Source organism: Mangifera indica, chromosome 14, assembly GCF_011075055.1.
Source record: "Mangifera indica cultivar Alphonso chromosome 14, CATAS_Mindica_2.1, whole genome shotgun sequence".
Taxonomy (NCBI): Eukaryota; Viridiplantae; Streptophyta; class Magnoliopsida; order Sapindales; family Anacardiaceae; genus Mangifera; species Mangifera indica.
Window position 1 is genome coordinate 5,170,722 of NC_058150.1, and position 121,027 is coordinate 5,291,748.

General features: G+C 33.1%; 15 protein-coding genes across 24 annotated transcripts; 7 read left to right on the forward strand and 8 right to left on the reverse strand.

The window, feature by feature from the left end:
• Positions 1–3,238: 3,238 nt before the first annotated feature.
• On the reverse strand, positions 3,239–4,032 carry LOC123195482 (glutaredoxin-C9-like). The gene has a single exon (XM_044609201.1). It carries the CDS (start codon positions 3,909–3,911, stop codon positions 3,453–3,455), a length of 459 nt encoding a protein of 152 aa, XP_044465136.1. The 5' UTR covers positions 3,912–4,032; the 3' UTR covers positions 3,239–3,452.
• Positions 4,033–9,647: 5,615 nt separating this feature from the next.
• Positions 9,648–13,759, reverse strand: LOC123196277 (prohibitin-1, mitochondrial-like). Of its 2 annotated transcripts, none has more exons than XM_044610246.1 (6): positions 13,604–13,759; positions 12,334–12,514; positions 11,893–12,009; positions 10,876–11,046; positions 10,564–10,776; positions 9,648–10,076 (listed from the first exon to the last, which is right to left on the reverse strand). In XM_044610246.1, the coding sequence occupies exons 2-6, from the start codon at positions 12,508–12,510 to the stop codon at positions 9,885–9,887; spliced, it is 870 nt and encodes a 289-aa protein (XP_044466181.1). In that variant the 5' UTR covers positions 12,511–12,514; positions 13,604–13,759; the 3' UTR covers positions 9,648–9,884. The 2 variants fall into 2 exon arrangements, with proteins under 2 accessions (XP_044466181.1, XP_044466182.1); XM_044610247.1 differs by lacking the exon at positions 13,604–13,759 and adding an exon at positions 13,479–13,603.
• An 826-nt stretch (positions 13,760–14,585) lies between these two features.
• On the reverse strand, positions 14,586–17,963 carry LOC123196276. 2 transcript variants are annotated; one of them, XM_044610245.1, is made up of 5 exons: positions 17,726–17,963; positions 17,012–17,446; positions 16,575–16,687; positions 16,001–16,105; positions 14,586–15,505 (listed from the first exon to the last, which is right to left on the reverse strand). In XM_044610245.1, the coding sequence occupies exons 2-5, from the start codon at positions 17,394–17,396 to the stop codon at positions 14,765–14,767; spliced, it is 1,344 nt and encodes a 447-aa protein (XP_044466180.1). In that variant the 5' UTR covers positions 17,397–17,446; positions 17,726–17,963; the 3' UTR covers positions 14,586–14,764. The 2 variants fall into 2 exon arrangements, with proteins under 2 accessions (XP_044466180.1, XP_044466179.1); XM_044610244.1 differs by having other exon boundaries at positions 17,733–17,960.
• Positions 17,964–25,871: 7,908 nt separating this feature from the next.
• Positions 25,872–28,889, forward strand: LOC123195782 (zinc finger protein MAGPIE). Its single transcript, XM_044609622.1, has 3 exons — positions 25,872–26,336; positions 26,500–26,896; positions 27,538–28,889. The coding sequence occupies exons 1-3, from the start codon at positions 26,231–26,233 to the stop codon at positions 28,415–28,417; spliced, it is 1,383 nt and encodes a 460-aa protein (XP_044465557.1). The 5' UTR covers positions 25,872–26,230; the 3' UTR covers positions 28,418–28,889.
• A 1,468-nt stretch (positions 28,890–30,357) lies between these two features.
• LOC123196823 (protein-lysine methyltransferase METTL21E) lies at positions 30,358–31,412 on the forward strand. Its single transcript, XM_044610955.1, has one exon. The coding sequence runs from the start codon at positions 30,469–30,471 to the stop codon at positions 31,165–31,167; it is 699 nt and encodes a 232-aa protein (XP_044466890.1). The 5' UTR covers positions 30,358–30,468; the 3' UTR covers positions 31,168–31,412.
• Positions 31,413–33,677: 2,265 nt separating this feature from the next.
• On the reverse strand, positions 33,678–34,406 carry LOC123196824 (homeobox-leucine zipper protein ATHB-52-like). The gene has a single exon (XM_044610956.1). The coding sequence runs from the start codon at positions 34,337–34,339 to the stop codon at positions 33,755–33,757; it is 585 nt and encodes a 194-aa protein (XP_044466891.1). The 5' UTR covers positions 34,340–34,406; the 3' UTR covers positions 33,678–33,754.
• Positions 34,407–37,038: 2,632 nt separating this feature from the next.
• On the reverse strand, positions 37,039–39,547 carry LOC123196034 (NAC domain-containing protein 73-like). 3 transcript variants are annotated; one of them, XM_044609917.1, is made up of 4 exons: positions 39,363–39,547; positions 38,870–39,233; positions 38,573–38,762; positions 37,039–37,989 (listed from the first exon to the last, which is right to left on the reverse strand). In XM_044609917.1, the coding sequence occupies exons 2-4, from the start codon at positions 38,990–38,992 to the stop codon at positions 37,457–37,459; spliced, it is 846 nt and encodes a 281-aa protein (XP_044465852.1). In that variant the 5' UTR covers positions 38,993–39,233; positions 39,363–39,547; the 3' UTR covers positions 37,039–37,456. The 3 variants fall into 3 exon arrangements, with proteins under 3 accessions (XP_044465852.1, XP_044465851.1, XP_044465850.1); XM_044609916.1 differs by having other exon boundaries at positions 38,859–39,233; positions 39,380–39,537; XM_044609915.1 differs by having other exon boundaries at positions 38,859–39,233; positions 39,363–39,537.
• A 3,556-nt stretch (positions 39,548–43,103) lies between these two features.
• LOC123196743 (receptor-like protein kinase HSL1) lies at positions 43,104–47,191 on the reverse strand. The gene is made up of 2 exons (XM_044610844.1): positions 44,089–47,191; positions 43,104–43,795 (listed from the first exon to the last, which is right to left on the reverse strand). The coding sequence occupies exons 1-2, from the start codon at positions 46,658–46,660 to the stop codon at positions 43,410–43,412; spliced, it is 2,958 nt and encodes a 985-aa protein (XP_044466779.1). The 5' UTR covers positions 46,661–47,191; the 3' UTR covers positions 43,104–43,409.
• A 4,115-nt stretch (positions 47,192–51,306) lies between these two features.
• LOC123195428 (protein DMP7-like) lies at positions 51,307–52,277 on the forward strand. Its single transcript, XM_044609110.1, has one exon. The coding sequence runs from the start codon at positions 51,444–51,446 to the stop codon at positions 52,086–52,088; it is 645 nt and encodes a 214-aa protein (XP_044465045.1). The 5' UTR covers positions 51,307–51,443; the 3' UTR covers positions 52,089–52,277.
• Positions 52,278–55,270: 2,993 nt separating this feature from the next.
• Positions 55,271–67,471, forward strand: LOC123195610 (homeobox-DDT domain protein RLT2). Of its 4 annotated transcripts, XM_044609420.1 has the most exons (19): positions 55,277–55,926; positions 56,052–56,169; positions 56,242–56,658; positions 57,548–57,633; positions 58,057–58,509; positions 58,585–58,674; positions 58,750–58,914; positions 58,999–59,221; positions 59,639–59,739; positions 59,917–60,003; positions 60,116–60,268; positions 60,379–60,534; positions 60,817–61,026; positions 62,316–62,960; positions 63,052–63,606; positions 63,961–64,590; positions 64,727–64,825; positions 65,049–65,315; positions 66,493–67,471. In XM_044609420.1, exons 2-19 carry the CDS (start codon positions 56,058–56,060, stop codon positions 67,270–67,272), a joined length of 5,229 nt encoding a protein of 1,742 aa, XP_044465355.1. In that variant the 5' UTR covers positions 55,277–55,926; positions 56,052–56,057; the 3' UTR covers positions 67,273–67,471. The 4 variants fall into 4 exon arrangements, with proteins under 4 accessions (XP_044465356.1, XP_044465355.1, XP_044465354.1 ...); XM_044609421.1 differs by having other exon boundaries at positions 55,271–56,169; positions 66,496–67,471; XM_044609419.1 differs by having other exon boundaries at positions 55,277–56,169.
• Positions 67,472–72,440: 4,969 nt separating this feature from the next.
• LOC123195838 (signaling peptide TAXIMIN 2) lies at positions 72,441–73,047 on the reverse strand. The gene is made up of 2 exons (XM_044609694.1): positions 72,875–73,047; positions 72,441–72,744 (listed from the first exon to the last, which is right to left on the reverse strand). Exons 1-2 carry the CDS (start codon positions 72,970–72,972, stop codon positions 72,621–72,623), a joined length of 222 nt encoding a protein of 73 aa, XP_044465629.1. The 5' UTR covers positions 72,973–73,047; the 3' UTR covers positions 72,441–72,620.
• Positions 73,048–89,479: 16,432 nt separating this feature from the next.
• Positions 89,480–92,554, forward strand: LOC123195871 (transcription activator GLK1-like). Its single transcript, XM_044609736.1, has 6 exons — positions 89,480–90,252; positions 90,560–90,700; positions 90,981–91,331; positions 91,445–91,501; positions 91,728–91,850; positions 92,178–92,554. Exons 1-6 carry the CDS (start codon positions 89,785–89,787, stop codon positions 92,325–92,327), a joined length of 1,290 nt encoding a protein of 429 aa, XP_044465671.1. The 5' UTR covers positions 89,480–89,784; the 3' UTR covers positions 92,328–92,554.
• A 4,921-nt stretch (positions 92,555–97,475) lies between these two features.
• On the forward strand, positions 97,476–98,466 carry LOC123195958 (protein E6-like). Its single transcript, XM_044609835.1, has one exon. It carries the CDS (start codon positions 97,525–97,527, stop codon positions 98,290–98,292), a length of 768 nt encoding a protein of 255 aa, XP_044465770.1. The 5' UTR covers positions 97,476–97,524; the 3' UTR covers positions 98,293–98,466.
• A 1,341-nt stretch (positions 98,467–99,807) lies between these two features.
• LOC123196363 (26S proteasome non-ATPase regulatory subunit 2 homolog A) lies at positions 99,808–109,781 on the forward strand. Of its 3 annotated transcripts, none has more exons than XM_044610363.1 (26): positions 99,808–99,940; positions 100,023–100,165; positions 100,593–100,693; positions 101,044–101,164; positions 101,251–101,310; positions 101,580–101,647; positions 102,953–102,995; positions 103,369–103,434; positions 103,611–103,649; positions 103,743–103,825; positions 104,314–104,428; positions 104,605–104,679; positions 105,108–105,266; positions 106,020–106,127; positions 106,230–106,331; positions 106,411–106,551; positions 106,659–106,763; positions 107,025–107,246; positions 107,431–107,544; positions 107,623–107,838; positions 108,206–108,265; positions 108,457–108,570; positions 108,656–108,741; positions 108,867–108,975; positions 109,089–109,267; positions 109,350–109,781. In XM_044610363.1, the coding sequence occupies exons 2-26, from the start codon at positions 100,055–100,057 to the stop codon at positions 109,423–109,425; spliced, it is 2,673 nt and encodes an 890-aa protein (XP_044466298.1). In that variant the 5' UTR covers positions 99,808–99,940; positions 100,023–100,054; the 3' UTR covers positions 109,426–109,781. The 3 variants fall into 3 exon arrangements, with proteins under 3 accessions (XP_044466298.1, XP_044466297.1, XP_044466296.1); XM_044610362.1 differs by having other exon boundaries at positions 99,816–99,940; positions 100,020–100,165; XM_044610361.1 differs by having other exon boundaries at positions 99,838–100,165.
• A 484-nt stretch (positions 109,782–110,265) lies between these two features.
• LOC123195949 (cytochrome P450 CYP72A219-like) lies at positions 110,266–112,472 on the reverse strand. Its single transcript, XM_044609826.1, has 5 exons — positions 112,098–112,472; positions 111,790–112,010; positions 111,464–111,711; positions 110,979–111,366; positions 110,266–110,898 (listed from the first exon to the last, which is right to left on the reverse strand). The coding sequence occupies exons 1-5, from the start codon at positions 112,360–112,362 to the stop codon at positions 110,476–110,478; spliced, it is 1,545 nt and encodes a 514-aa protein (XP_044465761.1). The 5' UTR covers positions 112,363–112,472; the 3' UTR covers positions 110,266–110,475.
• Between the last annotated feature and the right edge of the window lie 8,555 nt (positions 112,473–121,027).

A 121,027-nucleotide genomic window follows, 5' to 3' on the forward strand; every position in this document is an offset into this window, starting at 1 on the left:
TTACATACAGCCGTTACTGCAGCCGTTTCAGCCTTCTTAATCTTCGCATACAAACGAGTTTTTGAGCAAATTCTCTTCTTGCTGTAATGGGCATGAAAGCAGCAGGGATGACGTGCTGACTTCTCCATGCTATAGCTGTAACGTCTTCTAATTTGTCTGGTGTATTTGAATGAAATTTCTGGCTACTTAATTTTAATGTTAGTTTCGTCATCCATGATAAATTATTGGCGCATAACCCGGCAACGGACTATTGATTCACATTCGCGATCACAGCTTTGATGGTGGCAAAATCTGACTTGTTGGAAAAATCCATGCATGATTGAATAAGGATAAGTTGATACTTTGCCCTCTCTGCGGGGACTGGTAAAAGATTGGCTCCAGGATTTTAATGTACAGCCGACTTTAATGGTTTGATTCATGTAGGTTGATAGAATTTTCAATATCAATCATCTGGCGTCTCAAGGGTAAAATATATGAGAAAATTAGAAAAAAGGGTCCTAATAATGTTGACAAGGCCGAAGGACTTGTTCATTTATGAGGTATAGTATACTGAAAATCTAAAATATCATGTTTATATTTTAAAAAATTTAAATACTTATTTATGATGTTTAAAGTGGAAAGTGGACGCTACCAATGTTAGAGATGAAGACAAAAGTGAAAAAACCTTAGATTTTGAAGAAATATAATTTTTTAAAATTGAAAATTTTTTGAAAGAGATGAATTTATTAATTTTTAAAATATAAAGGGAGAAATTAAAAAATTATATATTTTTTTAATAATATTATTAAAATAAAAATTTTATTTAAAATTTTAATTAAAATTTTATAAATATTTAAATTTTAAAAAATTAGAGGTGACGTCTGGTTTTCGCCATCACTTAGGATGAGAACAAGTCCCCTATTGAAAGTAACAAAAATTTGAGCAGCATGTGATGAGCTAATTTATCAAAATAGGTTAGGTAGGACGTCATACAGATCAGAGACCTGACTGAGACCTCCATGTGAACTCCATTTTCTTTATTGAGAGAATAACATTTCCCACCCCAGGGTTGGCTAAAACCTTTTTCCACCTTTTAATAGCATAAATGGTACTTTCCCATCTAAAATCTATCACCGTTAACAAAAATTAATTGATACGAAGGCAAAAATGCCAATAACTGATAGATATTTCTTAGTTCGAGTGAATCATAGGTTCACCTCAAATTTGAACCCAATTTGATTTGTTTTTAAGTCAAAGCTTAAAAAAATAACATAACCCAAACCTGAAAACACCCACCTTATCAATTTTTCCCATTAATGCCAACACAGCTTAAGCTTAGATATACTAAAATAAAAGGGATATTGAAAAAAATATTTTTTTTGGGTTACGTATATAATTTTATCATATTTTTTATACACGTAACAAATGTACCATAAAAACTTTACAATTTATAAAATATCCTTATTATAACCAAAATTTGAATCCGTATAAAAATACTGTTTATCGTTTACTATATTATTTACAATAAATAATGTCAACCATTTATTGTTTATTATACTGTATCACATAGGGTCTTGGTATAAAATATTATTGTTCATCTCATAGTGTTCATCGCTATTGTTACTGTTTACAATAGGCATTTTTGCTGTTTATTATATATTATACTGTTTACAATAATATTTGTATAAAATATTATTGTTTATCTCATATTATTACTATTTATAATTAAAAAATTTTATCGTTTATGGTCTATTATACTATTTACAATAAAATAAAACCAATAATAGTTTAGATATTTAATTAACATTTAACAAAAGTATAGTAGAATTATATAAACATGACAAAAAAGGGTTTTAAATCTACTTAAACCCTAACTATTAAAGCGAAAATTTAAAGCCTTAAAATCCCAAATAAAAAACCTAAATTCAAAATAAGAATTTCCCAAAGGGATTTTAACTCAAACCTTAACAATTAAAATCCAAGAGTAAGGAAATATATAGACCTAACGAAATCCACCCAATACCAAACTTGTAGATCTCAAGACTGTTAGTTCACGACTACTAGAGATTTTGGTTGTAGCAAAAATTATTGCATCAATGGCTTGCGACAGCAATTTGTTTGCCATCCCCACATGTTGTCACAACTCCCAGCCCGACTTTAGTTTTGCGATCAACTTCTTTCTGGGATTTTTTTTTAATTTTTGATATTTTTTATCGTATTCAAATGGATAGATATGAGATCAATGGCCACCGCTAACATCAACAACCATCCTCAACCCAAAATCATTTCCGCCACCTGAAACCATAGCCACCACCCAAAATAAAATTCAATAGATCCCGCCTTGTTAATTCAAGGAACTGTAAAAACTTACAGAATTTAATTATGATCTTGTGACCCACCTGGTTTTTTTGGATTTTTTTTATTCATATTGATTTTGGATGTTCTTTGCACTGTATTTTGATTTGCCTGTTCTTTGATATGAAATTCCCAGAAAATCCTTGACTAGCTCCTCGAATACAATAGGATTTCAAGCTTGGCGAATCTCCCACTCTACTATTTGTATCGGAAAGGATACGAGATTTCTTTTTTAATTGAATCAGAGAAGTCTCATGACAGCTTTATTATTCTACCAAAAAAACTCACAGAAGGTATGGTTGTGTCCGACGATTCAGGAAATGGGCTATTTTTATTTTGATCGACGGTGACTGCAAATGGTCTTAGATGCGAGCAAGGCTGGAATTTTTTAGGACCTTAAAATGTTTAAGTCGCCGAGATAAATGGTGCTGATGCAAGTCAAAATCGGAGTCAAGCTCGGCGAATGTTGCTGGGGCAAAAACATAGAAGAAGGAGAGAGAAAATGAAAATAGAGGCTGACGATGATAAAAGGCAAAAAAATTAAGTAGGAGATAAGGATGGTGATATGAAAATAGTTGGGGACAATTTGAAAATTTCAATTGTCATGGTTCTTTCGTTAATAGGGTTAGATTTTTTGTGCGAAGGTGTTCTTGTTTGGCCAAACATTGGGTAGGCAAATGCCACTCACTCTTCTTTATTTTCTTTGTTTACACGAGTGATCGAAAAATTATCGGAATTTAGCTGGAAACAGCCATACAGCTTCCCGTATTTCAAGAGTCAAGATAGACAAAAAGTCCCAAGAATTAGAAAAAAAAAAAAAAGCTTCATCTTTTATCTTTCAGTACCCCCACAAATCCTCATTTAACTCCCAAAATCCTCCAGTCCACAGATGCAATAGACAATATAATTTGTAAAATTGTAAGATTTACTCTTCTGTTAATACAAATTGATCAGAATTAGTTCTGATCAACAAAAAAGGAAAAGAGAAAATTGCATCCCCATTTCTGAAATCAAAAGAATAATAAACCTGTTTATGTAACATCTACGGAAGTGGATTAGCAGAACCTACAAAATGAAATTTAAGGTGAAGAGAAGAAAAAAAGAAGCCTCTAATAGAGTCAGAGCCACAACGCCTTAGCTTCTTTGAGCACAGGAATTAACTCTCCACTGATATGAGTAGCCATGATCCTATCCAATCCACCAAACAATTTGCCTCCAATAAACACAGCTGGAAACTGAACCTTTTGGTCACTTCCACTACCTTGATTGATCAAACCCAGTTGAGCCAAAACACCAACTTCATCTTCTGCATCAACTTCATAAAGAGCAGGATTAACCCCCAGACCCAAAAGCAAACGCTTCACCACATGGCTCATGCAGCAGTCGCGTCTAGCGAACACAATCACAGCATTCTCGGAAACCATCTTCCCCATTTGATCATTTTCCGATGCTCTGATGAGTTCTCTTGTCAATAAGGGGTCATTTTGGTGGGTGAAAAGAGGAGATGACATGTTGAGGGTTGTGTTGGTAGTATTGTAAAGCGGTTGCCATGACTTGAAAGGAATTGCTTGATGCATAGTGACAATTTGCAAAGAGAAACCACTGAGAAAGAGGTATATTTGATCTGTGAATGTAATGGTGATTGAGTGGGGAAATATAAGGAGAGGTGAGGAGGGAAGGAAGGTGACTTGAAATTTGAAAGGGTCAGGCGTCAACGGCAGTTAGGTGTTTAGTTTACGCGTTTGTATTGGTTAGGAGTGACGTTTAATGGGTGTCATTAGTCTTGTTTTGCTTCAATCATTTTATTATAATATTGGAAGATAGCCAGATTGATTGATTGATTGGTTGCCACGTGCCAGAATGTTGCGTAAGCTTCGAAGAGCTAACCTAGATGGTAAAGAAGAGCTCTAATTTAATGGCAGAGAGTTTAGGTTTTATCGGGGTATATTTTTTTATTGATCTCATCGTTGTCTTTAATGGAAATAATTTTATTTTTGGAATTATTTAATTTTGTTAATTATAACTATTTATAAATTAAAATTAAATCTTTTAATATTTAACTGATATTAATTTAGAAATTCAATAAATCTTTAGAATTATTTAATATAATTACAAATTAAAATTTAATTTATCAGTTATAAAAATTACGAAATTAATCGTTTAACTCTAGATTTTATTTATTCGCCTTGGTATTATAGATGCGGTTAAAAAAAACATTTAATTAGATAAAATTTTTTGTTAAAAAAATATCTTCTGTTACTATTCCACCCATTACTTCACTTGACAAGACAAGACAAAACAGCCGCTGTGGGACGGTCGGTACTCAACCTAAGACCCACTGTTAAAAAGGGTTGGTTGTTAACGTCAACCTCCGGCCCCGCCACGTGGCGCCAATAATTCCATTAAGTAGAGAACCATCGTTATCAACCACGTCAGCATGTTGCAATGGTATGGCGTCAACATGTTGCCCAACCCTAACCCACCTCTTTTTCTCCTCCAATCATCCACGTCCACCGTTTCAGTGAATACAACATAAATAAGTTTATGGATTTAATTTAAGGTCCAACTCTGAGCAAACCCTATGTTTTTTTGGATTAAATATGAATTTTAGGTAAAATAATTTTTTTGATTTAGGTTAATATTAATTATATTTTAATTTAAAAAATTAAATTATTAAATAAATTAATGATAGTTTATTGATAGATTTAAGTGATAAATATGTATATAAATATGAATACTTAAAAATAAAATTATATATACAATTTTTACATATAAATAATAATAATATATTATTATATAATTTGATATTAATTTATTTTTAGTTTTTAATTATCTAATTATATAGTGATACGATATTATTTATATATAAAATTGTTATATAAAAATTATATATATAATACTATTCTAAGCTTAAAATATTGATTTGGGTAATTAATATTAGTGTAAGGTTAAAATGATGAGAGTATGAAAAATCAATTATTCTGATATAGATAATTTTAATAATTTGTCGATTTAGATTAGGTGATATTCTTATAACTCTACCCATCTCAATTTAATAATTTATAATTCATATATAAATCTTATAATTATGATTAATTAATTGATTGTTTTTCTTGAATTTATTCAAAATAAGTCATCCCTTGTGTGCTAATCAAGTACTTAATAATATTTTATTAGATAATACAGTCAGTGTTCTAGAAAAATGGTTAAATGATTCGGTGGATATGAAATGAAGGTCAAGAAAATAAAAAAAAAAAGTGGGCAACATGTCAATGCACATGATGTATGAAAGAGATAAATGAATACTTTGATTGCGTAAGGAAAAAGATGAACAAGTCTAAGCTGATGACCTCAATTGCTTAGATAATAAGGCCAAAAAAACTTTTTTCAACCCCCATGTTTGACCAAATTTCAAATTCTTATATGTTAATTTTCAATAATTTAAAATTTTATTATTAAAAATAAAAATAAAAATATTATTTAACAAAAAATATTTAAAAGCTAAAAATTTATGGCATCCCCTCTTTAATTTAAAATTTTAATAATTTTTTTTTATATAAAATTTGAAAAATAACAATTTATTCTTTCAAATTTTAAAACCATCATTATTTTTTAATAAACTTTGTTATATTTAATTGTCTTTATCCTTAGTCTTTCTTCTTTCATTTCCGATAAACTTACCAATCTTTTTCCCTCCCCTTATAGTCATCTTCACCATTCATATTATTTTTAACTATAAATTAATAATAAAACTATGTGTATTCACTTTAGATACATAAATATATACATATTTATATGTATCATCATGTGATTAGATGATTTTAAATTAAAAATAAAATAATAACCAATCATATGATGACACATATGAGTGTGTATATATTTATGTATCCAAAGTAGATACACATAATATTGCTCATAAATTAATATCAAATGGGGGAATAGGAAACTTAACCTAGGTTCTAAGTGCAGAGACCCATGAACACCACTAAACTAAAATGTTCATTATTCAACATTATTCAATAAATATATCAAATAAGCCCATTTTAGAATCCTATTTATATCACTAGTTTAACACACATCTCTAAACTACTATTACCCTTTATGGAGAATTACTGCCTGAGGAGAAACTGATCCTTAAAATTAATTTATACACATGTTCAAGCAGAATATTTATAGAACATAACAGCACAATAGATCCTTACTCATCTTCAAGCTACTACTCATCTTCTACTTGCAAAATGTAGAGTAGGAAACAAACGAGTAATAAATGCTCACTAAATAGACAGCCACTTGGTATTTCATCTCATTCTCTTTATAATTGTCTCTCATTTTCCTTTTGCTTGTATATCATTGACATAGGTCTCATCATCTAGAATAGTTGCTATACTCCTAAACTCATATGACATGTATGACATGCACGTCGAGAAACATTTATACATTTGTGAATGCCCTCATAAAAACTTTTTATAGTTTATAATTACTATATCGATCAGATTAGGTTAAGATAAAAATTTAACACTTTAATTATGTGAGCAAAATAAAAACTAATGCATTCCCCTTTTTCATTAATCATAACTCTCACCCTATTATAAGTGTCATTATATTGCTGGTATACAAGTGTGTGTGTCCTACTTTAGGCTTGCCCTATTGTGAGTGCGTGTATGAAAGAGCTCACAAGTGCAACCTTGCAACAACTTTCATGAAATCATAAATATCTTACTCCTGAGAAATCATGTTTCTATAGACCGTTAGTAAAACATGAATAATTCATGGGATTGAGTCATACACATATAACTACAAAATACGTCCTTCATTATACATAAAACTCAAACACTTACACTAGAATAGGAAACATGCATATGCACACAGCAAATTCATATCACGCCTAAAATTGAATATGATTCCACGTATCTTGTAATCATGCTCAGCCTTAATGACAATCACATGTGGCTTGCTTTATACTTCCACATCATATATACATACTAATTAAGTCACATATCACAACTTATGATTTAAAAATTCATATCTCATGTTATAAATTAGGGAAATTATAAAAAATGATCAAAATACCCCCCCATTAAACAAAAATGCCCAAATTCACTATTTTCAAGCAAAAATGCCTAAATTCACTATTCTTAAGCAAAAATGCACATAACTTTTTCTAAAATACCAAAATTACCCCTCCCCTTATCTCATTCATATAAACTCTCTCACTCTCATTACATATATTTCTTATATAACTTAAATACTTACTTTCACTCTCATTTTTATTTAATATCAATTACTACGGGTTCGTTCGGAAAGAAGAAATTCATATTTCTGAATTCGAATCTAAAAAATCAATTCATGAAAACTATATTGAAAATAACATGTTATGAATAAATAGATATATTGAAATACCCTAGAATGTCAATAATAAAAAAATTACTCGAAAATCTAAAAAAACATATCTGAATTTTGAAAACTACACGTTTAAATAGCTTATGACGAGAAAATCGAAAAATCGATCAAAAATTTTATAATTACAGCGTAAAACGTGTCTAAAAAGCACATTATAATTACAAATATCAAATTTGAAAATTACATATAAAAAAAAGTCTAGCCCCGTCACAAACAAACTCAAAATCATAAAAACCGAAAATCCTCAATTTGATAAAATAAAAAAATTGCATAATACACATTGAAATAGTTTTATTTTGGCCTCCAGATTCGGTGCAACTGGCAAAGCTAGTTGTCATTATAGAGCTCGAAACGAGCTTCACGTTGATATATTACAGGCCCCGTAACTCCTCTCGGATCAAAAGTTATGGTCATTCAAAGTCTGTCTCATACAACAAATATGACATACATACTCATATTGCATGTCTTACATCATGTACTATCCCTGCATGCATCATAACTTAAAATATGCCCATAATGTTCCATAAACTCGTGAAAAAACTTAGTGGAATGGGAGTTTATATCCCTAAAATGACCAATTATTTCTATTTTTTAACTTTCACTATGAATGACATAACATGCAATGTATTTTATTAATATTTAAAACTTGTAAAGTATGTATAAAACATTTTTTTTTTTAATTTTTCTTGTTATGACTACCGGATCAAATTGAGACAAAAATTTAACACCTTAATCACATGAATAACATAAGTCCTTACAACTTTTTTTATACACACAAAACATGAGTAAACTATTATAACACCCTATTATGAGTATGCCCTCCTACAGGTGTGCATGAAAGATCCCATCGGTTTTCTCTTTTAACAAACCATATAAGAACATATCTTACGAGTTTCACACACATATGACTATAGAAATAAGCATCTCAGAAAGCTTAAATATCTTAAATACTTTAAGAAAAACATGTTAAATGCACACAGTTAACTCATCTCATACAAGTTACCAACAAATACTCTCATGCTTAAAAGAGCCATGATAACCAAAGAAAGGAGCAAATATTATATAATATCTTGGAAAAATAGTAAATAAATATGTGAAACACAAGGAACGCGCTAAAACTATATAGTCAAAGAAAGCTACAAGTAGTGTATGCATAAGGTAACACGATATTGAGACGTAGAATGAATTCAGCAGTGAGAAACTTCGAACAGGTTTCAACAATATGATATAATTTTTATTATTGATGCTGTAGGGAATCCTGTAGGCAAAGTATGTCGAATTCTCGAGTCAAGTTTTTGTTAATGCTTCTGTGGTGACTTGCAAGTTGCCTTTGACAAGTGCTAGTTTGGCTTTTGGGTGGAAACAGCTTGCGGTTGCCGAAAAAGTCTATGAATGTTCGAATTGGCAGGGTTAAGTTGCTATAAAATACGACTATTTCATTCAAACTCCAAGAATTTTGGTTCGTTTTCTGGAAAGCAATTGCCAGGTTAATAGTGTGAATGCTAGAATTTTAGACATTGAGACCGTTGATTGATTAGGGAATACTTGTTTCTAGAAACCAACTCAACCTTTTGTGAGAAGCTTTACTGGTAAATCAAATGCCGTTTTGTTTGAAAAACTGCGTTTTCACACCCATTTTCACACCTGCTGACAATACTCACCAACTACCCATGAAAAAACGAGTACAAACTGATATGACCATTGATTTTGAAATTAAAAATAAATAAATAATTATACCATTCAATTATAAATTATCATCACAATCTATATATATAAATTTAGACGACATATTTGTATAGAAATCAACCGTCTAAGAATGAATGCATTGTCATGTTTGTTTACACAATATTTCAGAGATGGGCCTTGTTTACTGTTCCCCCAAACTGATCAGCAACCAAGTTCCCGAAATAATATGAAAGCAAGAAAATTAAGTTTTGCTTCTCAATGTAACATTTCACAAACAAGTTCTCTCCATTTGCGGCTGTTTTTGAGCCAAAGAAACTCTAATGCAAAACAAACACTTAAACAAATAAGTTTTTTCTTTTTAATACCTTTTGCACTGCTCAGTTATTAAGGATGGTATATATTCCGACAATTGAACAATTGTGAGAAAGCAAAACTAAAGACTAAGGAGTAAGAACTGGTAACCCCTATTTCTTCCCACTCTCCAACCTCATGTCCTGAAGGTTCAGCAAAAGATCCTCTGAATTCAAAAACACCTTGTTGTTTGAATTTGATATGGTCTGAGCAATTTCTCTTGCAGCTTCAATCTTTCTTAGCGTGATAAATGCTGGATTACTTGCAATGGCTTGACCAATGAGTTGAGCACTAGTGGCTTCTCCCTGCCAACCAGTGAAATAGGGTTATCAACCATAGATAAACCAAAAAATTAATGAGTAATACTATGTGCATAACTTTTATATACAACTTTGTGTACAAACTATGATGTGCCACTATTTGATTAGATAGTTGAAAATTAAAGATAAACCAACACCTAATCACAAAGTGATATAATATCGTTTGTGCATAAAGTTGTGCACATATTTTATTGAAAATTAAATAAATTCTTAAAAAAAAATTATAAGTTAATGACAAAAAAAGTTTAAACAAATACTTGTGGGGAAAATTTTTTACAAATTGAAGCAAAAATAGCCAACAAACCTGTTGAATATTTTCTAGTTTAATATTAAAAACAAAAGATGCATGGAACACTATCATCTAGGTCCATCTAATCTTCTAAACGATGCTTAAGTAGCAAAAATACCACTAATAATTGCCCCAACATCTAAAATGGTGAACAAATTTGAGGGTTTAGATTTCTTTTCTCACCTGCGCTCTTATAATAGCACTCTTCTTGTCTTGCTCAGCCTTTTCCACAATAAATTTAGCCCTCTCAGCTTCCTGTGCAGCCACCTGTTTAGCCTCAATTGCAGCAGTAAATTCCTTCCCAAAAGTAAGGCTAGTAATGGAGACATCATCCAAAGCCATATTAAAATTTGCTGCTCTTTCTGTCAAAATCTTCCGAATCTCCCTACTCACAGTCTAAAAAAGACATTATATTCAATCATACACTGAAGATACTGCAAAACAGAATGTGTACTGCAAAAGGAAAAGTACAAAAGAAGAGGCTAGGCTGTTCACCTCACGCTGAGTGATGAGCTGGCTGGCATTGTACTGTGCAACCACAGCTTTCAAAGTTTCATGAATAATGGATGGAAGGACCCTCTCATTATAATTCTCACCAAGAGTTCGATAAACTGTAGGCAACTGGTCTGCAACAGGACGGGTGAGAACTCGAAGCCCAATCCTCACCTGCACAGAATTTTTTAGGTATTAATTTAAATTGATTCCCGAAGGATGCAAGTAACACAGGAATAGCAAAGCTAGGAACATAAGATCACCTAATAAAAAGTATTCCCACTTCTAATAACAGAAATAATTATCATCAACCAAACACAAATAAATATTGATCTTGACCAATCATTGCAGCCATGTCAAGCACAAATCTGTGTATAAGAAATCACTGGTCCAATTATAAATCCACCAATAGGTGCAGCACACCTCATATATATATTTGCAAGAGGGAGGGAAATAAAATTTTGGTACCATGTGGTTTTTAAAGATCTAATTAAATTAGAGCTAAATGCCAAGATTTAAGTAATAATAGGGAGGGGTACCATACATCAGGAAGAATTTTAGTACTTACAAGGAAAATAATACCGCCAGAACATGCTGCTAGCAGCAATTCCAAATGATGAATGGACACTGTAGAACTACGTATAAAATGCTTCAGGATAATACCTTTAATTGACTATTTTAAGTGGATGGAAGGGAAACAGAGTGATATGAGTACAGTAGAGCAATAACTACTACAATTAATCATTCTTAGAATAATGTTCCATGATCAATTTGTCATTGTCAATTTTGTTTAAAAAATATTTATGATAGAAAAGTTCATAGTATTTTGTAGCTTATAAGCACCTTCCACAAGGTTATCTTTAGAATATAATAACCAATTAAAAATAGTGGTTAAGATGAGTTTCATAATTATGTGCAAGACAGCTTCATGCACATCATCTACAAATATCTTTTCAACTGAGAATATCTTATCAACCAAAGAATAGACTGAAGCAATTTAGAAAAATCTAAAGCATTTACCATCTGGAGATCACGGCTGCCAGAAGTACTCTCCACTAGATGAGGTCGTGCACGGACATCATAGATGACAGGCCTCTCAAACCATGGAATCATAAAATGTGTCCCCTCAGGATAAACCTACATGCATAACAAGTACACTGTAATTGTCTATACTACAATGAAGAAATTACAGGGGAAAGAAATATCTCACAATTTTATGAAAGCCACATTAAAAATTCAGAAATGGCAATAGGAAAAATCTTCAGTCAAGTTCAGCAACCATATTATAGAGCTACTAGTACGTGTTAACCCAAGACAAGAAAGGGCATATTATAAACCCACCGAGACTTTGGATAAAATAATTTGTTCATTCTTAAAGGAACTGAGATGATCAACCAAAAGAAGACATGTATGTGCTATAAACAAAGAAAAAAGTAGAACAAATTACAAGGTACTGCTGACCTTGTCTTTCACACCAACCAAGCGATTGAACATAATGGCTCGATGGCCTCCCTCAACATTGTAGAGACTGTTTGCAGCAGCATATATACCAAGCCCACCAATAATTCCCACCTTAATTAAGGCAGACAGTGCACCACCACCTGGCACATTGGGAACTTTGACATTGTTGAAATTCATCTTCCTAAAGGTTAGAACAAAGACCGTTAAATTTCAAGACAGTAATATATATTGCAAAAGAACTCAAACTTCAAACTAAAAGTCCTCAACCATGTCTCCATTATCAAATATCAAACAAATAACATCCAAGCATATCATATAAATATAGAATCCAAGACAAATGCAGGAGTGGAGAGACACAATAAAAATAGGGAGCTGAAGAAAGTCAGCAAAGGAACATCATGGATCAGTACGCAAGTCTGTGAAATGAAGACAAGACATATGACAGGGACAATGCCATAGGGTAAAAAAACTCACCCTAAAGAAACTCCTAGCATAGAAAGACAGAAAAAAGCATACATAAAAAAATATGCCACAAGCAAACAGTCATTTATATATGAACTACAGAAATTCCAGAGGAAAATTATACAGGTACCCTAACCTATCCAAAATGAGCGAGTGTCAAACTACAACCACCCAAAAAGTATCCACAATTGACATCCATAATGAAGTGCATTAGAAATCGCCACTGCTATCTACCAACCAGAGCTCAAGAGAAATTAACTATGAATATTTAGGATCAAAATTAAGAAGTACTTAAAAAATTGATTTAAGAAGTCTGTCAAAATGTTTCAACTATTCATGCAAATGTGAAGACATCCTCAATTTACTTCTAAAAAACACTCCCAGGTTCAGACATTTTATATACAAATAAGAATTATTTGTAAAATAACTACAAAAATGCCAACACCTACTTAAACCTAAAATTTTACAGTGTATATCAATAATTTCTAAACAAACACCAAACATATAATGATCTCAACATAAACTTCATTTCCAATGGACAACAGCCAGAAAATAAAAATATAAGACTCCTTTAGCTGTTGAAAATACTTGGAGGAAAAGAAAGAGTTTATAGATCTTAATAACGTATCAAAACTTTAAAAAATCCATTTGAAAATAAATTCTCGTCAAAGCAAAAGTAATACCGAAATGGTCAGCTTATTCGCTCCTCGGCAACCAAACAGAAATGAAAATGATCGAGTAGATCAAACAATGAATGTAATACGTACATAACAAATTATTTGAAGAATAAAACGTTAGAGTCAGTTACCTTAGAGATCGTGAGGTTTAGGGTTTAGGATTTGAAAGAGAGAAACAGCAGAGTAGGCCAAGGCTTCTTAGGGTTTACGGAGGACGAAATTATAACGGGCTTTAAAGGCCCACTTGTCCGAGTCGCATGACGTGCCTACCCAGTTTTGGCAAACTCAGGAAATTAAAATAAAAACTAAAGTGTAGGTCCCATATTATATAAAGAACAACGCAAATATCTGCGTTAGAAATATTTTCACCCTTCAGTAAATTTCGTTGACATAGATTTTTTAAAATTCTCAAAATTTTTGCATAACTCCCTGGGGACAGTTTTACAGAGATTGATGGAATTTCTCGTGATATTTCAGTGGCCTTGATGAATTCAAGAGCGAAGCTTTTAGCTCTAAAATTAATTATGGAATGGGCGACCACGGAGGAGTGAAACATAGAGTTGACCCTGCGGGGGGGGGGGGGGGGGGGGGGGGGGGGGGGGGGGTGGGTGGTGTGTGGGTATTGAGTACAATTATGCTTCAGCTTCAACAGGAGCAAAGGTCTCGGCTATGTAAGTTTATTGAGACCGAACATTGGAGGATTTGATCTCTTTTACTGTTAAAGATGATGTGTTTGCACCTGTGGAAGGGACTGCTCGTCGGAAACCGCTTTCCTCTCCACAGGAGTTCTTGCGGAGTGATGATCTTTATTAGAATCTGTACAGAGTACTGGAATCTGACTCTTCAAAAGAAAACTTACACGTGAAGTGTGAAGCGATTCCTCTCCAATCTCCTTTCCCTATTTTCTGCAGACCTAACAAGAACAAGTTGTGCTCTTCCTCCGTCCACCACACCCCTAATAATTTTCAATTAAAAATCAGAGATCTGATTCCAACCTCACTACTGCTCGCCACTCGCTCTAGACTTTTGAGTTCAGGACGACATCTAGATCCACTATACTGAATGGGCCGTTCTGATCCCATCGCAAAAGAAGCAAGAGAAAGAGGGAAAGAATGTAAGAATCAAATTTCTATTGTATCTCAGTTAACCAACCTTTATAAGATTGGCGATCTGTCCCATGTTTCCGCATAATCTATTAAAATGAAAAAACACAAGCCCGTCAAAAGTTGTCATCTCATGAGTGGGGCAATTATGGTACATGAGTGAAGGATTTGAACAGAAAACAACACCGTTCAAATTGTATCTAACCATGAATCAAAATCATCCAACACTTTAGACTTTGTAACAGAGTGAGATGAAGACTGTGTGTCATGAGTAACATTTGATGATTCCTGTAATAAATCATCAAGTACATCATCAAAACTGGTCGTTACTGGATTCCCCGAAAGTTGCAATGGTTTAGACTTTGTAACAGAGTAAGAAGAAGATTGAGTATCGCGAGGAACAACCTTCACATCCTGGGGCTGGTTCATCAAATTTGATGATTCCTGTAATAAATCATCGAGTACATCATCAAAACTGGCAGTAACTGGATGTCCTGAAGATTGTGGTGGAACCGTGGAACTTGCTTGTTGGGACTTAGTGAAGTTGTGATTGGGTTTGTAGCCTGAGGAATCGATAAATTTGGCATCACTACATGAATCAAGGAGCATATCTAGTTCTGCTTCAGCAGCTGCTGCTTCAAATTTTACTGTGGACTCCATTACTCTGCTCTCCATAGATTTATCAAAATAACTGGAATCCAAACCATCTTTAACTTGATTGGCCAATTCAGGGCCCCCACTATGAAATGTTGCATCTTTGTGATAAGTGTGAGAACTAAATGAAGTAAATTCAGTATCTGTATCTTCAACCTTCTCAGATAAATCATTGAAACCTACATCTTCAGACATATCTGCAGCTGCTTCACTTTCAAGAGTTGTTTGAAACTGGCCACGATCATCATCGATTCTCATCAATGATCCCTGTGCTCCCTGTCACAGAAACCATGTCTACCTCAGCGTAGTCTTTAATGTTTATATAAAACAAGCTATTGGACTATGTGTGTTTGTAAGGGCAAAGTCAGAATTTTAACGAAGCATGTGACTGTACTTTTAATGAACCAAAGTAACTAAACATTAAACATTTAATACCAATTTTGCAAAGTTGAGGAAAAATCCAATAAATAAAAGTATAATTTGATTTTAAAACTTAATTTCAATTTTAAAAGGTTTTGAGAACCTCCGATTTGATAAACCAATAAGCTCATATAGTTCGAATAACCCATGCTATTAAAATCACTCTACACTGTTTGCATGGCGAATCAATCACAGAATGTGTCTTTTTATTTTAATACTGTGTGCAGCTCTGGAGCAAGGGTGATAGATGGAGCTCCAGAAGGGCTATGGCACCATGTGACCTTATAATAGAGTCACAGACTCTATATGCAACAAAATAAAAAAGTAAATTAGGTAAACCACTAATAATACCTGCTCTGATGGCAGCAAATCCGCTTCAATAAACAGCCTCTGTGACAGGTCTACTTTTGCTAGCTGTTCTGCAAGAGCATTCAAATTTAAGGAGAGAAACGATGCCTGGATAGATAACCATCCCAAGGGAACAAAACACAAAGTGAGGGGGTAGAAATGAGAAATAAGAAAACAAAACAGATAATAAAAGTTGCAAGTGGCTGCCACATTGAGAAAAACATCAATAGGAATGGACAAGCATATGCTGTAACAAAATTTCCGTGCTTGGCTCAACTTTGGAATTCTTAACTTTTATTTTTTTAAATAAAAAAAGCCCTAACTGTTATTCATATGTTTTTTTCTTTTTCAAGTTTCTTTTATTATTTTATAGAAATAAGAAATCAAATAAACAAATTTTATGCAAGGAATAAGCTACTGAATAACTTATCTATATCATATTGCATAGAGATGAACACAAATAAAACTAGGTTATTCAACATCTTATATCTATATAAAGTGAAACAAACTAGGAAAAAATCATCTACATAACCTAGTTTTATATTTTCCAACATTAAAACAATCAATACTTAATTACCTCTTGAACTGAAGTTTTTTTATCATCCACAATGAAGTTATCCTCCCCAATCCATGATAAAATGCCCTCCCCCCTAACCGAAAGCATAGAGCCAACTCCCTCGATGAAGCCTCCTGTGATATTTCCCAAATTATATCAGATCAAGCATTTAGATTTGAACCTCAATTAAGTTCTCAAAAAGCTTTCAAGTTTTTCCAGGAAATCATCTCATTGCTTAAAAAATAATCTTCCTATAATCTTATACCAGTTCTTTACACACAAGTCAGTTGCAATTCTCTTACAAAATTCAAAAATAAAACAGATGGAAAATTATATAGCCAGCTAACCATTTCCTTTAAGCAAATACAATAAATATGTAGCACTAACTTATCTGCTTTAAGTATAAAACAGATATTAAATAACTAAAAAGCACAGCTAGATCAGAAACTAGAGAATACCAGGGATAACATCTTCTAAAGAAGGAAAGCTATCTGAATAACAATATGATTGTGACTGAGCCTCTGCAATGAGGTAAGTGTAGTCTGCCCCTTTGCTTTTTGGCACAACAACATCAGAGGTAACACGAGTGCTATCACCTGAGAGATCTTCTCCATCCAAATCAAAATCCTCTTCATACCGATTCCAGTTCGAAGGAAGTCTAGATATACGCTGGACCTGTGGGTTTTTCTCCCCAACCTGCTTTCCTGTTGGCTTAGTTGTGCTTCCAGCATTATCAGAACTGACTGATGGGGCTTTAGATTTCTGATTCGGATGAGATTTATGTTTGTGGTGTTGAGAGTGAGCTCTCTTTGATTTTGCCAAGGCCTTAGCATCCATTATCATATATAATAAACATTTCAAAACGCAATCAACTAGAGTTTCTATTTACCACCCTGAGGAATCAAAAATAAAGAATCAGAAACAATACTGAATTGCGTGAGTAGCACTTAAAACCAAATTAATTTTCGAAAATGAAAGTCCTTTCTCAAAATAATATGAATTATAATTTCAATTTCTCAATCATAATAACAGATGCTAAAGAAAATTAAGATTAACTGAAACTTTGAATCTAATTTCAAGTTGAGTTGGTAGATCTTGTTGAAATTTCTAATGTAAGACATTAAAGCATATGAAAGAGGAAATGAATCACTTATGCAATGATAAAGTAATACACAGAACCTGACGCGATGATCTGAGGTGACTGCAGAAGATGTGGCGCTGGCGGTCGCTTGGAGGTGACTGGCTACGTCTTGTGGCGACGAAGAGACGGCAGTTTCGGTGGCTGAAGAGATGACTAGTGTGGCGAGGAGGATAGATGATTGGTGGGCTGTGATAGGAATTAGGGATTCGGGATTTAAGAAAATTAGGATTTTACTTTTATTTTTAATTGAAAGGAGAAAGAAAGTGAAAAACTAGGAATCGATTAATCGGCTAAATATGGAAATTACATTTCTCTTTAAGCTAGTATGGTCGAGGTATAAAAATATTATCGTGCTAATTTATTTTTTTATTATTTTTATATATTATAATAAATAATAAAAAATTTGGATAATTTTTTTATTAATAATAATAATAATATAATAAATAATATAAAATTTTATTAATTTTATTATAACTATATTTTTATTTATTAATTTTAACATATAAATTTCATGTTTTATAATTTATATGTTTAAAGATGAGTTTACAATTTTAGAGTTGAACTTTTCATTATCATATAAATTTCTGATTTTAGAAAAATAAAATACCGAAATGCATTGTTGTATCATCTGAGTGCTAGTTTTTCCATTGCCGAACAAAGTCTACATCACCAAATAGGCTGATTCTTGGGCTTTAGCTTGCACCCAAATTGGACACTAATTAGTGCATGATGCAGCCCACAATTTCAGGTTCAAAAAAGGTCTAAGGACTTAATCCCACCCACTGTTTTCTATTTTCTTAACTTTTCACCTATGATACGTAAACAACTTAAATGATTAAAATTAACTAAACTCACTAATTTTAAAGATAAAATTATTATTTAATCAGTTATATTAAAAAAAATAAAATTTTATTTCATTTTTCTTTTAAATCCTAAAAACTAACCATAGTCTAAAGTTTTAAAAAATTACATTTTTCTCTTAAAGTTTTAATTTTTCTGTGAGTTTTTCTGATGAATAGTCGCCTTCTATGATACTCTCCTAGCAAAGTCTCTTTCTCTCCAGTACCATCTCTCTTCCCGACCATCCCTTGACACACCACCCATTGTTGTTTCGTCGAATAATTCGTCTGGGCTTTTGCTTCATTTCCATGGATGAACAATGTCTATATCACCAAATAGGCTGTTTGCTGGGCTTTGGCTTGTACCAAAATTGGACACTAATTATTAGCACATAAAGCAGCCCACAATTTCAGGTATAAAAAAATGGGTTCACATGTGAGGTTTCATACGATCAATTGTTTTTTTTTTTTTGGGAAAAAAAAGTTTGCATTTATTTATTTAAATTATTAGGATCAATAATAAATGATCTGTTATAAAATTCATCGAACCCACTGACATAAAATAATATTATTTGTAAAAATCTTCCTCCCCACATCAAGCCAGTTATAGAATGCAGGTTATATGTATCTCTTTCTCTCCATCCATGACATGGGAATCCAATTAAATAATGTGATCAATATCAATTTGATAAATAAAAAACATTACTTTTCATGAATAAAATTATTTGCTTTTTCTTCTTTAATTGTTAGTGACAATTCGAAATGGAAGATGGGCCTTCTTTGAATGTTTGCACCCCAAAGGGGTTGAACAGGCATTTGTCTCTTCTGTCTTTCCTATCTAATTCGCCAATTATGAATCAATCATTGACAATGGACGATCTAGCATATTATGATATGGCTTAAATTTTTTTGGCCTGGTGGAGGTCCAGTGTTTGGTCAGTGCTCACAATTTGATAGTGACATTTTTCTTTAGTTTCTTAGCAAACAAACATAGCTTGTCTTAATTATCAAGATATGGTTAATTAGTTAGTTAATTAATTCTTGGGTTTGGGCATTATTTGCTCTCTCTCTTTTCCTCTACAGGGAAGATTGGTCCCGATCTATGCGTGGTTCACTTCTGATGCTGGTGGGTTGCTTTATTTTTAGCCTTATAACTTTACTCTCCATGTCCAAACGGGCAATATTGCTGTTTAATCTGCCGTAAGTAAGATTAAATCAAGAAAAGAGTAGTAATGGTTTCAGTTTCAATATAACAATCTACATTTTTTGTTGACACGCTGAAAACTGCAAAATGCTTACAGAGAAGAGACATTGCGAGAAAAAATTGTTTTTCCTTTTCATTCTCACAATCTCTTCTTCTAACAAAATTACATACCTAGAAACAACCTACCTAACATATACTCTCTTAACCATGCTCAGTGACCTCTACAAAACTAAGAACCACAAATGACCTAAATTCTCTGTTTAGAAAAAACCAATTATCATCCAATTAAGATTATTCATACCAAAATATCCCTGCAGCTTTGAGATGAGACTTCAGTGAAGTCTTGGTTGATAAGAATTTGTTGTCCTTACAGATTTTATTGTATCAAATCACAACTTGTACATGTGTATTGATTCATCTGTTGAGTCATTTTACTAATCTATGTGGACCTATCAACTACGAGACACATGTCAACAATTGCGTGAGAATATTATCATCTATTTCATTGATTCAACATTTTATTAGTGCTAAATTTGAGGAGAATTGAAGTGGGATTTATGATTTCCGTCCATGTTTAAAGCACTTTATATATACTTTCTCAAACACTAAAAAAAGCATTTGATTGATGACAACCCCCTTAATTACTTTCAACAAAGGAAAGTAATTACTTAATATTGCAAACTATTTTTTTATTTTATCCTGTCATTTCAATTTGACCAATAGGGTCTGTAAATGAGATAATGGCTCCATCCACAAAGTGACGGATACATACTTTAAACTCATCTTATATATCTCTGTCTCTTTATAATGTTTGCATGAGAAGGTTGATTTCATGAAATCATTTTGTCTTCTTCGATATCGTTAATATTTTTTATGCTTTGCATTGATATCGATGGAGGAGATCGATGAAGAAGTTGTGTCCATTAAGTTTCTTTTTATTCACAAGACAAGAAGTCTTCCTCCCACTATATAAATCTTCATGCATTTGGTCCTTTGTCTTTGTTTCCATTTCATTGGTCAAATTCTGCTGCCTTTCATTTATGGTCCAACTTTGACACATTTACATCTTTACTAGAGAAATAGCACCTGGGAATTAACCATCAGATAAATTAAAATTCATACTTCTCATTTTAAGCTACAAGTTGAACCTGAGAGACTAGAGAATAATTTAGATCTATGAGGGTGTGGGTGTGTGTATATATATATATATATATATTATTTCCAAAAGACAGGCCTGACGAATATAATAAAAATTCCAAGCAACAAAACCCAAATTCAGAAGAATATTCAAAGCACTACTGCCTTTTAATGGTTGAAGCAAAAGGTTGTATAAGTGCAAAGAGTCGTTCAAGGTTGTGCCATGTGTATCGCAAATAATAAAGAAGGAAAAAGAGGAAAAAATAAAGATAAGAGCTGGGTTTTTGAAAAGGCATATATTCGCCAACTTTTGAGAACTCAAAGCATGTGGTTTCTGTAAATGGATTCTTAGATCCAAATCTGCGCTGCTTTTAGGATATTTTCAACAATATAAACTAATCTCCCCACAAAACAAATTACTCTTTCCATTGACACAACTGCCCTTGAACTTCAATTTAACCATGGAGTTGTATCCTTTAAATAAAATAACATTTGGATTTTCATGCAAACTCATATTTTTTTGTGTAAAAAAAAACCTGACTTAAGTTGTATCACCTACTTAAGAGAATCAATCATATTGAGTAAGTTAAATATTTAATAACCAATCTCAAGTTAATCAAAAATTTGATTTTAAATTTATACTCTCTTATATATTGAATATTTTTTTTTATTACTCAAACTATCTATTAAGATAACTGATATTTTTTATAATTATTTTCTCGGGTAAACATAAATGGTAATATCTAAGATGAACTGTGAGTGTGTGACTAGGTTGCTGTTGGAGTTATCTGGAGATAAACATATTTTCGCCTTGAAACTTGGAATACTTGTGGGGTTTTAGGTTAAATTGCATATACAAATGGACTAATTTTTTTAACTGGACTTTTCTTTGGTTTTTCAAAGTAAACGACAAGTAAAGAAACAAACATACCCTAGGTGACAACGTTTTGCGTCTCCCCAAACCCCTTCTAAATCAATTGCCTAGAATGGAGTTCTCTGGTGAAATATTTCTAATTTCTTTTTTACCACAGAGAGAGAGAGAGAGAGAGAGAGAGAGAGAGAGAGAGAGAGGGGAATACTAAACTGGCGGGGCCTGTATTGGAATCTCTCAAGTCGACCTTGAAAGTTGAAGCCTTTGAGGAGTGTTGGAGAGGGAGAGAATATTCTGGTGCCGCCACAGTTCAACAGCTAAACTCCAAAATTATATACTAAACAAATTTAGAAAGCAAAACATGATTAGATTATGATTAGGGTTTGCAGGAAAAGTCAGCCCACAAGTAGACGACTGCTCACACTTCCAAAAATTCACTGCCTTTGTCAGCTCTCTGTCTTTTAACCTGTTCCCTCGCTAATCTCAGTATTACTAGTCCATAATACGAGATAAAAAATCAGAAAAGCATCCAAATTTTCAAATTGCTGAATTTATTGAACGATTGTCTTATTTCAAAACCATGTCGCATCTTGCATCAATATTCTCTTTCATTAAGAAAAAAAAAATTCACCAAAGGAAAATTGATATAAACTAAAAAACTATAACATAAGAAACCCCTATTTACAGTGGGAAATCCTTATTATATTAGGATTCTAATTATAATAAAACTCTAATAAAAAAGTCCTAATTCTAAATAGACAAGAAAAAAACAGTTAAAATTAAGAATTAATTTTAATTTAGGGAAACAAATAAAATTAAAAATTCTAAATAACAACGAAATTTTAAATCATCATAGATCTCTCTAGTTGGATTGTCCTCAAGTCTTTGCTCTTTCTTCGTTGGCATGATATGATGGCAAATTAATAACATAGAATGTAAAAGATACATTATAGTCTCTTAAAAAGTTCAACTTTTTATGTATTTTCATTAATACACTTAATTATCTCGAACGATTTATCAATTATGAAACTAAGTTTGTTATAGGAATTTAGAAGAAAACATTTTTTTCTTAGATGAATCCATACTAAATTTGCTTTCTAGAAAGTTGTAGGCTTGCAAATTTTGTTAACTTGCTTTTGTAGCACTCTTTTTTATTCAAAATCTTTTCTTCTTAGAAAACATCTTGGTTATAGTGATTTGACATATATTTATGCTATAATTCTTTACGCATCTTCCCCATGTTATAATCTTACTAAAATTTAAATCATTATAGATCTCTCTAGTTGGACTATCCTCAAATCTTTGCTCTTCTTCATTGGCATGATATGATGAAAAATTAATAACACATATAATGTAAAAAACACATTATAGTCTATTAAAAGTTCAATTTTATAAGTATTCTTACCAGTACCAACTACTTTGAACGATCCATCAATTATAGGACAAAGCTTGTTATAGAAATTTAGAGGAAAATTTTCTTTCCTTAGATGAATCCATACTAAATTTGCTTTTTAGAAAGCAATAGGCTTGCAAAATTTGTTAACTTGCCTTTTGTAGAACTCTTTTTGATTCAAAATCTTTTCTTCCTAGAAAACATCTTGGCAATAGTGATTTGACATATATTTTTGTTTTAATTCTTTACGCATCTTCACCCATGTTATAATCTTAATAGGTCTCTCATGTTTTCGTTGGCATTTTAAGTTCTCCCACCACATTAAAGCTTTCTCCTTGAGTTTGATGGCTACTTGCTTGACCTTGAGATGCTTAGGAATATCCTTGTAGTCACAAATATTCATTCTATAATATGTAAATGAATTCACAGGTTCCATTTTTCTTCAAAGTTAGTGATATTAACTTTCACACCTAGATCTTTATCTCTTCTTTTGGCTTGATATATGTGAAATCATGGTTGAACTTCTTGGTCAAATGAATTACTTTCGATATTGATGGAATGAGTTAACTCTTCTTATCCAACTTCATCATTTTTTTCTTCTTCCATTTCATGGTTATGATTTCCCTATTGTTCATTTTGTTTAAGACATTTGTTGAAGTTATTCAATCTCTCGTTGCAGATCTTTCATGGTGAGTTCTTGAACAAATCATTGTGATTGTGTCAGGGCAACATCTTCAATGTCTTTGCTTTAATACACCAAGATTTGGAACAAGTTATACCAATTTAACACCAAAATGTGGTTGGCCCTTTTCGATCAAATATTGACGAGATTAGGACCCCACTACGAATAAAGAATGTTGATAGAGAAATTTCAAAATTATCCTTAGGAACCCACCACAAGATAAAAGAGGTTAAACTAGGAAGAATTTTCTTTAAAGGAAAACTGATATCTTATTCAATAGAAAAAAAAACTTAAACAACATACCCAAAAAATTAAAAAAATAAAATAAAACAAAGGACCCCTATTTATAGTTGGGAAATTTCTTGATTATAATACATTATACTAATAATAATAAAATCCGATAATAAATCCTAATGCTTAATAGACGGGAAAAACAATCGGAATTAGGAATCTACTCTAATTTAGAAAAAATAACAACTAAAAATAGTAATATAACAACTAAATTCTAAATCCTTGTGAGAGATTCCCTACTTACATGTCATGTTCTTCCATTAATTCTTATAATAAACAAATTCAAATTCCTTTCCTGCAACAAAATTTCAAGATCAGGTTACCAAGACGAATTTTTCTTTAAAATTAAAAAAAAAAAATTTGACATGGGATGATTCATATGGATGCTATGTACATCTCAAACATATCAAGTAAAAATATGAGTTGTTATTAAAAGAAAAGCGGGCATAAGGGATCTCTAGAAAAAGCATAAAGGTGGATCGTGCATCTACCATTCAAAAAATGACAAACCCATCAAACTTTCCACTTTTAATTAATGAATAAATCTTATAAATGTTCAACATATTTCTTCAGCATAATCAACAAGAAGTAAGAAAAACACAGAAGTGGTACTAAATGACCAAGTGGGTAAGAAAATCTAGTCAATGTGAGTGGGAAAATCCATGGGTCATACTGCTCATAAGGACGATTATTCCCTTTTTATGTGTATATTTCGTCGTTTCCTTTGGAATTACCCTTCTTTGACACATGGGCACGTGCATGGCAGATTTTGTAGCACAAAGAAATTATAATCAAGAACTAAATAATCCTTTGATTTAAACCATTTTTACAAAAGATGAATCATTAAGTATGTATATTGATATCAATCTTCTTAGGAAACGCCTTCAACTTTCCTTTTTCCTGAAAGGATCAAAGAGAAAAGAATTTACTTTTGTGGAAAATGATGATAAAAGTCGGCATCTCTTGCGGGTCATACTCACTCAGCTGTCATGTTAATTATTCTTTTCGACCCAAAAAAAAAAAAAAACACTTATCAAAGTTACATTGGACGAGATAAATCAGTCCAGGCCATGCTTATGCTTTATGAAGACTTCTATCGATGCCACTAGAAAAGGTCAATCCAAACTGAAGTTAGGGTTTGTGCTGTGTTATGTTATGATTCAGTACAAAAACGCTTTTACATCAAATATATATGGTAGTTTTCCTATAAAGCTAAAGATAAAAAGCAATTTTCTCTCAGTTTCAGGTTGTGGGTTTTCTGATTGAGCCACTATAAAAGATTTAGACTCAGTATAAAGCCATATAAACAGTAGAACAACACTTTTAACCTAATAGTCCAATCTCCATTGGTCTTTGCAAGCCAGAATGTAGGATGCAATCTTTCAATAATTTCTAAAACTTGTACCATAACTTTAATTTCTTGGCCCTCCTCCTCCCTTTTGAATTACGGGTGAAAGCTTTTGAATCATATATATTTTGATCTGGATGGTTAAAAACAAAGACGATTTAGTTAGTAGTAGACAATTTAAACGATATAGAATATACATTGTAATCGGCTCTATCTCCTTTCATTTTTTTATTGAAATCCGAATTTAAATATTAAGAGCAAAAGTAATTAAATAAATATGGTTGATTGAAGGCAGCAGATTAAAAAATTAAGGAAACAAAAATCAAACAAATTATAGGATAATCATTCCAAATGGGAAAGGCATGGACACTAGCTTTCTTCTAAAGACCTCATCATATGTGTCATCATGCACATTTGGGGTTTTCTTTCTTTCTTTCTTTCTTCTCAACTCAACCTCCCTCTTCCTTCACTACTGCTTCTTCACAACTTTAACTTTTCACCGCCTCCCCCGAAAATATTAGTATTCTATTCCACCTAAAAGAAAGGTAATTAAATTGATTGCACCATTTTGGAGAGAGGGAGAAAGAAAGCAGTGAGGGATCCACTCTTTGCTTATAAGCTTGTGTTTGTTTAGGGTTCATACACCCAATAACAGATTACCTATTCTCTTTGGTTTTCTGCCTAATTACAATCATAATTCTCCCTTTCATTAGCTTATCTTTATTTCTGACCAAACCAACAACTACAGCAGCTTCAAAGATTTAAGATAAGATGGCTGAAGAAAAAAATCCAATTCCAAATGGTTTTGATCAGAGCTCAGTCGGTGGATCAAATCCTCCTGTTGCAAAGAAGAAGAGAAACCTTCCAGGAAACCCAGGCAAGCTTTCTTCAAAGATATATAGCTTCTTCTTTAAGCTTCTCTCTTTTTTTCCTTTTTATTAATAACTTCTTGGTATCATGAGTATATCCAAAGTCAACCTTGCTTATGAAATGATGATTCCATTCCATATGACGGATGGGTTTATATTGTGTTTTGACAGATCCTGAAGCTGAAGTCATAGCCTTGTCACCGAAGACTCTGATGGCCACCAACAGATTCTTGTGTGAAATATGCGGAAAGGGTTTTCAAAGAGATCAGAATCTGCAACTTCATCGACGAGGGCATAACCTTCCATGGAAGCTGAAGCAAAGAACTAGCAAGGAAGCAAGAAAACGCGTTTATGTTTGTCCCGAAAAAACCTGTGTCCATCACCATCCTTCTAGGGCTCTCGGTGACCTAACAGGCATTAAAAAGCACTTCTGTAGGAAGCATGGAGAGAAAAAGTGGAAGTGTGAGAAGTGCTCAAAGCGATACGCTGTGCAATCCGACTGGAAAGCCCACTCGAAAACCTGTGGCACTAAGGAATACAAATGTGATTGTGGAACTATATTTTCCCGGTATGTTTTACTAAATTTTTTCTTTTTGGTACATATCCTCTGATTAGTAATAGTTTGAAGAGGAAATTAAGGGGGCATGAAAACGATTTTTGTGGTTGTTTTAGCTTTGTCTGCGTTACAAAGGAACCGCCCCATAGAAGAAAATCAAGAAAGTAGAATGAAGAATAATGAAAGTGATATCTGCGGTTGATATATCTCTCTTCCTAATAGATAGAACAGCGCCCTCCCTTCTCTCTTTATGGCTTTTTATAAGAAAGGAAATAAAAAGTCATTGTAAGAGACAAAGGGCTCAATTTTTAGAAAGACGTCCATTAATTTCCATTTTCCGAAATATCTTCTCATTGCATTTGAGATTTTATATTTTTCTTAAATTAGAGCCTTGAACTTCGTTGTGCTGACAGTCTTAACACTGTTTTTTATCTTATTATTATTAGCTAAGTGCAAACACGTATATCGCATAGTCATTCACAGTGCTCATATAAAGGAATTTCTTGGGACAACCTATCAAGTGTTTCCAAATTTAAAACCAAGCTTTCTTTTTCAATTTTTCTTGATTTATGATTAGAATCTATTCATGTTGGCCCTCTAAACAATTCATCTTCTTTATACTGATTTAATATTTATGGATTTTGTTTGAATAGGCGGGATAGCTTTATCACCCACAGAGCATTCTGCGATGCCTTGGCAGAAGAAACTGCAAGAGTGACGGCAGCATCAAACATGAACAACTTGGCCAACAGTGGTCTCAATTATCAGCTTATGGGGACTCCACTAGGGCCAACCATGGCGCAACATTTCTCTGCTGTTTTTAAGCCAATCTTAAGCAATGACGATACAATGGATCAAACAAAGAGAGGACTCTCTTTGTGGATGGGTCAAGGATCTCAAGCTCATGAAACAGTAGGCAATAATCTCCAAGAAATTCATCAACTTGGTACTGTGAATTCAGGATCCCTCTTCGGGGATCCTCTTGTTTCTTGTTCAAATCCTCCACCATCCGATTACCAGTTAAATTGGGTGTTCGGAAATAAGCTCTCTCCAAATAATAATGGTGAAGCCCTATCAAGCACTTCACTCCCATTAAGCGATGTCAAGGGAACTGGAACTCAGCTTGTGAGTGTTCCTTCTCTGTATAGTTCCCAACACTCTCATCACGCGACGTCGGCTAATATGTCAGCGACAGCCTTGTTGCAAAAAGCTGCACAAATTGGAGCAACTTCAACAGACTCCTCGTTCTTAGGGAGTTTTGGGTTGAAGTGCAGCAATAATCAAGTTCAAGATGGTAACAAATACTGTGGATTGTATGGTTCAAATTCAAACCCAGTAGGCATCAATCTCGGAAGCGATGTGGAGAACTCTGGGAGTGACATTACAACTTTGAATCAGCTGCAAATGTACCCGGCAGCCAAACGCCGGCACTTGCAGAGTGATGACAGTAGAGGAGGACAAACCAGAGACTTCCTAGGTGTTGGCGTGCAAGCTATCAGTTGTCACCCATCATCCATCAATGGATGGATTTAATTAATATGCTCAAATTACAAGGGAATTGCATGAGTTGCATATTTCCTCAATGGAAAAGCAAGTTGATACAATTAAGTGGAGTTGAAGTGTGGGAGAAAGAAAGAGGAAATTTATTAATTAGAAACTTTACGGAGAGAAGAAAAGGTAGGCATTGAGTGCTTAATGGGAGTTTAATTAAAAGTTGTGTACTGAGAAAAACTATTCAAAGAGCCCAAGGAGAACATCCATGCATATTCTGTTGAACCCCTTTGAAGATGGCTGTTTTTATTTTTGATAAAAAAGGGGGGTGAAGTGGTGGGGGCAAAACAATACCCCCTTTTAAGCTCTATTATTGCAATCTTTCATCTGTGTTGTGGTTACTGTCTTGTCCAACTGGATTTAAAAGAATATTTCCAGTTACAAAAGGCTTTGATTCTAGCACAAATAGCCTTTAGGCCCTGTTGTTTAAAATAAACTATAGCTTTTCCCTTCACTACCCATTGTTGAACATTCATTTAAGTATGAAATTCTCTTAACCCAAAAGGATAAATCCCTTTAATTACATGTACATTTCCACTTGCCTTTAAAGTCCTTCACGTATGCCAGTTTTAAAATGTACAGTAGTGGCCTGCATGCAACTCTTCCCATCACAGTCTCTCAGTAGATTTCCCAGAAAGAGTATAGTACATAGTATATACATGAAAAAGGAAATAAAGATGAACAGAAGAAAGACCAATGCGTCAAAATCGAGGAAAAAAAGAAAAAAGAAGGGGCACTCTTTGTATTGGCGTCTTCATTTTAGGAGCTTGATAGATGAATGCGAGCCTTGCTTGGTGTGTGAAACAAGTTATATACATATAAAGGACCAATATATGACAGTTTCTCATCATCACAAATTTGTCAATATGGAGTATAAAGAAAAGAAAACAGACCCTCAATCTCAAATCTTTTTGAAGAGAAAAAGAAAAAGAACGTAGTCAAGTCTATCTTATCGTCGTCATTGTGTTTAATGTCCAGCTTTGAGGCCGGTGCTGCAAACAGATGGAAATGGGGCCTCGTGTCCGCGATAAGAAAAAGAGAAAACATGAACAGAGAAATAAAAGGGGGTTTTATTTGCTGGCTTCATTTGCACTACTGAGACCCTGTTGAATCATTATTAAAATATTGAAGGCCAAAAAAGCCCAAACTCACGTCCGATTATTTTAAAAAACTCCTCCTCATATTAAAATTTATTATTAAGATTAAAAATATAAATATTATTTAATTAAAAATATTTAAAAAATTAAAAATTTATCATATATTTTTTTAATTTAAAGATTTCATATTTTTTAATCCAAAATTTAAAAAATAACTATTTTCTTTTAAAGTTTTTTGGGATAATTGGAGATGTAAACTTCTCCATCTCTGACCATATTTTCTCTCTCTCAATCTCTTCCTTGGTCAATGATGAAAACGACAAGAGAAAAGATAATAGAAAGATTACAAGAGAGAGAAAACAGTATTAGAGATAGTTAAGTTAATTGAAAAGTGATGATGAAAAAAATCAAATCCTAAAGGTGATGCAACTTTTCAAAACAATTAGTTAGAAAAATTATTAAATTTTAAACAAACGAAAAAAAATGTGATAAAATTTTAGTTTTTTAATATGTTTAGCTAAAAAATATTTTTTGTTTTAAACCTAACAAAAATGTAAGTATTTAAATTTTTAAAACTTTACGAATAAGAGTTTAAAAATACACTAAACATTAGGTGGGAATAAGTCTTTTGGCCAATCTGTAATTTTCTTGCAATACCTAAATGAAAAACCGAAAAAACGTTGTCAAATGCCCTCACTACGTTGCCGAGTAAACCCATTTTACAAACAACATATGATCCTTTAGATCAATTTATATGGTTGAGAAAACGGAAGGATTTGAGAATAATATAAGCCCAATCCAAATCCAGAGCTGAAAGGCCGAGACGGCCAAAGCCCAAAGCCGAAGTCGATAAACAAATACCCAGGACCAAACCTTCCAGACGGAGACGCATTGCCGGTGCCAGAGCGATAGAGTTGCTGGTTGCAGACGGAAAGCATGAAATTCACTGACTCACCGGTAATTGAACTCCCAGTTCGCGATGCTTTACTTTCCATCCAGCAAGACAACGGGTCTATGCACGTCGGCACTTCCGTTTGGCCCTGTTCTTTAGTCCTCGCCAAGTTTGTCGAACGATGGGCACCACCCCAACCCACGATCCAACCCTCCGAAAAAAACCCCTACTCTGGTCTCCTCGACTTCCGCACGTCCCGACGCCGCGCCATCGAGCTTGGTACCGGATGTGGAGCCGCTGGCATGGCATTTTACCTCCTGGGACTAACCGACATCGTCCTCACAGACATTTCCCCGGTCATGCCAGCACTCAAACACAACCTCAAACGTAACAAGCCTGTTCTGAAGAAAGCCCTAAAAACCTCGGTCTTATACTGGAATAATCAAGATCAAATCAAAGCCCTGAATCCACCGTTTGACGTGGTGATTGCGGCGGATGTCGTTTACATAGAGGAGTCTGTGGGCCAGCTTGTGGGGGCCATGGAGTCCCTCATGGCTGACGACGGTGTGGTGTTGTTGGGGTATCAGTTAAGGTCGCCGGAGGCCCACAAGTTGTTCTGGGAATTGTCTGAGAAAGTTTTTGAGATTGAAAAGGTGCCTCATGAACATTTGCATCCTGATTATGGGTACGAGGAGACTGATGTTTATATCTTCAAGAAGAAGAAGAAGGAGGAAGTAGAGTAAATTTTTGGTAACTGTATTTCAATTTTCATTTTACCGAGTAATATATAACGCACTTATTTGGGCAATGTTAGATATGCTCTGTTGGATTAGATTGTAAACTTTGGGTTCATGATGGTTAAGCTTGTTACAGAATATGTGCGGCTCTTCCATTGTGTTGATTGAAGAGTTGAGATTTGTTATTATTATTACTACTTGTTATGGGTTGAGAGTTTTGGTTAAAATAAATAGAATAGTTTTAAGCTTCACTGTTTATAGATGATGCATAATTATGAATGAGAACATGTGAGCCTGCTTTAGCTGTATATTTCATGAATTATGATACTCGTTTGTAGCAGATAAACTATTAGAAACTTCAAAAATACAGAATATATGTATATTTTGTAGTAGCACATTGACAATTTAGGAGGAAAAAGAAATTGATTCTTCCAAAACAAGCTTCTTGAAGTATGGAGGGATAGGTTGTTGAATACTAAGGTAAATTTATTACTGGGAGGTAAACTCAATGCTGACTTATTCGGCAGTTCTTGGCTTCTCGCCATCAGAGAAGAATGTTGAGTAATTCAACTCTGTGCGAGCCTTCCCACCTGTTTGTTAGCATGTTTAACCTTCAAAGTTTGTTTCTACCATATTGCATCTACTGCTTTGGAATTAGTTCCTATTTCTTCAAATTTGCTTAGATATGAGTTTTAATTTTATTAGTTAAGTTGTTGGGATAGAGTCTGTCTCTTTGTAGTACTTATCTCCTATTTGCAAGATAGGAGTACAAGGCCCCTCTTTTGTAAGGTCCACTAATCTTTATAAAGACCCTTTGTTGACAGTTCAATAAATAGGGAAGGTATCTTTGATTCAATGAATTTGAGTATTTTATATTGTCTTCAGATTTTCTTTTCAAAAAAGAAGTCCATAACTCTGCAAGACGTGGTATAGGAGTTGTGCAAAAGAGATTATTTCCCTCAGTAATGTTAGCAGGTCTCTGCACAAATTCCCTTAATTTCTTCTATTTGTTCTTACTGATGATTCCCTACCTAGAATCAGTGCTTGGATTCTTATCAGAGCCTACCAGAGTAGTAAATGTAAGATGCCATAGCATTAGTCCAAGTAACAAAAGTTGCTCTTCCCAAAACTCAATTATTTCCTTGTTATATTTTCTCTGTTTAAGTTTATGGTTTTTACTTTCACAAATCCAGCTACAATCTAGCACAAAAAAAAAAAAAAAAAAAAAAAAAAAAAAGAAAAACTTCTGAATATCACTCATCCTCTTTACAAATTGTTCAATACAACAGTTTCTAGGGGCTTTGTAGTTCCATGCAGTGAGGTCGCTTGGTAAACTTGTTTTTGGCCAAGCTTATAAACACCAAAACTTAAAATCCAATAGTGATCTCCTGCTGGGTTTGCATCATTCTGAAGCTTGATCTTATGGTACATATCTTGCGTGTGCATACATGCATTTCTTAGTTCATGTGACATGCAGAAAGGTAATTGTTTGTGGTTTAAAAATGTTATCTTTATATATGTATTTCAGTAATTTTCCCTGCTTTGCCTTCGTTTTTTGAGAATTTGACGTTCTTTCTGCTTATCGTTTAACTTTAAATGGATTGTTTAGAACATTGTGTGTCTGCTACATTCCTGTCTAAATATATTGAAATTTTCAATATAGCATCTAAGGCCTGTTTTTTCCTTCATATGTACTTATAATATATCACCAAATGTATTGATCAGATAAAAAATTGTAGTCAAAAGTTTTGGTTTAGGAGAGAAATATTAAGTAAATTTTGTAAATATAAGGAGATAAATCAGATGTGCGTCATCATGATTCATGCTGCAGCTATGTCAGAAGTAAAATATGCCCAACTGGTGAGCTTTCTTAATTTTGCTTTAATTTGTAGGTTTTTATTTCTCAATTCAACTTGCATCTTAACTTAGCAAAGTTGAGTCAGGTGAGAGAAGTTTTTAATTGCTGATCAATTTGATCAAACTTGTCATTATGTCTGCAGTCTAGCCAAGTGCTTAAGCAAGACGAAAATAATCAAGTGGGTCTGTTTTGGCTGCAGACAACCAAACATGATGGACCTTTTGAACCGGCTAACTTTTTATGTGCTTTTAGACTTGGAAATGGGCCATCAAATTAGACAAGTTCATTCATTTTCTCACATCAAACGTGAGTTGATGGATTTTGGATCCAGTTCAAAATTGTCTATAGATGCTGTGATTTGAAAATACAGCTTGAATGCCTGTAGTCTCTATATTTATGTTGTAATAATTCCATCTTAGTCTCCAGTGTTAGTGTTTGAAGAATAATATTAAATCTCATCTCAATCAAGATATGGTTCAAAATTAAAAGACCAGCCTGAACGCCTTTAGTCTCTGGGCTTGTGTTGTGGGAATTTTATATAAACTCTATTGTTTGTGGTATAAATATTATCAATAACATATAAACCATTAACTCATTACGTAATTCTAGTAAACAAGAATTATCTTTGTGGTTATCATATGCAAATTTTAGGAGTATATGCTGAATGAAACTATCTGCATTTATGAACGACCTCAAGTAACTTCAATTGCATGTGATTATATATAATTTTATACATCAAAATCTTACAGAATGAACTGGAAGATCATTTCTGCCCTGTTTCTTGGGCTGGCCTTCTGAGCTAATCAGGCAAGAATATAGCTCCTCTAGTGGCAAAGCTTCTGAATTTTCCCAACTGTAAATCATGTAGGCAGGGGAGCTTGAGTAGGTCTGAGATGTTGACGAAGGCAGAAGAGTGATAGGGTTAGCTACAGATAGCATCTGTTGAACCTTGTTCAGCTCATGTTTCAGCATGGCAACTTCTTGTTCAAGCCTTCGATTTTCTGCCAACACACTGTCTAGTTCTAGTTGGATGGTCTTATGGTCGACCTCTATTGTATGGATCTTCTCCCGTGCTCGTCTATTTTGGTACCAAATTGCTACCTGTCTTGGTGGTAGGCCTAGTCTGCGGGCAAGCTCAAGTTTGCTGTCTACTTGGAGCTTTCGGTTAGAATTGAAGCTTGTCTCCAAGAGCCTGATCTGGTCCTGGGTGAGCCTTTTTCTGTTTGGTTTCATTAGCTGTCGGTTTTCATTTGAACTGAATTGAAAATCCATTTCTGGGTGTTTGTAGGTGGAGCTCGAGTGAAACTTCCCATAAAACATTTTCAAGTACAAGGAAAGCCTTAAACTGGTACACCTTTAAATCTCTATTTGAAGTAGATTTAGGTGAAGAGAGAGATACAATTTAAGTAGATTGCTTGGATAAGTCATTAGTTCTTAAAGCTAATGCAAGTGGGAACCACAGATGCAAGGTTCCCAGAGGGTCAAACCTGAGAACAGAATATGGGTCCTCTAATTAATTGGTAGATGGTAACGTTCCAACTGCTTCTTGTTGAATTGGTTGTTCTATAATTACAGGAGTCATTTTATATTTTTCTTAATCGGAGACCATGTGATATGCTTATTTGAAACATCTCAATTTGGCAGCTTCCTTATGAATGTCATTCTGCATTAAGGCGTCAAATGTATATAGCTGGTATTTGTCTTGTCAGATTAGTTCCCCTTGTTGTAGTGCTATAAACTGAAAACATTATGGCAAAATGATATGACCTGAAAAATCAATCAAGGCTAATTGATCCGAAACATGGTGATAATCCATGTCTTATACAGTCAATACAAAAATCAACCAGTTTTGTCCTTGTCATTTCCAATTTGTTCTCTCTTTCCAGGTCTCAAGCGAGAGAGAATATAAATTATACCATGGACCAGTTTGATGCGGTTTGATAACTTGTTCAAATCAAACTAAGAAAAGGGTTTGAATAAGGACTATTCTTCTTCTTGGCAATGTGAGCGCTTTGTTCATTATGTACTACCCTTAAAATTAAGTGGCTAATTAGTTTGGCCCATTTTGAGTCAAGGCCGTGCTCATCTCTAGTATGTTTACAGGATACGTGAATTTTAGATACTGGCCGCTTATGCGTAAACGTAAAAGAAAAGAAAAAGATTTTATCAGTTGAAAAAATTTTGAGGTTCAAATGCAAAAAATTTGGTTTTCTGATACCATTGTGCATTTGTTACTTTGTTTTGTGTTTGGCTGTGGTTAATCAGTGGCGGTACTGGTCCAAACAAAAAATAACACTAGATCGTAGGGCAAGCAATTGGGTCAAACAAGCCCAACACCTTATTTTTTTGGCCCGAAACTGGAAAAAAAATTTATTAAATTATCAGGTTTAAGTTTATACAAAAGTTGTTTAACTTCGACGTTGGATACATCCTAAAAATTTATTATGGGGCGGAGTGTAATTAATAGGTTTTCAAACCTGTAAGAGATTGTAAGAGTGTTTTATAAGTTTTTAAAGTTATAGAACAAGCTTAAAATAAACTTAAAATTTAAAAAATTTTAATGAACCTAGTCTAAACAAAAAATATGAAATCCGAATAGGCAAACCTAAAATTTTTCCTCGAGATTTTTTTACAAGCTTGGATTTAAACAACTCGAGCTGGATTTTGATAATCTTGAATAACAACCCTACTTTGTAGTTGGACAAGACAAAAATAATAGGAGCTGTCTTGGTAGGCTTTACACCCTTATACTTTATTCTATATCAGTTGCCAAGTAGTAGGTCCATGATGTGTGTCTAGCAGTTCAATGACTTAATATAGACAACTCATGCTAAGAGAGTGTAGATAACCCATGTGGTTTGAATGAGTATATTTGTATAACACATGTACATGTTCTTCGAGTTAAGAAAATATTCAAAATTATCAATTATACCCACATGTCCATCATTAAACAAGATATTCAAATTTTTAGAATGGACAAGTACTTGATATAATCATTACTTTGGCAAGGAAGTTAATTGTGTTAATTAAATGCAAAGTAACTGAATTGTTAAATTAAATAACACTTATTGTATTTAATGAAAAAGTGATGACTCTACACCCAACCTTGATGATCTTGATAGTATATGTATTATTTTAATAAAACAGACATGCAATTTTAGTGAAACCTCCAGACACCACGTGCCCCTAGTGACAACAACATCCTCTCAGTTTAAGTATATAAACCAAAGAAAAGCATATTGTGTAGATCTAATCTTCCTAAGCCAAAATAAAATGCATTCTTTGAATTCTTCTAGGAAGCAATAGTCTTTATAATTGTCCCTAGTGAACAAATTGTTAAAAACAGTAAATAACACTATAGTAGGCACAAATTTTGCTCAAACAATTAAATCACTTAAAAACTCTTTAATTTTCTTTATTATTTATTTTTTTAATTACATAGACATTCTTTGTTGCATTTAAGTAACAACTTTTATATAATATCTCTAAATGAAAACCTTGATCCAACGTTTACTTGTTATCACAACATTTGTCTCTAAAGCTCAAACTCTCACTTGATGTGTAGATAACTCACATCAAATACATTATGCAAATAACTCATATAATTTTAGAGTGTAGAGAACTCATATCTTGTACATGAAGATAACTCATACCGCTATTGACATGTGGACTTGAACTCATGTCATCGTATACATTCTCTACAACTACACTTATCTTCACTAACAAAGACTAGGTTACTTCATAGGACCAAAAATCATGTTCAACATGCAAGTCATAACCAATGCCTAGAATGGTGTGTAACTCAACTTATACCCATATATTATTAATTAGCTCACATACAAGAGACTTCATAAGTAAAAAAAAAAAAATCAAATAGCAAAATCATATAAAGCGAAACCTTAACGTATTCAATATAGTAATTATAAATCTGATTATTGATCCCCAAATTTACTTTTCCGATGAAGTTGGGTAAGTCCCAGTTATAAAAAGTATACAACCATACTAGAAAAAAGAAATACAGAAAAAAAGGGTAAATCCTAATATAATATTATATGAAGATAAAAATATGTGTGTACAGTTTGAAAGTTAACATTGTCATTGCCCATGACCCATGTTTGTCAAATTTACATTCTTGAAACTGTACAAAGCTTGCATTTTAAAGCCTAACAAAAAAATAAAAAAGTGTTCAGTTCAAATCCTCAAATTCCACGTTCAAGAATCCAACTTCTACTACTCTTCAAGAAAACTCTTCCTTATTCTTCCTGTCCCTTGTGTGCTCCTTTCCCGAAATATTATTTGTATATCAACTTATTCCCACCATTGCACAATTATTGGAAGCACATCTCTAGCCTCCATTTTAACTTCCTTTTTCTCCCTTTTCTTCCCTGCCTCCCTTATTTATTCATTTTTCTTTTTTTGTTTTTTTATTCTCTGGTTTCAAGGAATAAACGAAGAACCACCATGGGATGCGAAATGGGGAATCATTTGAGGAGGGCTAGCTCTATTTTGACCTCCTTGATCAAAAGATATGAATGAAGAATTGTAATACGTCTCAAGACCTGGATTATTTTTGAGACCCTCATGGCCACTTGGCCCCTTCATTGATTTTGGAGGGAGGGTGTCCTTCATGAGTGAACCACATTGTCTCGGCTGTGTTTGGTAAAAAACTTTTGAAACCACAAGCTCTCCATCTTTCTCTTCTTCGTTGTTGCCGAGGTGGTACTGGTGCATCACCCAATTGGTTTTCTCAGGCTTTTTCTGCTTTCCGTAATTGGTGTAAAGCACAAGAATTTTCTTGTAACCTTTTACCTTGCCACTAACAAACACCGGCCTAGTCTTGCCAGTTTTGTGCCACCGGGTCTCACCGCCCTCCGTGTCTGTGTGAACCTTTCTTCTCTTTCTGGTTCCTGTTGTATATGCTTTCGATGGTCGATGAAAGAAGTGACGAACTAGCCCATCTGTGCTAACTCCTGCATGCATACAACCAAAACAAAAAAGAAGGAAAAAAACTTAACAGTACATCTTGTTGAAACAAAGTTTAAAACAGCAGCCGTCCGTTTCTCTAATGAACATGGTACTAAGAATTTGGCTTATTTTGCAAGGGTTAGTTGAGGGGTTTCTTCATTGATAATGGCTGTCCTACCGGAAGTAGGTTGACTATTTCTTCGTATCTGATTGTAGACGCCACATATGGTTGGTTGAAAGGTTTCTTGAAAAGAGGAGAAAGGTGAATTAACCACCATACAATAAAATTAATCACATTCTTTTACAGAGAGAAAAGGGGAGAAAGTTGCTTATTACTAGTAGATTAATCTATGCATATGGACCTCATATTTTGCAGCTGCAACACAATGATTTGGATACTTAGGTCAACTCAGTAATGAAGCAAACCGTGGTATAAATGTTCGTTTAAGCGTCATTAAATCGAAAACCTAATGATAACCCATCAGTCACTGTGCCTTTCTGATTTATTTCACTCACAACGAACAACCTTTTACCAGAAATTGACAGTGAACTGTAGGTTTCATCGATCAGTGCTACTTTATAATTTACCTGGCAACTTTTCCGGGTGGGTATAGCAAATTCCATTTTCGCCTTCAAGTGTAGGGATGAACTCATCGATAAGTGGGTGAAGCTTACGGCTATCAGATCGAACCTTGCCTTCCAGATGCTCCAGAAGTTCTTGATCCGTGGGATCAAACTTCACCCCAGCTGGTAGTCCAGGCAAATCATGAATTCTCGGCTACAACAAAACAAATCAAAACATCACAGAAAAAATAATAATAAAAAATCATGATACATACATTTCATTACATTGAAAGAAGCACTAAACCCAGACCTGCTGATTACATTTAATCTGATGACCACATGAGGGGCAAGATCTAACCAGGCAGTCTTTGGCTTTGGCTGTAATAGTATTAGCAGGTAATGGCGACGAGCTTCTCTCAATTGTTTGCACATCACTGCAGTCATTGCACCAAGTCATTTCCTTTGGTTACTGTTCTCTTATGCCCATCACACAACTGATGTTTCTTATTTTCTTCTTTCCCCCAGTGCCGCTAGCACTCCAAATTAAGCAATACAACAATATAAGAGACAGGGAGAGAGATAAGGTGATAGCAAAAAGGAAAAGAAGAAAAAGCAACTTGTCTCTTCCAAAGCTTAATTGTTCCCCCTCAAGCCACCTCTTCTCTATCTTCTTAAGGGTCATAAACTGAAGAAATTAAATAAAATTCGTCATAACTTTTTACCAAGCTATATAGATTCTAAAATTCTGATAAATATAGTAAGAACGAATTGAAGAAAGAGAATGAAAATAAAAAAAGGTTTGCTTGGATCTTACGTTTGGATTTTGCTTACATTTGTGTATGAAAACTTGTAGGAGAATAAATGTAGTTTTTGTGTCTTTTTTACTCAGCCTAAAGACAACTTTGATTTGTTAAGACTGGTTCAAACCCTAAAATAATAAAGAAATATAATTAGGGTGGGTTGAGTGGAGTAGGGGCAATCTGATTCAAGAACAAGAGGTGTTTCATCTGAGAATGAGAGAGAGAGAGAGAGAGAGGTTTCTTGCTTTACATGAGAAGTCTACGTTAAGAAATAAAAGTATGTCTGGTAATATTAATCGTTTCTTCTTTATCATGTTATATAGGCCAAAAGACTTATTCCCAATCAAGGTATAGTGAGTTCCCAAATTTTTATTTTCGACTTTTAAAAACTTAAACACTCACTTATAATTTAAAAAACTAGTACCTACCCTTCAAAATTAAGTTAAGGTTAAAGGTAAAATCGTTATTTAATAATAATATTTAACATTTATATCATTTTACCCCCTTAATTTAAAAAACTAATAATTTTCTCTAAAATTAATTTTTGAAAAGTGATATTTTCCCCCCTACCTAGGGTTTCCAATTTTGTCAACGAATTTTTGGCCAACAATGGCAGATCTCTCTCCCTCGCAGTGTCATTTCTCCCTCCAATGCTTAATATCAAATCGATAAAGTTTAAATTCGATGGAATCCAAACGAAATCCAAATAAAGAGTTTCAACTCTTCATCTAGATTTTCATCGTTTAGACAAAATCGGTTTCGTCTGGACCACAACGACTGTCTAGATGAGGAGATCGGTCTCTTCTAGACTATCGTCATTGTCCAGACGAAGTTGATTTCGTCTGAACAACAAAAATCTAGACGAAGAGTTAAAACTCTTCGTCTAGATTTCATATAATCCAAATGTCATTGGTCTGATATTGAGCATCAGAGGGAGAGACGACACTAGAGGAAGAGAGATCGACCATCGTTGTTTGAAAATTTGCCAGTGAAATTGGAAACCCTAGGTAGGGGGAAAATATTACTTTTCAAAACTTAATTTTATGAGAAATTATTAGTGTTTCAAATTAAGAGTTAAAATGATGTAAACTTTAAATATTATTATTAAATAATAATTTTGCCCTTAATATTAACTTAATTTTGGAGGGTAGATGTTAATTTCCTAAATCTTAGGTGTTTGAGTTTTTAAAAGTTGAAGGATGAGAGTTTGGGAATTCACTATATTTTGGGTGGGAATAAGTCTTTTGTCCTATTAATATATGTATACACACACACACACACACACACACACACAAATTTACAGCCAAATATTTTAGCTTTTTTCACACTCTAGGGTGACATTCTACCTCATTGTCGCTCCTCCAATTTTACTTTTTTATTTGACACTGCTTATCTCATTTTATCAATAAAATTATAGGGGCACAATCAAGTATACATATTATATATTATTATATAATTAGTTAATTTTAAATTAATAATAAAATAATATATATTTATATAATAATATATCATTATATATTTATTTGTATACTAACTATATGTACCCACTTCTGATACATAATTATATATACATTATATATATTATCATATGATTAAGTGTTATTTTATTATTAATTTAAAATCACTTAATTATTTGAAGTGTATATATATTTGTGTATATAAAGTGAGTATAAACAGTTTTATTGGTATTGAAAATTGAAAAGGCAGAAAAAAATATTGCACCAAATATTTCAATAGAAGAAAAAAATAGCAGTTTCTTATTTGAGTTTATAGATAAACATAAATTTCATTTCCATTATTATTATTATTAATTTGACGAGAAATCTCACTGAAACCAAATTGTTATTTTTATAATTGAATTAATCATATCAAATAAAATAAACTCTGAATCTAGTGATTAATTTTATGACTATTAAATCAAGTAAATTAAAAATCTGATATTGATATCACATTCAGAGAAGAATAAATTTGTATATACCAATTGTACCAGAAGTTATATTAATAAGAATTAGCCATTGAAATTTCTTCACCATATATATATATATGTGTGTATGTGCCCGCGTGCGTGCATGCATGTATGAATAATACTATATATATTTATTTTAAGTATATAAATATATACATATTTATTTATGTTATTATATAATTGTGTATTTTTTAATATTTAATTATATATATTTATATTTTTAAATTAGGTATAAATAAATTTATTGATATGTACATATGTAAATTATTGTGGGTGGTGATAGCTTCCACAATTCATTATATGCAAGTGACTATGTTAGATTTTATTTTTGGTGTAGATTAATAGATGAATAGACATGATCTGAATCTTGTAGGCTTCATCCCAACGTGTTTCTCGGGGGGGATTTGAGGACCCTTTACAGTTGTAGAATTTGTCTTTGAATTCATTCAAAGCTAACATTATTATTATTTTTTTGTAAAATAAAGATAGGTATATTGGTTATAATTTAGAGAGAATAAATGCGATACATCATTTTCACCTCCAAAGGTTTAAAAGAAATCCTTTTTGGGATGTCTTGTCTTCCCTTCAATTTCCACCTCTTCTCTTTCCATCTTTCTCTACTTGCTGATGAGCCTGCATGCCACCCCCAACTTGCTAATATTACGTCAAAAGACTTATCCCTAACCTAAGTATAGCCCATTGATAATATTTCACCTGTTGATTTTAAAAAATCTAAATACTCACTTATCAATTGTTGTAGTTAAAATATGTTAGTTTTAAAGGTATAAATATTATTTAATTAATAATATTAAAAAAATAAAATTATATCATTTTTCCTAACTTAATTTTAAAAACTTTATTTTAATGCTAAGGTGTTTTTTTTTTTTTAACTCATTCAACTGCCCCCTTATTGTTTAAAAAATTGTAATTATATTCCCACAACTGTATCTCTTTTCAACGATCATTCTTTTTAATTATTCATTATAATATTATAATATCTATCTTGTCGATACCCTATCCTTCTTTAGTGATATTTTCGAAGTATTTATTATAGTTTTTTAGACCAAAAATGAGCGAAAGAACTGTTTCGGATAAGTATTTTGATTTTTCAAAAGGACTAAAGCTTGGGTGGGAATAAGTCTTTTGGTCTTTGTATTTTTTCGTACTACTGCTAATATTGGGTTTGTTATTAGTACAGTTCTCATCGCGATTGCACTTGGGTAGTTTCTGGTCCCATTTCACTTTCAGATTTGAGTTTTCATGGTGATTGGCTCCCGGAACCGGCGTGAATTCTTTTCATTACACTTTGAAATCTCAATGAAGTAATTATGAAATAATTATTATGGATTTGAAGTTGGATAGTATCCATATATAAACGCAACCCAAATCTTCCACTTCCTCATCATCATCTTGTAGGGCTAACGTACCATCCAAGACTACCATTAAAATAGGAACTTAACTCCTCCACTTAGGGCCAATTCTAAAAAGCCCATTTGGTCATCTTGTTATCAGATGCCTTTCCCAGAATAAATACAATGACACAACCGGTGTATGATTATAGTGAAATGTGCGTGCCACCAACGCCATTTACTTCCTGTAGGCTGAAAGCTCTCATTCTCCAATTTGTGTTATCGAAGAAGACAAGAGGACCCATTTCAACAAATGGACGGCCAAGAAGATAAATGCCTACCACTTACATTCAATTATCGTATCTTTTATTAAATGGACAGAAGCTGTTCACTCAGTCTGAACTTGGACCCTTTCAAACACGAGAAAAATGGAAGGAACATTAAAAATCAGACACTCAAAGCTTTAGATCCCCGCAGATTTCAGTATTTTTACAATCATGAACAGCCGTGTTGCTGAAATGGTGATTGTCATTGTTGACAAATCTCATGTTTGCATGTTACAATAGCACCTAACCACCAACTAAATACAATAAACAACCATAATCACCAACTACAATGATACTCTTGGAAGTCTAAATCTATCATCTTATCTACTGTTGATGCACCATTCAAGAGGGCACCCTTGAAAATCTGCCTCATTCCCTTTACCCTGCGCAATCAAACACCATTAAGGAGTAGCTAAATTATTAAACTACAAATTGATCGGAGGCCTCTTCGTGATAGTAAGGGGAGAGCTTCCCATCCTTCCTGGTCTGAGATTTCTTCTCAGTACTAGCCTCTTGCAACAACTTAACCACCTTTCGCATTGAAGGGCGGTTAATAGGAAGTGCATTGGTGCAGAGGAGACTGATCTCCAGGACCCTGCAGATTTCTTCCTTGTAACTAGAATCGAGTTTGGGGTCAATCACACTGTCAAAATCTTTCTGGTCCAAGGTGGTGCAGACCCATTTTACCAAGTCTTTATCCCCAAATGCTGGATCAATTGGAAGTCTACCAGTAACTAACTCCATGAGAACAACTCCAAAACTGTATATGTCACTCTTTTCGTTCACTCGAAGAGTATAAGCATATTCTGCATCAAAAATATGACCAAATACAGTAAACTTAATTAGAAGTAAGCTAAAAGTATTTTGTAAGGAATTGCTATTAAAATTTGTATTAAAAGACAATGATCATAATGTCAACTACATTGATAGTCCAAACTTGCACTTCACTAGTACTAGCAAACACAGGTTTTGCTAGAACATATTTAAATTTTTATATAAATGCAGTGGGCAAGTCTTTAAGAAAATAAAATCAAGAAGCCAACAGAGTTAATTGAAAACAACAATAATGGACATTAATTAAAGAAGTCTGCTATTATACCTGGTGCAATGTAACCGCAAGAACCCGCAATCCCAGACATAGACTCTTGTCCCTTGCTAACCCTTTCAACCACTTTAGCGACTCCAAAATCCGCAACTCTAGCATTAAACTCTTCATCCAAAAGTATATTGTTGGATTTCACATCTCGATGAACAATTGGAGGAACACAATCATGATGCAAATAAGACAACCCCTCAGCTGAATCTAAAGCTATCTTATACCTGGTTGGCCAATCCAACAAACCTGCCTTGCTGCTATGCAACAAATCCCCCAAGCTCCCATTTGGCATGTATTCATAAACTAGAAGCTTGCTATCTCCACTGTTGCAACAGCACCACAATCTCACAATATTCTTGTGCCGAATCATCCCCAGTGTTTCAACTTCTACTTCAAATTCATCTCTCTGTGACCCATTACTTGCATCCTCCCTCTTGGGTCTTCCAAACAGCTTTTTCACTGCCACTGCTTCACCACTACTAAGAACAACTTTATAAACTCTCCCAGAAGCCCCACTTCCGATCAAGTTTTCCTCTTTGAGACATCCAACAATCTCAAATTCAGTGAAGCCAATTTTATGGAAAGATTTCCACTTCGATAAAGCAATTCTTCTCTTATTCTTCTTGAAACTCCTATATTTGACATAGAACCAAACAATACCAACAACAAAAACTAGAGCTGCAAGTATGAAGATTGACCGCAGAATCCACAGATAACCCTGGTTCTTAGATCTGTTCATGTCAGGACACAGACCAGCCAAGTCCCCACACAAACCAGGATTCCCCACAAAGCTATTCTTAAAAATTTCCTTAGCATAAAGAGGGGGAATCTCACCAGAGAGCTGATTATCTGACAAATTAAATATATTCAGCTTCAAATTTTGCAATTCGAGTGGGATGCTTCCCGAAAAGGAATTCCCAGAAAGATCAAGATAGTTTAGCACTGGCAAGCTCCCAATTTCAGCCGGAATTTCACCAGACAGATTATTATCCGCCAAATTGAGCTCATACAGACTCCTCCAGCCTTGAATTCTTTCTGGGATCCCACCCGAAAGTTCATTTCCACTCAGATCAAGCTTCCCCAACTGCCCCAAATGCACTAAACTACCAGGAATTCCTCCAGTAAACTTATTATCAGAAGCAGAAAATTCAACTAATTTATTTAATGACCCGACTTCTTCTGGGATGGGCCCAGAAAACTGATTCTTGGAAACCAAAAGAACAGAAAGGTTATATGCACCTGAAACTTGTTTTGATATTTGGCCAGTAAATGAATTATCCACAAGCTCTAACAAAAAAACATGTGGTAATCCCCATAACTTTTCAGGAACTGAACCTGATAACAAATTGTTCCTTAGCCGAACCCTCATTAAGCTCTGGCACTCTCCAAGACTTTCTGGTATTTGCCCTGAAAATGAATTGTATATCAATACCAGATCCTCTAACGACCCGTTTGAACACAAGCCCGCGGGGATTTCACCAGAAAACTGGTTGTATGAGACGTCCAGTATCTGTAATGCCGAGTTCGTCCCGAGTTGACTGGGCAACTGACCGCTGAGTTTGTTGTTGAACAATTTGAGTTCGATCAACTTTGTCGACTTACTTATGCTCTCTGGCAAAGGACCCTCCAATCTGTTCACCATCAGGTTGAGTGACTCCAGCTGCAATTCACACAACTCGGCCGGAATCGTCCCCCTCAACTCATTCGTCGACGCGTCTAGTCGCCGCAACTTCGTTGCATTAAGCCATTTAACCGGTAATTCACCCGATAAAGAATTGTTATACAACTCTATTTGTATTATACTTCTTAACTCAGCTATCGAACTCGGGATTGGCCCAGTGAGTCTGTTCAACGACAAGTCTAAATTATTAAGCTTAGGCAACCGAGTTATGCTCTCCGGAATATGACCCTCGCGCTGACAGTCAGAGAGCCAAAGATATTCAAGGTTCGTCAAGTTACCGAATTCACTCGGTATCGGACCCGGCGAAAACGGATTATAAGCAAGAAGAAGCTCTTTAAGAGACGAAATGTTACCAAGCACACCGGAAATTGTCCCATCTAAAAGATTAGACATGAGGTAGAGCGATTCAAGGCTAGCAAACTCACCAAAACTCGCCGGAATATCTCCAGAGAAGTTATTGGCACTCAAGTCCAAATATTTAAGATTCTTCAACTGCGATAGAGTTTCAGGAAGCTTACCAACGATCAAATTGGCGCTTAAATTCAACTCCGTAAGAGTCTGACACGTGGAAACCTCGTCCGGCAGTGTAGAGTTGATGTTGTTGTCCTGAAGATGGAGGGAAGTGAGGTACTGAAGCCGACAAAAGAAGAGAGGGAACGGCCCCGATAGTTGTGAATTGGAAAGGTCGACCTTGATGACTCGGTTGGTTGAGTCGCAGGTTACGCCATGCCAGTGGCACGGAGTGTCGTCACGGTCGTTACCCCACGAGGAGAGGACGTTATTCGGATCAAAGAAACCCTGTTTGGCACGCTGTAGGTAGAGACCTTCTTGGTTCAGAGAAAGAGTAAGAAGAGGTGAAGAACAGAGGAAGAGAAAGAGGAAGAACAGAAGCATTTTGGATTATGTGTTGTATTCCGATTGAGTGGGTGTCAGTGGTGAGATTTGAAGAAGAAGCATGAGAAGAGAGATGGAAGTGGGGTATAGTGGTAACTGAAGCACTGTAGTGGCAACTGGGGCAAGTGTTGAATAAAAGTAATTCAAACACGGACAAAATATATATATATATATATATATATACAGTCAATGAGAGTCAGTGAAGACGAGCAAGTTTCCAAAGCATTTGTTACTTGTTAGGCTGCCATCTTCTTTCTATGCTTCTACGCCATGCCATGTTCGGAATCAGATTAAGCGTATGTCGGAAGACAAAATGACCATCAAATTATAACAAAATCTTCAATCTCTAACTCGCTTTCAACCGAATATGTTCTGAGACTGAGAATGTTCCCAGAACACCAAAATTAGGTGAACCCAGTAACCAAATTCCATTTTTAAGTAATGAGCTAGACCGCAGAATCATATTTTTTCCAATCAAATCATCATCGGGGTAGAAACCATCATTTCTGCTCTAAAAAATGACAGCCCCTGGTAAAATAAAAGATAAGGAATGAAACAACGGTGGTGGACACAAATAATAGACTTACAAATAAATAAGTAGAAAGACTCTCACTCTCATTCTCCAGTCAATGTGAACGCAATAAAGGTTACATCAAAAGGCAAGAACGACAGCCTACTGAGACAGACTGCTGGGACCTGTTGCCAGGATCCATAACCATTGACTTTCAAAGGCTGAACGCTGAAGCTCCACTTCATAAAATGGGGATATTTTGGAGGCAACCCTTTTCATTCATAAATTTATATATATGCAAAATGGCTTATTATTATCTAAAGATTAGTGGTGTCTCAAATTTATACTGATTAACTTTGATAAATTCAAATATTTATCTATTTGATAATTTTTAAAGTTAATATCAAAAATAAAATTATTATTTAATAAATATATTTTAAAAAACTAAAAATTTAATTATATTTTTCTTTACGTTTCAAACTTAACAATTCTTTTCTTTTACTTAAAATTTGAAAAATCATCATTTCTCTTATAGAGTTCTAATAACAACTCTTCAGCAATAATCTCTCTTCTGACCATCGATATTTTTTCTCTTCTTGGCTTCTCTCTCCCTCCCGGTCTCTACCTACCATCTTCATCAAAGTTAAAAATTATTAAAACAAATTATCTAAATAAATTTCAAATTCATCAATTTTCAAATCTCTGTATTTTCATTGTATCATCTAATTTAAAGTAATATTTTTCAACTCTTAATTGTTATATATAAGATGGAACACCATTGTAGGAGTTATTATTAATTTCACCGTGTAAATTAACCTAAACCATTGGACTTATGGTTTAAATTGTATTTATGTTTTAGTCATTGTAATTTTTCAGTCGAACCCTGAGGCTTTGGTAAGCATATGTTTTATAGAAACCTAAAAGGGCGTTTAGTTTTAATAATTTAAAATTAAAAATAAAATAATATTTAATTATATAATAATATATTATTATTTATATATAATATTATTTATACCATTTTATTAATAATAAAATATCAAAATCATCAATGTCGAAACTTAAGAAACAATTAATCAGTCAAAGACAGGATTAATTGATTAGGCATTGATTGATGTAATTAGGTCTAAAAAATGGTCACCAAATTTCACCAGACCACATGATAGAACAGTTGATCCCCAAAGTTGCTTGAATTTCGTCAACATGGGCGGGTTGGGCCTCGCTTCTGACAAATCCACCATGTCCAATTTCAACACTCCATTTATTGTCGTTGAATAAATGGACCAATCAATCATTAATTATAAGTGGGTGGATCGTGGATGCTCTCTTTTTTTCTCTTTACTCTAAAATCAACATATAAAAAATCTATTCCAAATTCTTTTTTTTTTTTTTCTAAGTATGATTCACCTATCCTCAGATAATTTATTAAAATAGAATTTTTAATTTATTTAATTTAATTATTATAAAATTAATCATTAAATTTAAAATTTATTTTATTTACTATAATTAATTTAATTTCAAAAAGATTGAGCCGATTGAAATAGTATTCATCATTTTTTCAAAAAGGTAATGTGAACTTAAATCAGTGGGCATGCTGATGATCATGAAGTATGACTTTGAGCTAATGGATTAATTTCCTTTCCATATTTTATATGTGTAGTGATGATCTTTAGAAGTTGGTCATCTAATTGATACATAAAATATCAACCACTTTACATTATAATTGGTCATTTTATTTTAATTTTACTTTTAGGTAGACCATATTATGAAATATTTTATATATAGAGAGAGAGACACACACACACACATGTAGAGATTCAACCACCATTTTAACAAAATATATTTTATTTTTTAAAATAATAAATCTCATTTGAATCAATTTATTCTTTCAGGATAAAACCAATTATATTAAATAAATCAAACCTTAAATTTAGTAATTAGTCTTATAATCATGGAATTTAGTTACAGAAAAATTTGAATCCAAATTCTCTACTTTAAAAATTTATCTTTTTTATCATCCAAGTTATCTTTTATGGCAAATAGGCAAGGAATGGCATTATGTTTGATAAAGAGAAAATGGGAATTTATATTAATAATGCATACAAATTGGGTGAAGAAGTGGATGGAAGTGTGCTTTGCTTGGGCCGGCTAATAAATAATAATGCCGCGCCGGCTAAGGAACGTTATTCTAAGACTACTTTATTCTTAATTTTTAAAAACCCACAATTAATGCTATAGGCTGATTAACATTATTTTTCACTAATTTTTGTACTCAAATATATAAAAAAATAATAAAATTTCCGATAAAAAATTAGTAAGGAATTGATGAGTGGCAGATGGTGGCCACCAATTCCAATTTGGAAGCCAGACACACTTCGCCGTGACAAACAAGCTGTCATTTTCTCAGTACAAGAAGATAAAAAGGAGAAGGCCAAATGACTATGTCACACCCAAGGTTCGACTAAAACCTCTTTTTATTAGTTAATTATTGCAAATTTAAAATTTTATTTATCAGTTAAATTTTTTTATTATTATTACCAAAAATAAAATTATTTAGATTTTATTAAAATTCAAAATGGCCTTTGTTTGAGATTGACAAAAAATTTAATCTCTAATAATAATTATAATAATAATAAAATTTAATTGATAAACTAAAGTTTAAATTTTCATTAATTAATAAATAATTGAGTTTACATAAAGTCTTACATGGAAAATAATCATTTGGCCGAACGAGAAAAAATCAAGGCTGGGACATCCCTAACATCAACAAAAGTAAAGTTACAAAATAACAAATTATGAGTCAAAACTTTACGCCAAAATGAAAATAAGTATTCTCTACAGTTACAAATACTTTGGCAATTTGCTAGGCACGTGTTTGAATTTAGATTGATTCCATCGTAAAATTCTTCAGTGATTATATATGCCACCCCGTAGAGATAAAGATTGCAGCTCGTTTTCAGTTAATTAATCTATTTATGCTGTTCTTTTTATCAAAATCTTCCTTTGGGGTTTCGTGGGAGCAATGATATTATACATCAAATATATATATATATATATATAATTTAAATTATTTTATTTAATTTATAAAAAACAAATTTTTTTACTAATTTAAAAATATTTTTAATAATTTTTATTTGTGATAATATTTTATTTCTTATAATAATATATTACCAAACTAAGCGTATCATTAAAGAGTATTTGGTTTGAAGAATATTTTATTATTACAATTATAAAATTATTTTTAAAATAGTTTACTTTAAAGATTATTGAATATAATTATTATTATGTTTGATAATATTTAGTAAAAATTAATATATATAAATAATTATTGTATTTGGTTAGAAGTAATAAAAAATATATATTAGTATATTATTTTATTTAAATGCCCTTAGGTTTAATTATTCTAAAATATTTTTTATATTATTTGTTATATTAATTGAAAGTGAGATTATTTTTACCATAAAAAATAAATAAATAAAAATATAATTATAATAAAATCAATATTATTTTAATATTTAAGATAGAGATGATAATCAAATTATCTTTTAAATTACCTATCACATTACTATTGATAATAAAATATTATTAAAATATTTTATTATTTATAAATTAAACAAAATAATATAAATAATAAAAAATAAATTATTAAAATAATTTTTAATCACCTTTAACTAAACATTCCCATAGCTCTATCCGTGTGCCAAAGCTTGGGTAGTTTGGGCTCAATGGGCAGTTTTAGATTAGCCCATAACTCACGATGAAACCCAAGTTCAGTGCAAAAAGGCCCCAGTTCCAATTACAACTGACGACAGTACATAACAAAATTCTCAATCCTAGTTTAGTAAGCTTCCATGGAATAACACTGGGAAGAATATGATGGTGCATGTCTCTAGTCTCGAATCTCCCAACAGAAACATAAAATAATTTGTGGATTCATTTTTTCTACAAAAAGAAAAAAGAAAAAAAAGTGGTCAGTTATAAAAGATTCATGGAGAAATTAAGTTTATTTCATTGAAGCAATTAAAGGTGTAAGTTAAAACTAAGTATGTTATCTAACACTCGCAATAAAATTCCCTACTAAACTGATGAAATGGCAGTTACTTCCCTCAAAACAGATCTTTACCATAAAAGCCAAGATTTTGAGCTGCTGTTTGCCAGAATCAAACGGAAAACCCAACCCCATTTCTTTTTAAGTGTAGCTTGGTGTTCAGTTTCCTGCAAGACATTTCTTTTCTAAGTCCAAGGAACTAGGAAAATAAGAAGAGAATTAGAGTGATGGAAATTAAGATTGAAAATGGAGAATCAACAACAACTATTGAAGACAAGATGCAACCCCTTTTGCAAAATGCAGCAATTCCCCTAAAACAACCGAAAACGCCTGCACAGAAGGCCATAAGGAAAACAATCAAAGGAACAGGGCATTTGATAAGGCTTCTCCCCACGGGCTCTGTCCTTACATTCCAAATTGTTTCTCCCATTTTAACCCATCAAGGCAAATGCCCCACTCACACAAACAGAGTTATAACTTTAGCCTTCTTGGCTCTCTGTGGACTGTCATGTTTCATTTTGCGTTTAACCGATAGCTTCCGGGATGAAAGGGCAAAAGTTAGACATGGGCTAGCTACATTCAGAGGCCTCTGGGTTCTTGACACACCACTGAAACTTTCACCAGAAGAGGCTGCTAGATATCGCCTAAAATTCATTGATTTTTTTCATGCCTTTGCGTCAATATTGGTTTTCGCAGCAGTTGCATTGTTTGACAAAAATGTTGTAAATTGTTTCTGCCCACATCCGTCAGATGAAACCAAAGAGCTCTTAGTGTCGGTGCCTGTTTGCATTGGAGTTGCGTGCAGTATATTGTTCGTTTTGTTCCCCTCCAAGCGCCATGGAATTGGGTCCTCTGTCTTTCGGAATCAGTAGTTCATCTGATTTCTCTTCCATTTATTCCTTGATTTCTAGTGTACTTTATATTATTTATTTGTGACAATATAACTCTTCACTCTTAAGATGAAGAAGTTCCATCACAAATTTTTTATCATCATCTTCACATGAAAGTGATGGTATCGGGCTTTTAATATTGTCCACATTGCTTATTTAATAAAAATTGTAAAGGTGACTCTTTCCTTTATAAATAGGTTTAATTGTTTTTACATGGGGAAATCTTTTGAAGTATGTCATTTTAGGTTAGGTTAGTGCGAACCAAATATTTGTTTGTGTATTCTTTGTCATGGATTTGGGTTTTGCATGGTTTCTTTTTCTTCTAGCAAGTGGTATCAAGGTAAGTTTCATAACTTGGGAAGAGGCAAACTCGATTTAAATTTGAGGCTCCATTGTTAGAGGGAGTTTGAGGCAATTGTTGGAAAGATTGAAGATGGAGGATTTCGAGTGTATTGCAAACGTTATTGAAGGGTTGACAAATTCGAGTTAGAAAAAAACTTGTTAGAATTAATATTGAATCTTATCTCATATTATTGATTTAAAGAAAATTGTAAAAGATATTTTGTTTTACATTGTTTATTTAGAAGATTTGTAAGAGGTTTTTTCATTATGTACAGGTTGTTTTGTTTTTAGATGAGATAATCTCAAATGACAGAAGATATCTATAAAACAATAAGAGACTCTTAAATAGTGTAATGAGGTATTTGAAAATTCAATAGTTGAAAAAAGTTTTTAATTAAAAAATTACATAATTATAAGGAGTTTTATGTTTTTTCTCTTCTAAGAGTCTGGCCATTTTTTCTTTCGAAAGTTATATAGTTAAAATAATTGATTGATTAGTAGATTCAATTTTGGTACAAGCCACTTTGGATTGGATCAAACCAAATGTTTGTTATGTTTTCTTTGTAATTAGATCCATATTCAAGGGTTTAGGTGCTGCATCATTTTTTCAATCTTAATGAGTGTCACCAGGCAATCCTACAATGATTCACTATGACTAGTGCTAAAACAGTGACACCACTTGGTCATCATTTCAAACTTAGCTTGACTAGTGTCCAAAATTAGAAGCTGAGCTGGCTGAAATGGCCAAGATACCATATTCATATTCAAATGTTGTAAGAAGTTTACTGTATTTAATGGTGGGCACGTCTTGACTTAGCGTTTGTGGCTAGTTCAAAGTATAGGTTTAGCTAGTTGAAATGTATGTTTGTTCAGGTATGTCAAAAGCACTGATTCCATTAGGATTAATTAAAAAAAAAAGAAAAAAGTTCTATGGGGGATTGCATTATGGGCTATGTTGATGCTTATTTTGTAGGGAATTTAGGCACAAGTAGATCCATGATTAAATTTTTTTTTATAATGTGGGGAAATCCAGTAAGTTGGAAGTCTAATTTACAGCCTATGGTGACTTTGCCTTTCATGGAAATTGAGTAAGTTACAATCATGGAAGCATAAAAAAAGGTACTATGGTTGAATTGAAAGGCTTCATGAGAGAACTTGGTTATGCTCAAGACAATTTAATTGTTGTGCGGCCAGATTTCATCTTAGACAAATACATGAAAGTTGTATTAAAGAAGTGATTAGCTCCATAATCAACATAAAATGACTATTCATATCACATCACATACACATTGGTCAATGAAGTGTGTATGGAAAACCTTCTTTTAAGAAACAATAAGAAAAGAGACACTTGAAAGTTCTGATTATTCAGTCTTTTTTTATTGGTTGCTATCCAAAGGCATTGAACCAAACCATGGAGCTCCTTATTACAATACCTATTCGAATAAACATTGTGTGTAGTGCGTCACTTGTTGCCTTCCCAATCAAGCAATAGTGAACCCAGATATAAAATGTAATGGGTCAACGGTTAATAAAAATAAAATATAAGAAAATCAATGAAGTAACAACAAACTATAAATAGATTAATATAAAATTTAAAAAATTATATCGATATTTTATATATCTTAATTTAAGTTTTTTTTTTTAAGTCAAAGAAATAATCCTATAAATCAAATACGATAGATTTTAGTCCTATCTTGAAAATTTTAAGAGAATATATTGAATTTTATTTCTTGATTAATGGGTTAATTTAAATCATAAGAACTTACGTCTTTATATAACTTAATTTATCTCAACTAAACTGTAAAATAAAAATTTTAATTTTTTTTTGCATCAACCTTTTTATATATCCTTTTCATATGTGATTTTATCTTCACATGTTCATCTTGTAAATATGGTTCATCAGGGAAATGTTTTCCTCTTACTTTTAGTTGCATTTTCCAGGGAAAGGTGATGCATCAATAACAAGGAATTTCTTTAGTACCTTTGTGGCCAAACTCTTTTTTCTTGTTCATGTAGGTTTCCTCAAAAGGATTCACATGACTAATCCGGGCTATCGAAGTCTTTTTCATTAAAGGAACCAAGTACAGATTCCTTTGATCTAGGAGACATGGACACTGTAAAAGTTTGAAAAACCTTGAAGACAAATCAGGTAAACTTAAACTCTCCCAAGCACAAAGCCTGTAGAAATTAGGCCTTCACTGAAAGATATTAATTTTTTGATTTAGAGATTTACCTTTCCTATCATAGACTCTGCTGCCATTTATTCGCATTCAAAGATGCCTTCAAGGCCAAAAGACTCATTCCCTCCCACCCTAGATTAAAATAACTAAAATTATATTTTATTTTCTCTCCCTTAATTTAAAAAATTAATCATTTTTAATGTTTCAAATTTTTTCAACGATTTTTTGGCAAATAATGACCACTTTCTCTCCATCGAATGTCTTTGAGGCGAATAACAACCGCTTTCTCTCCCTCCAATGTTTTTTCTCTGTCTGAAATCCCATCCTTCCGATCGATGATGTTTAAATTCTTCATTTTTAAAAAATCACTGAAGAAACTTAAATTCTATAAAAAGAAAATGTCATTTTTCAAAATTTAATCAAAACGAGAAATTATTATTTTTTAAACTAAAAAAATAATTTTATTTATTTTAATATTATTAATAAAATAATAATTTTATTTTTTACATTAATAAAAAATTTTTATTTGTGAAATTGGAGTAACCCTTAGAGGAGTATTTGAATTCATGAAATCTTGCATATATGGTTGCCTTTGCACCAGACCTTGGTTGTGGGAAAATGTCTTTTGGCCTGCCTTCATTTTCTTCAAGGCATGTTAATGGCCTCTGCAAATTAATGCCTTCAAAAGTGGTCTACCTTCTGTGGAAACAGGTAAAGACTAGCGTTGGCCAAGACGCGTGGTTAACCCAGAAAGACGAGATTCGCGAAAACTAAGGGCGTGGAGGGAACGCGCCAGAGATGGCGGTAACAGTGTTTTTATATCAAAAAGAACAAGAACAGGAAAAGATTAAAGAGAGTGAGAATTAAGAAATTGAAAATGAAAACCCATATGTGAATCAATCTCTCTTCTCTACAGCATCATCTGACAAACCCAACAATTATTATTATTATTATTTTCCCAATAACCAAAAAGAAAAAAAGAAAAATCAAAATCTTTATGGGAGAGAGAAAGGCTGTTCGTAGTTTTTTCTTCTCTTGTTTTAAATCAAAATCAAAATACACCATCACAATCTTCTCTTCTTTTTATTTTTTTATTTTTCAACCTTTAGTAATAACTATGATATTAATTATTATTATTTGTTGTTGTGTATGCATTTGGTTTATGTTCCTTAAATCGCCATCTCACCGCACATCTCAATCACACCAAAATCCAAAACATGATCAGCCAATTCGATTCTTTAGAAGGACAGCGTCTGCTCCTTTTTGTTCCAGAGAGAGAAACCGTCTGAATTTTTATTGTTCGTCTTTTTACTCGATACTCTAAACCTAATTTTCTTTTAATACAGCTGAAACAACACCCAATTCGTTTCTCTTGCTTGTTGATTGAGCGATCTTCTTGGTTTTGTTTTTTTGGGCTGGATAGTGAGAAATGGAGGGTGGAAGTGAAGCGGAGAAAATGAAGCCGCCTGAAGGTGATACCAAGTCCAAGCGCAAAATGAAGACCTCTTCTCAGCTTGAAATTCTTGAAAAAACTTATGCTGGTTTGTTTTTAGTTTCAGTTTTTTTTTTAAAATTTTTTTTAGTGGGTTAAGGTGAACTTGGCTTTCTGTCAGTGCATAGTTACCCGTCGGAAGAGGTACGAGCGGAATTATCTGTGCAGTTGGGTTTGTCAGATCGGCAGTTACAGATGTGGTTCTGTCACCGGCGTCTGAAAGACCGGAAGGCGCCACCTATAAAGCGTCAGCCGAAAGATTCTCCATCCGTGGTATCAGTGTCAGCTGGCGATAAAGAATTGGCGGGAACTGACTCGAGCCCCTTTGGGCGGGCAGGTGTGGCAGTTCAGAGGATGGGGGGTCACGTGGCGGCAATGAAGAGGTACTATGAAATGCCGACTCCTCAACAGAGTATGAAAGAGCTGAGAGCTATTGCTTTTGTTGAGGCGCAGCTAGGGGAGCCTTTGAGAGAGGATGGGCCCATTCTCGGAATGGAATTTGATCCTTTGCCGCCTGATGCATTTGGTGCACCTATAGGTAATTTTACTTCATGGTCAGTTGTCGTTTGATTCAGTGATTTATAGCTTGGGAAAGCAATTTAATTGGTGTTAGTCCGATGGATTGATGTAGGGATTTGGAACTTGCCAATTTTTAACAGCATGACAGATATATCAAAGAGTTGTATAACATATGTTAATCTTGATATTTATATGTCAAATGTAGTGAATGCTTGGTCGAACTTCACACAGGCATGCCTCTGACGTAAATGTTTTTTGTTGTGCTCATAAATTGATTGGGTTTGACATGCATATGTAAAAAGAATTTCCCTGTTGTTCGGGTTGTATATGCTAGAACTATAGCTGCTTGATTGTAGGTTGGTAAACTTTTCCGTATGTTGCAACTTCTTTATTTCTCTTCTTCATCAATGCAGTTGGCATGTTTTGGCTCCTTGAGTTTCTTGGGAGACAACATTGGCAATGGAACTGTGTTACTGTCTCAGGGTGATGTCTTGACTTTATGAGGCTTCTATTGTTAATAAAAAATTAAGGTTAGAAGGGTTGTTGCAAATGCAGTAGTTTGCTACCAAGTTGTGGTTCTAAGTTAAAGATTTTAAAATGAGAAGCATTGGTCCACACTTTAATATCCCTTGACAAACCTCATTCTTGAGTTGATTAGAAGTAATATTAGAGAGGATATGATCTTAATATTCACATGCTTTTTAAAGTTTTGCCCTTTGTGCATATTAAATGCATTTCCATCTGTTAATATTGTATTCTTTTCCTCTCATTATGTTTGAACCATTGAAATGCTACCTATGAAGCTGTAAATACAATAGTCTTGATTTTGCTTGCTTGAGTTTGTATGATTTTATGTGCTGAAGGTACTCAACAGTCGTTTCCCTAATAACTTCCTTCTACTACGCTAGGACCAGCGATAGGGGGACAGCAGAAGTACCCTGGACACCCCTTTGAGGGCAAACAGTATGGCCGACCTGATGGGAAACCAGTCAAGGTTAGATTCCATGCTATTTTTCTCCATATGGATACATTGTGATTTTTTGTTGAGTGATTGTTTCACTTAGTATGGGTTTTCTTTTGATTTTTAAAAATTTATGTATGGTTTATGTTGCATATGCTCATCTAAATTGACATTCTTTATTCTCTCTCTCTGGCTGTCGTGTCTCTTCTACCTGCCTGCTTGACCTTTGTCTTGCTGAAAATACATATCATTTTCTTTTCTTGGTTTCAGTCATTTCAAAATTTTTGACTATTATGAATATCATATTTTTTAAAAGTAGTTTTTCTGGGTACTACTTTATGTATCATTTAGATGTGGACTACTTTTTTTTTTTTTTTGAAAATCTTTGGTCAATGTTGAATGCTATTTTCTTTCTCCCAAAACAATATGGTGCATAACCCAAAAAGTTATTGGCAGGATATGTTCACAGTTCATCCTCAGGGCCTCACTAGGACTCTTCATGAATACCAATTTCTTCCTGAGCAGCCAACTGTTAGAGCCGACACTTATGAAAGATCTGCTCCATCCTACCACTATGGTTCACCTGTTGATAGTTCAAACTCAAGGAATCCATCAGTGTCTACTGGGCGCTTATTTATGCATGGGAATGAACAAGTATCCTCTGGATATGCTTTTCCAGGTCATCTGCCTAGTTTAAATCTTCTGTCTCAACAAGGCAGGCAGAACCACCTTTTGCCGTCTGCTTCAGAAGAGTATGAAAATGTTCCACGAAAGAACTCCTTTATAAACACTGCTTTGGGTCCTCATTTAGGCACTCATGTGACTACAACACTGGAAAATCAATTTGTACCATCTGACAGGAAGGTTACTCCTGATGAGGATGCTTTACGGTTGGAAAAAAGGCGCAAGGTACTTAATGCTATATCATGCGTTGAATGCTAAAAAATAAGAAATTTACATCTCATGCATGCAATTTATTTGCAGAGTGAGGAGGCAAGAATAGCACGGGAAGTTGAAGCACATGAAAAACGGATACGGAAAGAACTTGAAAAACAAGATATTTTGAGACGAAAGGTCTTGCTCACGACTCTTGCTTTTTCATAATAAATTCTAAAGTTGTATACTGATGACATTGCTTTGTATGTTAAGAGAGAAGAACAAATTAGGAAAGAAATGGAAAGGCAGGACCGTGAAAAGCGAAAGGAGGAGGAAAGGCTGTTGCGTGAAAAGCAGAGGGAGGAAGAGAGATACTTGAGGGAGCAGAGGCGTGAATTGGAGAGGAGAGAGAAGTTTTTGCAGAAGGAATCAATTAGAGTGAGTTTGGAAACCTATTTTTTTCTAAGATGCTTCTCTTAATGTTGCATCTGAGGGCAGGATTTATGTTCTCTGTGTATTCAGGCTGAGAAAATGAGACAAAAAGAGGAACTACGCAGAGAAAAGGAGGCAGCACGGCTTAGAGCTGCCAATGAGAGAGCTATTGCTCGCAAAATCGCTAAAGAGTCAATGGAGCTTATAGAGGATGAACGGTTGGAACTCATGGAATTAGCTGTGTCTAGTAAAGGACTTCCTTCAATACTATCTCTTGATTTTGAAACTCTGCAAAATCTTGAATTATTTAAAGGTAAATTATGCCTGGGTACTTTTACTTTTTGTTTTAGTGTTTTGGTTATTTGACCAGTTAAATCAGGTTAAGAATGTTGATAATGCTTTATTAAATTCTTGATTTAAATGCACATATGTGCATATTTGTCCAATTTAGAATGGTCTGGACAATTTAAATTAGATTTATTTAGCATAATATTTGTTTTCCCTGATTTGAGCTTAAATTTTGTGGAGATTTTTTTTTGATATATACATTTTAAAGGGAATTTTGAATGTGATGTCATTCTGTTTATGTCATGTAAATTGATTATGAACTTTCAGCCCTCAGTTCACATAATTCAAGGATATTCATTGGTCTTATTCTTATGATAATTGAGACTTTTTTTTGGGATTTTGATTCTTCTGCTTTAAATTTTCATCTCATGTGTTGTTTCAGATGTATTATGTCCCTTTCCACCCAAATCTGTGAAATTGAAAAGGCCTTTTGCAATTCTACCATGGAATGGTTCTGAGGAGAATGTAGGGAATCTTCTCATGGTGAGTTTAAGTAGTAAGTTTCCTTATGTTCTATAGATAAGATTGTAGTTGCTAATTAAATCTTGAATGCTGTATAAGAATATCTTATCATTAGAAATGTGCAGATTTGACAATAGATTCTTGTTTTGCTTTGCATAATTCTTATTTGGTGTTTTAAATGTGGTTAAAACATTTCAGGTCTGGAGGTTCTTAATCACTTTTGCAGACATTCTTGGGCTTTGGCCTTTTACCCTTGATGAATTTGTCCAAGCTTTTCATGATTATGTAGGTGCATATATCTCATTTTTTTTGAGACATTATTTTGAAGTTGATTTGGAGCTGGGCACTGACTTGTTCTGTTGCATTGATATGCGTATTCAATTCTCTGATCTTTCAGGATCCAAGGTTGTTAGGTGAAATACATGTTGCTCTTCTAAGATCAATAATTAAAGATATTGAGGATGCTATGACGACACCTGTGACTGGGCTAGGAGCAAATCAAGGTAGTGCTGCCAATCCTGGTGGTGGGCATCCGCAGATTGTTGAAGGGGTATGCTGTTCTACTGTTTCTTGTTACCACTGCAGTCTTTGTAGTCTTTGAATAGGTTCCATACTTATTATTTTCCCCCCTTTTTTCTACATGTTGACAATCTGTTTTAGGCATATTCTTGGGGATTTGATATACGCAGTTGGCAGCACCACTTAAATGCATTAACATGGCCGGAAATATTGCGGCAATTTGCTCTATCTGCTGGATTTGGTCCGCAGCTGAAGAAAAGGAATATTGAGCAAGCATGTCTTCATGATGACGATGAGGTTATTTTTTGTATTCAGAATTTAGTTTAATGTTGAAGTTATATTTTCTTATTAAAAGCTGGCTGATTTTGTCAACTTGTAGTTGCAGTTTCATTTATTATCTGTTTTAAGTTTTTGGTATGAAAATTTTATTCAAAGATATCTTGGTTACTCATGTTTGTGGACAATTATTTTCTTGGATATGTTTTTGGATGCTGTTATGTTTGTTAAGATACTTCTAATTAATCCATTAAAATATTCTTTGTAGTTTTATGATAAGTTTAAATTTGTGTGCAAATGCAGGGGAATGATGGTGGAGATATAATTTCGAATTTACGCAACGGAGCTGCAGCAGAAAATGCTGTTGCCATAATGCAAGAAAGGGGTTTCTCCAATTCTCGAAGATCTAGGCATCGTTTGACACCTGGGACAGTTAAATTTGCGGCATTTCATGTTCTTTCCCTTGAGGGAAGCAAGGGCTTGACAATATTAGAGGTTGCAGACAAAATTCAGGTAGTTTTATAACTATCAGTTTTGTCGTTCTTTTACTGTAGTATGACTCCTTACTATTTTTCTTTTGAGACAAGAAATCTGGACTGAGGGATCTTACAACGAGCAAGACACCAGAGGCTTATTATTATTATTATTATTTATTTGATCTTAACATCACCTGCCCATTTGAAATCCTTGTCCTCAAGGTGGGGATCATATGGAGAATTTTTTTTTTTTAAAAACATTTCTGCCTATCCAATTTGAAGAAACCCTCCTATTTTGCCATTGGTCAGAAACCTCAACTCCATGTTGTTTGTCATTGCCAAAAACACTACTTTATCGTTCATCTTAAGTACAGTCACATATGTTTCAAATCCCAATCTTAGATCCTTCTTCTTGCCAAATCCAATATCATCCACTGCAAGAACTCCTACTGCAACCTTGATCTTATTGTCTTCATTGTCAATCACAGGTTTTTTTTATGACTTCCCCCTTAGATAGCGGCGATAGTGGTTGAACAAATTTTTTTATGACTTCCTCACCTTTCTCCTTAGACTACGACAACGGTGGTTAAGCTTCAATCTCATTCTCTTTCTCAATTTCATTGTCGGAATCTTCCATTTCAACCAAATGGGTTTCCATTTCTTCTTGTTTCTTGTAAAATAAGATTATGATGCCATCTTCATCTAATTCGTCCTCTTCCACCATAAGAACTATCCATAACTTACATTCATAGTTGTGATTGAGTTTTTCTATTCTTTCACAATGAAGACAAATTCGATTTGGCTACATTGTTCGAATCTCCAATTGTGTCAATTTATCGGACAAACCTCCATCTTCCATTTTCATCTTGCATCGTATCTACTATCCCTATTCTCAAAATCGTATTTCTCTAATACTACTTTGATAGAAACCCAATAGAAATATTATATTAAATAAATAATACTGAAAACAAATAAGAGGTGCCAGGTCCTCCCTTAAGGCCGTAGCCTCCCTATCAGCCAGAAGGCTACACAAATACCCAAAAAACAAATATTTCCCCTCCCTCTCCTCAATGCCAATCACTCATATTTATAATTTTAATATTTTAAAGTTCAAATCCAAGTATTATCAAAATCAAATCAAATATTTATTCTAATTAAATCCAATATTCAACCTAATCAAATTAAATATTCTATCATAAATATCCTATAATTAAATAAAATATACTATCTTAATTTAAATATATATCATTAGTTAATTTTTTATTATTATTATTATTTATTTGATCCTAACAGTATGACTCCTTACTATTTTCCTTTTGAGATAAGAAATCTGGACTGAGGGATCTTACAACGAGCAAGACACCAGAGGCTTCTATTTCTGCTGCTTTGTCTAGGGATTCTAAGCTTTTCGAGAGAATAGCTCCTTCAACATATTGTTTACGTGCAGCTTATAGGAAAGACCCGGTTAATTCTGAGGAAATACTTTCTGCAGCCAGGGAAAGGGTTCGAATATTTAATAGTGGATTTATTGATGGAGAAGAGGCTGATGATGCTGAAAGAGATGAAGGCTTTGAAAGTGATATGGCAGAGGATCCTGAGCTTGATGATTTAGGGACTGAATTGAATCTGAAGGGGAAACATAATGCACAGGAAGCAAAGAGTTTTACAAAAACTCTCTTGGGAAACAGATTGGAGAGCAATGAAGTTACAGAAATTCCACTGGGCAGCCTTGGGCCATCTGGTGAGGGCCTGTCTTCAAAGAGTTCAGAATGCTTCAATGAAATAAAAGGATTTGATGGTTTGCTTGGTCAAGCCAATGCAGATATTGACGAAAGCAATCCTGGTGAACCATGGGTTCAAGGACTAATGGAGGGGGATTATTCTGATCTCTCTGTTGAGGAGCGGCTTAATGCTCTTGTTGCTTTAATTGGTGTGGCAATTGAAGGAAACTCAATTCGTATTGTGCTTGAGGTATCATTTATTTGTTCTTTTGATGAAAACAAGGAATGCTTTGCTTCATTTTTCTCCTCTGCGTTTAGGCTAAAATAAGATTGTTTTTCAGGAACGCTTGGAAGCTGCAAATTCTCTGAAGAAGCTAATGTGGGCAGAGGCTCAACTTGATAAACGGCGTATTAAGGAAGACTACGTATCAAAACTGAATTTTTCAGCACATATAGGGAAGAAGACAGAACCAAATTTTGCAAATTCTTTGGTGGAGGGTAGGAGAAGCCCTTTTGTTGTTATTGATGACAAACATGATGAGACATCGGTGGACCTTATCGTTAAGCAAGAAGGGTTAAGTGATCAGCAGAATGACCAGAATGGTAATATGCCACCTGAAGGGAATTTGCAGATGCAAGATTACACTATTGGTGTTGATAATCTCCAATATCAGCAAGCAGGATATGCTGCTGAGAAGTCACGCTCACAGTTGAAGTCATATATTGGCCACAGGGCAGAAGAAATGTATGTGTATAGATCATTACCTCTTGGTCAGGATCGCAGGCGTAATCGATACTGGCGTTTTATTACATCTGTATCTCAGAATGATCCTGGATGTGGAAGGATCTTTGTTGAGTTATGTGATGGTCGTTGGAGATTGATTGATTCCGAAGAGGTGGGGTTCTCTCCAATGACTTTTCTTTCCTGTCTATGTTTGATTAGTCATATACCATCTCAGTGTGTATCTATGTGTTTAACCTGTCTTTTCCTACTTAATCTTGCTTGAGGGTGTCTATTTGCCCTCCACCTCAAGTTTTTAGTGGAAGGAAAAGGCAAGAACATCTTTCACATTTCAATCATTTTTTGGAAATCTACAGGGTTTGAAATGCCATCTCTTTTCTTCATTTTTAGTTACCATGGAGCTGTGACTACTTGACATACTGTCTTATATACATGTATGCAGGCTTTATCATCCATGTTCTTGCATGTTTCCCATCCTTTTAAAAATCCTTTACTGTTCTTTGTGCAGGGTTTTGATGCTTTGTTGGCCTCTTTGGATCCTCGTGGGGTTAGGGAATCCCATTTGCACTCAATGTTGCAAAAGATTGAGATACCCTTTAAGGACACCGTTAGGAGAAGCATGGTAAATGTGAACGCACACAGAAAAAGTAAAGAAACTGCCAGGCCAAAATCTTTTGAAACAGTTCCTTGCCCTGATTACAATATTGACACTGATAGCCCCAGCAGTACTGTGTGTGTTTCAGATTCTGATATGTCAGAGACCTCAACAACCTTTTCAATTGGGCTGGGGAGGAATGTAACTGAGAGAAACGATGCCTTGAAGAGATATGAAGATTATGAGAAGTGGATGTGGAATGAATGTGCTAATTCTTTAGTATTGCATGCCATGAAGTATGGGAAGAAAAGGTGCAAGCAAGTGATGAGTGTATGTGATTACTGCCATGATGTTTATTTTTTTGAAGGCAACCACTGTCCATCTTGCCATGGGACGTTTAATCCTTTCAATGGAAACTTTAATTTTTCTGAACATGTGACACGATGTGAATGGAAACCGAAAATTGATGACTGTGCTTGTGATGTTTCTCTAGCTTCTCCTTTGAGACTTGGATTGCTTAAACTGCTATTATCATTTGTTGAGGTGAGTGAATTTATTTTTTTGGCATAATTACAGATGATGTTCCGTTAATATTGCTTTTGTTCTTGATTTGTCACTTCAATATATATTTTTTAGTCACATTGACTGTTTCTTATTTTGTTTATATTGTGACTGGCAGGTTTGTATTCCATCAGAAGCTCTACAACCTGATTGGACTGATGGGCGTAGAAAATCATGGGGTGCAAAGCTCGATTCCTCATCATCGAAACTTCTTCAGGTTTAAAAAATTTGGCTTCTCTCTTTTCTTTTTTATTTCTTTTTCTGTATAAGATTTCAAATACTTTCACTTTCTATTTTTATATAGAACTCAGTGTAACAAAACATAGTACTCTTATATTAGTAGGGAGTTCTTCTTTTGGCTCTTGTGCTGTCACTGCTCTGATTGTTTTCTTTAGAACTACTTTTGGATGAACCATGAAGTTTCTTTTTGTCATTTTCAGAGTCTGACACAGTTGGAGAGTGCCATAAAGAGGGATTATCTATCTACAAATTTTGAAACAACTAGTGAGTTGTTGGATTCAACTAATGCAGTAGCAGCATGCACTCTTAATAGTTCTTCCAGTCTAGAAAGGGTTTGTATTCTACCATGGGTACCACACACAACGGCTGCTGTAGCTCTAAGGCTGATGGAATTTGATGCATCCATATCTTATCTGCCACATCAGAAAGTGGAATCTCAGAAGGACAAGAAAGAAGGTGACTTAATGGTGAGTTAACCCTTCTCAGTGTAAATTTACTCTTGAATGTATGGTTTTAAAAACTGGACTGAACCAGCTGGTCAAACTGGTTGAAATGCCACCCTCAAAGCAACTATCCGCTTGAACTGCCATGTTTCGTGGTTTGATTGGATACAAACCTGGGTCAAACTCGATTACTGATGTCAGCAGAAAAAATTAATGTTTTTTTAAGTGAGACTTGAGCTTGAGTCTCCACCTTTGTGTAAGGTGGAAAGAACCACCAAGCAACATGAAAGTTTGTTTTATTATTATTTTTATATTTAATCTAATTTATTTTTTATTGGTGGAAAGAACCACTAAGCCACATGAAAGTTTGTTTTTTTTTTAAATATATATTTAACCTATCTTATTTTTCGTTGCCGGGAGTTGAACCCAACACCTCACCCATCATTTTAGAGTATTTGTGCCATCAAGTGAAGTTTATTTTTTATGTTAAAACAATTCAAATTATATGTCTAATGATTAATTATACAAAATTGTTTTAAATATTATTTTTAATATTAATTTAAATAGTTTACTGGTCTAACCATTGGTTGGACCGAAACACCCCCTCACCGGGTTGACGTTCAATCTGACTTTGTAAACATTGCCTGACGGCACAGTGGGATAATGTGAATAAAATGTGAACGTGTAATATGCTTCTTATAGAAGTCAAGTTTATGGTTTATGAAGGGGCATTTTAGTATGGTACATGAAGGAGCTGTTTAGTCTTACAAATGTAACTGAGTTAGGCAGAGTTAAGGGTATTACAGAATCAGCTATTGGCCAGAAATCTCTGGATTATATGGGTTCCTTTTTAGCATGAAATGAAATTTGAAAGGGTCTCCCCTTTTGTTCATGTTACAAAGCTTTTGATGTATGCATAGTGTCTTCAGGAGATTGAATTTTGGCTGTTATGCTTGAAGATATAATCTGTCATCAAAACTGCACCCTATATCTATGAAACGAAATCTTTATGTTGGCCTGTTACCAACTTTTCAAGAAGGCACCTTAGCTTTCTAGAGCACTTAAGTGTTGTATGCCAGGCATGTTAGAGATGTGTAGTATGGTGGGTCATTGGTCTGGATTTAGACATGATGGTTAGCTTTTAGATGTACTATTATGCCAAAAGAGATTGCTACTGACATCTTTTATTTTAATTTCTTAGAAGTTTCCATCAAAATATGGTGTTGTCAAGAATTCCAGAGTTGATGAAGCTGTCGTAGAAACTCCATATCAAGCCAATTATTCCCAAGAGGGAAATTGGATTGATGTGGGGATTGGACTCACTGGCCAGAACCGTGGTCGAACAAACCGTGGTAGAATTCGTGGATGCACCCGTGGTGGAAGATCTCATAGAAGGGTAGCTCGTTCCAGATCTGAATCTGGTAAAAAGATTATAAACAGCAGCAATGATAGATTGGGGAGGGTACTGGTATGGAAAGAGCAACCTCGTGGACGAGGGCGCAAGCGTGGTTGTCGCAGTGCTAGAAGTAGACAGAAAGCAGCAAAGAAGGTGGTTGGGGTTGTTGGAGATAGAGATACTCCAAAAGGAAACATCTTTGAGAAATCAACAAATTTAACGAGGAATGAATGGAATAGGGACGAAATGACAAAATTGCGAGAAGAAGAACATGATGAAAATGGCAGTAGCTCAGAAAGTTCAGAGTATGATGATGAAAATGGACAAGCAACAGGGGATGAATATGATGATATGTTGGAGACGTATGGCTGTAGTTTTGATGGGAGGCCTAATGACCTACAGGAGGTGAGTGATGATAATGTAAATGGCAATGAAGAAGGTGAGGATGATGAAGAGGGAGATTTGGATGTTGAGGAGTACATAAAGGAGGAGTCAGATGAAGAAGGTATGAGGCTAGCAGATGAAGATGGGAATGTAGACCCTGAACAAGGTACAGGATCAACTTCTACAGATTTTAGTGAGTAAAGGATAGGCAGCTTAACTGTTAAGAGAGATATTTAATGTAGAACAAATGTAACATTGTGAAATTCTATTCTTTTGTTGGATGATGCCCGTTGGCATAATGTATAACTATACAGAGGGAAAGATGATTGTCCAGTCCTGAGCACCTTCACTTTACTAAATGTTACACATAAATGAATGCTCCCCTTTCATTGCTGTGCAACTTATTCGAGTGCCAATTCTGCCTTGGACTGCCCTAATTTGCTTTTTAAGAGCATTTAATTATTGAATGATGAATTATTATATAATTAAATAAATTTAAATTAAAAATAAAATAATATTTAATAATTATCTGAATATTTAATTAAATATTTAAAATTTAATGCTTGCAACATTGCTCTTATAATTATCAATAAGCAATTGACAATTAAATTATTATTGTTAAATGTTTTTAAAACAACTCCAAATTCCCTTAAAAATGAATTACAGTACTTGACCTATAATTCACAAAGATGATAACAAAACAATAATTACTACTATGGTTTTTGGCAAAAATCTCAAGTAATCTGAAATTTAATAATATATTAAAAAAAAAAATTGCCCTACCAAAGGCCCCTTAAAATGCATTTTACTACCTATAATAATAGATAAATCACATTTTATTATTTTTTAATTTAAAGTGTTAACAAAAAATAATCTAGCGTAGTATAAAGACTTAAATTACCAATTACCCAAATCAAAAACTCCCTCATCCTTTCTTACCCCCAAAGCAATCCTCTTTCCTTATCTCACCTTGTGATTAAACTGGCACCACTTCTTTTGATTTTTTTTCTTAGGCCAAAGGACTTATTTCCACCTAAAGTTTGTTGATCTAAACTACTACGTTGAAAAGACATGGCGGCAAGTGATAATTGAACACAGTAGCTCAAACAGTACGGAAGGAGAGACTTTTATCTAATTTAAATAAATTAAACAAAGGAGCAGCAACCAGAAGGAAGACTGCATTGGAAAGACAAGGCAGCTGGTTGAAAAGACATAGGGCAAGTGATAATTTAACACAGCAACTCAAAACATTTCAAATATTTGAAACTCAAACTTCACCTTATAGGTAGTTAAAATTAATTAAATTAGTTAATTTTAAAAATAAAATTGTTATTTAATTAATAATATATAAAAAATAATAAAACTTTATTTTATTTCTTTTTTTGGTTTAAAAAAACTAACAATTTCCACCTAAGATTAAGTTTTAAAAAATTAATTTTTACCCTAAAGTTTTATTTTTAATTTATTTTTTTCCAACGACTGAAATCCAATTGTGACCTCTCATTTTCGCCATTGACCTCCTTTCGACTATGACTCCCTCTGTAGTCTTCATCTTTGGAGACTAGAAACTTGAAGCACCAAGAGAGAGCAAAAACTCTAAAGATCAGTGTAGAGGAGACATTAGAAACTCAGACCACCAAGAGAGATATTGACGCCAACAAAGAGAGTTAGACGTCATGTGTGCAAATCGAGAGGAAAACACAGTGTGAAATTAGAAGGACAGAGGATGTAATGATAAGGGGATGGGTGGAAGTCATGTCATGAAGGTGTCGAAAGGGAGCTTGAACACTGAAAAGAAAAAGAGGTTGAACAAAGAGAAGGATGTCAGAGATGGAGGAATAAGGTTGTCGAAAAATGATTAGGAAACTGAACTAGATCGCCAAGGGGGCAACTAAAAATTCCAGAAGGCTATGGGTGGTGGCACTAAGAAGAAAAAGAGGGAGGGGTCAACTGTAAATAGAAAACCCTAAACAATTGGGGGGAAATTACATGTTTTCAAATCTTTAAAAAAAAAATTAGGTTTTGTGGGGGGGGGGGGGGGGGGGGGGGGGGGGGGGGGGGAGATTGTTAGTTTTTAGGGTTTATAAGAAAAAAATAGATAAAATTTTAAAATTAATGAATTCAGTTAATTTTAACATCTTATGGGTGGAAGTTTAAGTTTTTGAAAATTAATAGATACTAATTTTGGATTTCAACAAACTTTGGGTGGGAATAAGTCTTTTGGCCTTTCTTCTTATTGTCATTCCCTACCATTACTCTCATATAACAAGCACCTCTCTCACTCTCTTTTTCATTTTCTAAGTCTTTTCTCTCAATCTTTGTTCAATTTTCCTGATCTTCACAAATTCTCATCCACTTGACTCTTTTAAGTATCATTAGAACTTAAATACAATATATAATAGAATTATTAACATTCCCCCACTTAAGGTTTAGTTTTAAAATACTTTTAGTACCTATAAAATGCATAAATCATATTTTCTTATCCAAAATCTTAAGTGGTTAATAGAAAATGGATCTAGCATATTGCAAAGACTTAAATCATCATATTACCCATATATTAAACCTCGCTCTTCCTCTTTCACCCGCAAACATTCCACTCTCCTCTCTCACCTTCTAATTAAATTGTCACCATGTCTTTCTCTTTCTTCTTATTCTTCTTCCTCCACCATTACTCTCATACAACAATCACCTCTCTCACCCTCCTTTACAGTTGCCACCTCACAACACATCCTCAATCACCTCTTTCACCCTCCTTTTCATTTTCTCAATCTTTTCTTGCAATCTCTACTCAATTTCTCAAATATTTTACAAATTTTCAGCCAGTTAACTCTCTTTCCTCAATATAAGGTTATTTTTGGTAGGGATACGATAAGGTAAGGTGCTGTAAAGTGGGGTCATGGAATAGGGTTGGGTATTAGCTAGGGGTGACTACGATTTATGGGTTGACATAAACTTTTGTGTGTAATTTACAAAATACTATTAAATCCTAAACGCACTATCTCTTGTCACATTTTTTGTTATCTATTGTTGTTTCGTAGTTATCAATTGCCCTAAAATTTCACTTCTTTTTACTCTTTGACCTCACACACCTCACACACAAAAGCTTTCTCCAACTACTCAACACTATGTGATAACAAACTTAACAACTTTGTTTACATTTCATTCCTCTTGAATAATTGTGCCATCACATCCATTATCTTCTCATTTTCATCTATCATTCTTTCCATTTTTTCGGGTATTTTTTTTTCATTTCAATGTTTGAGAATCCTTTTTAGACACTGAAAATTGCATCTGTGATGTTGTTGGTTGGTGAAAATAAAATGACATTTTTGCATTTCTATCAACTAATTTCTATTAACAACGTTAGGTTTTGAGAGGGAGTGTTTGATTTATATTTGTGCTTTAGTTTGTTAATATATTAGTCAAGCAATGTAATATTACACTCACCTAATCAAACTAACCACCAGTCTTATATATAAATTTTAAGAGTAAATTACTATTTTCCACCAAGGTTTGGCAGTAGCACGCTCTTATCCACTTAATTTTTAAACTTCAAATTTTCACCAAAAACCTAATTTTGTTAACTCAAAAAGATTTTGACATAGTGTCAAAATAATACCTACCTAAACTTGAGTTTTTCTTCAAATCTTTATGAATTCTTCACTTATGTTTTATCTTTCATTTTCATCTTGATACTTCTTTAAATGTATTAGATAAATTATTGCAATCTATACTTATACTCAAATAAAGTTATTAGTCAATATATTTAAGGATATATTAGTTTGTTATCATCAAAATAATAATATAATAACTCATTGAGTCAACAATATGTTGTTTTTACTCATTATAATAGATAATCTGATTATATTTAACTATTTGAATTACACAAAAAAAGAGCGAGCTATTCTGATCACATCAGTAAAGGTGCAATCTTGTAAAAAATTTAGTCATATCACACCTAGAAAAAATACAATTAGATGATAAAAATCATAACAAAGATAAGATTCGACATTGTAATCATCGGAATTACATCAAAGAGGTGCATTCTGACGAGATTGTACGTTTATGGGGTGAAATTTTTTTAGAAACATACCATGCTTGGTGCGATTTTCAACACCACAATTACACCTCTCCAACATAATCACACCCAATAAGATACTATTCAACAAGATCACACCTTTCTTGGTGGAATTCTACAAGAATCTCACAAAGCTTTTTTCATTTCATTGTTTTTTCAATTTTTTTTTGGAAAGGAAAATGATATTTATACTTTTTACCATTGTTTTTTTTTTTTCCCTAATGAAGTTAGGTTTTGAATAGGTGTTTATACTTTGACTAGGAATTTAGTGGAGAGAACTTTTTGTGTGTCACATGATAGTGGCCTCCCCACAATGTTTGCCATCATAATTAACCCCTTATGTGTCCACAGGGGAAAAGGGACACCATGAATCTTGACCCAAACTGACACTTTGGATATGTGGTTTTTCATAAATGAGGTATAGACATGCCTTTATTGTAAGATAATGGTATTGCTCCAAAAGATGAGAAATGCGTCAGAGGACATCACATGTTCTAGCCCATGAAAATTTTATACTCGCATGACAATAGATTGCGCAACATGGAAAAACACCGTATAGCTGGGAAATAGCCCTCAATGCATCGGTTTCAAGTGGCGGCACTCTCTTCTATAATGTTGTCGACGATCACCAACTTCGGTTGATCACCCTCTAGTTGGCAGCTCATGACTTGGTCAAGGTTGAATTGGGATTTAGAGTTGGTGACTTGAATCAAGTCGACCCAAGGCGAGGTTGGTTGTGTGGTAACTTGTTTACCATCTCTTTCAGTGGAATTGTACGCCGACAAAGTGGCAGACAACTTTCCTTGCTTGGTGAGGCTACATATTTAGCAAGGATGTCCATTAGGGAGATGGATGGTGGTGGCTAAGTGGGGGCAGTGGGTGATCACTAATTTAGTAGTGGGGGTCAGACTGAGGTTTAGAGGTGTGGTGGTGGTGGCGGCCAGGAGGTGTTTGGGTGATTTGGTATTGGAAGAGGGTGTTATGGAATTAAATTAAATGGCGGTACGAAGGCACTCAGGCACGCACAGGCACTCGTGGGCGCATGAGCAGTCTGAGGTGTGGCGCCGGTTGGTGCTTGCGGGCTTTGGTGAATTTGCCAAGGAAAAACAGTGGTTGAGGCTGGAAAAAGTAGCAAAAAGGATGGGAAATGTGTGCAGATACGAAAAGGATCATAAGGCTCCACAGCAACAAGAAATCAAACTCCAACAAAACGCGAACCAACACGAAAAAAGTAAATCAACACCGTCAACAAGCTTGAAGAAGCAGCAGGGATGAGACATATGGCAAGATATTGCTTTGTAAAGTGTTATCATTCTAAATTTAAACTCAAATCAATTACAATAACGTGATTAATTGCAGATCAAACACACATCCCCGCTCCGAATCATAACTTTCACGTCACCCAAAATAATCCTCAAAATCTAAAAGTAATTACACAATCAAATTGTATTACAACAGAACAAGCAATCAATCAACAAGGAATCTGACGAATGAAACATCTCATTGTTTTGACAGGAAGCTTCACGAGATCCATCGCGAAGTTCGCAAGTGATGCAAAACAAATGCAGCATGGGCACAAGCAACTCAACACAGTTCTGCCATTAACAAATGAAAGAAAATTTAATTACCAAATACTGTGAAACGATGAAGTGATCTATAAGATCAGAAGGATCAAACGAAACAAGAAAGACGAGTTTTTAGGAAGAAAATCAATTGAAAACTTACCCAATGATCCATACCACAGCTCCAACCAGAGATAAAATCAATGCAAGCAAAGCAAAAGGCAGACCCAGCAAGAAACCCAATGGCCTACAATCTCCCATCTTCCTGTATTTTGAATAGAAAGACAGAAATTGTGTTTGTTTTATAGGTTGAGACGTCTTCAAGGCGAAATCAAACCAACGCGGTTTATAATCCAACAAAACTACCACGTTCCATTACTTGTTCACATTGACGAAAGTGCCCTTCTGAAACTAACAAATGGGAAGTCGACTTTTTTTAGTACAAAAGTCAATGGGTATTTTAGGGATTGCAGTAAGTTTAAGAATCTTCCCTCTTGCTTCACTGGCTCCCGCCAGCCGGGTCCAAGTCAAGATGCGACCACCGCTGGCGTGTGAAGACAACTTCTTCAGTTGTGTATGTTTTAAAATTCAATAAAATTATTTATAATTCCATTTATATTTTATATTTTATCGTGTGATTAAATAATTTTAAATTAAAAATAAAATAATATTTAATTAATTAATAATATATAAAAATAATTTATATATTTAAAATAGTTATACAAAATACTGGGCATTGGGCTGTGTAAAATGTTCTGGTTTTCCAAATGGGACTAATATAGAGCCCAATAAGATAGGGTCCAGTGGGCTCTTTGAGCAAACCGAATATTGCCTTCGCTATTACAATTTATAACAATTCACATCTATGTTGATGATGTAGGAATTTACACCTTCACAATTACTTAATCATCCGAAGATATTATGTGAGACGTATTATCGGAGTGTAACAAAGAGTGTTCGTATAAGTAGAAAAAATAATATGATAGTGAGGGTGAAAGAGAGAGAACTTTTAAGCGATTCTATTATTTGAGCAAAATTTAAATTAACTATAGTGTTATTTATTTATTTTTGCAATGTGTTTACAAAGAACAATAATTAAAAGTAATTAACAGTCGAAAATCTCAAAAGAAAAGTTTTATAGTTTTGAAAGATCAAAATTACTATGAGAAAATGAGCATGTAACAATTAAGAAAATAATTGTTGGAATACGATATAGTTATTAATTATATTGAACATCTATTATAAAGTAATTACACGTTTGTTGCAAAAAGATTGTCAAGGAAATATACAATAATTAATTTTAAATAGTTATTAAAATTAGTGGTTAACAACTAATATATTAGTGACTAATTATAATTAAAATAATTGTAAATCGACTTTTATAACTAAGTATACTAGAAGTACAATGTAACACCCCAGATTCTAACCTCACTTGAAAATACAAAACTAATTTAATCCATGACTTCATTCAAAAAAAATAATTCTATAGCATAACATATTCTTATTTTTGTCAAAATAATCCCCAAAAAGAAAATAATTAAACATAATCACACCTTATAAATAATCCACAATTACAATATTCATAAACAATAAAATCTAGACATCAAAACTCTTCAATCTCCCAACTCAGCTTGAGTTTATTTTATTCCACCCCTCCTAGCTAATCTAGAAAACTTATTCTGCAAAATAAAGGAGACGAGGAGTGAGCCGTCAACTCGGTAAATAAAAACAAACATAATACATAACTTTTTAATAAATAAACATCATAAAACGTCTTTATTTTCAAAATAATTAGTCAAAATAAATAAATAGAACCCTTGATATTCCTTAACTATAACGGAACTAAAACATTTCCACAAATTTTAAGAAAAAAAAAAAATCCATATAAACAAGTTCATATTCATTATCCTAAGGAGAAACAAACATAAATATTTTATATCAATCATAAGGGATAATCTTAAAACAGTTCATAAACATTACTCATAAAAAAAAAACATAAAATTTGTACTTAGCCTTTGTCACATAGTATCACCTACATTCGTGGTGACTTGGTTCGATTCTTATTCATATTCATCATAAGTCCGCAGACTTTTCGTAATTCATATTCTTATTCATATTGGTCCGCAGACCCTTCATCGTATTCATAGTCGTAATAGGTCCGCAGACCTTTCATCGTTTTCATAATTGGTCCGCAGACCCTTCATTGTGTTTATATTCATAATTGGTCCGCAGACCTTTCATCATTCAACATATGTCCCTGGATGTTTTATGATCCGGTCATATTTATCGATCCAAAAATCCTATGGACATTTGGCAAAATAATCTTATAAAACTTGTTTTTCTAACAAATCTTTATCTTTGAAAAATAGCATAAAATCTTTATTCAAGGAATTCATTCAAATATTTTTATCTTAACAACAGTATAATATAACATAAGTTTTCTTCTATAGAAAAATATCAAAACACTTTTTAAAAATATTTTAGATAACAAGATCATATACTTCTAAAATAAAACCATAATGTAACTTATCAATCTTAGTAAAAAGAATTTTATAACATAAATAATCATATAAACATTTTTCATATAAAACAAAAATCATTACATATTATGTAAGCTTTTACTTACCTCAACAATTCTAACTATGTCTTTAATCAACCAACGAGATACCAATATCTTCACGTTGTCCTAGCAATCATAATTCAAACTTAATACTATCAGATCTTAATCTTAGAAGTATCCATTAATAATCTATAAACCTTACAAATCATCACCCTAGTGTTAAATCGTACTAAACTCCATTAAAACCAACTGTGCATGTACAAACTTCTTACTGGACAGTTATGATTGCAAAATTTTTAATAAATTACTCACTCATGGTAAATTCACAAAATTCGGACAAATTAAAGTAGACATGTAGTAAAATATTGACAAAAAGTTTCAAATGAAACAAAGTTAAATTTCGTTTTCAAAACGTTCAATAAAGAGAGCACATCAACCCTGTCAAAGAAACCAGATCTTTACTGGACAGCCCTTATTTCTTGATTTTTAAAAATTTCTATAGGCATTGAAACTTTATGAAATTTGGGCATGTATGAATAGGCATATAATACAATTTGCAGAAAAATTTTCAGATAAAATTGAGTTCAAATACTTTGTCAAAATGTTCAAGAAATTCAGATCATCAAATTGCCAGAATACAGATTTTTTTTTTTTCTATTGAACAGTCATTGCTATAAGATTTTTAATAAATTCTGTACTAATCAAAAATTCACGAAAATTTGATATAATTGAAAACACATGTTATAAAATTTCCAGAAACTTTTTCGATTGCAAATAAAATAAATTTCTTCATCAAAATATTTAATAAAGATAAAATAACAAACCGTCCAGAATTTTTAGTTTCTAATATGCACAAACACAATTATTGACCTAACTATGATGCTAACATAATTTAAATCTAAATTTAACTAAAATAAATAAAATAAAATTGAAAGATTAAACTTACTCAAATCTCCAACCCTTTTTGTTGATCCAAATAACTTTACACCTCTCCCTTTTTCAATTGCCAAGTATAAAAATAAAAACTAATATTGTTGATTTACTTATGAGGTCTAAACTTTTAGAGAAATAATTTTATAGCCAATAAAAATCTATTCAAAGGGATAAAAGCTATTTCAATTAAAATCAATCAATATCTTCTCATCTCTCAATCAATCCAATCATATCCCTTCTTTCTATTTTAAAAAAAAATCCATCAAATCCTAAAATCCTTATTTATAATCCTCCAACACATAATTTCCTTAATTTTTGCTTTGCAACCATATCTATTTAATTATAATATCTCTTCATATCTTCTTTATCAACAAGTATACAAAAACTGTATATTACATACAAAGTCATTAGTGTCACGGGGTATCTGCAAATGAGCTTCCATCACTTCTTGGATCGTTTGTTTTGGCTAAGCTTGTCACCCACTTAACTCGCTCTTTCAATCTCAATATTTGGGGTTGTGACAACTGCAACTAAATATATATATATATATATATATATATATATATATATATATATATATATATATATATATATGTTCAATAAAATGAATAGTTGTAAAATGACTTTTTTAGTCCTTTATTGGTCTTTGGTTTTAATATTTTGTAACATTTATTTAGTTACTAAAATGATACTTTTTGTAATTAAAAATATTAAACATTTATGGTTTTGTTTTGTTATTTTTTTTTCAAATCTTGGTTTTATATGTACTACAAAAAAGGATACAAATTCACAATCATTTGAATAATATAATAATGCATATGTTCTTATCTACATATAAGAAACATATTTATTTGTACATAAAAAAAAATATATATTTTCATTGCTTAACAATCATATAAACTTATGTCATTTGCTTCAAAACCAACACTTTTATATGTGCATAACCAAAAAACCAAAAAACTCTCTCACATATTCAACTTAAGATATATGAACACTTCATATTTAAAAAAAGAATATGTGTTTATAGCTTGACAACAAGAAACTTATGTCTTTATAGCTAAACAACCCAAAAAAAAAAGCACGTGTAAGTGCCATTTTTTAAAAGTTAGAAATTTAAGTTTCATAAAGACTTCAATTAGATGAAGTGTAATGAAGTTGAGATGAAGATGTTACATATGATGTAAAGTTTTTCAACAAATTCACCGTATTGTTTTTTCGTTCTTTAGGTTCTTTGATTTGTTTTCTCTTGATGTTAAAATACTTTTCGTTGACCCTCAAAATTTTTAATCTTCTTTTCTTGATCTTCAATTTTATATCTTAACTTTATTGTTTGTTCTAATGAAACATCATAAGCATGATATGATGTTGACACAGATAAAATGCAAATTTTTGGTTAAATCCTAAAGTTTTTCCAAAAAAATTTTTTACAAATTTGTTTTTCAGTTCTTACAAATCCAACAACCATAGATTTTTCTTGCAATTTTAGCATTTTCTACTAACATAAGAATATTCATAATAATTAGCCATCTCTTTCAATAACATATAAATAATTTAAACTTATATGAACCATTGACTATATCGTTAAATCTTTAAACTCTTTTAAATATATTTTCATATCATATGGTCTCATAATGAATTTATTTATTCTACAGAAAAAGTTAAATAAAAAAGTAACTTACATATAGCCTTCTAGCTTCATCATTAACCTATCATTTTTAAGTACTCTAATGAGTGTCATGAAATAATTGAATTGATCCAACAATTTGCTCAATTTGCTTAGCCTAATTGATAGAAAAAAAAATTAAAGATATTATAAATTATAATATTAAATGAGAAACCAAAACTATGAAGATTATAAATACATTTTTCTTCTAATATTGAACAAAGTTCTTAAATCTATCATGATAATTACATTTTAACCTTTTACATTTATATAGATTAGATTTGTGATCATTCCTAATACCAGAACATCAAAAGGTATATTATAATGCATAACAACAGAAAAAGTAGTAAAAATAGAAGATATATTTCTATACCTTAAATTTTTCATTATAAAAAAGATTACAAAAATATATCCGATACTCTTGATCTTTAATTTCTTCCAATTGATTTTGTAATATTTCTACTTTACTAGGATATTCCTTTAAATTTCTTGTGTATTACACTTATGAAACTATTAAATATTTTTCTCATTGCATACTTGAAATATTTTATAACGTGTGACTAATTGATGTCAAACTTGCTCTGAAATCATACATGATATAAATGAATGCATTTAAGTTTATTAGATATTATTTTTGAGTTCAACAAATGAGAATAATAATAAAACTATGAAGACAATTATCATTATATGTGCAATCATTTGGTTAACAATATTTATAGATAATTACTGTTATACAGGTAATCATTTGATTAACAAAATTTGTAAGTTTTTTTTTTTGAAGTCATAACCCTTAGGGAGTGTTTGATTTGTGGAATGTTTTATTATCAAAATAGAAAGATTACCTTGAAGATAGATTATTTAAAAGATTACTGGGTATAAATGATTACTATGTTTGATAAAATTTGGTAGGTATAAATAATTATTGTGTTTGGTTAAAGGTAATAAAAGATTACTAATAAATTATTTTATTTAAATGCCCTTGAATATAATTATTTTTAAATATTTTTTATATTATTTGTCATATTAATTAAAAATAAATTTATTTTTGTCTCAAAAAATTAATAAATAATAATATAATTATAATGAAATCAAAATTACCTTGGTAATCTTTAAATACCTAAGGTGAAGGTGGTAATTAGATTACCACCTATATTACCTGTCACGTCAGTATTGGTAATAGAAGATTATTGTAATATTTTATTACTGACAAATCAAACAAGAGAATAAAAGATAAATTACCAAGGTAATTTTAAAAAACTGGAACCAAACGACCCCTTAATGGTGCAAAGTTTCTCACCACAATACATATTTCATTTGTCAATTCAAAGGCATTAACTCCATGGATACTATATCTTCAATGGTCATGTCAATATGTAACTTGGTTTTTGTTGTTTATATAAGTTTTCCACATCAAACAATTGTGACTAAGGGAAGATTAATTAGCAAATATATTTTTGAACCATTTTTTTGCTCCGTCAATTAGAGTGAGAACTAAACAACACCATTTGGTTAAGTCTATGACTTGATGAAGCTTCATTAGATCATTGAATACATTTAGGTGATCTTACGATTCATATGTTGAATGCATTTATGTTATAAAATATTTTGAAACTAATCGGGTAAAAAGGGCATGGCATACCTCTGGGGAAAATGGTGACTCCCCAAACCCTACCTTTAACTTGTCTTCATAGGCATGAATGATTTCAAGAGCTTCCAGTAACTTATCCAAGGAAATTATCATTTGCAGCCTCTATTGAGGCCCTTTGAGTGTTTATTTATGAATATAGGTCCTACTTATGAGCCAATCACCTAATGTAGTTGAGTTTTTCATATCTACTTCTAGGGATGGCAATTTGGGCCCGACTTTAGGGGCCCCGACCCTCCCCGACCCTAACGGGGAGGGGATTCCCCGATAAAAACGGGGAAAGGGGCGGGGATGGGGACAAAAAAAAATCCCCGTAATCGGGGACGGGTCGGGGACGGGGATACATGTGTCCCCGCCCCGCCCCGCCCCTCCCCTCCCCGCCCCGCCCCGCCCCGCCCCTCCCCTCCCCCCGCCCCGCCCCGCCCCTCCCCGCCCCTCCCCATCCCCTCCCCACCCCCTAAATCTAATATATTAATTTAATAATTTCTAGAAAATTTTACATTATAATTTATTAAAACTATAACTTTAATTTTACTAATTTTTGAATTATCAATTATTAGCTTTTACTAATTTCTAAACTATTAATCTAATATATTAAAAAAAACCTAGAATTTCATTATCATAAAATATAAATGCACCAAATTAATTTTATTTCAACTTCAAAACTTAGTTAGTCAATTCACTAGGTTTTACACACAAAAAATAATAAATTATAAACTTAATAAAATCAATTGAAGTCAATGAAAAGTGTTAAGTTTAATGTTATTATAAAATTACCCTAAATCACATACATGAAGAGCTACTAATGAAGAGATTGATTATTGCATGTTGTTAGATTTTATGAAAACTTTATATTTGAACTAAAATAACAAAGAATATTTTATAGCTCTTGTAGCAAGTGATATTTTGAAAAAATATGATTTATTTTATTTATTGAAATATATAAAAGAATTAAAATTTATATTTATGGGTATGGGGAGGGGATTTTTCCCCGCGGGGACGGGGCGGGGCGGGGATGGGGAGGGGATTTTTCCCCACGGGGACGGGGCAGGGATGGGGAGGGGATTTTTCCCCGCGGGGACGGGGAGGGGATGGGGAGGGGATTTTCCTTCGCGGGGAGGGGACGGGGATTATTTTTTATCCCCGCAACGGGGACGGGGCGGGGACGGGGATTGATATCCCCTACGGGGACGGGGACGAGGATTGATATCCCCTCCCCGCCCCTCCCCATTGCCATCCCTATCTACTTCTAGTGTTAGCACATGATGACTCTAAGTTATTGGAATTTAACGAAATTGAGTTACCTACATGCATGAGGCATAAGTTCTCTGCACATAGGGCACATGAGTTATTTACATGCATATGAAATGAGCCATTTGCATGTGAGGGATGTAAGTTATCTTTATGTAAGAGGCATGAGTTCTTGGCCGACACATAGTTCTGTGGCACAGATCGATGTGATTTGTTGCATAGATTCGTGCGACAATTTGACCATTTTGACCTGATTTTTGGTGGTTTTTGTATCAGAAAACCATTAGAGAGAGAGAGAGAGAGAGAGAAGAGATGTCGGTGATAGGTTGACGATGTGCTGAAGTGAATCGTTAAAAAGAGAGAATGAATTTTTGAGAGTGTAAATGCAATGTTTTTAACTTTAAGGAGGTGGTTGTTAATCCTAAAATATGAAAACCGTAGATGGTGCAATAAAAAATAATTTTTTAAAACTAAGTTAATGGAAAAATTATTAGTTTTCAAAATTAAGGTAATAAATTATTAATTTTTAAAATTAAAGTGGAAAATGATATATTTTTTCTTTCTTTAAATAAAATTTTTAAATGAAAATTTTACTAATAACAATAACAATAAAATTTAATATATAGATAGATATTCAGATTTTTAAAACATAACCGGGGGGTGGGGTGTAGTTTGGGGATGCATTATTCCTTGGGTGAGAATAAGTCTTTTGGCCTTGTTATATTCGAGTATATGCACACACAGCTTCTTCATTTGTTATATTCGAGTAGATACATTTAAAACACACACACACGCATATGTATTGCTTCTCATTTGTTATATTCGAGTGGATGCATTTAAAAATTTACTCATGTTTTCATTTTGGATTTCAAATCTCAATCTTCCGATTTAAACTTAGAAAATGTATTTAGAGGTTAACAACGACACCTTTTTATTTCTGTTTTGTGAGTGGACTGTAAGAATCACTGCTCTCTAAATGACCACTGAGTGCTCTCCTGTCACAGTTGCACTTTCTTTTTAGGCCCGACTAATACCAGAATTGATGTAGACTTGAAAATGGCAGAGCTCCATTGATCCTGCTAACCCAATAAATGGAGTTTGAAAGCGATTTATGCATATATGTATGTAGAGAACTTCATCAAATATATAGATATATAAATTTATTTTCATTCATAAATAATAAATTAATATGAAGAAGACGAAGAGGGAATCGCTGCATATATAGTTGAAAGCGAAACGGGCATTATATTTAATAATGACATATGGTAGCCACAAGATCTGTTAAGAAATATTTGCATGAAAGACAAACGGGGCTTCTCCACACATACCAGTTGCTGCATCGCCTGTCTCTAAAATATCATTTACCACATCAAACACAAGCCTTATGAGCCTAAACCATTTCATCTTTACACACTGAATCACCGTCGAGCAGAAAATATTAGGGTTATTTTAGGATAGGTTAAGCATGAAAGCTAATAAATGACAAAGGATTGTTAATTAAATGTAGCCTGAAATTTGTGATAGCCTTTCCTCCATGAATTTGTCATTTTCTGTGGATGTGATGTGAGTGTGATTGGCATTGCTGAGACAATGCTCCTGTTGAGGCAACCACTGATTTAGTGGATATTGAAGCTTTACTATTTCTAATTTCAGTGATAAATGTCAGATATTATACTTGTTCAAACAAACTATTTTAGAACAAGATAATTTAAGATGTGATTGAGAGAATTGATTGGTTATGTAGACATCATTGAAAATCAACCATAATGGCAAGAAAAACAGTGGCTCTTATAGAAATAGTGTTATTATGTTACTGAAAAAGTATCGAAGGAATAAGAAGAAAGATAAAGCCTTCACAATATCATAAAAAGTGAAGGTAATTTTAAATTATTGGGGTAAAAAGATAAATATATATATGTATCATATATGTAGAGAAGCAAAGCTCGAGGAAGGAGAAGTGAATTATTGAAGGTGGGTCAGGCAGAGAGGTAAGGTTTTGGAATGTAGAGAAGTGTTGACAGAGGGACCAGGAAGGGGAAATGACCTACTGATAAAGAAAGTCAGATTCCTTTCTATTTTTATTTTTTACTGTAGAAACAGCAACAGCCACAATAATTGAAAAAAAATAAGGACCCACGTATACAAAATAACAATGTTTATAAACGAAGACATGCATGTCCTTTGTAAGAGTACTAACAAAGGCATCAATTGCTGATGTGTTGAATGGTCCCTTAAATCCACATGATGATCCGATGTGCCCCAATTATATTTCCCTTCTTGGTCTATGACCATTAATGCAGCTATATTATACTAACATCTAACACTATTTTCATAACACCTAATATAATTTTATTATCCCATTGTGGTAACATATAAATACTATTAGTACCTTGATTGAAAAATAGGTTGTCAGTAAAAGGAGGACAAATCTGAACGGTTTGGATTGTCTGAAACTGGAGTTAAAGATTCTCGGTCAGAATTTCCGAGTTCCTGTTTTGTGTTGTATAGCTGTTAAGGTTGTAAATCTTCCATCCTAGTGATGAAAATATCCTTTTCTTGAGCACAAACGAAGTTGCCTCTTTTTTTTTCAAATAAATGTATATATTAACAGAAAGGTAAAGGAACCTCTAATAAGAGGATTCGGAAATAGCCTAAACATATCTTATTCATTGGACGGACAACAAAAACTCTAGAACAGGCCAGAAAACAAAACAAAAACCTACAACATCTCCTCTTGAATGTCTATCACAATTCCTACCATGATAAAGTTCAATAAGTAAGTTGAAATAAATCTAAACAAACCAGGTTACATACAAGAGTGAAACTCAGACTTTTCCACCAAGTATAGACTGTACAAAAGGTATCTAAACCAAAAATCACGAGATATTACATGCTTTACTTCCAAGAGGTTATTGCTGTTTTTTACAAAACGATAACCCAAAAATAAATCTGGAAGACTGGAGTGATTTTTACCCTAAAATCCTGGTTATTATTGCTCTGCTAATATTAAACCTGCATATCAGACAAATTTGTTTTTATTTTTGTAATCTCATCAGGCAAATTTCGTACTTTCTGCTCATAATTCATAGACGAGGTTTCTTGAAAAGTAGAGGGAGGCAAGAGTTGATTATCTTTTAGAATTATCCTACTAATTCTTCAATACTATCAGAAACACTGGAGTTCATTATCTTTTTGGGTTTTTAACAATAAAACTCTCTCCAACTTGTATATAGAACAATTTGTAGAATGAAGCAAGTAGGTTGATCGGGTGTCTGAATTTTCAAGGATTTTCCATTAAGTGTATATAGTAGGATGTGATTTGTTGAAGATGATTGATTGCAATGCTATGAAATTGACGGGGATGAAATTCTAAGTTTGTTGAAATTCTACAAACTAAATTTGATTTTTCTAACTATGAATCAAGTGGATTGTGGATGGTCCATTCTTTCCTTACAAGTGGACCAAACTAACTTTCAACAGTTGTCCCTTGTATTTGTTGGAATTGGCAACCATTTCAACTATAAAATGCTATGACAACGTACTTCACATTGTGAGTGAAACGGTGCGTTTTGGTTTTAAAAAATTCAACCAAAACATAATGTTTCATTAAAATTGAAACGGAAAATTAGTAAACCTGAGAATTTGAATATACCTCTCAAATCTTTTATAAAAGCAATGCTAAACGGAAAATTATTGTGCATTTTGTTAGAAAATATGAGACTGCAAAGAAATTAAAGGTTCAATATATCCCTATTCTTTATCAAATTGATGTCATTCTCACAAACTCTCTCAATTTCAAGGTTTGCAGAATTGAGTAAGTAAATTGTAGACAGTTGAGTGGTTAGATTCTCTTAAGAAAAATGATGAAGAAGGTTAAATTTGTATCGAATTAGTTTGCGAGAATGTTCAATTGCAAGATGGTTCTCAAGTCAGTTCAGATTACCATGAACAGCAAACTTTGTGTTATTTCTTTGTAAAATAAACATATAGAAGGTGACTGATTGTACATGAAATGATTTGTTTATTTGAAGTTTAATGATCAAGGGAGGAGTTGTTGTTGTTGTTGATTGACTTTTATTTTTTGTTGAATATGTTCTAAGAAGTAATAGTGTTGAAAATTAGGAGAGTTGTATTTTGTTTGGTCATTTGTTGATTTTGTTCAAAGAATTGATATTTCTGAGAATTGAGAGAATTGTTCAGTTGATTCTGTTAGTGATTTGTTTGATTCTGGTTGAGTATTGTTTAAGATAGGATCATATCACTCCATACGTTTGTTTTTGATATATCATTATGTGATTGAGTAGTTTTAAATTAGAGATAAAAAAATCTAATCACTTTATCACCTATCATTGTTTGTACATAAATTTATATATATTATTTGTATATAAATAAAATATTATCATGTAATTGGATATACTTAAATTAAAGATAAAATAATATTTAATCGCATTATGATATATTATTATTTGTTCATAAAATTATATATATTGTTTATACATATAATTTTATTATGGTTAAGATATACACGTTAACCAAGAATAATTGTTTATGTAAATTCTTGATTAGTATAAATTGTAAAAGTATCTCAATTTGTTATCCATAAGAAAAAATTGGGGAATTTCAAATTATCTTTTTCTTTTCAATTGGTATTTGAAGTTTTTGGACGGGGCAACCTCCTTGGAGCTCGTAAGTGATGCTTAATTGCCCACTCTTTGATCATGTAGCAATTAGTGTGTAATCCACAAAATGCTAATTAACGGATTGGATATATCTTATGAAGAGTTGTTTTAGGATTTCCCTGAAAAAAAAAGAATTCTAATAGAGTTTGATTCAGTAAATAAGGTTTGGTTTAAAGATGATGCTCATAGTATATATAAGCACATTATTCTATTGTATGAATCTAACAGTAAATATAACAATTTAGTAACAAATATATTTATCCTAATAAGAGATGTGAGAAGATTTTAAAATAATATTGGCTTTATTGAAACATACTCTAGTTTCTTTATTTTGTGTCATTATTTGCCTTATTGATGACATATAAAGAAACTACTTCGTGTTACAGTATTACCTCTAGTTAGTAGATATGAAAACGGAAAAGAAAAGATACGCAAATTATATGAGTATAATATTGTAAATAATTAAAAATATGTTTGTAAAAAACCACCCCTAAAATTTGCATATATGAAAAATATGCAATGTATATACGGACATAATATGACACATCATCAATAATACTTTTATAAAATTATAATAATATCATAATAATTTTAGTACTTTTCTCGAATCTTCTATTGAAAATTAATATAATAATTCAAATGTAAAATATTTAATTTACTATTAAATCTAATATAACATAATACATAATCAAAATTCTTTGTACAATAAGTAACGTATCAGTCAATTGAAAAAAAAAACAAATTAATCAGTTTGGATTTCAAACTTCAAATCAGAGTGAATCTTTGTATAGGTCACAGGGGAGGAAAAAACAAAATTACGGCTGAAAATTAAGAAAGAAATGTTGGTTTTTTTTAAAATGGTGGTAGTATTTTTATAAATAATAAAAAATAGAATGAATAATTTTGTATTTTAAGTTTAGCTAAAAATTAAAAAATACACGTATAATTCGCATTTAATAAGGAAACAAAGTAAAATACGCGTTTAATATGTTTTGAGTTAAAAAAATTTTTTGAACGCATTTAATACACGAATAATATGAAAACGTAAATAATACATGTATTTACTAACTAGGGTGTTATCATTTCATCTTAATCTATATATTGTTTTTTAATACTTATTAAAATTCTTATAATAAATTTTGTTACAATGAACTTTTTATTGATTTTATTCACATATTTCATTAATTTTATTCTGCCCAAGAATTTTATCAAGACATTTTATATTGTTAATTTCAATTAAGTCGGTGTTTAGACGCTTGCTTGAGAAAGAAGAAGAAGCAAATTTGATAATTGTCAAGTAAGATAAGCTAATCTTATCCTATAAGGGATGTAATAACATCAGACAACCCGTGAGAGAGATTCATTGTTATCACTTCAAAACTAGAATTAGTGGCTTATAATTTTACCAATTTTTAACTAATTAATACATAATTATATCATCTAAGTGTTATGTCAATAGGGGGGTGATGGTCAATTGATATGCTTACCTTTGAGGAAATGTTTCTGCACAATAAATACTCAATGTGATGGCGTCTTCTCGTGAGTGTTTTAAACATTTAAAAGAAAAACTATATGAACAATTTAGGGATGTACCTACACGCAAATCCAAACCCAAGAAAGTAAAGCCAGAGAACTATTTCCCACCCAAGGATTAGATAAAATAACAAATTTTTATGAGATAACTTTCAAAAATTTAAATATCCTCATTATGTTAGAATTTATTATTAGGGTTTGAGTAAAAATATCATTTAGCTAAAAATATTAAAATAAAACTAAAAATTTATCATATTTCTCTCATTTGGTTTAAAAATCTAAAAAAATTTTCTCTACTTAAAATTTGAAAAATGATTATTTCTCTCATAAGATTTTTTTTTTCTCCTTTCTGGTGAACATCTCCTTATTGACTATTAGCGTCCTCCCTCCTGGTTAGTTTCCCTCTCACTCCTAATCTCTTTGTTGCCCTCCCCTAGCCATATTCGTTGAAAGACGAAGACGGTGGTCTTGTAGTATCAGAGAAACATAATCTCTTTTCATTGATAATAAGTTTGAAAACCCTTTTGACACCATCCACCTCAAAACACTTATTCATTTTTTATTCAACTTATTGCCGAAATTATGGAAGAATAATTTTATAATATTCTATGGATGAAAATATAATAAACTGAAATAAGAACCAATATATAGATGAGGAAGATATTAAGTTGAGAGCGATGAAACTAAAGTTAAATTAAGAACAAGTTTGACACAACAGGTTTCTCTTGTATTGCTTTTTAGAAGTTGAAGAGATGTGAATAATATTAATCTATTACAAAAATGATAAAAACATAAGTTGCCCTAATGTTATAAAAAATTTAGAAAATATTTTGTAGATTCTATATAATAAAATTAGAAAAGAAGAAGGGAAATTAGATGGTAGATAAAAATGTTGAATAATGACGATAGTCGGTGATGTTTGTCCAGGCAAACATATATAATGGAGGTGAGAAAGTCGGGACTTTGGAGTTGGTAGAAAAGGAGGTGGCCCATCACTTTATATCTTCATTTACAAATAAACTCTAATGTAACCCTTCATAATTAATTAATTAATTAAGTTTAGGGCTTGTTATGATAGAAAGTCTTATCTTTATTATTATTATTATTTATCTAATTATTATTAAACAAGAGCATTTATATTTGAAATTGAAGAATCATTAGCGGCTTAATATTAGAGTTATGGTAGTCAAATCACATATCATATCATGTATCAAAGTCAAATTTTTTTTATCGTGTATTGTATCGTACTATAAGATATATTTTTAAAATAAATTAATAAGACATTTCTAAAAGCCATGTCATCATGTGAAAAATATTATAAATTTTAAAAAATGTTTCATAAACACTTTTATATCTTCATTTTCCTAAAAAGTATATTGACCCTATCGATAATATATATTTTATTATATGATATATTTATTGTATCATATTAATATATTTTAGGATACATATCGTTTTCTATATATATTATATCGTATAATAAAATATGTATCGTATATCATAAGACATTGATAATCACGACTAAAATATTACATAGAGAGTTGAGTAAGTTCTACATTAATTGAATAAGATTTGTTTTAAAAAAGAAAAAGAATACAAAGAACGAAACTGGGGTTGAGAAAAAGTTGCAATACGTACGATAATATGCATACAAGATTTGGAGGATTGATGTGAATTGGGATGCATATTTTGAATGATTATGGTATGGTTGAATGTCATGTATCTACTTCCAAGTAAATGTTGTTGAATTTCTCTTTGTTGCCTCTACAATTCGACCTTTGTTTACAGTCCCATTTCAATGGAGATGTTAAATGAGTTGCTCTTTTTAGACCCCTTAAAGATGCATGAACATTAACAAATTAAGGTGGATTGAGAAAAATACTTATCCCAAAGAAGAAACATAATAAAAGATTGATGTCAGCCGAACCATTCAAATTAACATATGGTAGAGGAAACAAAATTGCATGGAAAATATACGCTGATTTTGTGATGTATGTGTGATTTACTCATTAGACAATTGAATGAGTTTTACATTTTTTTTAACCGAAAACAAGAGTAATTACGATAGTACTCCTAAACTTACCAAAAACTAGAGTAATTACAATAGTATTCTGAAACTTACCCGAAATAGTGAAGAGTTGATGAATAAATGAAAAGGCCCATCTTTTTGAAAAGAAACAAGACAAAAACAATAAATAGAGTTTTGAAATTAGAATGATTTAAAAATAATATCATCTCTCATTGGAAAAAAATCAATTGGTTCAACTTCAACCACATCAAAGATTGTGCAACAGATAGATATACATGAGCTAACACGTATCCATCCAATTCTCTCTCCCTCTCCGTCCTTCACTTTTATGGAAGCCTCTGAGAAGTTAATAAACAAACCCTGAAAAGGGCCTTTCATATTTTTCAAAATCTTCAAAAAAAAGCCATCCACAAACCTAATGTCGTACATAATATAATATATATTTTTGCCTTGCCAGCCCTAACAAAAATTAATACGTAAGAACAAACAAAATACTCAGAGATCTCAACAGAAATTGTGGTTGAGAACAAGTCTTTCCACACTCCATATAGGTTAAAGAAACTACCAAACAAATACCACTGCAAAAGCCATTAACACCGGTTCCCGTTCTTCCTCTTTCTGCATCTCCGTTCAATTTCACCGCAACCTGAAAAAGAAACAACAACTTTGGTCCATATTAACCTTTTTTTCATGCAAATATTGAACACTGTAGGGCTTTATTGCCTAATATAGTATATCTAATTCTGGGTATATTAAAGGCAGCTTTGAGTTTTTGAATTAATGCTAGCTGTGTCACCTTTGAGAAACACAACTAAAGATGAGAACAAAGGAGAGATGGAGAGTTATACTATCGACACACAAGAATTTCCTGACTTCTCAGACACGAACTTACTTGATAGTATCGATTTTGACGATCTTTTTTTGGGCATCAACAACGGTGATGAGTTGCCGGATTTGGAGATGGACCCGGAACTCCTCGCAGATTTCTCCATTAGTGGCGGAGAAGAATCGGACATTAACACATCAGTTTCTGTGGAAAAAGCTGAGGATAATTTGAAAAGAGAGGAGGAAGACAAGGTGTCGGGTTCCGGTTCCGGTTCAGGTTCAGTTTCGAGTAAAGGAGATCAAGAGATTGCGAGTAGAAGAGAGGAGCCTCCTTTAAAAACCTTCACTGAAGATCATGGAGACAAGGGAAGAAAATCATCGGCACAAGCAAAGAACAATAATCAAGGGAAGCGAAAAGTGAAGGTATAATTACAGATGGTGTTGAGTTTGCTTTATCGTCAACCGAATAATTCGATTTTACGGTGTTCAAATTTTTTCTAGCTCATATAACCTAGACTATAGGAACAAAGATACCCATCTCTCTCTCTCTCAATTATGGAGTCCTGTCACAAACTTCTTGGCATGCAGAGAGATCACGAGACTCATGGAAGTTTGTGAATATTAATTGCCTTTAGCAAGAGAAAGAGAATGAATGAATGAAGGTTACAATGTTAGCTTTTGTTTTGTTGACTTGTTTCAATGGGAAATGATTTTCTTGAACTGTGTGTAGGTGGATTGGACGCCAGAACTGCACAGGAGGTTCGTCCAAGCAGTGGAGCAGCTGGGAGTGGATAAGGCAGTGCCTTCGAGGATTCTAGAGCTTATGGGAATCGATTGTCTCACTCGCCATAACATTGCTAGCCATCTTCAGGTACAATCTCCATAACTTCTCTATTAAATTTCTTCAAGTTAATAAAAATAATAAACAATTTCCCATTTAGGGCTTTTCCAAGACAAAGCTAATAATCTTCTGAATTTTTCTTTCCCGGAGCAAACAGATTCATTTGGATGATTTTGTTATCCGAAGTAATTAACAATAAATAAATAAAAACATCATCTAGGTCGCAGAATAGATTTATAGCGTAAACATGTCATTTCTCATTTACTGAATGAAGCGTGGAGGATGAAGGATTTTCTATTAATGTGTCCAGAAATATCGTTCACATCGGAAGCATTTACTAGCACGAGAAGCGGAGGCGGCAAGCTGGAGTCAGAGACGGCAAATGTATGGAGCTGCCGCGGCTGGAGGAGGAAAGAGAGACATGAATCCTTGGCTTGCACCCACACCCACCATAGGTTTCCCTCCCATAACTCCCATGCACCACCACTTTAGACCCTTACACGTGTGGGGTCATCCCACCATGGACCAATCTGTAATGCACATGCGGCCTAAACATGTAAGCCACTCACCACCACCACCGCCTCCACTGTCATGGGCTCAGCCTCGTCCTCCTCCACCACATATTGACCCTTCATACTGGCACCACCATCATCACCAACGAGTGAGCCTTCTCTCTTCGCTTTATCTAGAGAAAACTTAAAAAAAAAAAAAAACGAGTTTCTGCATCTCTGTATTATCTAAAAATGCTAATTTCTCTTTTTCTTTTTGTTGTAGATTCCAAATGGACTAATACCAGGAACGCCTTGCTTTCCACAGCCACTTGCAACTACGGTATCCAAAAATGCTAATTTCTCTTTTTCTTTTGTGGTGTCTCATGGCGTTTGTTTCTTTGAGTTTGGAAACATTTTGGAATAATTTATATTCTATAAATCAACCATTTTATTGTTAGCATCTTGTTTCTCATTTTAGTACAAACGTTATAGCATTTTTGAGCTAAATATGTTTCACGAATTATAGAAATTTCTTGTTAACTTAGAGCATGTACTAATATACGCAGAGATTTCCTGCACCACCGGTCCCTGGTATTCCACCGCCTCATCATGCAATGTACAGACTAGAGCCTGGCATCGGCGTTCCAACAGCATCATCAGGCCCCAATCCTCTCGTCGACTTCCATCCGGTGAGCATCTTTCTTTCCTTTCCCTTGTAAATAAATCTTCAGTTAGAAATGAAGCAATGGTTGTTTTCTTTTTCGTTCTGTTCTTTCTTCCTGGTTAGGATTTTGAATATTCAGCACGGGTATCATTGGTAAAAATCATATTAATTACTTTCGATGAAGGCATTAGTAAACAAGTGTATGTCTACAAAAATAGAATGTTTAGTGTGGAACAAAAACACAAAAGTGATGGGCCACACTTCTCAACCACCATTGTCTCAGTTTTGTTTTTGTAAATTTCTTATTACCATGTAGCAATAAATAATTGTTGGTATCTTTGCTGTATGACAGTCGAAAGAGAGCATAGATGCAGCTATTGGAGATGTTTTATCAAAACCATGGCTGCCACTTCCTCTCGGCCTGAAACCTCCTTCTCTGGATAGTGTGATGGGGGAATTACAGCGACAAGGAGTCCAAAAAATACCACCCAGTTGCGCTTGACCCATCCCTTGTAAGTTGTTTGTTCCATTAATGGTGGTTATGAGGACACTCAACAACAAAAAATTCGACGACATTTCTTTACTTGATGTAAACTTGATCTAAAATGAGAGTTTTTTCTCCTTACTTTCCCCTTTCTTTGCAGCTCTTGATTACTGAGTGTTTGACGCTAATAGTTTTTGTAACAGTTTCAAGAATATGAGATAATAATAACTTGAGACTTCTATACATTTCGTTGCTTATGTGTGGACTTGTAAGGCCAGAAACCTTATTTTCTTTCTATTCCACTGTTGACACTTAATGGCTGAGAATTTCTTATCAATAAAACCATGCATACACAATTTTAATATACAATTTAAATTTTATTATTATATAATTAAATAATTTTAATTATAGATAAAATAACATTCAATCACATAATGATATATAATTTATATATTTAAATTATATCATAAAAATATCAATAAAACTATGTATACCCATTTTTGGTACACAATTTATGTACACAGATGAAGTGTTATCATGTGATTGAATGTTTATTTATCATATGATGACACATGTTTTAAAATCATCTTATTATATTATGACATATCACTGTGTACATAAATTGTATACAAAAAATGAGTACACATAGCATTACTCTAAAAATATATACATATAATATTACTCATTTTTCATTTATCTGATTAGATATAACTTAATTGGGAATTAAGTTTTGCCTGCATAAAACTTACAATAGTACATATTGATCAAATGATAAACTTCGTGATTTTGGAAACAATTAGGGTTTTTATATATATATATATATATATATATATATATATATATATATATATATATATATATATATATATATTTTTTTTTTTACAACCAAACGAGACTGTAGGGTATCTCAATAGAGGCATATTCTTCTAGTGACAGATTATATCTAAAATTCTCAATTATACCTGAAAAAAACTCTTCAATATCATAGTGTGATCTATACATACAAACACACATACAAACACACATACATACATACATACATACATACATACATACATATATATATATACATACATATATATATATATATATATATATATATATAGAGAGAGAGAGAGAGAGAGAGAGAGAGAGAGAAAACTTCTAATAATAGCATTGAAAAGGAATTTAACGAACCAAGTATAAAACTCACTAAGAAATTAACGATTGCTGAAAGAGAAATGCTATACCTAACTGTCACAGGGGGAACACCAAAACAAAAAGAAATGATAACTTTTTATTTCACTTTATACGAATTATTCTGGAACACAACACAATCGAGCATTAAATTTTAAAAATTGACAACCCTTATTTGGTTTATGAGATAAAAACAGGAGGAATTAAAATTGCGTATGGACCATTTTTAATTTTCGTCAGAATGATAAGAATCATGTCACCATCCTAACTTAGAGAGTAATTAATATCTATGTGTAGAGTACACAAACACACACTCTCTCTTCCCCTCAGTTTCTGTCTCTCGTGCCCATGCACAAACAAAAATGCCTGTGAAGTTATGTAAATATCCTCATTTTTGCTTTGTTTCAAAAATTAACACTTACATAAACAGGAGTTAAAAGATTAGTAAAACTAATAAAATATTAGAATTTAAAAAAAAAAATTGTATTCAAGTCTTTATCATATTTATAAAAGTTTAACTTATCTGGTACATTGATTATGAGTTCGATGTATCTCTAGTTTACCTATACAATTAATATGGATGAGATCCTTGATTACCAATAAAAACTTATTTATCTATGTGATTGTGAATTCAATTATTGTATCTTCAGTTATTCATCCAACTAATACGGGTGAGATCTTAGTTATAAAAAAAAAAAATCATTTTTTTATTTGTGTAATTAAAATGGTTACATATACTATTGTTTTTATATATATATCCAAAGCTAAATTTACGATTTCGGTCAATCCTCTAAGTATGGGCTTTACAAGTGTTAATAAATAGCAATAGCACATTCAATCTCAATTTGCAGAATACATGTTGTGCCAATAATGGAAGTCCCGTGAGATTTTTCACGTGCATGCATTTCTCCCATTCAAACAAATTGAACTATGGTTAAGTGAATAAATCTCTAAAATTAGATAAACACACATATACATATATACACACACTCAAAGAATTATATTAATTACTGCACAGCGGAAGCTGGAGAAGATAGAGAATGAAGATTCATTAAAGAGTTATGGTCCCCTGCATTATGCAGACAAATAGATTTTGGGACAAATGTGCAGTGGCCACGTATGGACCACAGAGCATTGACAAGTTTGGGTCAACTGATGGAGTCAGATCAGATGTGGGTGACTGGATGTGGTGAGGCCCCCAATAATATAAACAGCATCACGAGAGTGGGATTTTTAAAATGAGTGAAGAAAACGGTAACTACAGAACAAGTTCGTATGTAAGTGGGTGCTCTGCTCAGTGCCCCATGGAAGTACTGTAAAACCCAACATGTGAGGTCATCCAAGATGACGCGGCTGACCCCTTGACACGATGACACCGACATGTTACCAAATGCTACTTTGTTTCAGCAATCTTGTGACCGCAGGTGACAAAGGGATTTGGGCAAACAGAAAAGTCTGGCCCAGAATGACAGAGGTCTGGATAATTATGGATCAAGCTAAAGCCCACATTTAATGTAGGTCATGTCAAGACTTACGAGCAACCTTATAGATTGACCCACAATCCGTTAATTTTAAAATTATAAAAAAATTAATTTCATTATCATACTATTGGCATGGTTATTGCACAACAATTATTTCAACAGTCAAATAGTCGTTGATTGCGAAGGATTATTCCATTTTTTTAATTTTTTATAATTTTCTATAAATTCCATACTAAGTTTATTCAATTTTTCAGGTAACCACTCAACTCTCAACTCTCTCAATCTTTTTTTTTTTTCTTTCTAATAGTTTTATTTTAATATTTAGTCATTTATTTTCTTTACTCAAATTTATTTTAAAATGGCCTTTAACTTAAATCTTAAATCAATTTAATCTTTTATATCATTTTGATGATAAGGGAAATTAACATTTTGATAAAGAACAAATACTCATAGTCGCCGTCATTAAAAAAAAAAAAGTTATAGTGTGGGTGGGAGATTTCAGTTAAATAAAAAAATATATTAATGGTAAAATAGTTTGATATACAATGTATAAGTATTATAGTTTTAGTTTAATATATTAATTAAGTTCATGATGATATCAGACATCACTATACAAAAATAAACGAATTTTGTAATAAAATGTCATAACACTTAAAATGTAATAACAAATTTCATTCATAAGGTCAAAATCGATATATGAATCCTTTTATATAAGCCTATTTGTTTTTGTAATTAGAGAAAATTCTAATTTTACAAAGAATTAATAAAATATGAGAGACTATATTGTACGGTAATGGATGTAAAATTACATTTTTACACGGAGAAATTGAGTGAAATTTTTCATGGAACCAAAAAGATTTGAAGACTCAATCCGACCAACCTTATGTGTGCAAGCTACGAAAAGCTTTCTATGAGTTAAAGCAAGCTTGAGGAGCTTGATTTGGAAAATCTGTTGAAAATTTTCAGGCTATTGGATATTCAATGGCTTCTGCAGATCCCAGTTTGTTTGTAAAATTCACCAATCGGTTGATCTTCGCTATTCTAATATATTTTGATGGTCTAATCATAACAGGTGACAATGGAGAAGAAATAGCCATAGTTAAACTTGGAGATTTGCATCATTTCCTTGGCCTTGAGCTTGAGCATAACAGACAAGGCATATTTTTATATCAATATAGGTATATGCAAGTGATCTGCTCATCAGGTTTTATGCAAGTTCCAAATAAGTCTCATATCAAAGTTGCCCAACGAATACTGAAATATATAGAAGGCTTCGAGGATTTTGGAATTGTGTACAAGAAAGGAGGAAGGTTAAAAATTAATGGGTTTTGTAATGCTGATTATGTATGAGATCAGTCTACAAGAAGATCACAATATGCTATCTCTTTAACCTTGGATCGAGAGTTGTATTGTGGCGTAGTAAAAGGTTGTCCACTGTGTCATTATCAACCATAGAAGCTGAATATCGAGCTGGAACAATGGAAGCTTAAGAAAGCACTTGGTTACTAAGGTTATTGTAGGAACTTGCAGAAAATCGTGTTTCACGCCCGGACAAAACAAGTTAAGATGCATCATCATTTCATAAGAGAAAAACCTCTAAAGAAGGAAATCAGATTGGTGCCAATTTGGAGCCGAAGATCAAGTAACAGATGTTCTAACTAAAGCTCTTTGTTGGAACAAATTCTCAAGGTTCAGAGAGATGATTTGAGTAATGAAGAAGTTGGCAGTGAGGGGAAGAGTTGACATTCATCGCCAACTTGATGATATCAATTATTTTTTACTTTTATTTTACCCCTGTAATTTTTGTTTGATGACAATAGTGTTACATCTTATAAGCAATGATCTTCTTTTGCTTCCAAAGTTAGTACTTTCTGGGTACTTCTTTCCCATTTGAAAAACCTGTATTCAACATTTTTTTTCTAATTGTGTGTGCTCTTGGCATGCTGAAAATGTCGGTGGACTCAAAGTCAGTAAAGCTGGGATAACGTGCGTGGTTTTTTAGTCTAAAATCATATGTAGATATTTGGACTGGAATAGTCAGCACTTTGGAACGAAATACTCACATGCATGAGTAGATGAAACTTCCAGCCACCATTTTCATTCTCCAGGCAAATTGTTTTACTTCTAATTATTGCAGGGTAATTGGCCGAAGCAATAATAATGCTAAGTGGCCTCCCACCTTCTTTAGTCTTGCAACTAACTCAACCGCTGATTTGAAGAGAGGGTGGACCTCCGAAATTAATTCAATCCCACCTTGCTTCTTATGAAAGCAAAACAGGTGTCTGTTTTCATTGTTTAAGATAAGAAAATGGCACCTTTTGACAGAAGATTTCAACACTTTTGGAAACAAGCAAAGATTAGTAGGTGCCTCCCTTATTAGACACTATCATGGAAAGCACATGCAGCATGCTTAAAGTCATTATAATTTCTACCCCACAATCCTTCCTTTCCTTGATCAGCGGCATAATTATCATCCGGGGACATGAGGAGTCCTAGAGTTTTTATAAGAACAATCTGGGAATAAATGCTATCACTACCAGTACTCAACATTTCTCTTAATGGCCTACTTAATGAGATCCCTTTTTGGCTGCTGCTTCCTCCTTGTAGTGGTGATCTTCCCTCCTCTCCAAGTTCAAGCCAGAGAGAGCAAATTTCTTAACAAGTTTACCCACATTTCTGCACCTACACCTGCCCCAGCATCAGCGCCATCTGAGTTTGAAGTGTCAGTTCCAGCAGTAGCTCCAGCATTGGCACCAACGTTGTTTTACAGGGATAGAGGAAATGCTTATGGCCTTTATGGTAAGACTGAGTCTAACCAATTCCCTCCAGCAAAAGAGATTGAAACTACTATTGATGAAAGTGATCTTCTGAATGAACAACTCAGTTCTGCTGAAAACTATGAGACAAGCAATCAAAATAGCAACTACAACAACAATGGCTATAGCAACACGGGCTACACCACTGTGAACTACAACAAAGAGTACACCAACAACAACGATGGCTACACCAGCAAATATAATTACAATGGTTACAGCGGCAACGCGGGCTACAGCAACAATGGCTATTCCAGCAACTACAACACCGACGGCTATGAGAATGAGAAGAAAGGGATGAGTGACACGAGATATCTTGACAATGGAAAGTACTACTATAATGTGAAGAATGAGAATAATTATCCTGCTACATATGAATCAGAGAGACAGAGTGGCACTGTTAAGTACAAGGGATCTTATGGAAATACCCAGAGCGCCTATGAGTTCAACACCATGGAAGAGTACGAGAACCAGCAGGGGTTTGGAGTGAATCCAGAGAATTATGTGCCTTGAAAACCATTCATGAATGTTTAGTGACAAAAAAGAGTGAAAATGCAAAACAAAACTTCAAAACTGAGTTATGTCATGTTTCCCTTTTTCTGGTTTGTAGTTTCATTTGTATTTGCACGATTATATCTTTGTAGAATTTGCACTATTGCAGGAAAACATTTATAGGATCTTTGTGCATAATATGCGTGGCATTTGAATGCACCATATTAATTATGAACCAGACCACAAATGATTAAACTGAGTGCTAATGTGCTATGAGTCAATTCCTCGAGATCATGAATCAGAGATATGAGTAGTTACAGGATTCTATTCTACTGGATACATCAAAACTGGTATAATAGAGTAATACTATATGTATCTATTTTAAATATATAAATAAGTATATATTTATATACGTGATTATGTGAATAAGAGTTAACTAATCCTTAATTTAAATTATCTAATCACATAATGACATGTATTAAATATATACTCATAATTTTATTAGATAGTATATATAATAAAAGATCACAAGAGTAAGGGGCGTTTAATTATTTAAACTTTTATTTTAAAAATTATATTAATAATGGTGTATAACATAAGTGAAGGTAGACATAGCACATGACTAACCTCCATTTTGGTATGACCCACAATTTTGTAAATCTGTTAGTTTCGTGAGCTATATTGGGAATGTTTGTGGCTTTAAGGTTCACTGGGTTAAAAAAATAAAATTTTTGATTTTTTTTAAATTGGGAGATTTTAACAATTTATTCTCTTTTTTAGTTGTGGAGATTTTAACCGTTTTTATTTTTATTTTTATCTTGTTCATATCACAAGCTTTCTTCTTATCTAAATAGAGGGTGGTCAAATACTCGATTTGAAGAATTGAATTGTCGTCCTTATCATAGAATATGAGAAAATGTTGTTTTTAAAAATTAAGATGGAAAAATATCTTGATAAACAACACATGAGGGTGGTTTGTTTTTTTTTTTAATAACAACCTACTCTCGTTACATGCACGTCTGATATATCCAAATTATGATTTTTAATCACCTTCAAACTTATGAAACAATCAATAATACTATAAAATTTATTACATCACATATATGATCAATTGAGCTTGATACTTTCATTTAGTTAATAAATTTTCGGGCATAATTTTATGTGAATGAATTCATTTATTTAATATTTTTTGATAATCGGGAGTCTCATTTATATTTAGTAGATAGATAAATTAAAAATACAGTGATTTGACCTATAATCACTGTATTAAATAAGTGAAAGTTTTACAAATATAATAAAACCTCAAATATATACTATTATCTTAAAAGTTTTAATACTTCATAAGTTTTATAAATTTTTAAGACTATTTATTTAATTATTTTACAACAACCGGACAACGGAGATCAAACAGTAAAGAAATCCATGAAGGGATGATAATTTGGGCCTAGCCCATCATATTTATCCAAAACATGGGCCTTAGTCATTGACCCGATTTTGATGACTCAGCCGGACCTCGGGTTTTCTTGAAGAAGGGGTCAACACTTATGAGTTGCAAAACCCGACTTCTTAAACTCTTTCGCAACCGAGTTGAGAACTTTGAGAGCTGCATGCGCTTTGCTTGTGTTTGAGGAAATTAAATTCCTTCGTTACTAGCAGTTTATCTTCATCGGTATTTCATTTACATTGAAATTTTGATAATCGTAATCCGGCTCTCGAACATTCTCGTAACGTTAATCTAGGGTTTTTAGCAGGCCGAATATCTAGGGTTTACTTCAATCTAAGCATGGCACCGGATCCAAACAGCGCCAGCGGCAGCGGAACAAGAGATGAGACTTCCGTCAAGGTCCCTGCCAAGGATCCAAAGAAGAAGGACGAGAAGAAGGACGAGGATCTGGTGAGTGTTCTTTTCTACTCTCTCTTTGGTCTCTTTCGCAGTGTAATACATTTTTTTAATGTCTTGGTAATATAATGATAGGTCGCTGAAAGTAGTCGGGATTACGGAATTTCCAATTTTATTATCTTTTAAACCTTTATCTTCATGTTTTGTGTTGTTTTTTCTTTCAGTTAAATAGTTGTAGTCGGGTTAGGGTTTGTTTATAAATTTAGAAATAAATTATGTGGTTTAAGCTGTATGATTGCCATATAAAAAAAAGAAAAACTAAGAATTTATGTTTAGTGAGCACATTTTTTTTTTTTAAAATCTTGTTTGAGGTTCTGGCAATACAAAATCATAGTATTTATTTGAGGGGGAATATGTTATCTATCATATGGCTGGATTGTGGCGGTTCGTTCCATCTGATATCCTTGAATTTAATCTGCAGTCGGAGGAGGATTTGGCTCTGAAGCAGCAGCTGGACTTGTATGTTGAAAGAGTTCATGATCCTGATCCCGGGTTGCAGAAAGTAGCACTGGAGAGTATGAGGTAATTTGTGATTTCACAATTTTTTATTTTCTATTGTTATGGTAAGCAGAGCATGAACACCCAAGCTTATAATGGAGATCATTAATTTGAAAATTTGCCCGACATTGAAATTTTTCGCTAATTCTGTTTGCTTTCTGAATCCTATAGCACTAAGTTTAATTTGAAATTTTGTTAATTAATGTTAACATAATACTTGTTATAGTAGTCAAGGTGTGCTCACTAAATTACAACATCTATATACAGATTAGCTGTTGCTAGTTTTTGTTTTAGAGGTCAAGTTTGTATAGTTATCTTTTTGGATCAAGAAGATCTCTTATCCTTGTTGTTGATGGTGCATAATATTCTTACAGGCAGGAAATTCGAACCTCAACTAGCTCCATGACATCAGTTCCGAAGCCATTGAAGTTTCTTCGTCCACATTATGGAACTCTAAAAGCATACTATGAAACAATGGGGGATTCTGACCTGAAGGTATAATTTCTCTAGTTGAACTTATCATAGCTTGATTAGGGTTCAGTCTGTAACAATTTATGTGAGTTACTTTATCTTAAATGCAGAAATACCTGGCAGATATACTTTCTGTTTTGGCCCTGACCATGTCTGCTGAGGGAGAACGGGTATGGTTCATTCTCTTGAAATTTAACTTATATTTATTCTGGTTATTTCTTTTTGGGTTAATTATGCATGAGGCATACAGAATTTGCATTTTCTTTTTGATCCCTGAATTTGGTGGTTCTCATTTTATGTTGTAAGTTTGATCCACATGCATGACATTGGATTTTCATGTTTAGTTGCTCTACAATTTTTATGTTTTGCAGTAATTTCCATGTGTGTCTCATCATATATTATCATACGATAAATGTTTTTCATGTGAAAACTCTTTCAGGAGAGCTTAAAGTACAGATTGTTGGGTTCAGAAGGTGATATTGGTTCATGGGGCCATGAATATGTCAGGTGAGAATTGTCTGGTGTGAGAACATTGCTTTTAGAATTAAGTGTCCTGCTTGAGTGTAGGGGTGTTCAAAATTATCCGGTAACCGAATCGAACCGATTTTTAAACCGAAAACCGAACCGAAAAATAGGTTATTTGAAAAATCGGTTCGGATACCGGTTCAAAAATATATATAAACCAAATTTTCGGTTCGGTTACTGGTTTGCCTAATTTTGAAAACCGGTTAACCGGACCGAACTGGTTTTTAAAAAATTGAATAAAATATTAATAAAATATTGAATATATTTTCAAAAAATTAGAAAAAAATAATAAAATATGATAATTTTTTGAAATTCGGTTCAAAAATCGGTTAACCGAAATTTCGGTTCGGTTAATTGATATTTTCGGTTCGGTTTAAAATCGGTTAATCTTTAAATCGATTCGGTTTCGGTTCATGATTTTTTCCAAACCGAAAATTCGGTTCGGTTCAAAATATTGGTAAAGCGGTTCGGTTAACCGGTTTTGAACACCCCTACTTGAGTGTTGTGGTGTCATCTTTTCATGATAAGACATATCTTGCTATTATCAGTGGTTATATCATTTCAAACTTTCATAATGTTTTGAATTATGGTGTTGGTTCTCAATGTTGGTTTGGTTGTGGTTAGAATGCCACATTAATCATGTTTCCACCCGAGACTTTATGTTTGAGATCTTTCTGATGGTGATTTTTCAGTGGATAGTAGCAGGCTTTAAAGCTGCCTTAATAAGTCTTTTACTGGGTGGTAAACTCAAGATTTTGTCACTCAACTGAGATGTTGCAAGAATTGTAAACCCCATGGGGCATTTTTCTCTATACTTGTATTCACTACAATGTTGGTGTTTTGTAAATGCCTGTTAGATCATAATTATCTTTTGCTCCTATAAAAAAATATCATAATATCTTTAGTGAGACTGGAACTTTTTACTACCAGAGGCCCATATACATTGTCTCTAGTTGTGCAGTGTAGTGTGATCTGAAACTTTGCGGAAAAAAGCCATATGGACCACCAATGAGTTATCCAACTACAACAAAAGTGCAGCATGCTGTTTGGATAATTGCCTAATCAACATACTTAATTAATGTTGCTCATTCTCCAAAAATTTTCATATAACACCAAAAAAACAATGCGCTAAGTTTCAGATCACACTACACTGAGGCGGTGTGATTGTTGTTGAAGATTCAGGCATGCTTTTTCGTTTTTACTTTAGGTGCACTTCTCATGACTGCACAACTTAAAAATTCATGTGTATTGTATTTTTCTCACCGTTATTGACTTTTTTTGAATCAGGAACTTGGCTGGAGAAATTGCACAAGAGTATACAAAGAGACAGGTTAGTACTGCATTTTCATTTTCAAATTCTGTTGAGTGTCTAAAAGGTGTAAGTCAAGCAGCTGGAATAGTTCTCTAAGTTTTGTATCCCTCCAAGTTTTTAAGTTAAACTATATGTTCATTTTTATGAAATCATATATGGAGTAATGTCTTCATTTTTAATTGGGCATGCAGATGCATGGTCCTGTTTTTACGTTTTTATTATCTTTGATTGGTTGATGGACCTGCTACCATAGGTATATCACTCAAGAAGTTCATGCTAAATGATTTTTCCATTTCTGATTATTATAACTTTTAATTATGTTATATCAAAATTCTTATTGTATTTTCCTTTGATTTATTTATTTATTTCTTCTTTCTATATCTGATTACAGAGTGATGAAGCACCAATTGATGATTTAATGGAACTTGTACAAGAAATTGTTGCTTTTCACATGAAGGTATGACTTTATTTCAACTTTCAGATGGATTCTACTCCATGGAACAAGTTTAAAGCTAAATAAAATCTTTCATGATCACAAAAGCCTTCAGAAAACTAATATACAATATAGGTGTTGACAACATCTGAAAGGAATTTGTTAGATATAATTTTTAATAAATCGCTATTTCCCTGCAGCACAATGCTGAACCTGAGGCTGTCGATTTGTTGATGGAGGTATTGTGCAATTACATAATCTTTATTCCCCCTTTTTTTATCAGTTTATTTTGTTAGATGAATTCAGAATATGCATTGCACCACCAAATACAGGTTGAAGATCTTGATTTGTTGGTTGAGCATGTGGACTCTACAAATTTCAAGAGGACTTGTTTATACCTCACCAGTGCAGCAAGGTAAGATTTTGGGTGAATGAATTATGTGGTGTCATCAGTTAAAAAATTCTAAGGTACAAACAAGAGAAAAAGAAATTCAAAAAGTAATAATATTAAAAGAAAAGAAAAGAAAATGAAACATAAAAAATATAATGAACAAAAACAACTGTAGTTTTGCAACTCTTTTGAGTTTCTTTTTTTTTTTTTTTTTGGGTGAAACCTTGTGTCATTCATTTTAATTGTCATTTTTAGTCATCTATTGTTTATTTGGTGAGGAAGCATCAGCACACTCTTGTTAACAGCCATGAAAAAATTTTCGGTTGTTTTTTACATATGGTTTCTCTCTTTGAGAGTCTGGCTGAACTTTTTTCTTTCATTTCTTATTAATATTTTCAGTTAATATATTGCAGTTTGCTTATATTACTATTTTGTCTCCTCTCTCTCTTCCACACCCCCTTCTTCCTGCACACCATCTTTGATGTTAACATTTTTTGGTGCATTGTATACAGATACCTACCTGGACCAGATGACATGTTAGTTCTGGATATTGCATACATGATCTATCTCAAATTTGAGGAGTATCCGAATGCACTCCAGATTGCACTGTTCCTTGATAACCTACAGGTTTGCATATGAATTTGGATAAGCTAAATTCCAAAGTTATTGTCTATTATAACTCCAAGAAATGTTTTTGCCCTGGATTTTGTAATTCATGTTTCTGAATTTGTATCTGCTTGGAGAAATTGATGAAATTCTATGATCTCTGTGACATTCTTCTAACTTTTGTTGTGTCTTGGCAGTATGTGAAGCAGATCTTTACATCATGCGATGATCTGCTGCGTAAGAAGCAATTTTGTTACATCCTTGCTCGTCATGTAAGTCATATGATCTTGAATTTTCTTTATATTTGAAATATCTTTTACCTGGGATTCTGATATTCGATTCTTTCTGAATCAGTCATTCTCCAGGAGTGGCTAGGCTTCCATGTGTGCATTTTCAATGGGTTGTTTCTTAATGCAACCATATTCATGAAGGCAGTTTAGGGTTGCAGATTGTTAATTTTTTCATGATAATTATTACCTTACAATATGCCCTTATTTGTATTACACTTTCCCCCCTAGAGATGAGTGTGAGGTCTTGTAGTTTATGGTTATTTGTATGGAAATAAGTCTCTTAGGAGGTTCCCTTAAATATTTGAAAACTACTGTGTAGTGTTTGTTTTGTTTGTTAATGATATGAGATTGAGATTTGGAAATTAATGATGTATTGTTTTCATTTGCATATTGTCGCTTGTTTCATGCAGGGTGTCTCATTTGAGCTTGATGATGATATGGTCGCCGATGATGATGACAGGTACGTACTGCAGGATATCATCAACAACGCCAGATTTGGTGAAGGCTATCTCACCCTCGCACGAGATATTGAGGTTATGGAGCCCAAATCTCCTGAAGATATTTACAAGGTATGGAAGTAGATGTGATTCTTTATTCATACAAATATTATTATTATTACTTTTACCTAGAGCATCCCCAATGTTTCGTTAAAGTTCACCACTTTCGACTGTGGGGACTCTTGTTGGATGGTACAACCTTAGTGGTAAGGAAATTGGTGGATAGTATTGTTATTCGGTGGTCCTGAGATGATTATAATCTGCCAATTTTGTGATGTTTGTCTAGTTATTCAGTTCATGACAGCTTAGTAGATTTTTTAGAAATTGCATACATTATGCATTGCATTATATGTGGAACCATTTTGTTAGGTGATATAATTAAAGCTTTTGCTTGTATACATATATTATTTATTTTAGTACTGCTGATCTGCAGTTTTCACTTGTATCTTGGTTCCCTTATATCTCATTAATGATTAAGTGACTGTACTTTCTTACATAGATCATTAAAATTCCTACTTGCTGTTTAGTAACTATCTCAGCATCTCAGATCCTTTTGTCAGTGTCAAATATGATAATCCTGATAGCCTCATCTGTTTCAGAAGTTATAACCAAAATAGTGCATAGACTGATATGATTTCCTTGTGTTTTTACTCTAGGTAAACCATATTGTTTGAATGATTTACTTGTGGACACTTGTGTTTAGTAAATGTTCCATTAGCATAGCCAAGTTTTATGTCATATAAACCATGATGATTAGAGTTGATGTATCTCAATTAAATTGATTCTCTTGAACTATTTGATAATTTATTGCTGGGTTTCTGTTAGGCACACTTGCTTGATGGCCGGGGCAGTGCTGGTGCAAGTGTTGATTCAGCCAGGCAGAACTTGGCTGCGACATTTGTGAATGCATTTGTAAATGCGGGCTTTGGTCAGGTACTGCATGTGAAATTTATTTTTGCACAATAGTGGAGGGTTGTGTGTTTTATTGATATTTATTGTTTTTGTTATAATTAAAATAATGATTACTTGTTGCAGGATAAGTTAATGACTGTCCCATCAGATGCTTCAAGTGCTGCTTCAGGAAATTGGCTTTTTAAAAATAAGGAACATGGCAAGATGAGTGCTGCAGCAAGTCTGGTATATAGACTTTTTAGTACTATGCTTATTTGTTACTGATACTTTTATTTAAGATGCTTATCAGCGGCCCTTGTTATAGGGTATGATTTTACTGTGGGATGTCGATTCTGGGCTTGCTCAAATTGACAAGTATTTCCACAGCACTGATAATCATGTGATTGCTGGTGCATTGCTGGGAGTTGGCATCATCAATTGTGGTGTTAGAAATGATTGTGATCCTGTGAGTAAACTGAATTCTGTAATATGGTTTTAATTTTCTGGATTTGGTGCTCAGAACAAAATGTAAGACCTCTGAATTGTTTATCCTGTGCAAATCTCTTTTCTCAGGCATTGGCACTTCTGGGTGACTATGTTGACAAAGAAGATCCATCTGTCCGGATCGGTGCAATAATGGGCCTGGGAATTGCGTATGCTGGTACTCAGAATGAGCAGGTGAGATATATTACTATTCTAGTAAATTTGGTAGGCTGTGGTGACTGTTCTTTTCAAGTGGACATGGCCTCACTTTTCTATAATGTTAGCCTCTTAAATGATTGGTTAAATTCTTTCATTGCTCCAACACACTTGGTAAAAGATTATTTCTTGTCACTGAAGCTTTTGATTGTTCAAACTGGTTTGAGTTTTCTGAAATGCAGTTTCTCTTTAATGTGTGGGTTATGTGTTCCAGGAAACTAACCTACAATAACTTGACAGATAAGGAGTAAACTATCTGCCATACTTAATGATGCAAAAGCGCCTCTTGATGTGATTGCTTTCAGTGCCATCTCTTTGGGTTTGATATGTGTGGGTTCCTGTAATGAAGAGGTTGCTCAGGCAATTATATTTTCTTTGATGGACCGAAGTGAATCAGAATTAGGGGAGCCCCTCACTCGACTCTTACCTCTCGGTCTTGGTCTTCTTTACCTGGGGAAACAGGTAAATCTCAACTATTGGTGCTTTCTCTGAGATTCCATTATTTTCTCATTATCCAAAATTTTTTTTTGGTTACCCTACTTGGCTTTTAGTATTCTCTTTGAGCAAAGATATTGTTGATTGTGAGAATATGGAACCTTGTAAACTTTATGATTAATTTTGAAATCCTTTTTTCGGTGGACAACAGGAAAGTGTGGAGGCGACTGCTGAAGTCTCAAAGACGTTCAATGTTAAGATACGAAAATATTGTGATATGACACTTCTTTCTTGTGCCTATGCTGGAACTGGAAATGTCCTCAAGGTTTTTTTATCAAGGCCCTTCAATTTCCTTTTGAAATGATTTTATGAACATTGAATAGTTAACTCTTTCTTAGTGCAGGTTCAAAACCTTCTGGGTCATTGTGCACAACATCTTGAGAAGGGTGAAACCCACCAGGGACCTGCTGTTCTTGGAATAGCTATGGTGGCTATGGCTGAAGAATTGGGTGTTGAGATGGCAATTCGATCATTGGAGCACCTTTTGCAGTACGGAGAGCAGAATATACGTCGTGCAGTTCCATTGGCTCTTGGTCTCCTCTGTATATCAAACCCAAAGGTAGTTAATTTCATTAGGTCTTGGTTAAGATAGTTATATGTGGTAGTAAGCTCTAGTAGAGTTTAGCTTTGTCGGGGGATGAAGTTTGCAAATACGAATTTCACTTAATAGTAAGTGTTGCAATGCATGCATTTGGTTTTGCAAAGTAAGACATGGAATTAATTTTATGTTTGAGAGGATTCTTGAAATCAATAAGCGCCTTGTGGTTTTCAAGTCAACTCGTTGGAATGGACTTTCTTGAAACTGTTGACCCATTGCTAAAAAATTTAGTTGCCAAGTACTCAAAGTGGCAGTCTTGTAACCTGTTGGCAAGTCTCTTTCAATGTTTTTGACTTGTTCACTAAGTTTTTGGTGGATGTTTTCCCAGGTTAATGTTATGGACACTTTGAGCAGGCTCAGCCATGATACCGATTCAGAAGTAGCAATGGTATGATTTGTTTATAATCAATTTCATGTTCTTTTGTTTCTTATCTACCCCTTCTAAAAAAATCCACTTGATATGCTACTATCTATTTGCTAAAATAGTTGTAGTTATTTCATTCTAACCTATGTAGACTGAATCCAATCATTTGATGTTACAGGCTGCAGTTACTAAATTCCATTGTTTTAATGTTTCAGGCTGCAGTTATCTCCTTAGGTTTGATTGGTGCGGGGACCAACAATGCTCGGATAGCTGGCATGCTTCGCAATCTCTCAAGCTACTATTACAAAGATGCCAACCTTCTGTTCTGTGTAATCTTTTGTTAATTTGTGTTAAAATTTTCTTATTTTCTGTGGGACCTGTTTCGAGATTGATTAATTTCTGTTCCTTTTGCAGGTCCGAATAGCTCAGGGTCTGGTACATTTAGGAAAGGGTCTATTAACTCTTAATCCATACCATTCTGACCGCTTCTTGCTATCACCGTAAGTAATCTTCTTCTTGCCAAACTATGCCTTCCGAGTTAAGTGGCTAAAAAGTGAAGTGAAGAGGTACTCAGAGCTTTTTGCTTTGTCACTTAACAAATTATATGAAATTTTCCTCTGGACAGGACTGCCTTGGCTGGTATAGTAACCATGCTGTTTGCATGTCTTGACATGAAAGCGGTCATTGTGGGGAAATATCACTATGTTCTATACTTCCTTGCTTTGGCAATGCAGGTCTGCTTTAATCATTATACTCTTGTCTGCACTCTGTCATCTTTCTGATGTTTGAATTAACTAGTTTTTCTCACTATTAAGTTCTTATGTCTGTTTCTTTTTATGAATGACAGCCAAGAATGTTAATGACTGTGGATGAAAATCTCAAACCTTTATCTGTACCTGTACGGGTGGGACAAGCAGTCGATGTTGTTGGCCAGGCTGGTCGACCCAAGACCATCACTGGTTTTCAGACCCACTCAACACCTGTGCTTCTTGCTGCCGGCGATAGAGCAGAGTTGGCTACTGAAAAGTCAGATTTCTTTTATCCTCCTATCACTTGCTCAACCTTTTATTACTAGTTGTTTTCATACTAACAGTTTGTCTTTTTGCAGGTATATACCCCTTTCACCAATTCTTGAGGGCTATGTCATCTTGAAAGAAAACCCAGAATATAGAGAAGAACACTAATTTTGTCATCCAAGTGCTTGTGGTGCTCATTTCTATCAGTGCCTTCAGCAACCTTACCTATTGGTTTCAAGTTCATAGAAAGTTAGAACTTGGAAGAAACTTAGGTTCAATTTGGAACTTGGATTTAGCAGATTGAGATCAGTCTAATTGTTCCCAAGTTGTGGCCAGAGCAGATTGCTGGGATTAAAGGTCGCATTTGAAATTATGAGTGATAATATGCCTAGACTTTTTAATGCTTTGCTTGGTTCTGAAGTTGGAAAGATTTTTAAGTAAATTTCGCTCACTGTAAATTGGATAAATTAACGCTTGACCGCTGTTTCAATGGAAAGAAACGGGCCTTATTTTGTGAGTGATTATTTTGCATGTTATCTGGATTTTATACTATTTAGATAGAAAATAATACATATATTAAATTTTATCAAATTAATATAATATAATAAATGTATAATACAATACTTATGATGTTATGCATATTATTCACATAGATTGATACATTTTTTTATATGGAAATGATGATGTGATAAAAATATATATAAAAAATTTAAAATTTTCAACTTTGTATATAATTTTTTTGAGATAATGAAAAATTACATTATAATTGTAATTTTTTATTATTTTATTTTATAAAAATATATTTTATTATATAAAAAATTAAATACTGATATATAATACGGTATATAATTTGGCTATCATGGCTGCATCTGCAATGATCCTTGCATTCGGAAAGGTGACGTCTTTTGTAGCTGGATGGGGCTTTTATCTTGTTTTACTTCTTCCCTTTCTCATTAGCTCTGTTCAAAAACGAAAAGACATGTCCATCACAAAACTTAGATCCCTGTATATGGAAATTTAAAATGCTTGCCATTTGCCAACCATATAGAGTGGCAATGGCCCTTCTTGTCATTTAGATTGCTTAGAACAAAGCTAGTGCCATCTACTGCATTAAAAACTTGGATAACATATGGTAATGCACAACAAAACATGTGTGCCCTCTTTTTACTGATGATTATCGACAAGAAATTCAAGCGGTGTCTGGTGTTCAACTTTTCCTTAAAGTTTATGCAAGATGATCTGGGCGCCATACTTGGGTTGAAGCGTTAGAACAAGAGAAGGAGCATGGGTATAAGTAGGCGACAGTTCAAACGAGAAGTGTTGTAAAATCTGTGATATGGCCAGTTTAGCTTCAAGCATTGCAAAGTTTTGCCCAATGCATATTCTTGGTCCATAACCAAAAGGGAAGTATGAAAACTGATCCTTGGACGCCTTGGAAATACCTTCAGAAAATCTTTGCGGGTTGAATTCCATTGCACCTTCTCCCCACTGTTCAGGATCCTTATGGACAGTGTCCATCATCATAAGCAATTCAACTCCTGCCGGAAAACAGAAATCTCCCAGTTTCGTCTCTTTGACTATGCTTCGAATAAACCAAGGTGGCGGGTATAATCTCATAACCTCAAGCAGGATCATATTCACCTTACAATTAGCAAGAACAATCAATCATTAATGTCTTAAAAGGATGAAATACAAAGTTTTTGAAACTAAGCGATGCTTACAATCTTCAAGTGGTTCAAGTCATCAAAAGTTGGTTTATTTTTCCCCAGAATTTGCAAGACCTCTTCTCTCGCTTGCTCTTGCCAATCGATATGCATGCTCAACAAAATCATAGTCCATGTAAGCAAATTGGCTGTGGTCTCCTGACCAGCGAAGTAAAATAGTCTGCATTCTTCAAACACATCCTCTGTTGTCATACCGGCATCTGATTTGAGGTTCCCTTGAAGCTCATTGAGATTAGACCTTAACAACAGGTCAAGTAAATCTTCTTTGTCACTAATGTTTCCCATCTGTATAGCTTTTTCTCTTTTCTCTATTATTCCTCTTAATAAGGTTCGAACTTCTTTATAAATTTGCCTCATTCTTATGTTTACTTTGGTGGGAAGAAACCTATACAAGTAAGATTGAGGACAAAAACATTGTTAGTGAAAGTTGTGCGCAAATTTAAACTTTACTGAATCAGTGAGAAGAAAAAGACAGAGTGCACCTTAACAGTGGGAATTTCTCGTAAGGCAGAGCCTGCAAAAAGAGTTCCGCCTGTTTCTTCTGGAGTAAGAATATCAATCTCCCCTCTTCGAAACTGCTCCCAAAAGCTGCTCTTGATATAACATCTCCAGTGAAGTTTTGAAACTCTATAAACACATCCAATTCACAAGAACCTCCCGACCCAGATACTAGATTGTTCCATTTCTGTATCAGCTCTTCGCAACAGGTAGAAAATGCAGGCAACATTTGCTAATAATTGCGCCAAATGAGAATCAGAATGGATATATAAGAAATAGGAAGAAAAATAAAGAGTTTGAGAGTTAGAACCTTTAGCTTTTCCATATGGAAGGCAGGGTTGATAATCCTTCTATGTTTGGACCATTTTTGACCCTCATAAGTTGCAAGGCCACTGGCAAACAACTTTGTCAATGGATTTATTTCTGGCTTGGGGAAATCACCAGATTTGTTTGATAACACCTCTTTTATCAACTTGGGATCCATGATTGCCACACGGGGAGTTGTTCCATACCAAACTACAAACGTATTCTCTGTATATAATTTATTTCATCAGCAAAATTTGAAAGAATTATTTAGTTTAGTTTTGAGGAAGAACATCAAAGAAAGCAAACACTTACTGTAGGAGATAGCCAACTTGTGAAGAAAGGGATTGACAAGAGGCATAATATCATGGGTGGATCCAGTAGGGTTAGGCCTGTTTTCCTTTGCTAGCTTCACCATCTCTTTCATATTACCATGTAACAACCTGTAAGGATATCCATGGATCCCTTGTTTCTTCAGTTGCTTCTCTATCCTTTTCGGTGTCCACCATATCTTGTTCAAGAATTTCAGACACCAGATTACTGGTATAATCAGTGCTAAAATCAAAAGCATACTTGCCATAATTTCAATCTCTCTTTCTGTTATTGTTAAACGGATATGGATGGATTCAGATGATCTTCATATATTGTTGACGGTTGACTGACATATAACGTATCCACTCAGCATTGGCCGATAATTTCCTCGAAGAAATAACGTTAATTCTTACTTTCTTACCTGCCCTTTACGAAAAATTAGAAACATCTTACAGATAAAATACAAAAAATGTACATCATCAATGACGAAATACACAGCATTCATCGATGGAAGGAGTGGACTCGGTCCAATTTGATGCAATTTCAGAGATCTTTTAAACCAAATTAAAAAAAATAAGTTAAAAATAAATCTAAAAATATATAGTTTGTGTTGCAGAAGGTGGATTTTTCCAGCACATGAGAAGAAAATGTCAAAGCTTAAATGTGAATTCATTTATGCAAATAGTGCCTGCATGATTGTGAAGGTGGAAAATTGAAGAAGAATATTTAATACCCTTTATATGAGTGAGTTAAAATATGTAAATGTCAAGGAAGTTGGTGAAAAATTTCTTGTATAAATTCCACACCACCCCACACCCCCCGCGCCCTCTTTATGATGTACATTTTCTTTATCCGAAAAGCACATATTCACTCCCCTCCAAGTTGGCCGCTCAATTCTTCTTCTTCTGCTCACTTTTCTTTGCCCATACTTTTTTCTTATGATTTATAACACGTTATCAACATGGTCTATTTAGATATATCTCCATAATCTTTCAATTATATCATTTTCTCAATTATTATATATATTATATTTTTTGTTATGTTTCTATTTAATTTTTCAGTTATAATTATACCTTATTTGCAATCTGAAATTTACAAAATCATAAATATGAATCTAAAGTTCAAAATATTATAAATTTAGATCTGAAGTCTTGAACATTATTTGTAATTTGAAATTTATAAAATTATAAATATAGACCTGAAGTCGTAAATATGATTAGGTATATGATATGTAACTCGAAGATTACAAAATCATGAGAAGATATATATACGCCTGAAGTCCTAAATTTCATTGAAATATTTATTATAACTATATCTCATTTACAACCTGAAGATTACATAAGTAATGAAAATAATAAAATAGAAGTCTAAAATATTATGTAAGTTTTACATATTATAATATTATGAATATTAATCATAAAACCAGAAGTTTTGTGAATATAAGATAAATACGAACCTGAAGTTTGCACATAATTTTTCCCTCATCATATCACTAATTTTTATTTCTTTCATCAACTTGCAGTTGGTGAAAATGACAAATTTTATAAAACTTTAATATGTTGCCCTTCAATTGGATGGAGAAAATTACACTGAATGGGCCTTGGACACGGTTTTTTATCTATAATCAATAAGCCTTGGAGAAACAATAAAAGAAGGAAATAAAGCATCCTAACAAGATAAATCTAAAATTACTATTTTCCTTCATCATCATATTCATGAAGGGTTACAAGTAGAATACATGGATATTATGCACCTACTAGAATTATGGAGAAATCTGAAAGAAAAATTCGATCATCATAAATCAATAACATTGCCAATAATCTAATGTGAATGGACTCATTTACGCTTACAAGATTTTAAATCTGTAAGTAAATATAACTCTGTTATGTTCAGAATTGTCTCTCGAATGAGACTATATGGAGAAAAAATAACTATAGAAACTATGTTAGAAAAAACTTTCTCCACATTTTATCCCTTAATATATGCTCCTGCAGTTGTAATACAGGGAAATAAATTTTAAAAAATATGTTGAACTGATATTCTGTTTATTAGTGGCTGAGCAAAACAATGAATTGTTATTGAGGAATCATCAGACACGCTCTCTGATACTGCACTTGTAACATCCCTCCCTAGAAATACTATCCACCGAAGGAGAAATATTACGAATTAATATCCAGAGCATATATTATTTTTTTTTCTTTTAAAATACTTTAAAATAAACGTATCACTAAAAGTGTTTAGAAAACATTATAAGAAAACTGAAAATCTGGAAGAGAATAAAAGATGTATATACTCATATGAAAACTCATCTGAAAGCGTCTGAAAACAAGGAGTAATCATATATAACTGTACAATCATCTCAAAAAGGTCAAAAGTCGACAAGAATATGCCACTATATGCATGTAATATAAACCAGAGATAATCTGCTCCAACCGGATCTATCTTCGCTAACCTGACCTTGCCTCGCAGCTACCTTGATCACTTATACTTGCAATCAAAAAAGAAAAGGAAGTGAGAGATAATAACACTCAGTTAGGGGAAAGAATTAAATAAACTATCTATTTTCCTGTTCTAACTAACTCTCGAGACTTAACCTCACTCATAACCCCCATAAGAACTCGAGGGGATAATCTAGTTCATGTTTTACTATTTGGGTCATACTTTATCCTATTTGGTGTCTATTTGATACTTTCTAGAAGCTGACTATAAGGATTTGACACTTTTCTAAGCTCGAGCTCTCTTCCTTTCTCTCACTACACCATTTCTGAATCTGAATTGAGCTCTACTGCGAGCGGACCTTACTGTGGGTCTATGTCTTATTACGGACGTACCCTACTGCGAGTGGTGTAGTGTAAAGTGTCTCCTCATAGTTCATAGCATACATGCGTGTCTTATATCTTACTAATCTTGCTTCCATCTAAATCTATTCATAACTCATCAAACCATACTTTTGGGACAATCACTGAATTTGGAGCCCCAAATTCCTTTTCTTGCTTTTCTTCTTCTTTTCTTTTTCTCTCATTCCTTTCCTTTCCTTTCTTTTCTTTCTTTCTTCCTCTCCTTTTTCTCCTCATTTTCTTTCTTTTTTTCTTGCCCAAAACTGCGAAATACTGTTCACAGAACAATCATTTGGCAGGACAACCTTCTTTTTCATACAATTTAACATCCCAAACAATTTATAATTCATACAAGCTATATATCGTTGAAAAGAGGATTCAAAGATATTTCCAAAAAGCTATAATAGCACTCATAATTCAATAGATAAGGTAGTCAAAACGTAGGATGAACTCAGTGGTAAAAACTGTCTTCACTGTTTATTTGGTAAAACACTCATTTTGTTTCATATAATATTTAATAGTCCAAATGATCTTTAATTCATACAAACTATATATCATTGGAAGAGGATTCAAAGAGTTTTCCAACAAGCTATAATAACACTCATAATTCATTAGATAAGGTAGTCAAAATATGAGATGAAATCAGTGGCAAAACTGTCTCCTCTGTTTATTTGGTAAAACAGTCCTTGTAGTTTATACAATATTTATCTGTCCAAATGATTTCTAATTCATACAAGCTATATATAATTAAAAAGAGGATTCAAACAACTTTCCAACAAACTATAATAGCACTCATAATTCATTAGATAATGTAGTCAAAACATGAGATGAAATCAGTGGCAAAATTGTTTCCTCTATTTATTTGATAAAACAGTTCTTGTAGTTTATACAATATTTATCTGTCCAAATGATTTCTAATTCATACAAGCTATATATAATTAAAAACATGATTCAAACAACTTTCCAACAAGCTATAATAGCACTCATAATTCATTAGATAAGATAGTCGAAATATGGGATGAACTCAGTGGCAAAATTGTAAATATTATCCAACTCTTTGTCATCAACAAAATCACACACATAGACACCCCAAATGGCAAAACAACATTTCTCAACTTCAAAATTATCATTTATAACATAGATCCAAGGAACCAAAAGCCTAAAACATGCAACATATCAAGGATAATACCTCTTATCTTGTTTTAAGCCACTCTTTACAAGTTGGCTTCTTTTTCCTTGTCTTGCTTCCTTTATCACCAAAATCACCTTAAATCAATACCAAAATACACTAACATATTCATATAACATGTGTCAAATATATATAATCATAGGTAAAAGGAAATGAATGAGATCTTTTGGTTACCAAAGCTTCTAAAGTGCTTATTTTTTTCTCTTCTTATTTTATCTTCCAAAATCTCTTCAATTCTTTCCTTTGGCTTCACAAAACAAAAGAAAATAACATGAAGGAATTACCCCTGAAACATACCTGAGGGTATTACAGCACCGTTCTTTGAAGTGAACGTAACTACTAATAATACTCATCGTGGGCACAAACGAGATCCTAAACGAAATAAGTTTTGATCTAGAGGTAGTCATAATAGAAAATCTTTCCACCATCAAAGGACCAAAGATGAAACAAAACAGGATAAAGAGAAAATGATACAGAGTAAATCACAAAACCATGAAAATAAATGTTATAAATATAGTTCTAAAAGTCGTTGGTCGCGTACTTGTCGTATGCTAAGACATCTGGTGGATTTATACCAATCATCTATAAAAAATATAGACAAGAAGATCGAATCAAATTGTGTTGTTAATTCAAACCTTGTCGATCTGGCAAATTTTGATCTTTCAGAATTTCTTCAAGATTAAGAAATTATGTATGTTATATTATGTAATTAGTACTATATATATTTCTTCCTTTCAAATTTTGTAATAACTAATGTAAATTTTAAAATGAAAGAAAATGGACTCCAAAATTAAAACGTTAACTTCAAAAGCTAGTGATGGAAACATGTGTTTGATCGATGTGCAACCACCCACACAATATTGAAAGAAAAAAAAATTTCTTAATTTTATCACCAATGGAGACTAAAGTAAATATTACATCAGGATTAATAAATCTGATTTAAGGCTTCGGAAGAGCTATAATTTTGTTAAAAAACGGGATCAAATTAAACATTAATAATCCATTGTATTCAAGTAGATCTAGAAGAAATTTACTTAGTTTTAAAGATATAAGAAATAATGGTTATCATATTAAAACCATGAATGAAAATGGTGCAGAATATCTATGTATAACTAATAATACCTCTGAAAGAAGGCATGTACTAGAAAAATTATCTACTTTATCATCTGGATTATATTATATAATAATAAAGGCAATTGAAACCTACGCAATGTTGAACCAGAAGTTCTTTGATCCAAAAATATTTATTCTTTGACATGACTGTTTAAGCCACCCAAGATTTACAATTATACATAAGATTATTGAAAATTCACATGGATATGCATTAAAGAATCATAAAATCTTATTGTCTAGTAAAAAATTTTGCAACGCCTGTTTTCAAGGTAAATTAGTAATAAGACAATCTCCCCCCAAAATTGGAGTTGAATCATCTTCATTCCTACAAAGGATTCAAGGGGACATATGTAAACTCATTCATCCACCAAGTGGGTCATTTCGTTATTTTATGGTCTTAATTGATGCATCTGTTCAATAGTCTCATGTTTGTTTGTTGCCTACACAAAATATTGCATTTGCTAAATTGTTAGCATAAATTATCAAATTAAAGGTATATTTCATAGATTATTTGATCAAGTCAATACAGCTAGATAATACTAATGAATTTATATCCAAAACATTTGATGATTATTGCATGTTTATGAGGATTGAGATTGAACATTTACCCTTACATGTCCACACACAAAATTAATTAGTTGAGTCTTTTATCAAACGACTCTAGGTAATTGCACGTACTTTGTTACTAATAACTCAATTATCAATTCTATATGGGAACATGCTATATTACATGTTACAACGTTAATTCGCTTGCGACCTTCTTCTTATCATCAATATTCTTTCCTACAATTAGTCATTGGTCATCAACCTAATATATCTCATTTGAGAATATTTGGTTGTACTGTGTATCTCTCTATTGCATCTCCTCAATGCAAAAAAATGGGACCACGATGTCGTTTAAGAATTTATGTATGATATAATTCACTATATATTATCAGGGATCTTGAACCATTAATAGGTGATCTCTTTTACTACACGATTTATAAATTGTCACTTTGATGAGACAACCTTCTCATCTTTAGGAAAAAAGAAAATGCTCTTGAAGTTAGGCAGGGACTTACTTGGTATGTACCTACTATGTCTTATTTAGATCCTCGCATATCCCAAAGTGAAACTAAAGTATAAAGGATAATGCGTTTACAAATTATTGTTAACCAAATGTTTGATGCATTTGTAGATATAACAAAAGTGACACAATCACATGTTTTAGTTGTCAACACACCAATGAAAATTAATGTAACTATTGAACAGTTCATTCAAACTGTGACTAATCAATCTACTACATACTAAAAGCGTAGTAGACTTGTTGGATTAAAAGATACTATTCCTCAAAAAAGAAAAACAAATAATTAAATAAATATCAATCATAATGATTTTAAAATGAATGGAAAATCTACACTCTCTAATGTTTCTCCAGAAGAGGTAATAGTCCCTGAAAAGACCCAAACCATTGAAGTGGCACAAACCCCTAAAGATGGTAATATTGAGATATCTTTAAATTATGATTATACACGAGAGATGTGGAAATGTGAAACGGTTAATATTGATGATATATTTTCATTTGCAGTAATTACTAAAATAATGAATGATGATAATTTTGAACCACATATTGTGGCTGAATGCAAACAAAGACATGATTGGCCAAAATAGGAAGAAGCAATTCACGCAAAATTAGCTTATCTAGCAAAATATCAAGTGTTTGGGTCTGTAGTTTCAACACCTCAGGGTGTACAACCCGTTGGATATAAATAGATATTTGTAAGAAAAATAAATGAAAAAAATTAAATTGTTAGATATAAAGCTAGGTTTTTTAGCCCAAGATTTTTCCCAAAGGCCAGGTATAAACTTTGATAAAACATATACACCTGTTATAGATATAATCATATTTAGATATTTTATCAGTCTAACTGTCTCTGAAAAACTAGATATATGTCTAATGGATATAGTTATTGTTTATTTATATGAAAATTTGGATACTGAAATTTATATGAAACTCTCTAAAGGATATAAATTGCTTGAAGTAAAAGAGGATAATCCAAGAGGCATGCACTCTATCAAATTACAAAAATTATTATATGGATTAAAACAATTTGGACGAATATGGTACAATCTTCTCAGTAGATATTTGAAAAATGAGGGTTATGTGAATGACATTATATGTCCATATGTCTTTATCAAAAGTTCAGAATCAAGATTTATCATTACAGCAGTTTATGTTGATAACATAAATTTAATTGGAACTCCTGAAAAGCTCTAAAACTCTATTGAATATTTGAAAAAGGAATTTGAGATGAAGGATTTGGGAAAAACCAAATATTGTCTTAACCTGCAGATCGAGCACAATTCAAATGCAGCACTTATCATCAATAAGCCTATATTGACAAATTATTAAAATATTTTAATATGGATAAGACTCATCCTTTGAACACCCCAATGGTTGTTTGGTCCCTCGATTTGAAAAAGAATTTATTTCGTCCTAAAAAAGAAGATGAAAAAGTGCTCAATCCTGAAGTACTGTATTTGAATGTCATTAGAGTCTTATTATATTTGGTTCAATACACTAGACCAAATATATCCTTCGCAGTCAATTTATTAACCTGATTTAGCTTTGCATCAACACATTGCCACTAGAATAGAATCAAACATATACTCTGTTACCTATATGAAACTAGAGATTTGAGATTATTCTATTATGTCAAATCCCCTAAAAATCCTAGCTTGGTTGGATATACAGATGCTGGTTATCTTTCTGACTCTCATAAGCTCGTTCACAGATGAGATATGTTTTTATTTATAATGATATAACAATATCATGACACTTCATTAAATAGACTTTGGTTTCAATGTCTTCAAATCATTCAACAATTCTAGCTCTCCATTAAACCAATCGAGAATGCATATGGTTACGATCTGTCATCTATCATATCCAAAATACATATATTCTTCTTTCTACAACCAACACTCTTTCCATATTATATGAAGACAATACAATATATATTGCCCAGATTAGAGGAAGATACATCAAAAGAGATAAAACCATATATATCTCACCAAAGTTATTTTATACTCATGAACTCTAGTAGAGCTGAAAGATTGATATCAAACAAATAAGATCCAGTGAAAATCTTGTAAATTTATTCACCAAGACACAACCGACATCAACATTTGAGAGGTTAGCGTGTAACATTGGTATGTGACGGCTCAACAAGTAACCAAATTAGTCTTGCTGCAAAGAGGGAGAACATTTATTAAGGGGAGCATTTATCAGACAAATTTTTTAAGTTTATTATATTTTGGACAAAATGTATATTGTATTTTTTTTTCTTTTATTAGGGTTTGTCTTATTGAGTTTTCTTAATACGGTTTTTAATGAAACAATTTATACATATCCAACACCAACTTATAGAATATTAAATAATTATTTGTTTTGATTTTTATCTTACTGAATTTTTTTTTAGTAAGACTAATGTAATTATCTGTAAGTGATGAAAATCTAAAAAGGAGTGTTGTAAAAGATGGATTTTTCCACCACATGAGAAGAAAATGTCAAAACTTAAATGTGAATTCATTTATGCAAATAGTGGCTGCATGATTGTGGAGGTGGAAAATTGAAGAAGAATATTTAACGCCCTTTATATGAGTGAGTTAAGATATGTAAACATCAAGGGGGGTTGGTGAAAATATCTTGATACACCCCCCCTCTTTTATGATGTACAATTTCTTTATCCGAAAAGCACATTTTCACTTATACACCCTCCAAGTTTGCCTCTCAATTCTTCTTCTTCTGCTCACTT

Bases quoted from the DNA above. Each gene is read 5' to 3' on its own strand.
- LOC123195428 (XM_044609110.1), top strand. From the start codon at position 51,444: ATGGAAATTAAGATTGAAAATGGAGAATCAACAACAACTATTGAAGAC.
- LOC123196277 (XM_044610246.1), bottom strand. From the start codon at position 12,510: ATGAATTTCAACAATGTCAAAGTTCCCAATGTGCCAGGTGGTGGTGCA. The intron at 11,047-11,892 runs GTAAATGCTTTA...AATTCTGTGCAG, and splicing joins GCAGCCGTGATCTCCAGATG to GTGAGGATTGGGCTTCGAGT. The intron at 10,077-10,563 runs GTGAGAAAAGAA...ACTGGTTGGCAG, and splicing joins GTGCTATTATAAGAGCGCAG to GGAGAAGCCACTAGTGCTCA.
- LOC123196276 (XM_044610245.1), bottom strand. From the start codon at position 17,396: ATGATAATGGATGCTAAGGCCTTGGCAAAATCAAAGAGAGCTCACTCT. The intron at 16,688-17,011 runs GTATTCTCTAGT...GAAATATCACAG, and splicing joins TTTAGAAGATGTTATCCCTG to GAGGCTTCATCGAGGGAGTT. The intron at 15,506-16,000 runs GTATTATTAGTG...TTTCTGTGACAG, and splicing joins ATTTGCTGCCATCAGAGCAG to GGAGCACAGGGATCATTGAT.
- LOC123196743 (XM_044610844.1), bottom strand. From the start codon at position 46,660: ATGCTTCTGTTCTTCCTCTTTCTCTTCCTCTGTTCTTCACCTCTTCTT. The intron at 43,796-44,088 runs GTATAATAGCAG...TTTTTGATGCAG, and splicing joins TTGCGGTTACATTGCACCAG to AATATGCTTATACTCTTCGA.
- LOC123196034 (XM_044609916.1), bottom strand. From the start codon at position 39,005: ATGACTTGGTGCAATGACTGCAGTGATGTGCAAACAATTGAGAGAAGC. The intron at 38,763-38,858 runs GTCTGGGTTTAG...GTTTTGTTGTAG, and splicing joins AGATTAAATGTAATCAGCAG to CCGAGAATTCATGATTTGCC. The intron at 37,990-38,572 runs GTAAATTATAAA...GTATGCATGCAG, and splicing joins CCACCCGGAAAAGTTGCCAG to GAGTTAGCACAGATGGGCTA.
- LOC123196363 (XM_044610363.1), top strand. From the start codon at position 100,055: ATGGCACCGGATCCAAACAGCGCCAGCGGCAGCGGAACAAGAGATGAG. The intron at 106,552-106,658 runs GTGAGTAAACTG...CTCTTTTCTCAG, and splicing joins TTAGAAATGATTGTGATCCT to GCATTGGCACTTCTGGGTGA. The intron at 108,266-108,456 runs GTATGATTTGTT...TTAATGTTTCAG, and splicing joins CCGATTCAGAAGTAGCAATG to GCTGCAGTTATCTCCTTAGG.
- LOC123195482 (XM_044609201.1), bottom strand. From the start codon at position 3,911: ATGCATCAAGCAATTCCTTTCAAGTCATGGCAACCGCTTTACAATACT.
- LOC123195610 (XM_044609419.1), top strand. From the start codon at position 56,058: ATGGAGGGTGGAAGTGAAGCGGAGAAAATGAAGCCGCCTGAAGGTGAT. The intron at 60,004-60,115 runs GTAGGTGCATAT...CTGATCTTTCAG, and splicing joins TCCAAGCTTTTCATGATTAT to GATCCAAGGTTGTTAGGTGA. The intron at 63,607-63,960 runs GTGGGGTTCTCT...TTCTTTGTGCAG, and splicing joins GATTGATTGATTCCGAAGAG to GGTTTTGATGCTTTGTTGGC.
- LOC123195958 (XM_044609835.1), top strand. From the start codon at position 97,525: ATGGCCTACTTAATGAGATCCCTTTTTGGCTGCTGCTTCCTCCTTGTA.
- LOC123195838 (XM_044609694.1), bottom strand. From the start codon at position 72,972: ATGGGAGATTGTAGGCCATTGGGTTTCTTGCTGGGTCTGCCTTTTGCT. The intron at 72,745-72,874 runs GTAAGTTTTCAA...TGTTAATGGCAG, and splicing joins GCTGTGGTATGGATCATTGG to AACTGTGTTGAGTTGCTTGT.
- LOC123196824 (XM_044610956.1), bottom strand. From the start codon at position 34,339: ATGTTTTATGGGAAGTTTCACTCGAGCTCCACCTACAAACACCCAGAA.
- LOC123195871 (XM_044609736.1), top strand. From the start codon at position 89,785: ATGCTAGCTGTGTCACCTTTGAGAAACACAACTAAAGATGAGAACAAA. The intron at 90,253-90,559 runs GTATAATTACAG...AACTGTGTGTAG, and splicing joins AAGGGAAGCGAAAAGTGAAG to GTGGATTGGACGCCAGAACT. The intron at 91,332-91,444 runs GTGAGCCTTCTC...TTTTTGTTGTAG, and splicing joins ACCACCATCATCACCAACGA to ATTCCAAATGGACTAATACC.
- LOC123195949 (XM_044609826.1), bottom strand. From the start codon at position 112,362: ATGGCAAGTATGCTTTTGATTTTAGCACTGATTATACCAGTAATCTGG. The intron at 112,011-112,097 runs GTAAGTGTTTGC...AATTATATACAG, and splicing joins CAAGTTGGCTATCTCCTACA to AGAATACGTTTGTAGTTTGG. The intron at 111,367-111,463 runs GTGCACTCTGTC...TTACTTGTATAG, and splicing joins GAGAAATTCCCACTGTTAAG to GTTTCTTCCCACCAAAGTAA.
- LOC123195782 (XM_044609622.1), top strand. From the start codon at position 26,231: ATGGCTGAAGAAAAAAATCCAATTCCAAATGGTTTTGATCAGAGCTCA. The intron at 26,337-26,499 runs GCAAGCTTTCTT...GTGTTTTGACAG, and splicing joins AAACCTTCCAGGAAACCCAG to ATCCTGAAGCTGAAGTCATA. The intron at 26,897-27,537 runs GTATGTTTTACT...TTGTTTGAATAG, and splicing joins TGTGGAACTATATTTTCCCG to GCGGGATAGCTTTATCACCC.
- LOC123196823 (XM_044610955.1), top strand. From the start codon at position 30,469: ATGAAATTCACTGACTCACCGGTAATTGAACTCCCAGTTCGCGATGCT.